The sequence below is a fragment of the Corylus avellana genome, chromosome 3 (genome assembly GCF_965113065.1).
Source record: "Corylus avellana chromosome 3, dhCorAvel1.hap1.2, whole genome shotgun sequence".
Taxonomy (NCBI): Eukaryota; Viridiplantae; Streptophyta; class Magnoliopsida; order Fagales; family Betulaceae; genus Corylus; species Corylus avellana.
The window spans coordinates 11,371,453-11,513,973 of record NC_142492.1 but is presented as its reverse complement, the minus strand read 5'-3'; the positions used below and the strand labels follow the sequence as shown (position 1 = coordinate 11,513,973).

At 35.4% G+C, this 142,521-nt stretch overlaps 9 protein-coding genes and 1 pseudogene across 13 annotated transcripts; 2 read left to right on the top strand and 8 right to left on the bottom strand.

Moving 5' to 3' along the window:
* Positions 1-1,237: 1,237 nt before the first annotated feature.
* LOC132175504 (ARID/BRIGHT DNA-binding, ELM2 domain and myb-like DNA-binding domain-containing protein) lies at positions 1,238-7,173 on the bottom strand. The gene is made up of 2 exons (XM_059587477.2): positions 5,673-7,173; positions 1,238-2,613 (listed from the first exon to the last, which is right to left on the bottom strand). The coding sequence occupies exons 1-2, from the start codon at positions 6,666-6,668 to the stop codon at positions 1,747-1,749; spliced, it is 1,863 nt and encodes a 620-aa protein (XP_059443460.2). The 5' UTR covers positions 6,669-7,173; the 3' UTR covers positions 1,238-1,746.
* Positions 7,174-12,953: 5,780 nt separating this feature from the next.
* Positions 12,954-16,546, bottom strand: LOC132176676 (RING/U-box superfamily protein). Of its 2 annotated transcripts, none has more exons than XM_059588948.2 (5): positions 16,400-16,546; positions 15,112-15,255; positions 13,967-14,399; positions 13,714-13,823; positions 12,954-13,611 (listed from the first exon to the last, which is right to left on the bottom strand). In XM_059588948.2, the coding sequence occupies exons 2-5, from the start codon at positions 15,211-15,213 to the stop codon at positions 13,582-13,584; spliced, it is 675 nt and encodes a 224-aa protein (XP_059444931.1). In that variant the 5' UTR covers positions 15,214-15,255; positions 16,400-16,546; the 3' UTR covers positions 12,954-13,581. The 2 variants fall into 2 exon arrangements, with proteins under 2 accessions (XP_059444931.1, XP_059444932.1); XM_059588949.2 differs by lacking the exon at positions 16,400-16,546 and adding an exon at positions 15,713-15,768.
* A 3,081-nt stretch (positions 16,547-19,627) lies between these two features.
* Positions 19,628-23,368, bottom strand: LOC132176468 (uncharacterized). Of its 3 annotated transcripts, none has more exons than XM_059588691.2 (8): positions 23,148-23,368; positions 22,513-22,718; positions 21,961-22,428; positions 21,014-21,158; positions 20,590-20,720; positions 20,128-20,190; positions 19,976-20,044; positions 19,628-19,899 (listed from the first exon to the last, which is right to left on the bottom strand). In XM_059588691.2, the coding sequence occupies exons 3-8, from the start codon at positions 22,150-22,152 to the stop codon at positions 19,807-19,809; spliced, it is 693 nt and encodes a 230-aa protein (XP_059444674.2). In that variant the 5' UTR covers positions 22,153-22,428; positions 22,513-22,718; positions 23,148-23,368; the 3' UTR covers positions 19,628-19,806. The 3 variants fall into 3 exon arrangements, with proteins under 3 accessions (XP_059444674.2, XP_059444672.2, XP_059444675.2); XM_059588689.2 differs by having other exon boundaries at positions 23,155-23,368; XM_059588692.2 differs by having other exon boundaries at positions 23,169-23,368.
* Positions 23,369-31,846: 8,478 nt separating this feature from the next.
* On the bottom strand, positions 31,847-36,862 carry LOC132176001 (serine/arginine-rich splicing factor SR45a). The gene is made up of 7 exons (XM_059588101.2): positions 36,762-36,862; positions 36,177-36,199; positions 35,954-36,043; positions 35,666-35,777; positions 34,046-34,195; positions 33,264-33,330; positions 31,847-32,262 (listed from the first exon to the last, which is right to left on the bottom strand). Exons 2-7 carry the CDS (start codon positions 36,197-36,199, stop codon positions 32,081-32,083), a joined length of 624 nt encoding a protein of 207 aa, XP_059444084.2. The 5' UTR covers positions 36,762-36,862; the 3' UTR covers positions 31,847-32,080.
* Positions 36,863-47,727: 10,865 nt separating this feature from the next.
* LOC148586783 (uncharacterized) lies at positions 47,728-64,244 on the bottom strand (annotated as a pseudogene).
* A 3,266-nt stretch (positions 64,245-67,510) lies between these two features.
* Positions 67,511-78,634, bottom strand: LOC132174649 (beta-adaptin-like protein B). Its single transcript, XM_059586286.2, has 15 exons — positions 78,490-78,634; positions 75,795-75,992; positions 75,239-75,352; positions 74,799-75,049; positions 74,192-74,327; positions 73,884-74,063; positions 73,694-73,786; positions 73,378-73,589; positions 73,209-73,272; positions 72,906-73,085; positions 70,981-71,073; positions 70,151-70,563; positions 69,612-69,801; positions 69,228-69,431; positions 67,511-68,130 (listed from the first exon to the last, which is right to left on the bottom strand). Exons 1-15 carry the CDS (start codon positions 78,574-78,576, stop codon positions 67,831-67,833), a joined length of 2,715 nt encoding a protein of 904 aa, XP_059442269.2. The 5' UTR covers positions 78,577-78,634; the 3' UTR covers positions 67,511-67,830.
* Positions 78,635-79,725: 1,091 nt separating this feature from the next.
* Positions 79,726-90,240, top strand: XPB1 (DNA repair helicase XPB1-like protein). Of its 2 annotated transcripts, XM_059587744.2 has the most exons (20): positions 79,726-79,890; positions 80,006-80,049; positions 80,155-80,227; positions 80,324-80,483; positions 80,583-80,805; positions 80,895-80,951; positions 83,043-83,186; positions 83,714-83,794; positions 83,963-84,050; positions 84,770-85,107; positions 85,220-85,295; positions 85,390-85,583; positions 86,092-86,255; positions 86,347-86,419; positions 86,827-86,940; positions 87,155-87,235; positions 87,388-87,447; positions 88,963-89,046; positions 89,120-89,262; positions 90,008-90,240. In XM_059587744.2, exons 1-20 carry the CDS (start codon positions 79,881-79,883, stop codon positions 90,087-90,089), a joined length of 2,289 nt encoding a protein of 762 aa, XP_059443727.1. In that variant the 5' UTR covers positions 79,726-79,880; the 3' UTR covers positions 90,090-90,240. The 2 variants fall into 2 exon arrangements, with proteins under 2 accessions (XP_059443727.1, XP_059443728.1); XM_059587745.2 differs by lacking the exons at positions 79,726-79,890; positions 80,006-80,049; positions 80,324-80,483 and having other exon boundaries at positions 80,153-80,227.
* A 15,425-nt stretch (positions 90,241-105,665) lies between these two features.
* LOC132176501 (CCT motif family protein) lies at positions 105,666-107,338 on the bottom strand. Its single transcript, XM_059588733.2, has 4 exons — positions 106,720-107,338; positions 106,457-106,633; positions 106,081-106,209; positions 105,666-105,933 (listed from the first exon to the last, which is right to left on the bottom strand). Exons 1-4 carry the CDS (start codon positions 107,302-107,304, stop codon positions 105,841-105,843), a joined length of 984 nt encoding a protein of 327 aa, XP_059444716.2. The 5' UTR covers positions 107,305-107,338; the 3' UTR covers positions 105,666-105,840.
* Positions 107,339-108,515: 1,177 nt separating this feature from the next.
* LOC132175158 (uncharacterized) lies at positions 108,516-117,788 on the top strand. Its single transcript, XM_059587004.2, has 8 exons — positions 108,516-108,811; positions 108,906-108,927; positions 114,015-114,071; positions 114,158-114,239; positions 116,204-116,299; positions 116,960-117,084; positions 117,179-117,197; positions 117,292-117,788. Exons 1-8 carry the CDS (start codon positions 108,712-108,714, stop codon positions 117,523-117,525), a joined length of 735 nt encoding a protein of 244 aa, XP_059442987.2. The 5' UTR covers positions 108,516-108,711; the 3' UTR covers positions 117,526-117,788.
* Positions 117,789-128,288: 10,500 nt separating this feature from the next.
* Positions 128,289-128,981, bottom strand: LOC132176035 (brassinosteroid-responsive RING protein 1). Its single transcript, XM_059588147.2, has one exon. It carries the CDS (start codon positions 128,861-128,863, stop codon positions 128,369-128,371), a length of 495 nt encoding a protein of 164 aa, XP_059444130.2. The 5' UTR covers positions 128,864-128,981; the 3' UTR covers positions 128,289-128,368.
* Positions 128,982-142,521: the final 13,540 nt, after the last annotated feature.

The following is a 142,521-nucleotide window of genomic DNA, read 5'->3' as shown; positions in this document are numbered from 1 at the left end:
AACCCACCTGCCTTTTCTTGCTATCACCATGATGTCATTTTAGGTGGTCCTATACGCCGTCCTCTCAGTGACTTGAACATAAAGCTGTAACCAATTTTTGATTACATACTTGACGTGGTCATTGGTTCTGATACCAAATGATACAAATTTTAAGTAGAATTTACCCTTAAAAGCTGACTTGTAAGGGAAGAATTTTCGAGAGTTATAAGCCCACCTGCCTTTTCTTGCTATCACCGTGATGTATTTTAGGTGGTGTCAGCCATCATATCCTTCTGGGGAGTAAATGAAAACCAACACTTTCATTAGACCCACACATCCAACTGGTCAGCATATATTACATGCCTTGATGATCACGATAAAGGAGTAAATGCTATTCATGCACATTCCCTCTCATTCCTCCAAAATTTATGTAGCATGGTCCCTAATAAAATTTGGTGCATTATAATTGATTTTTTGGTTGAAACGTTACGCCACATAGACTTTGGGGACGTAGGAGAGGCAGGGAGTAATGTATAGTATTAGGATTAGATTTTACAGTTATTTCTACTGCATCACCTCAACATGATTTTTTAAAAAAAAAAAAGAATAATTTATACTTTATTATCCTAAATTATAGATTATTTTCAATATTCTCCCTAAATTTCAAGTTTGAATGATCAATCCCCAAACTATGTCATAATTTGTAATATCCCCATTGATAAAAGTTTTTAAATTTTCTCATATATTAACCCATAATTGTCACATACTTATCATGTGATCATAAAGAAAACAAAAGAAAATAAACATGTGATCATGTGACACTATGATAAGCATGTGAATTTTAAAGTTAAATATAACATAAATTGGGGAAAACTTATTGTTAGGGGGCCTCTTATGGAATTGATTTTTCAAATCCAAAATTTTGAGGAAAATTGCAATTGACCTCATAGTTTAGGGCAGATTTTTGAAACTTCACCAAGTCATGGCCCTTCGGACCGACCCTTAGGGAGTAAACCTCGAGTACACCACTCCACACGCCAAAACCGTGTATCAAGTAATCCAAGGCAACACCTGGTGCAGAATCGAACCCCAAGATGTCCGAGTTTACGGCTCATCCCAAACCCGCCCTTTCACCACTAGGCAGCACCCCAACGGGTTAGCCTAGGGCAGAAAAATACAATTCAATTCAATTGTCCTTCACTCCTTTTAATGAAATTTGAAACCATGCAAGAATAGAGGCCAAGAAAACCAGCAGCACTAGTTTGGAACATGATGCAAAGAATCCACATGCACATCTAAGTAAGAAAAACCAAAAGTACAAGTTGAATCCGAACCACTATCTCTCTTCCTTTCTCTTCTCCTATCTAATGAAATAGGTATACCCTAAGTAGTAGTAGTAGTAGTAGTAGTAGTAGTAATAGTAGCTGGTATGAGATACAAGTATTCACAATGCAGCATCTCTCTCAAGATCTATAATACAGCTTTGTGAACTGATACTGCAGCAGCCAAAGAAACTCGATCAAGAAACCCACCAAATTGGATTCCACAACCATGAACATAACTTCTCATCAAAATTGCACCACACTTTAATGTGATACTCTTTATCTCACCAAAATTTCAAGGGAGAGAGTTGTTTCTGTGTATATAAGGGAAACTATCTTACAAAAATTGAACAGGGGCAAAGGCAAAGTCATGTTGTTCACTCTTAAGGGTCAAACCAAACATCTGATGAAAGTGATGAAATCCAATCCAGCTCCACATTTTGTCTTATTCAAAATCAGTGCATTGCTTATTCTCAGAACATGCTAGAAAATTGAAGCCTGGGACGTTGACTGCTTCATGCCCAAAACTGTTGCCTAAAGATCCGAAGTCCGACTCATCATCATCGCTGTCAATATTATTAGGGGTCACGCGATTCTGATATCTTCTTCGCAGGACAAGGAATACATTGAAGTAATAACTCACCAAGTTTTCCCTCGTCTTCCTTGGAAAGCACTTGAATGCATTTTTCCAAAGATTTGACCTTACCATATCCTTAACTCTCGTTTCTTCATCAGATGTCCATTGAAGTGAAACTTCCTCACCCATACGATCAAATCTCCAACGATAAAACACTGAGCCCAGTTCAAGTTTCAATTTCATCCTCTTCTCAGCTATATGAAATCTAACACATTCAACAGAAGCTGGGAGTCGACAGCCACATAAATCCGGTCTTCCCCTCCCAATGGGATCTGTTTCAATTAGTTCAATATGCCTTTTGTGTTCCAAAGGCCATATACATGTCCCTAGCCACTTCGAGTCACTCTGTGAAACCACACCAGTCCATTCAGGGACCTCAGCAAGACAATCCCCATAAACTTGCCTTGGAAGGTAATCATCCTCAGGTGGGTTAACTTTTGCATCTGTGGCTGATATATCAACAGTAACAAGTTCTTGCTCCTTGGGGCCATTATCCAACTCCATCTGATGAGGGCTCAATTTAAGCTGATTGGCTGAACGTGAATTGCAACAAGAACAAGCAGGACATTTCCCCAAAGTAGGAAGCCTTTGACTGCATCTTACCCTTGCTGTGGACTGGTGGTGACAAGGGGCACTACTATCCTCATACATAGAGGGATGCATCTTCAGCTTCTTCTGCAAGTTCAAACCATCATCATTTTGTAAAATCGACAAAGTAATGTAATTTCCTACTCAACAAGTAGAGCCCCCCACTACAAAGTCTTCATTGCAAACCCTTTTCTTGATGGCTAAAAGCTACACGTGTGGAGAATCCATTTACTTCAAGTTTCAGTGTTTATATCTCCTATTACCAGTGTTTGTTAAAGTTCTAGTGGTCAAGAAACAAGAACAACAACAATAATATTAGGGATGGTGAAATGCTGTGATGTAACAACTTGGTACTTGCACTTTTCTGGCTTTATTTTTCCACACTAGATGTTAGGGATGGTGAGGTATTGGTTGCTTCAGAAATTGAGGGGGGAAAAAATCCCTTCATATCTCCTTTCACAAGGAAAATGAAACATAAACAAACCAACTCAAGACTATATGACACCAAACACGAGATGAACCCCTTTTTTTTATTAGTAATTGAAATATAATTAAAAGCACAAAGCGCAACCCAGACAGGGCGGAACTAGCATTTGGAATTTGGAGGGGGCAAAATTAAAAAATTTGAGCGGTAAAATTCTAATTTTAAAAGAAATTTGAAGGCAAAATTTTTGGAGAAAACATGGTGCTTTGGGCTGAACCCAGATACACAAGAAGTATACAAGAGAAACGTCAATCTAGGAGAATAAAGAACAAAAAAATCATTAAAACTAATCACCAAATGAGCTAAAAACGCAGCTGACCAAGAAAAAAAAAAAAAAGAAGCTATGCAGAGACCTTAGTGGAATGTAACTATGCAGAGACCTTACTGGAATGTAATGTGCACAGTTTGTAGTAAAGAACATTGGGTGATCAAGAAAATGTCACTATTTGGAGCCTATGCAGAGACCTTATAATATAGGTCAGGAGTTCGAGCCAGCATGTATCAGGGTTAGCAGACATTCCCCTAATTGTAGAGAGAGAGAGGGAGAGAGATGAGGCTTGAGATTTGTGGAGCCAAACACTTGCATAAGCAGGGTATGGATCCGAGGTATGCCTGCATTATGTCCTTAATGCTTGTGGATTTGTTTCATGTGACAGGAAAGTTTTAGATGATATTTCGAACAGAATTCTGGTATCATGAAATTCTATGACCAGAGGGTCTTCTAGAACAGGTAGTTGTAAGGAACCTCTTTTGTTGTTTCGGGAGAGGCAAGGATTAAGGGTGAAGTTTGAAGAGTTTGCCTTGGTTTATTAGCTTTCTATTTGTTCACAAAGTTGTGGTTTGGATTTGGGAAGATGTGTGCAGCTTTATAAGGTATTAAGCTTGAATTAATTATGAGAAATGCTCTTGTGGATATGTATGCTTAAAGATGGTGGACGAGTTGGCCAGGCATCTTCACCGGCAATTGTAAAGTGGCCATACCAGTTTCATCTCTTTGTTACTCTTAATTCCATCAGGAGATGGAGAAAAGAATACTATATGTGCAACAACTACTGGTGAGTGGCATTATGTGATTGTTTAAAATATTTACACAATCATACTTGCATTTTGACCCTACCACAAGGAGGTTACATATCACATCTTGAAGGGGGGATTCTTCGTTTTGCGGGGTAACCACAGGAGAGTAAAATATATTTTCTTCACCATAAAATATTGATGAGTTCATCCTAAATAATAGGGATAAGACTCGGAGTAGAAATTAATATTATATAGGTTAATACATTTTATACCTATAATTCAATCAAACATTGCAAGTTATGTTTGTCACCAAATGGGTAAAAGTATTGAAAAGTTATCAATCAAAAGGACATTAGAAAGTGATTACAAAAACACCCATCTTGAGATAAGAGTGAAATACTAAGTTATTGTGCTTCCAAAGTCTTACATGGTTCTGATATATCAATATAAATCCCATTCTCAAAGTTTTACACCACATATAATTGAATGCCATGAAATTAATAATAACTAATGGAGAGGATGAAGAGGTGAAATCCAATAGTATCCAATAGTGCTATATGAAATCAGGCAAATTAAAACATTGTTGATAGACATGACCAAAAATAAAAAATAAAAAATAAAAAAGGCGCATTCAACATCAAAGCATCACCACATTGTACAAACCCAGGAAAAAAAAAGGGACAAGGAAAACCCGCAAGAATTGAGTTGAGACATAGCATTGCACAAACTTAGTGATTACTCATAGCATTTAAAATGAGAATATTTGAATAGAACATATATGATCGATGCCAATTAAAATGTTAAACCATCATTTCTCATGAGGGTTAAATGCTTCATAATGACTCCACTCTAGGGATTCTCTTTCGAACAGACGTCTTTTATTATTCTCTTGATATATAGCTATCGAGTATCTTATACATATATATATATATATTGAGACCCGACTCATTTGACTACCTTGAAACTTCGAAAATGAAAATATATATTGGCCAAAAAAAAAAAAAAATTAGAGTCCAAATAATTTGCAAATATTATCCCCTTTAAATGCCCTCTTTAAGTGATTAGCTTGGTATGAGATAGACACGGTGTTCAATTTGAACCAGTTTGATCACAATATATTGGATTTAATTTCATTGGTATTCAGCAAGGAATTAAGCCATTATATTGTGATTCCTCATTAATTAAGTCCTACATTGATTTCTTACTATGTAAAATTGAGCTATATAATTGATTATAGGGAGCTCCAACTATAACTTGATTAGTCATTTTAGAGTGATGGCGCTAATATGAAATAGCACTCTTCGTGGGTCATTACAAATGATATTAGCAACCTAGTAACACCATGTAACATTTTAAACATTGCATGACAAGGGCCCTGACGAGGTCGTCGGGGTGGGAGAGATTGTAACACCCAAAAATTAAGTCCCACGTTGATTTCTTAGTAGGTGAGACTAGGTTTTATAAGTGATTATAAGAAGCTTTAACTGCAATTTGGCTAATAATGTTTTGAGTGATAATGCAAATGTGACTAAAACTTTCTCCGGGTCCTTACACATATCATGTACATTGATTCTACTCAAGGCATTAATAATGCTGAGATAAAAGCAAAAACTTAAGAAGAAACACCAAAGATCCATGAGCTTACCTCCAAGGGAGATCCTTCAGTCTTATGAATGACATGCCTTCTTAGCAACAGTGCTTCCCTTGCCCTAATTACCTGGGCCCAGAACTCCTTGCCTTCATGCTCGTTCCACTTAGATGGCTCTGGTATTACCCCAACTGAAGGATCAGCAGGATTCTTTGCGATCTGGATCACCCACTTCAGTACTCCTGCTACAGACTCTAGCTTTCTCTTACGAAAGTTAAATTCTTCCTTAGCAATTTTAGAATCCAGGATTATATGATCAGCACCAACATCCTTAAAAATGTGTTTGTCATCATCACGACAGACTTTACCAACATCGTCCCGGATTCTACTTGCGATCTTGGTGTCTGAAAAATGAAATCCCCTCTTTCCAACATCCATATCAGTGTACTCTCCACTTTTACAAGATTCCAGTCGAACAAATCCATCATCATTCTTCTTTTTCGACAGCCCATGAGACAACAAACCTCTAAACTCTGTCTCCACCTCCAAAGACAACAAACCGAAACCCCCATCACATCCAAACTGCCCATTCCCCAGCTTCCTATCTCTACACCTCTCCTTGAACCATTTCTCCAACTCGTTCAAGTATTTAAAACATATCAATTTCACCGAAGGCGTCGCTCTAAGATCCAAACCCATATCGTCCGCCACAAAAGCCCACAGGCCCTTCTTCGACACCATATCAAACCCTCCTCTCTTCCGCACTACCCAGAAAAGTCTAAACAAATCCAGGGACCGCCCATCACCGAGCACTGCCGGAACAGGCCTAATAACACCTTTACTAGTAATCTCTTTCAGGAAAACTGAAAGAACCTGGTCGAAAAGGCCTCGAAGTTTAACCTTGTAATCATCATGAGAATCGTGAACACCCACAACGGCAACATCTTCTACGGAATTATCACTAGCAACGCTACAACCATTATTTTGGTAAGCACTAGCAATATCAACGCAATCTAAGGCAGACCCATTTGTTAAAATCGAGCATCCTGCCATGAACTTAGCTTTCTTTCTTTTCTTTTTTTTTTTTTTTTTATCTTTTTTCTAATATATCAACCCAAACCAGGAACAAGTTCTTGTTTGTGGTTTTACAGAAAACGATGATAAAAAACGAAATTCAAACAACAACAAAGAGCATGAATTGTATTGGGGCATGCCAGGGTGAGAGACCCTTTGCCCTGGTCTCTAAGAAGATTTACCTCATTTCTGGGTCTTGGACAATCTTGCTTCTAAATGCTTCACAAAAGCCATTTGGGTGCCCGAGGCCACAGGGAATCAATGGGGTGAGTTATAGGACAGCCAAAACTGATAGTTGTAGGCTTGACAAATTAAGGAAATGACTAGTGGGGGACCGCACAAGGGAGGAACAAAACCATAAGACTGGAACCAAGATTAAGATTAAGGGACTTACATAGGGTGTAAATAGCTATCCGTATGGGCCTTGCCTAATCTGGACGCCTATTTGGGTAGGTGTTCGGATAATTTGAGCAATTAGTGTTAGAGGACGAGCGGGTCTCACCTTGTTTGGACACTTAATTAGATAGGTATACGAATAATGTGAGCAAGTGCTTGGACATTTGGAACCCACCCACCTTCTCACATGAACTACCCGTATTAATATTGCACCCAATCTTGGTTGAGAGAGAAATAAAGCAAAATAGTCTATGATTAGGGGCCTTACAATGGGCCTTGCTGTGTTTGAATATCTATTCGGATAAATTTTCGGATAGTTTGGCCAATTAATGTAAGAGGGAGAATGAGTTTCGCCTTGTTTGGGTAGACAGGTGTTTGGATAATCTAAGCAAACAATCGAACACATGGAATCTACCCAATCTCTCTCTTGAGTTGGCCGTATTAAAGCTCATTGCCCCCGATCTCGATAGAGTGATAAAAATGAAGCTGATTAGGGGTAAGAAATTCTAAGCCTTTCTTTTTCTTTTTTCCTTTTTTTTTTTTTTTTTTCTTTGATTTTTTTGGCTTCTAAAAGGGAAGGATATGAAATGTCAAGATTGGAATAAGTGTGACACAAAAGTAGAAGATTTAACCAAAAGCAGTAAAGAAATTAAGAGTAAATGCAAGTAGATTTAGGTGTACCTATGCCGTCCAAGGGCATATAACCAATTTTGCTTCATTGAAATAACAATTGAAGCCTTGAAAGGAGCCTACCTTGATATAAGAATTAATCGATGTAACTTTGCTCTCGTTTCACACGTTATACACCAATTGTATGCACCATTTACCATATTTATTTTAAATTACAAATATTCACTTATAAAAAATTAAAAAAAATAAATAAATAGATAAAAAAAAAAAAGATAAAGATAAAGAAAGAGAAAGAAAGGTGGTGGCCCCTCTCTTTTGAGGGGCAATGTCCCCTAATTGAGGGTGGTTGCCCCTCTCTTGTAGGTGGCTACCCCTATATGAAAGGAGGTGGCACCCCTCTCTTGTAAGGGTATTGTGCCCTAAGAGAGGGGCGGTTGCCTAGTCAGCCACCCCATTTATGTTTTAGTTTTTAAGTTTTTATTTAGGGGAAAGTCTACATACCCCCCTCAAACTACCACTCAATTGACAATGTCCTCTCCAAACTTTCAATTGTGACAATATCCGTTTTAAACTACAAAAAGTTATCAATGTTCCTCCCAATAACGAAACTACCCTTAGTAAAATAAATAAATAAAAAATACTAAAACTTATAGAAATAACCTAAAACTTTTTTTAAAAAAAAAAAAAACAAAAACAAAAAAAAAATTGAAATTTAAAAATTAAAAAAAAAAATTGTCAATTTTCGTTTTCTAAAACAATTTTTTTTTTTTAAATAAAATTTTCCGTTTAAAAAATCGTTTTAAATAAAATATTCGTTTTAAAAATCGTTTTTAGAAAAATAAAAATAAATTTTTAGTTTAAAAAATAAAATTTTAGAAAAAAAAAACGTTCTTTTTAAATTAACATTTTCGTTTTTTTTTTTAATAAATATTTTTTAAAATTGTTTTTTGAATTTATAAGGGTATTTTTGTCTTATTGAGAAATATATAGGACATTTTTATCTTTTTGCTAGTCTTAGGGGGGCATTAACAATATTTTAGTAGTTTTAGGAAACACTGTCACAATTAAAAGTTTAGAGAAACATTATCAATTTGATTATAGTTTGAGGGAGTATGTGAACTTTACCATTTGGTCTAGCGTAATAGGTCATTAATTAATTGAATAATAGATGATAAACGAAAAGACCTATTTAAAATCAGAAAAAAAAAAAAAAACTAATTGTCAAAATTAAACACCTAGAAACTAAATTGAAATAGCATGAAAGTCTTCCGACTAAATTTTATTTTTCTCTAAAATTATTAATGTAATTTTATAAAAAGTTTTTGGTTTTTTTAGGTAATTTCCTCCTTCCTATACTAAATTGATTATTTCCATCCTAGGCTCCTAGCACATGGACCGCATTAGCACAAGCCTTGTCTCTTTCTCTCACTCAAACACGTACACACTTTAAATACACTTTTCCACCCTTTTAAGTTAAGTACTTGAAATTATATAAGCTATCCAACTAATTTCAAAAACATATTAATAAATTAATAATAATCATATGTTCCACGTAATTTGGGCATTTATTGGAATATATAATTTTCTGAATTTGGACCAACACTTCTTAAAATGTCTTGAACCCCAAGATAAATAATTTTTCTTTTCACTTTCTTCTAAGCAAAAAAAAAAAAAAAAAAAAAAAAAAAAAAGGAAGAAAAAAAGAAAAAAAAAAGAGTACACCAAGTAAAACACAAAAGATGAGAAGGACAACCCAACAAAAACTCCATTACAATCAAAACAAAATAGGAAATAACTAAATTCTACTGTGAATGAGCCAAATTAATGACATGGCCCACTGGCCAAGAAAAGAGTCGCATGAAATGACAGTTTGTAGGGATAGTTCAGAGGCAAATTTTCATTGCAATAGTACAACTTCATTGCATGAAACCCACTTGCTTGAATAAGTATTTAGACAGCTCATACTTTACTTATTCGAAATGCCTAATTACATTGCAATAGGACAACTTAATTGCACAGAACCACTGGTTTGAACAAGTATTTAGACAGCTCACAGCCTCACACTCTACTAAGTTCTAACTAAACACTTGCTTGAAGAGATAGAACCCAGAAAGAAACCTATCACATGCTATAAACAGGAAGAGGCTCAACATATATCGATGCACCCACTACATTTGACCAAGTCCCTCAACATGTGATTGTACTTACAAGTGTGCAAAGCTCACAAGAGTACACCGACGGAGATTGCAAAGGAAATGCTAGTGAGGTAGGGCTTGGTGGTATCGTATGTTGTGGCCAAAGTCGATGGAATAATTGGATCCACTCTTGGAATTGGCTCAACTGTAGAGATTATATTGTACTAGGGTTTATGAATTGCTTGAGGAGGGGGATCTTGGAGTTTTGCTGTTGGAAAAGCTCTCCAAGCCTCCTTCCATTGAGGTGTGTTGATGAGCTTCTTGACAAGAATTGTATATGTAAATTATCTCATTTTCATAAGGATGTGATATTCCAAAGGTCATGCATTGAATAATTAGACAAGCAATGCTATACCCTACATTTTTATTCTACTTTTATCATATTTTGTTAATGTAATACTGCCAATCAACCCTAAGATCGTTTTTTTTTTTTTATTAAAAAAATGTTACTCTTCCATCTCTTTTTCAAATTCAATATTATATCTATAGACCCACATGTAAGTCCTACAAATTCAATGGTATATATATATATATATATATATATATATATATATATATATATATATTTGTGTGTGTGTGTGACATCAAAAACTTATCATTAACAATGCCACATCAACAAAGTGAAATAAAAATAGAATAAAAGTGTTTATAACATTTATCTAAGTATGTTATAAAGAGTAATGATATAAACCATATTTCTCTCCCGAGAGAAGCTTTCTCCAAAACCCTTAGTGGATTTCTTCCACACCCTAAGTGGTGTTTAGCCGCCTCCTTGTGAGTGTTTTTTGGGGAGTTCCTTTTCTTCTTCTTTTGGTGTCCTTTTTCGATCGTTTTTCTCCTCTCCCTGCTGTCCACAACACTGCCAACCGGTAGCCTCCTCGCCTTCCACCGCCCACCCTCACCACCTCTCCAAATCTGCTGCGCCTCGTCATCCCTGTTTCTCAGCTTCCGCCGCTCACAGGTTTTGCTTGGTTTTTAGATCTAATTTCAAAACTAGATCTACTTTCCTTAGTTATCCCTACTGACCAACGTGCCCGCCCACCACCTTCCTCGGCTCCCTAATGTAGCAACGCCACCATCTGCGCTCAGATCTACCACCCATGCAATGACGTGTGGTTCCCACGCGCCGGCGAGTGGATACCCCTTGCCACTCATGCTCCTACGACCGCCTGGGCAACAGTTCAGATCATTGTTGTGGTTTTTTGGATGTTTTCCTGTATTTTATGTTTATGTTGTGTTTAGCTTTATTTTCTGTTTCTTGTGGGTTATTTGTTTCTTTAATCTTGTGGGTGAAACTTTTGTTGTCGACGTTTGTCCTTCAACGACTCGTATCTGATTTTCTACAGTACATCTCCTACAACTACCTCTTAATGGAGGTAGTTGTATTCACCACTTGGGACTCTTAACTGAGTTCTTTTGCCGTTTGTCAACTGCCTTGTGCGGCCCTTGGAAAAGCGTAGTTTGTTTATAGTTCATTTAGATCATGAATGAAACCATTGCCTATACTTTGTTACTATTACCGATTATGTACTGTATTTTATCATTTCGGTTTGTTATAGGGGTGCCCACCCCTTTGTTGTTATTCAATCCCATGTAACCCGCTTTCTCTTATTTGACTTTTTTTTCTTTTTAAAAAAAAAAAAAAAAAATGGACAAGAAAAAAAAGATGTAAACCATATTTCTATCCCACATGGCCGATGTAACATTGCCAATCAATCCTTAATTCTTTTTTTAAGAATTGGATCAATCAATTCTTAATTCTTTTTTCAAGAAGTGCTGATCCAAAGACCAATTGTAGTGTCATATCAGCAAAGCATGATAAAAATATAATTTCTATAATTTCTCTGTTATATAACCATGTACGTGACAAATCTCGTTTGGAAAACTAAATTATAGCTAATTAACTATAGAGAGCTCCGATCATAACTTAAATTAGAGAAATGCTAGAGGTCAATAAGTTCCTCATATTTAACTCATATTCTCATACAAATTCAATAGATCAACCATTAAATTTGTGGAGTCCATCATTGACTTATGTGAAATCTATACAAGTCCACAAATCTAATAATTGATTTATAAGATGAGATAGACCAAATATTAACAAAAATATCTTGACCCCTAACATTTCTCCTTCAATTATTTATTTTAAAAGTACATAACAAATGTGACCAGTAGTTTCCTGAATCGAAACAAAAGAAACCCATGTGAGGATTGTCTTGCCAGTTGCCAGCTACTTCGAAGATCAAGTAGCTTGCACTCACTTTTTTGACTTCCCTTCCAAGTGGCCTAGAAACCCATAAATTTATGAGTTGGTTCATGTCTAGTTGGGGTAAGCCTACCCGAGGCACCAAAAAATCAAAGCTGTGGTAGCCCCACTTGGAACATGCCCTCCACGATGAAAGAAAGTATTAGACCAGCACAAGAAATCCTCAAGACTTTGCACCGACTCTTTCCCTATTTGCAATATACTCACCAGGTTATTTTTTGGGAAAAGTAATGTTAACTCAAGTCAGCTCATGACATTATGTAGTATCCTTAACACAAACCAAATGCAAATGTACGGATCCATTTTATGGCTCAGACTAAATTTTGCTAATGTAATGGTGTATATGGTACCACATAGTTTGATCACATGGCACTACACAACCTACAACATTAGAGGCAATAAAACAAAATCTAAACCATGAAATAGATCATCTCCGTTGCACTTGAAATGGAGAAGATCTTACTCCGTTGAGTTGAAGGATTGAAAGGCCACACTGTTCCAGGATAATATTAACTGAAGGAGTCGTTCTTGCTTCAAAAGAGTATGCATGCAGACTATGAATGCAAAGTATGCATTTTGAGTTACATGCCAAATACAATCAGTAACCTGTCAGGGAAGAGTCCCAAACATAAGCCAGCTTATGAAACATAGCAGCATTTCCAATTCAATTGTGAAAGCACCTCTCTCAGATGCTCCACATGAAAAGTCTAACAAAAGAGAACCTTTCAAAATGTTTTGTGCAAATCCGTTAATTGACCAATTCGTTCAAACTTCGAATGTCAAAATCAAACTATATATATACATGAATAATCTGACATCAAGCATGTCTATGCGTTTTATATTTCTCTACTTCCATTACATAGATTAATTTACACTAGAAACAACCCAGTAACAGGATCAAATAATGCAGGACCCGCAGAAAAGCTATATCACGGGGAGACGGACAGAGAGTAGTTCACCTAAGCAAGCTCTATTCCGAATCTCTCTTTAGACAATTAAAGTAACCAGTATGGTAATCCCTTCATTTACTACGCAACTCAGGCAAATATGTTGCTTATAAAAATTCATAAAAAAAAAAAATAATAAAATAAAAAAGAAAGAAGGGATAATGGACTCGGTGATTCAATCATGCCAAACTATATTTACTTTCCTTCTCTTTTCATTCTTTTTTTCTACATTTTAAAAGTAAATGAATGCACAAAGACGCTATGCTTTTGAAATGGGCACGACTCATTCAGAACCAAAACAACCAAACCACAGCCAAACTGTGGCTGCCACTTAACAATGGAGAGAGAGAGAGAGCGAGAGAGAGAGAGAGAGAGAGAGAGAGATGGGGAAAAACCAAAAACTCTTATGGCTATGTAACCTTTGCAGAGGAGGAGTTAAGCTGAGTTTCTGATTGCTGCTAATCAATAGGAGGATTGAAAATCATCTCCTGCATCATAAGAAAAACAAAGCCCTCTCAGTATCGAACATGGTAACGGATATCTCATTCCATCCAATCACAAAATAAATGAAAATTTTGATTTTGGCAGACCTTATCACACACAGGACAAGTGTCGCTTCTTTCCATCCACTCAAGAATACATGCAAGGTGAAAATGATGATCGCACTTTGTGGTCATTTTTGGATTTTCTGTGTCGTACTCTGTAGGGAAGAAGAGAAAAATAATTATACGTAAATTTTCTATTCCAAACACAATGATCTGAACATCACACCATCACTAGCAGAACAAAAGAGCACAAACAAAATAGCCAAAGTCGCAGCTACGTGCACAACAAGGATATCACCTTCCAAACAAATGGGACAACCATCATCTTCCTCTGTTGCAGAAATTACGGGTTTCACTGACTTTGAAAGTTCAACTTCTGACTCTTTTTCTAAGTCAAGCTCAAAATTGGTTTCCGCTTTGCTTTCCGATTCCTTGAGATCTTCACACTTAACCAAATTTTCTTGAGAGTTGCCACCTATTGTTTCTTGAACAGAATCAGAATTTGTTGTTTGTGCTGCCGCGTCACTCTTGTTGCTGCAAATTTCTTGAGCCACAGGAGGTGTTTGAGGACGCCCTAAAACCACATCATATGGCATAGGTGCCGGAGGTGGTCTATAAGTGTCAGGAATTGACGTATCCAGATTTGTATCAACCAGGAGCCCTGCAGAGAGAACAGGGGCACCTCCATGGTCAGATGATAGGGGTACATGCTCTTCTGAAGCTCTTGGGAACTGCAGAAAAAGTTAACTTAGAGAGACCAAAAATATAGGCCATGAGGGTCATGATGCAGCAAACAGCAGCAATATATGAGCATGCAAACATTTCTTAATAATCAAGCAGCAATGTCAAGTACTGCATAGAAGAGCTAATTCTCCCATGACAAACTATCTGTTCTCAGGGGCCATCCACAAAGTTTCATGGAGATTATTACAGTGTTACGTTAACTGATGTTACCACCAGGTGTCCCTCCAACAAATTTGATATGTACTTTATAGGTGATGTGATAAAATATTTTAGTGTGACTTTTAGTGATTAGGAAAAGACTAGTTCTCCAAGGAATCGACTGTATCGAGTCCTACACAAAGCTTCAAGGTTGGGCTTTTATAAAATATACTTTTGTAATCTTCCACTGCAACCAAAGTCAATGAGATTGTAACTGAGGATTTAAGGGGTTTTTATTTTCTTCACTGGTAGCTTGTAGCTGAAGATTTGAGTTAATTCATATATCTCAGAAAAGAAATATCCACAAGTAAAACAAGATTAATATATATTGCTAATGTCAAACTTGGGAAGAAAAGACAGATACTGTCCTACAGCAGTGCCACAATAAACCATATTCCATAGAATCACGTATGTAACATAAAGACAACATTTTGTTCTAGACTCGAAAACATGAGCAAAGTGGAGAGAGGAAGAGAATTCCTAAGAAAAGATTATACTGACATAATAATATGCAGGTGTAGCGTTCAGTTCAGCACTTTTGGAGGAACAACAGCAGCAGCCTCCCATTTCTTTTAATTTATCTTGACTCCAACCAAAAACCATCAGTATTTTCCATTTGTTGCAGCATATCCCCCTTCTTTAGCACTGAAAAATGACAAACTCTATTAGGTAAGAGACAACCAATTATAACTGCTAAATTTATACAGCTATAGAATCTTCAATATAACGCATGCACTTGTAGAAGACAAACTTAAAAATTGCGAGTAACACAAGCTCATGGGGAAACAAAAATGAAAAAGCATCAGTAAGGAGGCATTTATTATTGGAGACTAAGTAAAGATTAAAAGGCATAAAAACAGCCAGTTTCATACCATAGAAAAGGGATACACAACATAAGGACAATCCCAGCTAAATGAATCAGAAAGCGAAATGAAGAATGATCAGGGCCCTATTTCTGAAAAAAAAAAATATAAATATATATATATAGCAATGCCACCATCAGCACCAAAACCCTACACCTATAATCTATTCCTACTAACAAGTACTTCATAGCTTAAAAGTCAACCTCAAAAGCATTACTCTAACTACCAGAATAGCTTACGTATTTGATAGACCACCATGCTTAATGGTTCCGCTTCTCTCCTACTTCAATTTACTAAGAAGGAGAACAAAAAAACACCAACAAACACATTATTTAGCATAGAACATTAAAAAAGATCAAGTATTTATTAACCCTATCCATCATCTATATTACCACCCCCTCATTCAGCTCAACTGCTGCAGTCCAATATTACTGCCTCTTCCAACACCGTCATCCGAGTTTGTCGAAACAAAATTACGAACTTTCTCAGCCTTACCAATCCTATGAATTCAATCACAAGAATCCCAAACAACTACATGATCCAATAATCTTTTCAACAATTCCTAAACCATCACCACGCTCAAACTCACACATACATACATAAAAACACATGGAAAAAAAACAGACTTTCGGTATACGAACAATGATCCAAAGTGATAAACCCTAAACAAATAATGAAGAAATTCAAATATAGCTACTGAACACGAATACAAACAGCAAGGCAGCCGACTGGAAAAGCAAAGCAAAACAAAACAAAACAAGATAAAATAAAAACCCCAAAAATCACAATCAAAATCCAAAGCTTCGACTACAGAATCTCAACAAACACGGGATAGATTCCAGCAAAAAGGCGATTGAATAGAGTCATGAATTCGGTTCCTTTGAGAGACCCATTCGGCGGAAAAAGTGAGAGTGGAAAATCTTTACCTTTGCGAAAGGGAATTGGAATTGGGATTCAAGGAATCGGTGGGAGGCAGCTTGTTGAGCAATGTTGGAAGCGGTGGAAGATGGTGCCGAAAAAAGAGACTTTTGGCTCTTCTTTTAGAGAGAGAGCGAAAGAGAGAGAGAGGAGGTTTCGTGCGCACCGGAAAAAAGGACAAGGAAAATAGTAAAATAAATAGAGATTATAATATTTTGGTCTCGTAGGATTGGACTCAGTTAAGTCCATTATTAAATGTTTTAATTTGTTTTGTTTAATTTTATTTCCAATACCCATTTGATTTTTGAGTAATTTAATTATTTATTTTAATAAATTTGACATTATCTAAAAATTGTTCAATTAACTAATTTTATTTTTATATTTTTTTCAAATCCATCCGCGATAGTTCGGATTTCTCCAATTATGTTCTGTGCTCAGAATCTGATAAAGACCAATAGCAGTATAGGTAGGGAGCTATTGCAAGGTCAACACTGCTTCATTGAAACTTGCCCAACAAAAATCGTTAGATGAAAACTTGTATAAAGAATAGGCGAGTGCACTAGCGCAAAACCCATTGCGCCGACGAACAAGCAACGACTTTTGAGCAGCTCAATCCCTTGCTTGTTTTAATGGGCACTACGGCTTTTTGGCCTCCATTTGCTAGGATGAAAAATTAAAGATTTTAGTTTCATAAACTCTCACGGTGTTGGTGATGTCGATCTTTGTCTCGGTTAGGTTTGTGTTCATTCCTCCTATTGTCATTTCAACGATTATTATTATTTTGAGGAAACCTTCGTTGTTGTCATTGATCGGCCAAGAATTTGGCCAGCCTCCCATACATACATATGTCAAGACTCACAATCACAAAAGATTTAAACTATATCTTTCACATTAGGAATAGCATCCCTTTTATTGTATTTTTTAAAATACCTAATATGTTCTCATTATAAAGTTTAAAATAATAAAAATAAAAATTATACAAGTTTATACAAATCAAGCTAAGTTCATACGAATACAAATAATTTATTAAATGAGTCTAGATTTTTGTTCATGCTCAAGCTATTTAATAATAGAGCCAAACTCGAGTCAAGTTTATAAAAGTCAAGCTCGAATTATTTATGAACAACTCAATTCATTTATAGCACTACATAGGATAGTTTATCATTACAGTTTTGTAAATTTTAATTGGCATTTTTAAGATCAATTAATTAAAAATTTATTAATTTAGCATTTATTTTTAACAAATATAAGAATATAACAAATGTTATAGCATAAAATGTTGACGTAAGAAAAATAGTAAAACAACAAAGATGATTTTGACCCATTTTCATTTATTGACACCAATTTAAGTGGGAGGGTCCGACCCAGCACCAAGATGGGCTTAACAAAGCGGGTAATAGGCCGAAACCTTCACCAACTGCTGTGGACTGAGAATCATATGGAGTCAACTGGGCCCCAGAAGTGAACCGTACCCATTTTGGTTGCATTAGCCCATGAGGCCTTAAGAGTCAAATGCCAAACACATCTTTTCAGAAAAAATTGTTCGGGTAATACAATTTTTACTATAATTTTATTTATTATTATTTTTTTTTTTATGTTTTTTTACAACTAGATGTGACAAATTATAATTGGTGAAATGATCAAGTAAAATAATCGACTTGTTAATGAACTGTCACGTTTATAAATAAGTTATAGTAAAAGTTGTAGTACCCCTATCAGCAATTGATCCTTATAAGTCGCAGCGCATCTCTTAGACTCCTAGATTCTAGAACGACCAAATCCAAAAAAAAAAAAAAAAAAGTCATAGAATTTAATACAAACCTCAAGTACAACTCACCCTTGAAAGGGAATGGCGTTCAAAAGTTTATTTACACATACTAAAGATTGCAATTAACCCATGTGAAACACTTAAAATCGTAACATACTACTATGCATTGCAGTTAATGTTCATAATGACCCACTCTATTAACACTGACTCAATAGTTGCAATTTTTCTTTTTGACGGCTCTACTTATCTATTAGTATTAAAAAACTTAACACTATACCATACATAATATTAAAACATTTTAATTTAGCTTATACGTCGCCATTTCATGAACATAAACCACAACCCATTTGATCCCGGACTTTGATACCAACTATACAAACTTTTCTCTATTATTTTCTGTATTGATTCCTTTGTATTGTTCTCTTGTTTGTTTCGATGATCAAATAGAGCACAATTGCACGGTACGAGGATGCTTTCGGCCTACGTCTAATCATGCAACAAGACAAACAACTAGTTCACGAAATCTAAAAGAGGACAACGACAGAGTCGCACAAAATCTTTGCCGTGGACAACAATGGCTAAGTAACACAGCACCACCATAATTCTGAGCTAAAAAGGGCTAGGCATCCATTGGCCTGTTCATGTCCTTTTCCCTGAAATTGGAGACACCCATAGGAGCAAGCAATGCAGAAAGAAAAGGTATGGATATTGGGGTGGGGAATTAGGGCAAAACCTTAAACCACTCAGATCACCTCCACACGTCCACTTCACAATCGATGCACATATCCCAATCACACCAAATGCCAGCCTCAGCCTGACCCATCTACCAACATTATCATATACATAATTGAGGGGGGTGGTTACCTAAAAATAATATCCCCCCAAAACCCCACATTCAATGAGCCCTAGTCTTTCTTGGATAAGAATGAACCACAGTTTACTTGTGTCAATTCATGAATTGATTTGCATTGGACCCATAAGTTTGTTTTTAGCTTCTGCATAGATAGGTGGGCTACCAAACTATCACCAAAAAGTTTTAAGATTAGCAAATCTACTGCTAAAACCGGATTCAGATTCCCAACAATTTCGCTAAAGATTTAAACAACAAATATATGAAAATCTTTATAAAGCCCACTTATCTATGCAGGTGACCGGGCAACCCAGAATTAGATTGGATAGATAGGCCCCATGTTAGCTTTCTCATATTTGCTGTCTAATTTACTAACAATTTGGACATAAAATTGGAGATCTCTATTCCCTAGAACTTACTTGTTGGCTTTTGTCAAGAATGGTTTAGTCCCATCCAATCTAGTCCTCTACATGATCCTCTTGGAATAGAGGATCCTATTCCGAACTTTAAATAATCAAATAATTGACATTAGACCACCCTGATTTCAACTCTATGCCTTTCACCAATACCATCATGTCTCATGTCAATCACTGGCTCTTCAAATATAACATCTGATAATGAGACATCTAATATGAGAGATTAAGGATATAATAATACCAATATTACAGGGTTAGAATCCAGGAGAGATTGAATATGGTTGGCCAACCACCACTCCCATATCAGTTTACTAATTAGATCTGATCTAAAGGTTAGGGTTAAAAACTTAATATGTATATTATCATACAAACACTGAAGTTTCAGAGTCGCCGTCCTATAGGTTTGTCGGCTGACCTCCGTCTCTTGGCAGCCTGGACAAATTCATTGATCACTTGTGCCTCGTCCACTTCAAGCTGCATCAGAAAATGACATCAGGTTTATGCATATGCGTGCATGCGTTTCATTTATAAGGGAGAAAGAGAGAGAGACCTGCAACGTAAAGTGCCGCTGCACCGCGTTAAGCAAATGTTCCCTTGATGGATTAAAATTGCTGCTCATCTACAGTATAAATTCTAAATTAAGTAAAAATTAACAAAATCTGCAGGAAAACACATCTGAGTCCATAAGGAGGCATGACTTACAAGGTTGAAGTGTCTGCAATATCTCCACAATGAGTCTGAACCTAATTTGGCTAAGTTCAACCTCTGATTTAGCGCACAAGAGATTAAGAAAGACATTAGTATAGCAAAAATATTTATATTATCTGCTGATTCATGAATTGTGTGCACATGTTCTGCATGTCATATGCAGAAAATATATAATAATAAATATCGAACTCCTTATACCCACACACACGTACACACCCCTGCTAAGTGCTATAAAGAATTGCAACATCAGAAGATATATTTTGCTCTACTGCCTGAGAGAGGACAAAGTATTATCAAGTAATTCTGCATCTAAGATCACTAAGGATGAATTCAAGCGAGTTAAACAATCAGCATAATATTGTTTTTATCCGCATTTCAGATTTGAAACTTAGATGCCAGCCACACACCAACACGGAACCAAGCTTCATGAATCTCTTAATTTTGAAAAATTATTACCGATTGAGGTGCATGGATGGATTGAACTTCTCTGTAAATGCCACGATTTGTTGACTTTGTTGATGCAGACGGAACCCATGGCTTTGTCCGAACTCTTGGCTTGCTAAGTTTGTGGAACTCAATACTGGTAGCTGCTCAAGGGAACAATAACGATATTAAAAGGGAGATTTCAACCCAACCCTAAATTGAATATGATATGCAACAATTCTTTCTTTGCCTTCCCTATTTTTTTTTATAAGTAATTTCTGACCCCAAAGGGGAGGGGAAGGAGATATCAAAACCTCTGCTGGATGAGGCGTAGTCCCCCAACCAATTGAGTTACCCCTTTGGGTCAAAACAACTTCAATAAAGCTGTCTTTCCTAGTAAGAATGATATGCAGGAACTATAACAGAGCATCAGCAAATCAGACATGGCGTAACTTACAGAAATCATTATCCTTTTCACCAATGTCAGAGCTACTGCTAGAAATATCATAATCATGATCATCATCTTCTTCATGCCCTGTAGGATGTTCCAGCACACTCAATGCATTCCTTTGCAACTTTACTTCAACCCCATTTTTCAGAACCTTAAATGTCAAAGGATTGCCAGTTAAAATATGCAACCTTGAAATTACTTTGTTCACGGAGTACAGAAGAGAATAAAAACCCAATAAAACAATAAAGAGTATAAATAGGGAGCAAATCAACAAATAAGAGCAAACCGAAAATCAATTATAGTCATAAAGATAGATGCCCATCAAATAAAAATACTACAAATTAAATTCTTCTAATTTTTTTTCTTCTCAATTATTAACAAGCACCAACCCTCAAGATATTACACGCCCATACGCATGAGTAAACCTTTCGAATATTTTCTTTTCTTTTGGTAAAAGTGAAACTCTTTGTTACAATATCCAAACTTTATAATTTATACCTATAAACTATGAAAAGTAACTTACTTTGTCAGGCATGGTGGACTCCGTCAGGGAAGAACTTTTTCCAAGCATTGCGGCTAAAGAAAAGACAAATCTTTTTTCAAAAATTGGTTATTTTCTCGTATATTTATAAATTAAAATTTAAAACCCCTTTAAATATGTTCGGCATGTGAAGCCCTACCTTAATAGGGCAATTAAAAACAACCAATCATATTAAAGTATAAGGGGGGCTATATTAGGCAACTAATTCCCATATTAAAACGACACACATTGAATCACAAACACATTAACGATTAAGTGACCAGAATAAAATTCTCATCCATGCCGTGTGATTCTTGGACACTAAGAGATAATTTAATTGCAATAAACAAATTATACAGAGAGAATAAGCCAAGAAGATTCATGTGATGAGTGATTAAACAATGAATTGAAACAAAAGGAATAAGGCAAATACCAGCCAATGCCAACCTCCGAGGCCGACAGCCTTCTTGACCACGCCTTGCAAGCCCACCAATACAGACTTCGTTCTGTTGTTTCCAGTAACAATGACTTTGGTGTGCCTGGGAAGCACGGAAAGTTCCTCATCCCCACTTTCCTCTCGAAAAGGTGAAAGAACCCGAGAAGAACAAAGCTCTGGCTCCAGCATCTTGACGCAATAGACCGCTCTTTTTTCTTTATCAAAAAGCAGAACCCAGACGAACCCAATTACCAGACAAAAAAGCTACACATAAAACTTCAATCCCACTACCCAATACCCAAAATTGCAAGGACCCAAAACAGGTCGGATTGCAACAAAAAAAACCCCACTGCTTTCAAATTAAGATCTTCCTTCTCTCTGGGTTTTGCTACTAGTACAAAAATCTAAATTCTCAAACTAATTTGCAGAACAAAACCAAAAATTTCCCAGCTCCAATAGCCATCCCTGAAGCATAAACAAAACCGAAAAATTAAAGTGCATGTCATTAAAATTCGAGAAATATTATGAGAGAGAGAGAGAGAAGGGGACCTGAGAAACTGAGTTCATAAAGTCTGACACGTATTCTTGAGGGACGTGTTAAATGCGGATAAGCCACGAAGAAAGTATCCAATATATCCTTTCACGGACTCAGATTGATCACAATCAATGAATGAACCCACAGTTCATTCATCTCACTATTTTCTTATGCTTCTTTTAAATTCAGAGTGACATCACCACCACCACCACCACCACACCTGCAAAAATAAAATCAAAGATTCCAATTTAATTAATCAAAGCTCAAGACACTCTTAGACACCGTTTGATTCCTGAGAAAGTGAAGGAAAACCAAAGAAATCAAAATTTTTCATTTTTTTAGGTTCCAAAATTGTTCATTCATAGTGAGCTTCGGAAAACGAAAAGAATTAATGCACAAATTTTTTTGCTCTCATTCCTTCAAAGTACTTTACCCAATCACTCTAAAAAAAATTGTTCAAAAAAACACTAATTATTCTACTAAATCAATCCCAAAAAAAAAAAAAAAAAATTGAAAAGTAAAACCAAACACACTCTCAATGCAAAAGAACATCAATACCTGAAATCCACAACTAATCGAAACCAATAAGCACAGGAAATCACACAAAAATTCAACATTGAATAATCGAAAAAATCAGATTGACAATTACCACTCACTGAGTTCACAATACCATCGAAATCAAAAGAAAACCGTGAATTACTCCGACAGCGCAGTAGGAGCTTCGCTTGGAATTAGCAGTTGATCCGAAATGCAACCGATTAGAGCCGCTGAAGCCACAGGACCAGAGGTTTTCGGTGGCGAGAAATCGGATTTCGGGGATGGAGGAAGAATATCGGAAGGTTTTTTTTTTTTTGTATGCGCGCTCCGGTTTGAATGTGGGTAGTGAAAAAAAAATGCACAGCTTTTGAGGAGAGAAGAAGCAGCACATTAAATGCTTACCAACTGCCATGGGGAAACGTACTGCCATGTGCCGTACGGTCATACCTTTGTAACCGGCGCAACCGGTTATAGTAATTTCTTGCATCATTTCTAATTAAAATTATTATGAATTTAATACATCATTTTTATTAATTTTACAATTATTATTATCTCGCTAATAAGATAAATTTTTTTAATTAAAATGGCTTATCAATTTTTGGAACATATTTGATAGTATTTTGAGCTTTGGTTAATTTTATTGTTCTCGAGCTTGTTTGTTTTTTGCAGTTTCAAAATATGTAATTTAGCGTTTAATAAAATAATAAATTAACTTTAAAATCATACATTTTAAAAAAAGAAAAACGTAATACATTGCATGTAATTTGAAAAATCGCACTTTTTGCCTAGAAGTTTGAATGGCGAACACTTTTGTGTTCAAATCATTACCCCTTATTTTGTACTAAATGAATATTTTTTATTTCAAATGAAATTGAGAGGATCTTATTCCAACTTTTTGTGTTTCTAAGTAAAGAATGTTACTTTTGATTATTACTAGCATGTCACTTGTTATGTTGTATATTTATTGCTTTGTTATGAAACCACTAAAATATATATGGCACAATGTATAGGGTATTGTATAAGGTGTAATAACTTTAATATGAATCATTCCTTTTTAATGAACTGCCAAAATGCAACCCCAATGGCCAATGCTATATGGCACACGCAATTTCTTTCAGTATTGCACCCTATCTCATTACAAGACAATTACCTTCTTTTGTTTGTTTTTTATTTTTTTATTTTTTTATTTTATTTTTATCTAATATATTATAATTTATAAAAAAAAATTAATGTAAAATCAATCCTTATAATTATACATTATGTTTTTTTTATGGCATAAAAATTTGCTTAGAACTCACTTTAGTAAGAAAAAAAAAAAAAGGTTATTGCACTAAACCTCCGTCCAATCTTTTTTATGAAAATTGTCATAAGTTACCTCAATACCAATCATATTATAACACATGTTATCTATATTAATATATGTATCGGAAAAGCTAGTTGAACTACCCAAAATAGTAAAATAGGAAGCGGTTGAATTGCCCTAGGCTAGCTAGAGGAGCCACCCCTCATTTGGCCAATTGGAGTGGCTTGACCACCACCTCAAATTGTTGTTTTTGTTTTTGTTTTTTTTGGCCATTTTGGACTGGTTGACCACCCCCAATGACCATGACCCAGATATGCTCCGAGGGGGGGTGGCTGAACCACCTCTAAGGCCAAAGCCACCTCCTCCGAAATTTATTGTGAGTAACACGTATTATAGTATGAATATATATGATTGGTGTTGATATGGTATTTGATGATTTTATACAAACTTTGGATGAAAGTTCGATATAGAGACCTTTGTTTTTTTTTAGTAATTCTAAATGACATCAATTTTATACATACTAAGTGCTATATCTTAATGTTCTCGAATTAGGATCATTTTCATTTCATTTGAACTGAATAATATCCAGTTAGTTATAGTAGATGGATATTTTTGTCTCTTAAAAAAGTAAAAAGATAAAAATACATATCCACTATAAGTAACTGGATATTATCCAGTTCATTTGAACTGGAGAGGATCCTATTTCGATGTTCTCCTGATGTCTTCCTGGTCCTACATGGATATTATTATTTAAAATGTCCCTTATTTATTTCACTTAGTTTTTATAAAATAATATCTACCTAGGACCCGAAAAACACTAAGAGATCACCTACCATTTCCCATTAAAAAAAATATATATATGTAATAACATGTGTTTCTCACATGCTAAGAGACACATGTCACTTTATTAGATTGATGTGTATGAATTAACTATAAACCAGTTTTATAGTAAATTTTTGTCCTTCTAAATTGGGGTAAGTATAGAAATGGATTTTACAATTTTTTTTTTTTTTTTTGGGTTTTGTTTTGTTAGGTTTGTTTTGGCTCGGCTGGCTGGGGTGAGCTTGAGCTGTGTTTTTTGTGGTTTGTCGTTTGTGGGGGAGCGGCTGCAGGTGGGCAGATCTCGTGGGCCCCATGGGAACTGGTAAGTTGATCTTGTAGGGAACACTATTTTAGACAAATTATTAATTTCAATATTTTCGTTATGTATTTAAAAACCTAAAAAATAAACACTAAAATGTGTGCTGCCATCCATGTGATGGGTACGGGAAATTATTAATCCACATGAATGAGCTTATAATCTTAAAAAATAAATTAAAATTAAAATTAAAATAAACAAATTTATCATCTAGAAACTGTACTCATTGTTGAACCACGTGATTTAAAATTTTAAGAAAATTATGGATTTTTGTTTGTTAATATATTTTAGAAGGTTTTTTTTTGTCTATGATTTGAAAAAGTATATGACATAAATGTGAATTTTGTTGTTGTTGTGTGTTGGTAAGTCCTAAATACTTCAACTATAAGATATGAGAATTATTTAGGGTTACCTGTTCTGATTGATAAGTCAAAGGTGAGTGTGTTCACTAGCATAAAAGGGAGAATTTGGGAAAAAATAAATGGATGAAAGGAGAGATTTTTATCTCAAGCTAGGAAAGAGGTTCTGCTAAAGGTGGTGGTTCAGGCTATTCCAACTTACACTATGAGTGTATTTCTTTTGCCTAAAATACTAAGTAAGGACATTAATTCTATGATGTCTAAATTTTGATTGGGTTAAAGCATTCCCAGCAGATTCTCTATAAGGGAGTTTGTTCCTTATGTGTAAGGAATATGACAAAAAAATCGCAAAAAAAATTCCACAACAAACTCCCTAAATGAACCTTAACCATGAGGATCGCTACAGTGGAACCCAAAGTATAGGGTTCCACTATTGCAATCATTATGATTATTTAAAAAAAAAAAAAAAAAAAAGTTTCTCTTTCGTCTCTACTCTTTCCTCTCTCCTCTTACGATTCTCTCTCCTCTCATATATACAATATAATTAATTTTTTTTTTTTTTAATGATATAGGGAATGATTAAAGGAAGCTAGTGGTGTGTATTTTAACATAGGGAAGCAAAAAATAGTTTGAATATTTAAATGTAGGAAAAATGACGAAGAAGCTGCTGGGAATACTCAAATTAGGCAAAAATGGCGTGGATGAGTTGGGAAAAGATGGGGAGGGAAAAGGAGAAAGGTGGTATGAGTTTCAGGGATTTAGAATGCTTTAATTTGGCGTTATTGGCAAAGCATGGATGGCGTTTAATTCAAAATCCTGATTCTCTGGTGGCAAAGATCTTCAAAGAGAAGTATTTCTAGAATGAGACTTTCCTTACATCAAATCTGGGTAGGAGGCCGTCATATGCCTGGAGGAGTGTGTGGGCTACAAAGAAGCTTCTTCAAGATGGGTTAATTTGGAGGGTTGAGGATGGTAAGGATATTAAAATCTTGAAGGATATATAGGTGGATTCCTTTGCCCTTGACATACTCTATCCAGTCTCCTATTAGAGTGCTTCAAGCTGAAGATCAAGTTAGTAATCTAATAGATGTTGATACAAAGTGGTGGAATAAAACCTTAGTCTATGAAATTTTCGGTAAAGAAGAGGCGGATCTCATTTGTGCAATGGCTATTTGTCCACGTCAGTAGTGTTGGTTGCCGACAAGGTTTTTCCCTACTTAAGATAAGATTTTGATTAAACAAAATGGAGCAAGTCCTACAAAGATTTATCTAGATAGTTCTCCATCCATCTAGAAGATTCTTTACAAAGATTATTCTAGATGGCTCTCCATCCATCTAGAAGGTTCTCTTCAAAGATTTATCTAGATGGTTCTTCATCCATCTAGAAGGTTCTCTTCAAGATGTATCTAGATGATTCTCTATTCATCTAGAAGGTTCTCAATTTGTCTTCATCATCTAGATGGTTCTACCTTGGAGGCCAAGTTCATTCATCTAGAAGGTTCTAACTTGGGGGCTAAGATTATCATCTAGATGGTTCTAACTTTGGCTATAAATAGCCAAGGGGCCTTATGCCTCAAATGATGATTGATGATTGAGGAAGATCAACAACAACACACAAGAAGAGAAGCCAAGAGAGGAGAGCTTCAGTTATACTCCAGAGAGAGAGTTAAGAAAGAGTGTTTTTAATATACCACTGAGAGTGTATATTAGTTTCAACAGAGGTTGTTTCTCTCTGTATTATTTTACTCCTGTATTAACTCAAGTTTTGCATAACTTGAGTAAACACCACTGTAACAAGTTGTTTATAGTAGATTGATCGGAGTTAGTCCCGTGGATGTAGGCCCACTGCCGAACCACGTAAATACTGTGTGTTGATCTATTGCATTTATCATTCTATTATTATTCTGTGGAGTTTGCACAACCATTGAGTCAAGGGTGTGTCCATCCCTAACAAGTAGTGTGACTGGTTGGTGTGGGTAGGTATATGAATGGTGAGTTCTCAGTGAAAAGTGCTTATCACCTGGCAAAAATTACTGAAGAGGGGGATAAAGGCAGTTGTTCTAACATGGAGCTTGTAGCAAAGGACCGGAGGAAGATCCGGAAAATAAAGAGTCTTGGAGTAGTGAAAGCCTTTTTGTGGAAAGCCTGTAACGACATTCTGCCTACTCAGGGTAATCAGCAGAGGCATGGGGTTATTGAAGATGCTCTTTGCCCTATTTGTGGTCTGGAGGTGAAAACGGTGGGGCATGTGTTGTGGAGCTATACGGCTGCAAGAGATCTCTGGATTGGAAGTACTGCTAGAATTCACAAATGCACGAGTGATGTTGATAATTTTATGAGCATTTTTCTTAAGTTGCATGACAGGTTTGAGGAGGAGGACATGCAGTTGATAGCTATCATATTCATAATTTATGCATATTTGGTTATGTCGTAATAAACTGGTTTTTGAAGGTGTTTTCTTGTCTCCATTAATGGTTGTGCGACTAGCCAAGGATCAATTAGAGGTTTACAATAACGCAGATCAGAGTCGAAGGGAGCAGTTGATTCAACCATGGGCTAGGATGGAGAGTGTCTGGAGAAAACCTGGCAGGGAAATGATCAAGGTGAACTGGGATGCTTCCCTTGACAAAAAGCTGAGGACTGGTATGGGTATCATTGCTCGTGACCATGAGGGGTAGGTGATTGCTGCTATGTGCTCTTCGAAACCTTTTCTTCTTGTTCCAGCTTTTGTAGAAGCTTATGGGGCGTGGAGAATGGCGGGATTTTGTGATTCTTTGGGTGCACAGCGCTTATTGGTTGAAGGGGATTCACTAGAGATAGTTCATGCATTAAGTAAGGACACAACTTGTTGGGGGAGGTATGACCATCTTGTTGATGATGCAAAACACCTTCGCAATCTTTGTGGTCATTGGGAAGTACAACATGTTAGGAGGTCAGGGAATGAGGCTGCTCATATATAAGCCAAACTAGCTCTCAATATTAGGGATGAGGAACAATGAAAACTTGAATGTCCTCCGTGTATCCTAGATATTGTTCTTGCTAAATCTAGCAATGTCTGAGTTTATAAGAATTAAGTACCAATTCAAAAAAAAAAAAAAAAAAAAAAGTAGCGTTTTGTGTTTGAGTGGTTTGATGATAATTTAATTTTGAAAATATAAAAATTATATATATATATATAATTCACCTTATTGAATAGCATTAAATTTTGCAATAGGGTGAATTTCGAGGAGCAAATATTACACTTTATTTGTTGGGAGATTAGTATAAGAATTATGGGAAATGATAAAGGAAAATTCAAGCATACTGTTGAAAATGTTAAGATTTGTGAAAATTTGAGCATTCATTTGAGTATCTTGATTCAAAATCGGTGACAAAGCTCTTTTTTTCTTTGATGGGTGGTAGTATTTTTTTTTTAGCTTGTGATTTTTTTTTTTTTTGTGTGTAGGAGACCATGTGTTTGGGTGTTTTGTTTGTGTTGAAATGAAAATTTTATTCATAAAAAGAAAAAAAAAAAAAAAAAAAAGAAGGTTTGACCCTGAAAATTTAGTCTATTAAAAAAAAAAATGTTTGTCCCTAAAAATTTTATTCATAAAAAAGGTTTGACCCTTCATTTATATTTTAGTTTCTCAATTACAAAAAATAAATTAAAATAAAATAAAAATAAAATAAAATAAAATAAAATCTGATTTCACCTCGATAATATTCAACCTCATCACTCCATGCAATAAAATTGGAATGTTTTATCTATTGATCAACAAGTCTTATCCCAAACACACATCATAATCATATTACATCTCTATTCCTTCAGGCTTCAACCACTTGCCCAATGAAAAGTTACCATCCAAACTATTGTCAAACACCACCTCCTTTTAAGCCCCTAACTTTCAAAAGTCTCATTCTCATTGCCCATTGGGATCAATCCGATTTGTTAAAAGATCCAATCCATCAATATCAAGTTGATTTCTAATGAGGAGACTCGAGTTAGGCCCATGGGGGTTTGCATGTCTCAATTCCACAATTTATTCATGAAACATATCATCACCAATGACTCCATTCACAAGATGTAGTATGTGCTTAGGTCACACGAATTCATTAACTTTTATAAGTGTAATTCCTATTCGAAGACTATATCTAAGATTCAAGGTGGCCAAAAGCCTGACATCGACCCGCTCTCAACCCATGTGGAATGACTTCATACAAAAGCAAGCCGGATGTCAAATAGCATTTTGAATTTCTGGCTAAAATTGGATTCGAAGTCGAAAACTCATGTCGTAAGTCATATTCCGACTGAAAGTATGTCAAACAGTTCTTTTAGTTCCAACTCTGACAAAGATAGAACTTAAAAAAAGTCTTTCTAACTCTGTTCACGTCAGTACACATACGGTATGAACACCGTATCACTTAATTTTTCATTGACTATAACAAATAATAGATGTAGACTAAGGTTTGCAACAATCATTAGAAAAACATCAAATACACATTCCCATCATAACCTATTAAACACTAACTTCTCATGAATTTCACAAGGAGATTAAAAAAAAAAAATGAAAAAAGAAAAATGGTAGGGGTTGATTGATCCAAGGTTGCAATTTCATCCTATAGAAACATTTTTTATCCGGCCTGTCCCTGCCCTCTGAACTTCAGCTTCAGCCTATTAGGAGCCAAGAGAGCAGCCGCCTAAGGTAAGGTTAGCGAAAGCCAAGCCGACGACCTGCAAGTGACCGGTTACAAAGAAGGAAGCAGAGAGTGACGTACACGTGTCAGAGGCACAGCTGTCGGATCTTATCCTAGCAAGTGTTGCTGTTTCTTCGCAGTGTTATTATACGTATGAAAAGGGAAGGAATATTGCGTAAGTTTGAATTTGGATTTCAAGTCCGCCCTTGCAGCTGGAGCGCACTCCCTCCCCCCCCCCCACCCCCCTTTTCCTTTCAGATTTTTAGGGATTTCAAAGGGTGGGCCCCTCTCTCCCTTCGTCCTCTCACATGCTCTGGTTTTACACAAACGACTTTCTCTGGCTGTCCCCACTTTTGTATTTTCTGCCCCTAATTTCTTTTATTTATGAGATTTCATGCAATTAATTTCCTTGGATTGAAGTTCTTTATAATTTCAAAAATCGAGGCTGTTAATTAAAAAAATAAAATCAATTAAAAACAGTAAAATGGTGGTCGGACTGCCTCTTGAGGTGGTCTACCGCCTTTTGGGGTGGTCAACTTATTATTTATTTATATTGTCAATTTTTAGGTCTTTTAAGCTTGAAATAAATAACCCTAGTCAAAACAAATAATGATTCACAACCAAATTTAAGCTCCAAAGGCCAAAGGCCATCCTCTACTTAGATTTATTATTATTTATTTTGTTGTTGTTGTCATCACCGTCATGATTGTGACCATATTTAAGATCCTTTCTTATTTTAAATAAGACGTGAAACAATACATTGACACATAATGTATATGTTGTCATGTTATTCATGTTATTTAAAATTTTAAATGACAAAATATTAGCAAGTATAACAAAACAAAACAAAATCTTATTGCCGCCTAAAATATACTGTTTTGGGAAACAAATTCAAAGGGCAACCTAAAATAGTAGTAACAAGGATGATTTCAAATTTCAAACTTTTAAAACAGCCATAGTCATGTAGGATATGGGCTACAAAGTGTATCCTAGACTTCCATACCCGTGGCTAGTTTTGGGCAAAGAAAGTCATTTAGCTACCTAGGGCACTGCATTGTCTTCTATATTCTCCATTTTTTTTTATCTAAAATTTAGATAAAATCCACCAAAAACTTTCCCTAACATTGAACTACAGTGGTAAAACTGTAACTCACTCACTCTAAAGAAAGACTACTATATAAAAAATATAAAAAATATTGCATTTGAAAAGCCTTGGCTAAAATAGTACCCTTTTTAGAAAGATAGCAACCTCATTCTTGATATCATCCATGTATTCAACCATAAAGTCTCAATCCCACAACAGAAAAAGAGCGATCCCACCGGCAATCAAACGAAACTGAACTAAATCACATCGTTGCTGGACCAAGATATTGCCAATTGACAGCCAGATGGAACTCTTTCTAAGCCTGGTATAAAACCAGGTCAAAGAGTAAATTGTTACAGTAGACCATGACAATACAAACATCCAAGAAAAAGACGACAGTTATAATCCCATACAAGAAAAGCCCACATCAGGTCAATCAACAAGTAACTTCAGAGACGATAGATACTTGCTATTGTATTTATATGGTCTATCTAGCATAGCCACTACCACCGGCAGACAAGGAGCGCTCCTTGCGCCTCCTATGTGAGTCATAATCATCCGTCCTCCTACTGTATGGAGAGCGTGATCTTCCTCGCCGGTCCCTTGAATAAGGATCCCTGTCTTGCCAACGGCGAGGTGAGTAGCTTCGAGACCGCCTACGACCAGATCCTGCATATTTTTGACCCCAATAAATTAGAATAACAGACAAGATTAATCCATAAATTACAGGTAACATCATTGGGATATCTTGTTTTCTCTTTTAAGTCCAACTTCTTTCCTGAAAAAGAGAGGGGAAAAGGGGGGCAAGACAAGATTCGAACTAACTTGCTTGATATATGGGGCCCGGTACTGACATCCCAACTTAAAAAGGGAATAACAACGCAGAAGAAGGTTTACATAATCAAGTGATGGTGGGGACAAGTGACATCGCTATTAAATCTAATCTTAAAGACTTAATCAGAATAAAGTATATAACTGAAAGCACAACTGAACGCTGTGGGAACTGGGCCAGGTTTGAATAGTTCATCCTCTGCAAAAACCAACTGATCTAGGCAGACTGGATCATAACAAACTACCCTCAACTTTCAATAATCATGGTAACAGAAAGTTTCCGAAATTCATTTGATTGGCAGACCTAAGAAAGAAAAATCAGAGGTAGCCAAAAAAGTCTAGTGTGACTGGCCACTGCTTGGTTTTAACATAGATGGGCTTCATCACACTCAATTTTATGCTCCACCAAAAATTAGGGTTTCAGCCTAAGAGTAATGTTATATACCATACAATTATCCCACTATGCTGATATGACACTGCTAGTTCACCCTTAGATTAGCCCTTGTTAAAAAAAAAATTCAAATGGTGAATTGGCAATGCCACTTTGGTATTTAGGATAGTGGTGTGGTATGCATCATTTCTATTCAGAATAGAGGGCAAAGCACAAAAAGCTGACAAGTAAATCCTATAGCTTGTTCTAGGTCAAGGGTAACGGGTAAAGATCTAATGGACGTCACAAAGAAAGAATTGAAGGTCTTTAATGTGCATTTGTTTCTGATACAAGTTTTCTCACTTAATAGGGTAGAGGACGCAAGCCCATTTCATAAAGAATTATAGTGCAACATAAAAGAATAACAAGTTTTCCACAAGTAAACCACAAGAGTTATTCCAGAATTTACCTCGTCTAGTATCTCTTAAACCGTAATACTTTCCCGGTGTTGGTGTCCTGCCACGCTTCCTTTTTGCCTGCATTAGTACACAAATAGCAAGATAACATCATGGCAGATAAACAAGTCAACAATTTACTGAAAAAGATTACAATGCTTTTGCGACGTTGTTGTATGAAATTATATGACATTTCAAGAAGATAACAAGAATTTTTCCCTTAAAATAATGATAATGATAATGATCCGCACAAACATTGGAAAGCTGCAAGGAATATTCTCACGCTCATTTCTGAGGGTCACCCTGCTACCCTTGCCACCATGGCATGAGTCAGCTACGTACTGAAGGCTGACAGAATTTTTTTTATTACCTTTATAGTAAGATCGGACATCCACCTCCAAAGGACTAAGCAGGATAAGATTAACAATTTGGTGCACTCTAAGTCGTTCATCATGTCTTTAGTGTATCTCAGAACATTAAGGAAAAAGAAATATAAACAACCAGGTCAGCTACTGTTACTGATGAAGAAAGGAATAACGGGCATACAACCCTCTCCAAAATAGTCGAATTTCATTCGATCATTTTTGAATGTCGATGCAGAACTCATGTCGTGAAGGGATAGGTTCAACTGTTAAGAGCTTAGATTGTGAATTCGATGGAGCTACACAGACCAGACCTGCTGCCACAACTTATCAGGCAACAATTCTGAAGAAAAGGAGCATACTAAGGAAAACTATGTACAAATGATTCATACTCACAACACTAATGATTTAGATCCTTTGGTAGAAACTGATACCTTTTCCACAGTAATCAATCGACCTTCAAAGACCGAACGATTTAAATACTTGATACAACGCTCTGCATCCTCAGGTCTTTCCATAGTGACAAAGCCAAATCCACGGGATTCTCTGGTGCGAGGATCTGTAACCAGCTGGCACTCCAAAACCTGACACCAAGATGACGATGTAATCTTTTGCAACTTGTCTCTGGAAAAGTAATCCTAAATATAATTGATTTCTTCTTTACTTGGAGATAAAGACATATGTGCTCAAGGTTTTAATCTCCATTATTAGTGATTATTACATAATAAACCTAGAGTTTGACACTGGTTTCAAATGAAATTGTAAAATTCCAATGGCATCAATGCCCATCCTATGGTTTCAAAATCATCACAATCTGGGCTCTTAGCGAGTTTCTATTACCTAAAAGTAATCGTAACTCTAGTAAAGTGTACGAGCGACCTATATGAAACATTGAGACCCATCACATGAAAAGGAAACAGTATCTTACTTTAAACTGCACTTAAAACCTATGTCACAAACAGACCCTTCACATGAACACCATGGGGTATTTTAGTGCAAAAAGAGAAAACTCACTAAATGATGATAAGTTCATTAATCTCTCCTTACTTTTTAGGGTTTCTAAATATGAATAAGTAGTTTTCTGAGCTTCTGTAATGTCCAAATACCATGTGCCATATGCATGAAGGATTTTAGTATCTAGATATGTCCTAAGTGCAGTTCATGTGAGTTTCCATTGTTTTTTTGGCAAAACAGCTCACTAAAAGGTCTGAATTGCAATGATTTTAAATCTGGTGCGTTGACATTGATGCAATTGAAACTTTATGGTTCAATTTGAAACCAAGGCAGGACTCTAACTTTGCGAGATAAAGGGGTATAAGAAATGACAAAGTTCCAAGCTAGAATATTAGGTCTCTTACTTTAGGAAGAAAAAAAAGTAGGTTGATTCATGTGAATCATGTATATATCCAATGATGGCTGATTAGCTGCAACCACCGCTACTTGCATTTAGAACACTGTTATAACCTCTACATGTTAATCTCCTCTTCCAGTTTAATTCCATCCACATTTATAGCAGATCAAATAATCAATATCCATTTTCTACATGTTCAGCAAAACCAATTCTAAAAGCATTTAATGGACTTATGAATACCTAGGCATTTGGCAAAACAAGGCTACTAACAGGAGGTGTTATTTTTCCAAAGAAGAGTGCTACACATCCCAAATGTTGGTTCTTAAATGATGTGTCACCATCTTATGAGATTTATTATTTTGGGAAGTGTATCACCAACTCATGAGATAGTGACACATCATTTGGGAACCAAATTTTGGAAAACAAATTTGAGATGTGTAGCATTTCTCTTTTCCAAAAGCCACACCACCTCAGTTTCAAAGTTTTTTTTTTTTTTAATGGGTTGTTTCAAATATAAACATCTACGTTCAACCACACAGTGGCAGAAACCCCAAACTGTAGCCACAGCAATCAAATTGGATGCAGATAAATTTTAATCAATATTTGGAAGTCACTGCATGTTACTAGTAATTAAACCATGTTATACAAAGACAAGTTATGCCCGCAACACTGAATAAAATAACTTATATAACAAGAACCACACCTTCCCTTCTTTGCTAAAAAACTTCTCAAGATCAGTGGTAGAAACCCTTGTGGACAATCCTGTTACGTACAAGTTATTCCCCGGATTGGCTGCACCATCAGAGTCACGACTCCTGGAGCAAGAGTACTTGACTTATCATATAAACTAACACATTTCATAAAGCAAGCGTCTCCAAAGCAACACATTTTTTATCACAGCATAACACACATACACCATCTGGGTAAACACGCTTCTACTTCAATATACCCCTAAAGCTTAAACTTAGTTAACTGAGAACAAATTGCATACCTTGACCGACTTCTCCTCGACCTCGACAATGATCTTGACCTTGGCCGATGACGTCTGCCAGGTGAAACAGAGTCCCTTGGCGAAACAGACCTAGGAGTACAAACACCAAAAAAGAGCTATATATAACTCATAACCAGACCCATATGAACGAAATTGAAAATCGTACTTAAAAAGGAAACTCAAAAACAAAAAAACAAAACAAAACCATTGAAATGAAACTCACCTTCCTTCCCTCGAGTATGGCATCTATTAGTACACAAAAACAACAAGATATCAGACACCCCTTAATATCACTGAATTTGAACCATGACTATCATATACATACTATTTATGTACGTTTGTACTTATATACGCATATGGGTATGCATGTATGTATATATTAAAGCTAAAAATTTCAGTAAGTTAAAATTTTGTACTTCCAGAGCACACACACAACTTGACAGAGACGACGAGACACGCGCACATGCACGAGCATAACCAACTTAGGTATATGGAGGAGCTAAGCTCAACCGATTAAGATTCCACACAATCCAAAACTTACAATTCCAAAAAGCCCCCTTTTCTCTTCAAATTTCCTGCATTTTCTCAGCAACCAAGCAGAGAAAAACCCAAAAATTCCAAAAAAAAAAAAAAAAAAAAAAAAAAATCCAATAGAAACACATACACCTAATGTAATTCGAAATTACACCAAAATACCTAATCTTTTGCTTTTGGGATTTGCACGAACTCATATCGGATTGAAAAAAAAAAAAAATCGGACTTTATTCATCAAAGGAACTAAATCAAGCAACCTAAGTGGAAGCTTTACCTTTGGTTGAAGATTCTCTGAGTCAACTCGGATGCCCAACTCAGTGAGCAAAATGTCTCTGATTGAAGAGAGAAAAGAACGAAAAGCTTTGCAAAGAGCGAGTGGTATTTGTGCGGTGCTTCGCACGTGTATAACTGGAAATAGATGGGCTCAGTATATTGGGCCTTGGGCTCTTTCTTAAGGCCCACGGTTTCAAGGGGGAAAATCCGGAACTTTTAAATATAATTGGGATATTTTTGTGAAGGAAATTAGAAAATTTGGAGGAAATCTGGCAGAATTACCGAAAGAGTAATACTAAATACTATATTTTTATTTTATCGGGTTGGTGTGTTAGTACCATTTAGTTTTTAGATCCACCCTTATTGAAAAAAAAAAAAAAATCTAAGAGCGAATGAGCGCAAACGCCTCGACACATAATTGATTTAATTTGGTTTTGAAACATAGTTGAAATGAAATAGGCCAATTTGGTTTTTTCTTTTATATATATAAGTCCAAGTTGGAACTAATTTGAGATTTGTTTTATATATACTTTGAATGAAAATCCTATGAGTGATAGTTGAAGCATTGGCATGGTTTATGCGGAATAAAATCTTCTTTATTTCACTCGAAATTGAGAAGATCATTTTTCATAATTAAATTAGATTTCAAAAATTTAATTATTAATATGTTATTATGTTGTCACGTCACGTAACATCATGTTTAAATGACTTGGTACACTGTTAGATGCAAGGCAATAGTGCAAAAAATATAATGTCAATTTGAATTGTAAACAAATTTAACTCGCAAGTATACAAATTGTGAGTAGATTTGTTCGAAATGTTTTTAAGTAAACAAAAGTTTAAATCACTTAAAACATGTTACGTTAGCAGGTGGTGTGACACGGGTATAATATATGTTCAAAGAGTATCATTATTCTATATTTTTGGCACATCTATGTTCTTAGTTAGAAACAAAGATGTTTTCTTAGTTTTAATCCACGAATAATTTACAATTGTTTAGGCATAGGAAAACCATCCCCTCTATTCGCATTCTCACAAACTCAATAGAAAAACCATGTTTATTATCAAACACAAGCATTTATTAGGTTACAAAAAAACACTCAAAACTAGTATATATTCAAGAATGCATATGGATTCTGAAAGATTGAAACTCATTATTTGAGGAGAGAAGGATGTCATACACAAAATCTGAATATTCACTTAGATATTGAGCTTCCTCATTAGAACTTAAATTAGCATTTATGAGTTTCATTGAAGATAAAAATAAAAGTGAGCAAATAAATGAAAATACTCTCTCTCTCTCTCTCTTTAATATTATGAGAACTCGACACGGCTATTATTTTTTTTGACATATCCACACAAGAGGAGGGAATTTGAACTAGAGACTTCTGTTTCATGAGGTGTGGTCTCTAGCCGACTAAACTACCTCTTGGAGACACTTGACATGGCTAATTAAGGTATATATATTGAAGCAAGGATTAATTAATTTGGTTCACTTGTTTTATTTTGAGAAATGTTATACTTCCTTATGGTGTTCTTCTTATTCTACGTGAATATTTATTTTTTAAAAAATAATAAAAAAGAAAGATGAAAAAACTTACCCCACCGGTTCCTCATATTTTTTTGGGTAAATATATTATAAATTCCTGAGTCAACCCGCCAAAACTGTAAAATTCCTAAGTTTTTTTTTTAAAGATTTTTTACTCCTGGGTTAATCGAAACGTCAAATAAATTCTCACCAATAAATTTTCTCAAATTTGTGTAACGCCCGTTATTCCCAATCAAAACGCATAGTTTTGCCATGTCAACATAATAATATTTTATTAATTTAATTTAAAAATTAAATAATTTTTTTTTTAAGGTGACTAGATCGTAGAAGACAGGTTCTGGTACTACGATCAATCGCCCACGTGCCAACGATCGAGCGCACGCGGGGAGACATTATGTTATTTTTTTGCATGTAATTACATAAACCGACTTTATTTCATTGTGTTAGTAGGGTTAGGGTTTTAAGAGTCTTTATTTCGTTATTTTATTAGGTTTTGAGTTTTGGGCTATAAATATATGATTATAGCCTCTAGAGAAAGCAATTGTTGTTTATTATTGATTTTGATTAATGAGAATTAGGGGTGGACAGATTAACCGTTAACCGTTTAACCGGCCGTCTACCGGCTTCGACCGAACCGATATTAACCGTAACCGTTTAACCGATATTCTTATCGATTAAAAATTTTATATCGAAATTCTTATCTGTCCAGTTCGGTCCGGTTAACCATTTTTTTATCGGTTAACCGTTTTAACCGATAAGAACCGATATGGGAGAAGGTTGGTAACAAAACTAGTCTAGTTCAGTTGGTATGGCACTAGAGCATAAGGCTCAAATTCTCGTGATCATGGGTTCGAGCCCCTATGGTTCTTTTTTTTTTCTCCTCCTCCCACGCAGCAGACTCTTTTTTCCTCTGTTTTTCTTTCTTTTCTTTCTCACCATTTCTTTTCCCAATTCTCACGCCACATATTTCTTTTTTTCTTTTTTTTTTTCTCCTCCTCCCACGCAGCAGACTCTTTTTTCCTCTGTTTTTCTTTCTTTTCCTTCTCACCATTTCTTTTCCCAATTCCCACACCACATATTTCTTTTTTTTTTTCTCCTCCTCCCACGCAGCAGACTCTTTCTTCCTCATTTTTTTTTTTTTTCTTTTCTTTTCCTTCTCACCATTGCAGGAGAATGGCTTTCTTCTCCATTTTTTTTTTCTCTTTCTAGTTCTCGCAACATCCGCCCCTATCTGCTCTCACGGACCTCTCTTTTAGCATCAAAGATTCAATTCAGGTAAGAGTTTTTGCGTTTTGGTGCTTGGGGGTTAGAGAAGTAGAGAACACTGAAAAATGTGAGATTTATAATCGGTTAACCGGTTTAACTGAACCGTTTAACCGTATACTGTTATAACCGATAATTTCGGTTAAAATTCTTATCGGTTCGGTATCGGTTAAGAAACCGTTTAACCGAAAATTATCGGTTAATAACCGATAAGAGCCAAAACCGGACCGTTTTGACCGATACCCACCCCTAATGAGAATACTCAGAGTTGAGTTTATTCCTCTATTTTCCTTCAAAACCTAGAGAGTATCTAGCTTTTGTCAAGAAGATTTCTTAGATCACTGATAGAATCAAGACCTAAAAATACATATCCGCTGCTTTATTGATGTTCTTCCTTACAGCCCACTAAGAGCATGTTTGGGTCTGCGATTGCAGACCCAAAAAATGCTTCTAAGGCAAGAGAAGTCCGTTTGAGAAAAAATAGAGTCGTTTGGGTCAAATATTGTCAAAGCGCTTTTGAGGTTTCAAATGCCCAAAACCACGTTTGAGCCAAAGCTAGAAAATGAGGCTTCTCCTCAAACGGACTTCTGGAAGAAAGGCGCGCCCCAGGTTTTCGTTTAATGAAATATGTGAACGGACAGAAATACACACACCAATTTCAACAAATGACAACCATACCCATACATAAACTTCTCATCCCAAGCAGTTGGATTTGCTCCAGAGCGAGGGGGATCCAAGTTGAGGTTCTTGCTTGGTATGTAAAATCTGGGTTTGAGGGCCTTTCATATAGAGATCTGAAGTTTTCAAGATATAAGAGAGAGATCTCAAAAAAGAGAATTAGAAAAAATAGAGAAAAAAATATAGTTGAAGATGGCATGTTAGGGGGACCTACAGAAAAGAGACTTAAAGAAAAAATAGAGAGAAAAATACAGCCGAAAATGGCATGTGAGGAAGACCTGCAGATGGCGTGTGAGGGGGAAAAATATAGACGAAGATGGCATATAAGGGGGTGTTTCCCCACTGCAACAGAGGCGTGCTTTTAGGGGGGATGTCATATAAGGGGGTGTTTCCCCACTGCAGCAGAGGCGTGCTCTTGGGGGGGGGGCCATGTTCAGGCTTGCACATGCCATGTGCAGTGTGCAGCAGGCGTGCATAGATTCATTTAATTCTTTTTTTTATTATTATTATTTACTCTTTTTTTTTGGTGTATTTTTTATGTTTATATCAAGGAGTATCACGTTGGTTCTGCCAAAACTCACACCCTACAACAAGGACAAATACCCACAATCTCTCCTCCCAATGGAACACTCATCCCAAAAATTTCAACACATCACTTTTCTCTCTCTCTCTCTCTCTCTACATACCAACAAAAGGCTCTCTCTCTCGTTACATACCAACAAAAGGGTTATAGTTTCATGAAAAATAAAGGAATTAATTTTAATCACTTAACATTCTACAAGTTATTAATTTTCATTCGGTTTACATATTTATTTTGTATTATTTATTTACTTCTTTTTTGATGAAGAGGAAAATAAAAATGATGTTTTGAATGATCATATATTCTTATTTTAATGATGCAAGCGTGTTTATTATTCTCAATAACATTAAATGTCCTTTATGGTCATTTTTGCAACAAAAAGCACTTTTTTAGTTTTTGTTATCAAACATCAATAACTTCTCAAAAAACATTTCAGACATGTAGTTACCAAACATGTAACAACTTTTCAGTAGAAGCGCTTTTGACAAAAGCTCACAGACAAAAGCTCTATTTCCCACCGCAATACCAAATAGGCTCTAAGTCACGTTGCATCAGTTGGTATCAGAGCCCAAGTTACTTTCCATGAATTGGGAGAGGCAACTGTCTGATAGACATGAATAAAGTGAACGTGCACACGGAGGCAGCTGTAAGGAGCAACCGACATTCGTTTGCGACACATGGAGGAGAGGTTTGGTGGTCTAACCGTGCGGAAGAAGGGGCATGCGCGCACCCAACACGGGGTTCCTACCGATCACTTACTCGACATGGATGGTCCGAACGTTCGTCGTCTGTCATCCAAGACTATGGTATGCAGGGGTGGAAGAAAAATTTATCGCTGAATTTCGGTAACACATGGAGGAGCAATTTGCGGCTATTGGGGATCAAATTGAAGACCTCACTATCGGAATATCCAACGGGGGTGGATCTAGAAACCCGTTTGTGGAGTGCCGAACACGTGGATCTCAACACCGTGTGCAAGCTCATGCCCATCGGTGGGTGAACAAGTTCAAACTCAAATTACCGGAAGTCCAAGGTTGCTTGCAACCCGAAGAGTTCATGGTAACAAAAAAAAAGAAAAAGAGGTGTTTGGGGAAGCAGAGATTGAAGCGGAGGGTCCACGACAAGCCAATTTGACCTTTATTCACCAACCTCAACTCCATTTACCCAATCTATATATGGAGGAGCAAGATGAACCTGTTGATGAGGAATTTCAAAATTTTGAGATCCCTAATGAAGAGTTCGAGCATGAAGATGTTGAAGATCCTTCATAAGGGTTTGTGGATTGGGATTCCCCATCAACCTATAATGACGATGTCAATGAGGAGCATCCAATTGAAAGACCTTTGCCATCTGACCTAGAGGAAGAGTATGAAGAAGATGGGTTTTCTCCCCATGTTTGACTGCCTCTATCCTGAAGTAGTTGACTCATTGGAAGAGGAAGAACCCATAGATGACATCGTCGATTATGAGGAGGTTGATGAAGATCTTTCAGGTGAAGTGTCTAATTTTAATGATGAAGATGTTGATTATATTGATTTTCTTGGTATTGAAGATATCCTAAATTCTCCTAACAATGATTATGGTGAGTTTTATGCGGATGAGGAAAATTATATGTTCACAAGGGAAACAATAGATGACTCATTCTTGAGTATTTTCATAGCACGTTGAAGGGAAAAGGAACGAGAGTAGTACGGTAAATCCGAAGAATTGTCAAGTGGTGTGTGGGGCTTTCCAGACAAACATCGAGGTATGTCGATGATGAAGAGTATCACATTTATTTTGGGGTGTTGCCTTGTCTTGATCTTGAGGAATGGCGAGTGGAATGAGTTGACTGGACATCCGAAGAACCGTGGAAAGAACCGCCGAATTCTCTCCAACAAGGGGAGAATGATGCAGATCGTAGAAGACAAGTTCTAGTACTACACTCGATCCTGCGATCGAACGCACAAGTCCCTGGAAGTGCTATTGATCGCCCGTGTGCCTGAGATCGAGCGCACACGGGGAGACATTATGTTATTTTTCAGATTTTAATTACTTAAACCGACTTTATTTCATTGTGTTAGTAGAGTTAGGGCTTTAGGAGTCTTTATTTTGTTATTTTATTAGGTTTTGGGTTTTGGAGGTATTTATGTCATATTTTATTAGATTTTGGGTTTTGGGTTATAAATATATGGTTATAGCCTTCAGAGAAAGCACTTGTTGTTTATTATTGATTTTGATTAATGAGAATACTCAAAGTTGAGTTTATTCATCTATTTTCCTTAAAAACCTAGAGAGTATCTAGCTTTTGTCAAGAAGATTTCTTAGATCACTGATAGAATCAAGACCTAGAAATATATATCCGCTGCTTTATTGATGTTCATCCCTGCAGCCCACTAAATCACGCTGCATCAGAAGGGGTGGCCGAAAAAGCCACCCCTAACTTCCGGTCACCCCCTTTAGGGTTAGGGTGGGCCGAAAAGCCACCCCAAACCCTATGGGGTGGCCTGGGGGTGGCTTTCCGACCACCCCACGTCTTCCCTTATCAGTGCTCCTTTGGCCACTTCTTTTCCGACAGATACTCTTCTGGGATCTGCTTTTCCGACTGCACCTTCACCAAGCGCTTCTCAAGCTGGACCTCTTCCACTAGCTCTAGCTTCATAGGATTCTTTTGTGGCGTCGAGCTCAGCTTTGCCACTAGTTTCAGATTCAACCTCTTTGGCTGCTTTGAGCCATGAAAATGATGAGAAACTTACATTGCAGATTCCATCGCTTCTGCAATTTCCTTTCATCTTTTCAAAGAGGCCTGGTTGTGGAACCCTCAGAAAGAGAATCGCTCTCCGAGCAAATCATTTTCTTGTGGAAGTTGCGGACAGAGATCTCCATCACTATGACGTGGGGTGGCCGCAAGCCACCCCTAGCCCCTTGGGATGGCCGGAAAGCCACCCCCAAGACACTCCATAGGGGTTGGGGGTGGCTTTTCGGCCACCCCTAACCTCTTCGGGGGTGGGCGGAAGTTAGGGGTGGCTTTCCGGCCACCCCTTCAAATTTTTTTTTTTAAAAAAATAAATCAATAAAAAATTATTATTCTGACGTTGCAAAACGGTGCGTTTTGATTGGGACTAACGGGTGTTACACAAATTTGAGAAAATTTAATGGTGGGGATTTATTTGGCATTTCGATTAACCCAGAGAGTAAAAAATCTATTAAAAAAAACTTAGGAATTTTACCGTTTTGGCGGGTTGACTCAGGAATTTATAATATATTTACCCTAATTTTTTTTTAGAAAACAATATCCACGTAGGATAAGGAGAACATTAAGAAGAACCGTAGCATTTCTAATTTATTTTTCATTTATGTGTAGCCAGATCAGGATCCCCAGCAAAGGGGAGAAAATTGCCAGCCAAAATTTTTTGAAATCTTGGCCCTTCAATATCATCCTAGGGTCTTCAATTCGCCAAGTATCTCACTAATAATAAAATATTATTTAAAGTTTAAAAAGAACATATAGAACAAAATAATAAAATAATATAATAAAATATTAAAAATATATGGGGTGGCGGGCCACCCCATTTTTGCCATGGGGGTGGTTCCGCCACCCCCTATGGTCAAACCAAAAAATTTTAAGGGGAAACTTCAGAAAGCCCCCCTGAACTTCCAACCAATTTGAAAAACCCCCCCTGAATTTCCAAAACTCTCATTTAAGCCCCATGAACTTTGGTTTTCTCTCACTTTGGACCCTTTTAACATTAAACTACGTCGTTTTTGGGCTGGGTAGGTGTTTAATTTTAGGATACAAAACGACGTAGTTTAATGTTAAAAGGGTCCAAAGTGAGAGAAAACCAAAGTTCAGGGGGCCTAAATGAGAGTTTTGAAAATTCAGGGGGGGTTTTTTAAATTGGCTGGAAGTTCAGGGGGGCTTTCTGAAATTTTCCCAAATTTTAATTTTGTGGGTTTGGCCCTAGGGTGTGGGCTGACCTTATCTTGGCTTGTCCTCTCTCTCTTTTCTCTCTGAATTCTCTCTCTTCAGCTTGTACCCACCTCACCTCTCTCTACATCAATCTCTCTAGGCCCATCTTTTTTGCAGTTGGGTTGTGAATTTTCCTACTTTAAAAGAGTTATCAATCCTTGTCTGCTCTAGGGAGGCCTTAAACAAGAAATTGAGTTTGCAAGGGGATATGCGTTGTGGGAAAATGAGGATTTTGATGCAGGACTGGGCTTGGAGAGTCTCTGTTTATTAGGAATTCGAGCACACGATTGGGGCTTGACTACTTGCGTTGGCTATGGCGGAGCTGCAAAAGGCTGAAGAAATTGCAGCTACGGAGCTGTGAAGGTATTGGTGATGGAGGGTCTTTCTCGTCTTTTGTTGGTTTGGCCATGGGGTGGCTTGGGCTACCCCCAACCAGCCCTCGAAGCCACCCCCATGGCTCACTTAGGGGTGGCCGGCCACCCCATATATTTTTAATATTTTATTTTATTATTTTATTATTTTATTATTTTGTTTTATATTTTATTTTTAAACTTTAAATAATATTTTAATATTTTATTATTAGCAAAAAACATGGTGGATTGTAAACCCTTGGATGATATTGAAGGGCAGGATTTCAAAAAGTTTTGGTTGGCAATTTTTTCCCCATTGCTGGGATCCTGATCCATGGATAGATTAGGAAGGCCAAAAAGAGAAGTACAAAGAAGTTATGTTGATATTAAAAAAAAAAAAAAAATGCATGCACTACAATATTTCACCTTAATGTCAAGGGACTGAAAACTTTCTAGATTCATTTCATTTATAAAAATTTATAGATTCATTAATTTCAACGTTATATGTTTTAGGCAAATTTATTACATAAAAGACAGGTTAGTACTTGTTTGGTATTATTCGCACACAACATGTTTGATAAAATATGTGAATCAGATGTATCCCTTTGGTTAAATACACGTATGTAGTTACAAATGAGATACAAATCAGTACAATTGTTTTTGAAATACAAAATTCATGCTAATCTTTATCTTTGAGTTCTTGCTTGTTATCCTTATCTGGCAATATTCTTACCTAATTGAAAGAGTTTATCCTCAATAACTAAAATTACTATATTTGCAAGATATCAAGCTTGTTCTTGGCTGGCTATAAATATGAGATAAACCTTTATACCATTTCATACCTTTTGAGGTTAAGTTGCAGTACTGTAGTAGTACGTACACTATTTTATTTCATGCATGAAAGCTACATAGAGAAAGGTGCGGAGTTTTTCATATTGAGATAAACATATATATCTTTTAGAGAAGCGTTGCATATTCATCTCTTGCCCATCTGATGTTCATCGATCTCGTTCACAATTGAATCTATGAAACTCATATGTGAGTCCCACAGATTCAATGGTGGATTTGCTCATCTCAATATGAAATAGATATGTAGCTTTCTCTCTCCTTTCGGTGGCCTTCCTAGTTTTTTGTTTCGATGTTATTTCCTCCACTAGTATTGTTTTCTCTGCTTCATATAAGTGTTCTTTCTTTTTCTTTTTGTTAAGTTTACTTACACTGCAGTATCAAATTTCATATAATTTACTGCTAAAAAAGGAAAATATTAATTGTTGTTTAGATTCAATAGAGAATGAATAAAATTCAAACTTCTATCTGTTAAGTTTATTTACATTGCAATACAAAATTTTGTACCACTTACTCATTATTATTTATTGATTTGAAAAGAAAAGATTCATTAGAGAACAATTCTTTGACATTCAAACTTTAGAAGATAGTTCACACTTTTTCTTATTAGTGTAAGATCATCATTTTCTTCTACTTTCTCTCACACTCTCTCCATTCAACTTCTTCTAAGATACCTTATTGACTTTGGCATCAAAAGCTTTCTGCTGGCCCCCTTTAGGCTGGTGTCACTTCGATAGTCTTTCTTTGTTTTGCAGGTGACTTGTTGCCAATTCGACCATTCAAAAAAATTGCTTCACCAGTACTAAACTTTCCTGAGTTGAGCCTTAGGCTAAGCCTTTTTTTGCAACTTAATTACAAGTACCCTACTTAAACTTTGGTTACTATAAATTCTGTAAAATGTATTGTGAGATATCTTGTGGTGAGATGAAGAATGTAACCTAGCTATTAGATACAAAGTGGTGGCATTTTCTAGACTCCAACTCATTGTTTTGGGGCAAACGTCCTTAAGGTGAATGCCATGATCAGGTGCACATGTAGTATATATATAGAAGAGTTATTATGTGTGAAAAATTAAGTGTCACGTGACACTAACATGTGTGAAAAATTAAACAATAAATTTGATAGATAAATTAATTTGTTTAGTGACGGGCATGATAGTAAGGAATTTATAGTAAAAGCTATAGTACTCTTAATAACACTCAAATTTAATTATTTAATGACTGATGTGATAAGTGTCATATGAAGTACTATGTTATTTTGTAAGGAAGTTGTAGTAAAAGCTACCTGATAAGCAACTATTTGCTAGTGTCGCAGCATTTTATACCATCCAATATAAACAGAGAAAAAGTTACCTAGGATAAAAAATTACTAAACTAGAAGAATTTAAAACAGGCAATTATATTCATATTTGGCCTGTTCTAATGACTTGTGGAACACCCCCTAAATTTAGGATAATCTTTTGCCATCAATATTCTATGATTTGTATACTGCTTCACTTTTGACTTTATAGGTATATCAGCAATGGCCATTGCATCTTTCACCTTTATCAGAAAGGAAAATTCATTTTCTGAGAGTGTTGTTTGACCACATCAATCAAAACCAAAAGAAAGTGAAAAAAAATAAAAAAATAAACCAATTGGTATAAGATTACCCCAAAAAAGAAAAAAAAAAAACTTATTAAATGGCATAATTACATGATATTTGTCTAGAAATATGCTACATAGTTTGAAAATAATTAAATGCTCCATACTCTCAAGGCAATGATTCCTGCTGTGTTAGTTCATATGATGTCGTAGCTGGTGCTTCTTGATTGTCAGCATTTGGAGTGTTTGCTTTTGAACAAACACAGAAAAAGGGACTGGTGTATATAGAGATGTGCCAAGTGCTGAAAAATAAATGCACAATTAAAAAATAGGATATGAAGATGATCATATTTATGTATGAACTGTGGTCTACTTTGTACCTGTGCCAAATCCAATAGTTTTGATTATTTTCCATACTCCGACTTAATGCAGCCATGGAAAATGCAATGAAACCAAGCAATACAAAACCCTAGTGGAAGTGTATATAGATTGTCTTTATAAGATCAAGGAATTGTACTTCAAAACTCCGCCATCTACCAAGAGAAATGATTCTTATTATCCTTTAGCCTTCTATAAAATTGTTATTCGCATAAAGAGTTCATCAATATGTTATGTAGCACTCATGTCTCATATTGAGAAGATAAGTAGCCTATATAGAATAGGTGTTTATAAAGATACTCATGGGTGCTAAGTCTATATTTACCAATCATTTTAAGGTGATGCGCAAATGTGGTTAGTGCTTTTTCTTTGATTGTTATATGTTAAATATAAGTGCATACCTTTCAGGTATCTTTAACGAGGATTTTGATGGAAGTGAAAATGTTCTATATCGAGTGCAGAATTGTATCAGCCATCCAACAAGAAATGCCAAAGCACCTATTGCTAGTACAATAACAATATTTATGGACCTGCAGGGTTATAGAGTGGTTAGATACACCATTATCTTGTTAAATAGACCATCTAAGGTCATCAATAGTTTCCAATCTTGCCAATACCTGGTTGCGCCGCCTACAGTTAGGAGTGCAGTAATAATGGCTGCAAGTGTATGAATTGTCCATTTTGCAGTTTCACTAATAGTAGTCAAGTATACAAAAGTGCTCACCACAGCCATGAAAGAAAGCCAGAAGTCCATAAACTGAAACCAAAGTAGTACTGAAACTTGATATCAAAACATAGAAATAATAGAAGTGATGAAGATGTCTAGATCATATCATGTACCTGTAGCACATGAAATGGTAGAGCACACCAGCAACCTACATCACATGCATGATAAAATGCGCTTGAAATTCCACTAGACACGAAGATGACCCACTCTGCACATACCTGCATAAGGCAACAAAACATATATAATTTGCATATTAAGAGTGTCATGATTAGCAGTTTTCAGATACAATTTGTTCTGAACCAAGCCATCATGAATTGGATCTTACCTTCTTTTGAAGGACCTTCAATGCAGGAAGTAAGGCTGCAGCATTTGATGCAATAAGAAAAATCTCATGCCATCTCTGCTCTACATTAGATTTCAACTCATCCATTAGCATTTCAACTCATACATGCTACATAAAAAAGAATAGGAAATTGACAATACACCACTTTCAAATTGATCAATTACCAACATCAATGATAAACATCCCAATATGGCACATTCATTACTCAAATCAGAAAAAAAAAAAAAAAAAAAAAAAGCAAATTATTTACATGTTGTTGTCGCTTATTACCAGTGGCTTCTTCTAATATGGTGTTTGATGCTACTATGGTTGGGCGTCTTTAGGGCTTGTTCAAGAAGTTGGATGCTGCTTGTATCTATGATATGCGAAATTCAGTTACTGCATATGAAATTCAAGCCACTTTTTTTTCTATGAAGAGTAACAAGGCCCTTGGACTTGATGGGTTTTTTGTTGCCTTTTATAAAGTTGCTTGGCCTACTGTTGTCAAGGATATTATTTGTGCCATTCAATCTTCCTTTACTTTGGGTAAAATGTTGAAGGAGGTTAATTCGACGATTATTACTTTGGTGCCTAAAAACCCCAACCTTCTGTTATGAGTGATTTCATGCCAATTTCTTGTTGTAATGTTATCTTTTCTTTCTTTCTTTCCTTTTTTTTTTTTTTAATTTTTTTTTCCTTTTTCATTTTATTTTTATTTTTATTTTATATATATATATATATATATAAATGAGTAACTTTCATTAACAAGCAGCTAAAACAGTTTACAAAGAAAAGCTAAAGCTGAAAACACCTAAACAAGCAAATAAAATCTCCACAAAATTAAACCAATATCCCATCTATACCCCATGCACTACAAAGAATATCATTTCCTCTAGTCTTTTTAAATCTACATTTTATGGCAAACGGGATCCTCACCTCCCATCTAATACGTTAAATAAGCTTCTCTACAGTGCACGGATTATTTTCATGTCTCAAAGCATTACGATTCCTCCAAACATTATATATTGTAGAAGCAAAAACTAGCCGACACAAATAAGTGCATTATCAAGATATTGGTTGGTTGATTACTCAAGGGTCTAGATGTATCAATGGCAGATACATTGCGGAGAATGTGATGCCGGCGTAGGAGGTTGTCAAGAATCACCATAGAGTAGCCGAAGTGTGCTATTATGTTAAGGTGGATATTATGAAGGCTTATGACTTGGTTGATTGGAATTTAATCCTTCATTATTTATTGTGTGTTGGTGCTCTTGAGAAATTTGTTCATTGGGTAAGGCAGTGTATCACTTCCCCTAATTTTTCTATTGTCTTGAATGGCACATTCATCCTGGTTGTGCTCCAATCAAATTGACCAACTTATGTTTTATGAACAACTTGTTCTTCTCTATGGCCAAGCTACAAACAGTTCAGAGCTTGAAGAAGGTCTTGGCAGAGTTTGCATCTATTTCAAGTTTGTGTCCAAACCCTCCAAAAAGCACATTCTTCTACTCTGGGGTTTTTGAGGGGCTGAAATTGCGTATTGGTGATTGTTTACAAATGAGTGAGGGGTGTTTTCTTATGAGGTATCTTGGAGTCCCTTTGATTTATCATAAACTTTCTTTTAGAGATTGTGAGGGTTTGATTCAAAAGATCTGAGGGAGGGTAGATTCTTGGTTGTTTAGGCATTTAAATTTTGCTGTGAGGCTTTAATTACTTTCTTTCGTTATGTACAGTATACAAGCATATTGGACTAATGTCTTCATTTTGCCAAAGAAAGTCATCAGAATTTAAGGGGGTGTTTGGCAAATGGGATGGCCTAAACACTGTAGTTGATATAGATTGATGTGAAAAAAAGTAAGAATGTTTGGTATAAAAAAAATGAAAAAGTGGTATGGAAAAGTGAAAAAGTTTTGTTTTGTAGTGATTTTTTTATTTGAATAATAATAAAAAGTGAATGATTTGATATTAAAAGTGAAAAAGTTAGAATGTTTTGATGTTGATTTTTTTGGGAAATGGTGATGAACAATGTTTGGGCCAACCCCATCCCCATTACCAAACAAAGCCTAAGGGCTAATCTTTGCAAATTAAGTTTAGGTGGTTCTATTTTATCACTTATGGTGGCAAAAGAATGCTATTAAGCATGGCTCGATCCCTAGAGGTGAAGAACAAATTTTGAAAGTTGTGGTATGAGATGTTAAGCATAGAATCGGTTGGAAAGGGAAGTTCACCAAGTCTGATTTGAATTCTGGTCTTTGTGAAAGATGGGGGATTGGCGATGATATGTTGTTTAGTTGTTGTTGTTGGTTTTAATTTGTCTTGGTTGGATTCGTGTGAACAAAATATGTGTGGTTAACATGTTCGTTGTAAGTGTGTAGTATGCGATCGAGGAAGAAATAATGAAGAATCTTCAAGCCCGTCTGGACGCTTATGCAAGATGTCCGGACGAGGAGACTGAATGAGAAGATGAAACCCAAGAGCCTTGTCTGCAACTGTGTCTACAAGCTGTCCGAACGAGATGGTCGTACAAGAAAACCCGAGAGCTTCATTTGAAATACCGTCCGGACGCGCCGCACAACAAAACTGAAGTTAGCAATGTTAACCTAGTGCCGTTCGGACGAGAGTACTTTCCGTCGGATGCACAATGTATTAGAACTAGTTTTTGCCTAGTTTCGTCCGGACGGGATCACTTATCGTCCGGACGCCCCGTAGCTTTTACGTCTTTTTCAATTAGAGTTTGAGTCTAATTAGACTCGAGGTATTTTTATTATATATAGAGATTTCAACAGATCTTGAAGGGTAATGAATTTCTGCATCTAGAATTCGTCGTCGTGTGCTAAGAGAGTAGAGTCTGTTCTCTCTCTTAGAGTGATCGTTTGTTTTTACTTGTTGATTGTTGAAGTGAAGTCCCGGAATTACGATGAAGGGAGATCACGTAGAAGGATTGTGCCAGCTGTCTCTAGAAAGGGCTACTGCGATAGAAGGCAAGTAGGTTGCTTGTCTTATACAAGATTGTGTCAATTGCAAAGGTTTTGTAAGTGTGAAAGACTTGGAATCCTTTATTCTTTTACTGAGTTAGTTGATTTCCTAGGTTTGGCTGCCCCAGAGAGGTTTTACAATTAGAGAGTTCTCTAATTGATTTCCTCTTCGTAACCAAAATATCTGTATTCTTTATTGTTCATTGCATATCTGTTTTTGATTAATTATTATTTGTTAGGCCAGATCTAATTCCGCGTAATATTGTGTGAAACACCTATACTTTTAGAATACGTGTCATTTGGAGTCGTATATAGATTTTTTAATTGGTATCAGTGCAGGTTCACTCTGTTTGGATTAATTTCCTGAGTGTGATCCTAGACTCCTCGTAATGTCTCACACAGTTGCACCTAACTCACTTCCCGTCTTTGATGGATCCAATTATACGTTTTGGAAAATTCATATGAAAGCATATCTCAAATCCGTGGACGTTTGGCATATTGTTGAATCTGGATGGACTAATCCTGATAAGGCAACTACCGAATTTTCAAAGGATGAAAAGAGTGCTTCGTCTGCGAATGACAAAGCGTTAAATGTCATCTTCACATCTATCTCCATCGAAGAATTTTCAAGAATTTCTCGATGTGTAATAGCTAAAGAAGCACAGAAAACATTGGAAATTACTCACGAAAGAACTAAAATTATGAGAGCTTCAAAAATTCAAATGTTAGTTTCTCAATTTGAAGAGATTAGGATGCAAGAGGAAGAGACATTTGATGATTTTTATTCTAAGCTTAGCACCATTAGAAACTCTACTATTAATCTTGGAAAGAAAATGACTGATGCTAACATAATAAAGAAAATCTTAAGATCTCTACCTGCGAGGTTTATACCTCAGATTAATGCTATACAACAAAGCAAAGATCTAGAGTCAATGAGAGTAGAGGAACTTGTTGGCTCTCTTCACATTTGAATTCATGTTACCTAAGCCCAAAAGCTCAAAAAATCTTGCTCTTAAGATCAAGGTTGCTAAAGGTAAATCTGTAGTTCACTTTGATGAGGATTCTGGAGACGATGAAGAAATAGCTATTATTGCTAGGAAGTTTAAAATTTTTTTCAAAAACAATGGAAATTTTAGAAATAGGGAATCAAAAAATTCTGTGAATCCTAGTCATGAGGTAAGAGATAATTATGAAGGCAAAAATGATGAAAAACATAAAGATAAATTATCTCGTGGTCGTAAGTGTCATGAATGTGGTGGTATTGGTCATATTCGTGCTGATTGTGGAAACTTGATAAATTCAAAAGGCAAGGCCTTTAATGTGACTCAAAGTGATGAGTCAGACATTGAGGAAAAAGCAGAAAATGTTGCTAATTATGTAGCTTTTGGGATTACTTATGATAGTGAACATGAGGTTAGTGAGTCTAACTCTCTAGATAGTGAACATGGCATATGTGATAATGAATCAGAAGAGGAGGGTGATCTGCAAAATGCTTATAATGATCTATATGTGGAATGCATTAAATTGAAGAAGTTGAATAAGCAGCACTTGCAGAAACTCAAAGAAGTTAGTCTTGAAAATGATCAACTTTCTATTGCCTTAACTGATTCACATGCTACTCATAATACTTTGATGTCTGAAAATCACATGTTAATTGCCAAAGTAAAATCCCTAGAGAATGATCCTAATGAATCAAGAAATCATCTGAAAAAATTCTCTAGTGAAAAGCTAAATCACATGTTGCATAATCAGAAACATTCTTTTGATAGAATTGGATTGGGCTTTGATAAATCTGCTATTTCTTCTACTAATGTTGCTTCTCCTTCAAAGTTGATTTTTGTGAAACCAGTGTGTAAAGAAGAGAGTTTGGCTAAGAAGAAGGTAATGTATCCTCCAGTTCCAAAAGCTGAGAAAGGTAAGGGAATTCTAACTGATTCATATGTGTCTCGTTCTACACCGATACGTGCTCATATGCCAAGGAACCAACCTTCTCAAAGGTTCATTCCTACATGTCATCACTATGGTAAGATTGGGCATATTCGGCCTAATTGTTTTCGGTTGAATAATCTTGAGTAAAAAAGAAATGATTTTCATTCTAGGAATAGTCATAAGAATTATTCAACATGTTAAAGGGTGTTATCACCCAATTAAATGACTTGGATAAGAGTCGCACTTCTGTTCCTAAAATGAAGAAAGTTTGGGTTAAGAAGGTTGATACCGTTCACCCGTTGAGGGGGAGTGGTAGTGGACTCGCCTAGATTAGGTGGGCACAATGCATGCCTAGTACAATGGTTATTTACACTCTCATTTTAAATGTCCAAGTACAATTTTTGTAGCTTTAATTTTCGTTATTTCTTCTAGTTTGTGTTTTGTCTTTGATTTTTTTTTTATTTGTTTGCTTTGTTTTTGTCTTTGTCTCTAAATTTTTTTATTTAAAAATAATAAAATAATATATATATATTTCTTGAGTGCTCTCACTCGTTCCTTGTGCTCATACTCATGAACTTTCAAATTCTCTTGTGAAGTCGTGTCCTTTGAGAACGGACCTAACTTTGCATAAGGTACTGTATGAGTCTCTGATAATGCATGACCATGGTGAGTGTTGTATAGTTTTTCAAGTGGGATCTTTTATATATGTTGTTCATGCACTTTTCAGAGTCGATCTTATTTTTTTCTATGGAAAATGGCTCAAGGTCACAATGTAGGTGATGTATGGTTCAAAACTTGGTTAAAATTTACCAATTCGCTAGTTGAACCTAGATCCTAAAAATTCCTACATTCTTTTTAAGTCATGCACAAATACTATATGACATTTCTCTAAAAGAGCATATTTGAACACAACGGTTCTATGTCATTAATGCTGAATGAATCCCTATAGAAACACTCAGTGACCAACTCATCGTGGAAAAATACTGTTACTAAAGGAATTATGGTAAAATGATGCTTGTTCTATAAAAGGATGCATAGGATGAGGGGTTCTAGACCCTAGTACTATAAGGTTTGCCTTTAACCGTGCATCATTACCATTGTCACTTGCAGAGTGCTTCTAGTTTTTTTTTTTCCTTTGACTTGACATTAGATTTGACTCTCACACACGACACATCTCAACGTGAGTTTCTATGTCCCATTGGCTAACTAATGTTCATAAATCTTTGGTCTATGTGTTTGTGTAGACTCATATGTGTTCTAAATGCACGAGTGGTTCCAGTTTTTTTTTCCACATGCATCACATGGAGTTTTTGTCATAAAAGATTATGTGCACAAAGTTATCAAGTGTTGCATTTAAAAAAAAAAAAAAGTTTCTTTTCATTTCACCGTCCGGACGGTGTTAAGTGACCGTTCAAATGGGTTTGCCCAAATATGTAATCCGCAAAGCTCAGTTTTTTTTTTCTCGACAGTTTTTTTTCTTTCTCGGCCGCAGCATCATTTTCTTCCCAAAAATTCTTGGGTTCTTCATTTTTGTGGCTCTTGCTTTCATTTTCACACATATTTCAATCTCTTTACACCTAAGGTATGATCTCTAAATCTTATTCTTGTCTCATTTCATAATTTTGAGAAGATTAAATCTTAGGTTTTGAGAGTTGGGTTGAAGTGTGAAAATCCAAAAATTTTGTGATTTGCTTTGATAGTTTTGCTTGATTATCTTGTGGTTGTGTAAATACTTTGGTTGTGATGTATTTAGGCATGAGTGTTTCCATTTTCTTTGAACTCTTTTCACATGTCTAACTTTTCCTGCACACCATGTGTTCGATAAATTGTCTAAACGATATTCTTGAACCATTTGCTTTAATTTTTCAATTGGTTTGCTCTTGTTTAATGTCTCTGGTGTTTAGGTTGTGGTTGTGGGGAATGATAGCATATCTCTCATTTGATTATGACAAGTTCAATTTCACAAGCTTACCTCATATTTTATGAAGTGTCTCATTGAAGTTCTTGAACTAGATATTGCACAAATCTAAAATCTTACTCCATACTATGTTTTTATATCTATATATACTAACATGGAGTTAAGAGTGTTGTAGGTACCATGGCCGAGCTTTCAAGGAAGCATACAAGGTCACAACTACCGTACAATGATCGGTTCAAAGCTAAGGAAATGATGAGGTTATACAATTCCCGATTCAAGGACAAGACGGTGTTGATGGAACGAAGCATGGTTTGCAACGACTTTATAAATGACTTTGCCTTCATCCCACAAATATTTGCCAACCGTGGGTGGATGTTTCTCATCCCAAATGAAATGACTCGAGCTTATGTGAGCATGGTTCGAGAGTTCTATGTGAACAAAGAACCAACCGGTCTGCACTCCTTCACCACATATGTGCGTTCCTAGGCATTCACAGTGGATAGTGATCTCATCCGGGCTGTCACCAGTGTTCCCTTGGTGGAAGAATTTGAATATCCATTTTTGCCTGATGTCCTTCCATCTAAAAATACTATGATGGAAGTTTTTGTGGGAGGTCCTGTTCCCTATTGGCCAGTTCAGAATGCTGCCACACGCATTGTTGATTTCTCCTGTCCTATGCGAATTCTCAGTCGCATTGTGTCTTGTAACTTATGGCCTATCGGACACTATTCCGATTTTGGAGTCGATAGAGCTGCTTTCTTATATGCACTTGCCACTGAAGTGTCCATTGACTTCGCCTCTCATGCCATCCGGCTCATGCTTACAGCCATTGGAGATGATACTCAGTCTCTTCCCTTTGGTGCTCTTATTACTCACATTTTTGCACATCTAAGGATTGAGCCACAAGAAGGTGAGCTTGTTATCACCTCCATTGCATCCTTTGATAAGAAGACCATTGCAAAATCATCCGGGCAGGTTGAATGCCATATTAGGAGACAAGCTACAGCCAAAGATTAGGACATTGCAGGAGCATCCTCCAGCAACACAACTTCCATCCCTCAAGATGCCATGTCCAAGATGCTTGAGAAATTTGCAGAACTATCTTCTCAAGTGCAGGCTCTAGGAGAGAACATGGATAAGTCACGTACCACACTCCAAGGTGAGATACAGAGCATCAAGGATTTCCTCCAATAGGGAGATTAGGAGTTCTCATGGAAGACAACTTTTTGATCATTTGTGATAAAAGGGGTAGTAGCACATTGCATTTAGGGGAGATATTGTGGTCCTTTTGGTTTTGTGTTGTTCCTTTTGCCCTTCGTGACAAAAAGGGAGAGTGTACCGTTTGCTATTTTTGTTGTTGTGTTTGTATTTTGTCTCAGTTCCTTGGTTTCTTAAAACATACTTATATTTGTCATTGAATAGCCAAAGGGGGAGTTTGTTAGTTTTAGTTTGTCTTGGCTGGATTCATGTGAACAAAATACGTGTGGTTAACATGTTCGTTGTAAGTGTGTAGTATGCGATCGAGGAAGAAATAGTGAAGAATCTTCAAGCCCTTTCGAACGCTTATGCAAGCCGTCTGGATGAGGAGACTGAATGAGAAGATGAAACCCGAGAGCCTCGTCTGCAACTGTGTCTGCAAGCTGTCCGAACGAGATGGTTGTACAAGAAAACCTGAGAGCTTCGTCTGAAGTCTCGTCTGAAATACCGTCCGGACGTGCCGCGCAACAGAACTAAAGTTAGCGATGTTAACCTAGTGCCGTCCGGACGAGAGTACTTTCCGTCCTGACGCACAGTGTATTAGAACTAGTTTTTGCCTAGTTCTGTCCGGACGGGATCACTTACCGTCCGGATGCCCTGTAGCTTTTACGTCTTTTTCAATTAGAGTTTTAGTCTAATTAGACTAGGGGTATTTTTATTATATATACAGATCTCAACAGATCTGGAAGGGTAACGAATTTTTGCATCTAGAATTCGCCTTCGTGTGCTAAGAGAGTAGAGTATGTTCTCTCTCTTAGAGTGATCGTTTGTTTTTACTTGTTGATTGTTGAACTGAAGTCAACTGGAGTTCCGATGAAGGGAGATCATGTAGAAAGATTGTGTCAGTTGTCTCTGGAAAGGGCTACTGCGGTAGAAAACAAGTAGGTCGCTTGTCGCTTGTCGCTTGTCGCTTGTCTTATACAAAATCGTGTCAATTGCAAAGGTTTTGTAAGTGTGAACATCATGTAATTCTTTATTCTTTTACTGAGTTAGTTGATTTTTTGAATTTGGCTGCTTCGGAGAGGTTTTACAATTAGAGAGTTCTCTAATTGGTTTCCTCTTCGTAACCAAAATATCTGTGTTATTTATTGTTCATTGCATATCTGTTTTTGGTTAATTATTATTCATTAGGTCAGATCTAATTCCGCATAATATTGTGTGAAACACCTATACTTTCAGAATAGGTGTCGTTTGGAGTCGTATATAGATTTTTCAGTTGTAATTGGGTAGTTTTGTTTGATTGGTTTGTAATTGTTGGGGTGTTTTGTTATTTGTTGAGGTTCTAGCTGTCTTGTTAGAGTGTGCTTGTATTATATTTGTTCTGATTAATGAAAATAAATCAATCATCCCAAAAAAGAAAAAGAAAAATTATGACTATGAATAGAAAGAGTAGTTCTATCTATTACCTGTTGCTGATACTACTTTGATACTGCAGTCAAATCCCCCATGGTTTCTATCACAGGTGCAGTAGCTGAGGAAAACACTTGGAAATGGGTTAATGGAATCGAGGAAAAAGCCACAATTACTTCAACAACTTATATAACTAGAATATACAGAAAATGTGATACCTATAATATGTTGATTTGCTTGCATCTTCACTATGGATACATGCCCCATGATCAAAGCATCGATTTGGGCAACTTATCCTTGAGATGGACATTGTTGTTTGGTTGCTCAAAGAATTATTTATAGCAGCCGGATGCCTTAACCCAATAGTCCAAAGTCCTGTTTTGGGATATAATATATACAAATTAATTGTTTTTTGACTTGTAAGATACAATTTAAACATGGAGCTGCTGTTGCAGTTGCTTCTCTGGTTCAAATAACTATAGTCCCACACATTAAGTAATGGTAATCCACCAAATCTAACATATAACTCATAACTTAATTTTGTGTCTGTTCTAAGTTGGATGTGAAGATTATTGCCTTCTGTGCCTTTTGTAGAATTCAGAAGAAAATATGTCCAAGCATAGTCTAATCTATCTCCATATGCTGACTTGCTTAAGAAGGGATCCAAAGAGAAAGAAACTGAATTTGAGGATACAATTTCACTGTCTGGCAAGTAAACTGAACGAACATTTGGGTTTTCTTTAGGAAGTGCCTGCAAGAATCCACATAAAAATGATGCTTTATGTTTTCCATGCAGATTGATATATTTCAAACATATTTTTCAAAATAGGTAACATAAGTGAGCAGCATGCAAAATAGCACTAACAAACCTTAAGAATGTGTCCTTCCCAAGTACAGTTTGGTCCAGCCTTTCCTTCTTGGCATGCAATGGTTTCCCACTCCACCAAGTAGCAAAGTTTCATGTTTCTTTCGCGCATCCCGTTGTGTATGTTCGACAAAAAAACCGTCTCGATGGAAAAATACCATCTACTAGCCATTGGTAGATGGACAACCAAAGGATCTTTACTTATATCAGAGGAATAATCATGCAAAGTATTGTCTGGAATTGCATTATGTCTAGCATATAACATTATTGAAGATACATTGGCGTTCCTTGAATGAAAATGAGGAGCTTTTTTTGAATCTGATTGTCAATCGTTCTGCTGCCTCCATTACATCCAAGAAGTAGACATTCATATCCATATTCTTTGTGCATATGGCCCTAGAATAGTGAGTGCTGGCAATGTTTCCTACAAAGTGTTCATCTTTATTTCCAAACTGATTTGGATCATGTTGCACCTTGGAAAGGCCATCAATTGCCAAATCACAGTGCTCTCCCCACATTGTAGAGTTCAAACAGCCTTCTACAGTTAAATTTGCACTGAAAGTGTATGTCGAGCCTCCATTTATCTAATTAGGCAACAACCAGTAATCAATAAAATTAATAACTAAATTTCAACCATGAAAAAGCATATGGTAATATACATGTTACTGTATAACTCTAAGGCTAAAAATATACCATCTTTGATTGAGTTCTAATAGGTCCAATTCCATTGAACAAGCCAATATAATAAACTCCTGGTGTGATCTGCATAGAAGTTTTTTGCGTGTTACTAAAAGAAGCAAGTTTATAGCAAAAAAATAGTCCTAGAACTGTAAAAGCAACAACCTGCTGAGATGTCAATTTGAATTTCATCCTTTTCTGCTGAGGATAGCATTGCTCTATATTCTGAAGATTCTGTATTTCTCCAGAAGATCCATTAGACAAATGATTTAGCACTGGAAAAACACATAAGACTTGTTCTAAGATGTGTATAAACTGCACAATTGAATCATCAACCGCCACAAAATACCATGAAATACTTAACACAAAGATAAATAATTATAAACTACTTCTCATGAGATAGCTTTTTTAAATAAACCTTCTATAGCAGTTTCTGAGACGTCGGGAAGAGGCGGACCGCCGCCTCGAAAGCATATGATTGGAAACTTTCTTTTGAGATGCTTGACTATCTTCTTAAGGTTCTGAAGGGTTAATTATGAACCCAAAAAAAAGAAAGTCAGAAAACCTTGTAACAATTGTGATGCAGATGTGCATTTCTTGAGGATGAAACATTTTGGAGGTGCATTAGGCTTCAAGAAATGAAAATTCTAAAATTGAATAACAAACTACAGGTCTAAGCAATTGCTAAAGATTTGGATAAACTCGCCAGTTTTACATCTGATGCTATTTCAATGGATTCTGATGCATAAGAAGGTGGAGGTGGCAACTCAACTGCAACAAATTATATTGAAAACAGTAAAATATATATCAAATTTTGAAATAAAAAAGCATGCATATATGCTCCCACAACTGTTAAGATCATGAAGAATTTGAAATGGTTGAAAGGATTTAAGTTTGTTTCAATTATGATTCTTAATAGAAAGACATTAACAAGTAGGAAGTGTTCTCCTGGTGTTCTCCTTGTATCCTCCTTGTACTTGGTGAAAATTATTTTATAAAAACCAAGTGAGAGAAATAAGAGCAATTTTCTTTTTTATTTTTTATAAAATACACGAGAAGAACATTAGGAGAACACTTAGCATTCTCTTTATTTATTTATTTTTATTTTTATGAATAAGCAACTTCATTAAAAGCTAAAAACCAAAAACACCAAAGCAACAATTACAAGCCACCAGCTAGCACAACCTCACAAAGGCTAACAAACCAAACTAAACCAGAAACAAACTGCAGAAAAAGAAACCACCAAAACCAACAAAACAAATCCCCAAACCCAAAGTATCACCAAAAACAGACCCTACAGAAGGCCTAAAAGCAAAACCTCACAAAGGCTATATCCCATAAGACTATCAGGAAACAAAAAACAAAACAAAACCAGCGGGCCACAACCATAGCCTGATCAGCAAAGCACTTCTGCAGAAAGATTCCACAAAGAGCAAAACACAAGGTTCTCCTTATTTTTTGGAAACCTTCCTTTCCCAACTACTCTGGTTCGGATTTCCCACAAAATTTTCTTCAACAATTGCTCCTCGATCGGTTTTTGGATGACCTGCATGTTTGATCTCATTTCGAGTGAACCAGATATTATAAACTACAGATCCCAAAACACTTAGCATTCTCTTTCTATAAATAACCAATAAAAAAGAAAGAAAAAAAAAAAAAAACCCCCCATGGACTTCTCTCTAGCAACTACTCCCTCAACAAGGGACCGAACCAAAAGTTAGGCTTGATTTCTCGTGTTAGAATATATGGAAAATATATTATATTTTCCATATATTCCATAATTATGCTGATATTGAAATATTCTCTATTTATGGGTTGATTATAATCATATATTGGGATTGTAATCAAATCAAGGAGATTTGATTACCAAACTTGTATTTAAACATTACCCTATAAATAGGGACCTTTGTATTGTAGACAAATCAAATTAATGAGCACAATGTAGCCCTTAGGGGTATTCCGAGTGGTGGACGTAGGTGTCTAACACCGAACCACCCGTAAGTTCTTTGTGTTTATTATCTATATTGCTTCCGCTTATATTCCCCCATAATCATTATTTTTACATGGTATCAGAGCCATTGGCTTACGCCAGTCGATCTAATGGTCCTGTGAATTATATATTTTTCTTCAATCTATTGTTTTGTTTCTTGAAAAAAAAAAAAAAAAAACAAAACAAATAAAAAAAAAAAAAAATCCTCTCTCACGCACGTAGAGAAGGGAAACAATTGCACGATAATCGCCGGAGACGACCAGATCATCTTCCTCCGGCCGCTTGCCCAGCCATCCTCGTCCAACTCCTCTCACCAAGACCTCGGTGGTCTCTCTCATGCTCAAGCTGCCAGATCTGGCGCATCTCCAGCCGTTCCAGTCAACGGAACCGGCACTGCATCCGGCGTCATCCCACCGTCCAAGCAGAGCCGCGCCACCCTTTTCGGCTTCTCCTGCATCAGCCCACTTGCAGTGCCGGTCTCCCTCAGCCCACTTACAATTGCACGATAAGTCATCGCCGGAGACGACCAGATCATCTTCCTCCGGCATCAGCCCACCGTCCACCGGGCCGCGACCCACAAACACCACTCAGACCACGCCGAAGAAAGCCATTGCCGGCCTTAGTCTTCGGCTTTCGCGCCGTCCAGATCTACTCCTCCGATTATGCCAGCGCCTTTCCTCCAGTCATGCATGGCCATTTCTGTTGCAGCAAAATATGCAGAGAAACAGGAAGAAAGAAGGGGACAGGCGTGGAGAAACTGGTGAAAAAAAAAAAAAAAAAATTGCTGCGTGTGGTGTGGAGTGAGGAGAGAGAAAAGAAAGAAAAGAAAAGAAAAAAAAAAAAATTGCTGCGTGTGGCGTGGAATGAGGAGAGAAAAAAAAAAAAAAGAAAGAAAAGAAAAGAAAAAAAAAAAAAAAAATTGCTGCGTGTGGCGTGGAGTGAGGAGAGAGAAAAGAAAGAAAAGAAAAGGGAGAAAAGAGAAGGTGTCATCCAAGTGAAAAAAAAAAAAAAAAAAAAAGAAAGAAGAAGCTGTCCAAGTGGACCACATCACGTGTGCCACACGCCGGTCAGGTTCGGTGCGCCGATCTGATAACCGCCCAAGTGGGCTCATTTTCTTTTTATTTTTGGCCCAAGTCGGCCCTGGCCCGTAGTCGGCCCTTTTTATTTTTGGCTCATAGTCAGCCCTGGCCAGTAGTCGGCCCTTTTTTTAATTTTGGCTCATTGTCAGCCCTGGCCCGTTGTCGGCCCTTTTTTATTTTTGGCTCGTTGTCAGCCTTGGCCCGTTGTCGGCCCCTTTTATTTTTTGGCTCGTTGTCAGCCCTAGCCCGTTGTCGGGCCCTTTTGAAGTTTGGCTCATTGTCAGCCCTGGCCTGTTGTCGGCCTATTTTGGAGTTTGGCCCGTTGTCAGGCCTTTTGAATCTGCATTCACCAGCCATCTGCTGCAGTCGCTAGCCGCCCGCTAGCCTCTCTCTCTTCCGGTAGTCGTCATCATCTACGGCCCGTTTCTTGCCTCCACCACCGCTGTCATCATTGTTTCGGATTTCAAACTCAAGGTTCCAGAATATTCCACCTTGAGTTTGAGGGGGGATGTTAGAATATATGGAAAATATATTATATTTTCCATATATTCCATAATTATGTTGATATTGAAATATTCTCTATTTATGGGTTGATTATAATCATATATTGGGATTGTAATCAAATCAAGGAGATTTGATTACTAAACTTGTATTTAGACATTACCCTATAAATAGGGACCTTTGTATTGTAGACAAATCAAATTAATGAGCACAATGTAGCCCTTAGGGGTATTCCGAGTGGTGGACGTAGGTGTCTAACACCGAACCACCCGTAAGTTCTTTGTGTTTATTATCTATATTGCTTCCGCTTATATTCCCCCATAATCATTATTTCAACATCTCGTTCACGCTTTGACTCCTTATAAGAAATTCTAATTCTGTTTCTCACTACTAAGCAAGTTCTTAAACGAGCCGAATATATGTACGCACAATGAAGACATGTACAACTCACCCTTGAAAACCATTCGGGTGTCTAAAAAATTTATATACACGTGATTAAAATTGTACTTAAACAGAGATTAATCGTGAGCGCAAACCTCTTATGTAACTCCAGTGGTAGGGCTAGAGCTTAGTTGCTGGGACTTTGTGTCTCACATATGTCATTATATCATGGCCAGTGCCACCAGAAGAAGAAGATGAAAAGGGTATTAAGAGGTAGAAAAGGAAGAAGAAAACACAGAGGTTTATTGAAAACCCCATGATTGGATTCTCCACCATGGTTCATGATTCATGGACAAGCACAGCTGAAACAAGTGTATATGGGAAATACATGCATAGGGAATTGGAGACTTCATGAGAGACGTAAAGAGTAAAAATCTTTGTGTCTAATATGTAAACGTATTTAATGACGTTTGCTAATATTTTTGTTAATTTACGACGATGGAAAGTATGGAAAGGTGGGATAGTTATAATGGAATAGGATCCTCCTTTATGGTTTAAGTGAATGGATAGGATTTTATGATTTAGATTAAATTTTAGGGTAAAGTCCACATACCCCCTTTAAACTACCACTCAATTGACAATGTACCCCTCAAACTTTCAATTGTGACAATGTCCCCTTCAAACTACCAAAACATTGTCAATGTCCCCCCCAAGGCTAGCAATAAGACAAAAATGCCCCTATAGATTTATCAATAAGACAAAAATATCCCTATAAATTTTAATTTAAAAATAATATTTTTTTAAAAAAAATTTAAACAAAATTTTTTATTTTTTTAAAAAACTATTTTTTTTATTTAGTTTTAAAAAACAAAAAATTTCATTTCATTAAGCGAAAATTTAATTTTTTTTAAACGTAAATTTTTATTTAAATAAAATTATAAAACAAAAATAAAATAAAAAAAGGAAAATTTTCAATTTTTATATATAAAAAAAAATCGAAATTTTTTTTAATTTTTTTCTTATAAAATTGATTTTAAAAAGGAAAAAATTGGCCAAGTTTGGATTTTTTTTTTTTTTTTTATAAGTTTTAGGTTTTTTCCAGAAGTTTTACTATTTTTGTTTATATTTTATTAAGGATAATTTCGTCATTGGGGGGAGCATTGACAATTTTTGGTAGTTTGGGGAGAACATTGTCACAATTGAAAGTTTGAGGGGGACATTGTCAATTGAGTGGTAGTTTGAGAGGGTTATGTGGATTTTCTCCTAAATTTTATAGATTTAATGGTGCACGACGTGGCAATCATTTATACAGTTAGAACAAAAAAATTTAGGGACTGATGGGCACTACACTATCAGCCCAATAGAATAGTGTAGTATGTAACATTATTCAAACAAAATGTGAATGAGTAATGCTAGAAAGTAGAAACCACACGTTTATTTCATCCCACTCGTTGACTTGACAGAGACTTTATAGGGTACAAAGAAACGTATGGAAAGAGTTCAAGTCATGATGGGTCCCGCTCAATGAGTTTTTTTATTTTTTTGTTTATTATTTATTTTTATTTTTTATTCAAAGCGGGAGAGGAGAAAAATGAAAAAACAAGGGTGGGTCTTTCCCATAATTGATCCTAACCGAAGAAAAAAAAAGAATAAGACATAGGAATGCTTGAGTTATGTATTCACGTGCTACTGATTATAGATGAGAGTCGCGATAATGAATATCACTTACAAGACCCACGGTTAAATAGAAATTCATTTTGTTGTTATTATATTTTTATTTAAAAATCATTATTCTCCCCAAAATACTCTATCTAAATCTTTTGAATAAACTAGTCATTTTCTATTATGCTTCTCCCCATTTGATAATTTCCGTATATAATATGTACTAAAAAAATGCTTAGAGTTCTCATCTTTAGGAAAATCTCTATTACTATCTTATTGGTCCCCTTTTCTACTAATAAATCCCTTAATTTTGCATCAATATTTTTCTATTGGCCTGGGTCATAAATATTTGTAGCAATAGATTTTTTTTTTTTTTTCCCCTATTCAAATGAGGAAAGGGATAGAGTTAGATACTATTCAAATATTTGTACCAATAGACTTAGATATATCAATAGTATTTTCATTATCTTCTAATTCTTTTTGATGAATTTCTTGTTCATTTATAAGTTTTTCACCTAAATTATCTTCTATATTTTGTTTATTGCTAATAACAAATTTATTTAGAGCTCCTCTTTGAGATTCAATAAGCTTTTCTACTTTTTTTTTTTTTTTTTTAAGTTTTTCATATCCAGATGCATATTTTTTAGTAGAAATATTTGATTAAAAATATTAAAAAATTAAACAAACACGATTTTTATATATATAAAAATAGAACAATAAAACCGAGTTGTGGTTTTATTGTTCTATCTTTTACTGTACAGCTAAGGAAGCATATTGTGGGCATTGTGAGTTGTGGTCGTTGTGCAGTGAAAGCATGCTGAGGGCCTCAATATTATAAAAAAATAAAATTATTTTTTTAAAGCATGTTGAAGGCCACATTATTATAAACAAATAACATATATATTTTTTTAAACATGTTGAGGGCCTTGTGGCCGTTCTGCAGAAAGTATGCTAGGACCTCCATATTATATATATATGTATATATATATAATATGGAGCATGTTGAAGGCCTTGATATTATAAACAAGTAATAATATTTTTTTAAGCATGTTGAGGGTCTTAAATTTTTATACAATTTTTTTTTTTTTTTTTTTTTTTGGCCTTAGAAATTTTTTTTTTGGGGCTTATGAAATCAGGGCTCTAGGCGCCGGCCCTGAGTTAATTACACAATTATATTGTACTCAAATATGGGTAAACTTCTACACAATTATATTGTACTCAAATATGGGTAAACTTCAACCGTTGTCTCTCGAGCATTAGTCATTCAAAGGATTTAGACCTTGGCCAACAACGTTAAGAGCATACCCATTTACCATATGAGACAACATTAGGAGATCTCGTTTCTACTTCTCCAAGACAATATAGTTTCAATTTAATTTACAAGTCCAACTATAGACTCAATAAAGTATTTCAATTATTTTATAACTTGTTGACACGTGTCAGTATATAACTGCAGTGTCAGTATATAACTGCAGTCACGCCAACCGCTAATTTATTTTTTGGACACTCTCCAATCACAGTAACACATGTCAAAAAATTGTAAAAGAATTATTGACAAATTGTAGGTCTAATATTATTCTTTCAGTAATGCCTTAGTTGTGATCCGAGCAACATTAATTGGCCTCTAAAAAATTCATTATACACTTCTTCTGGCTCTACAAAAAAAAAAAAAAAATTCTACCAAGGCAAAAGTTTGGACCATAGAGACTATAAAATGTCAAACGATTCTCAAAATAATTATAAAAACGTCATAACTCTATCCTTGATTGCAATATTATCAACCATTAATTTTTGTTAGCATTAAATACAAATAACATTATTGCAATATTCTAAAAAATATATAAAAATGCTTGTATTGAGATTCCGATTCCCCCTGAGTGGCTTATTTTGATCTCTGCGCATGGCTGCCCGGGACAGATAGGCCTTCACAAGCACATTAGTGAAGTATAATTTGAGGTAAACAAAATTGTAACCAGTTACAATATCACAAGTGTCGTGTGGACAAGAATAAGAAAAACAAGAAAGAAGCCACAAACGTTGGATCCTAACAAAAACAGAGAACTCCTGAAACCAAAATCTCTCAAGAGTCTGAACAATTTAAAAACAATGCAAGTGGCAGGACACCTAACAATACAGGAAATTGCAGAGAAGACAAGAAAAAAATGATCAGCCAAAATCTCAAACAACTAATATAGATTTTACAGATAAGAATCAAAAGAAAGAAATACAAAATTATACACATTAACATCACTTAACAGATTCAACCGGCGAGGAGAGTCTCGATAGCTTCGAAGAAAAGAGGTGCCATTTCAGCGCCCGGAGTCTTGATTGCACACTTGACACCAAGGGTTCCAACGGCAGTTGTGAGTTCGATCAGAAATGGTATCCCTCGAGGGAGTTTAGCAGAGAAGTAGAATACATCCTGGTTTGCATGTTTGCGCTTCGCAATAAAGAAGATATTTGATGCACCTAGCCGGTCTATAGCCGCTTCCGCGTTGTTCACCACAATACCAGGGAACTCCTTTGAAACCTCATTTGAATCAGGAAGGGACCTCCATGTCTACGATGGGAAGAAGTATAGATTTCAATGCCATTATCAAGACTTCAATAAACTCAAAATCTACATGCAATGTGAAAACATTCTCTGAATCAACATGTTTCATAAGCCAAGCATTCCTTTTTTCACACTCATACAAAAGAATCAGGCTCAAAGTTGTTTGTTTTCTTAAGGTGGTTTAGGGGTGGCAATTCGTGTTCGCGTGTCATATTCAGGTCTTGTCGAGGTATGGATATATAGGTCAACCCCAATTCAATTAATTTAATTAAACGAGTCAAACCCCTTAACCCTAATTCTCTAATTTTATATTGGGTTCATGTCGGGTTACGAGCTCTAGCGTTGTACAAGTCGTGTCAAGGCACAAGTTTAAGACTATATAGGTAAATCCTAACCTGGCCCATTTAATTAAACGGATCAAACCCCTCAACCCTAACCCACTAATTTCTTGTTGGGTATGTGTCGGATTTAAAGGTCATGTCAAAAATTGTCAACCCTAAGGTAGTTGCACCTTCTGGGCCAATGATTTCATTAAGCCCCTTAATCAACCACCCTTCCCTTTAATCAACCAACCTTCCCTCCTTTCCTTCTCGCCAAAGTTTCATCAGGCTAGACAAAATTCATTCTTAACTATTAGTTAATAAATTTCAACAAGCTTTGTGCAAAATTATTTCATGAATCTACCAAGATTCTCAACCTACACTTCAGTCTTAAAACGTTCCTCCCTCCAACTATTGTTCTATCCTTAATCTTGTCAAGATGGATACTGCAACACATGATATATGAGAGTAAAGAATGGCTGCCTACACTACTGCTATAGGTGGGAACAGCAGTTACAATTGAGTAGTTTTCTATCATGCTCTACTCTGTTAGTTGTAAAGATGTCTCTGACTATAGAGGTCCACTCTGCCGTCCTAAATTAAATGGACAGCATAACTCGATAACATTCTAAATTAATTAATGAGAAGCACAGAAAAGCAAAGCAGTGCTATGAAGCTTAATACTCCCTGTCTCCTTATTCTTCCTTTTATTTTATTTTTGCTAACAGAGGTGGAACTCACCACATTATTCCAAAATAAAGAAAATAGTACACAAATTTTTACCTCAAGGAAGCTTCCACGCTCCATTCTCCCATCCTCGGTGAAGAACAGATGCAATGAAATTTTATCATTAAAGTACCACACTGGCTGTTGACTGTTTTTCACAGCAACCTGCAACAGTGAGCTTGGGGGGCCTTGAGAAAGATTCTGGAACATAACCATAGGCAGAAGAGTTGTAGCAGATGTCCCAGGTTGCAATTGCGGAACCTAATAGATGAAAAGGTAACAATTTAAAAATTAATAAATAGAGAAACAGCAATATGAGAATTTAAAGAGACATCCATGAAACATACTAGGGTTAGGAAGTAAGCCCCACAACCCAAAGCAGAAAATCCCACTCAACCATGTATTAATGACCAGAAATAGGAAAAATAATGTAATAACTACCGTTAAGGGTCCAGCAGCCGCAAGACCAAACGTATTCTTGTTAAACTGAATCAGGAACCCATCAAGTGCAATTTGTGTGTTGTTCTCAAACAATAAACTGTAAAATATTTGACCATCCTGTCGTGTCAGCTGTGCACTAATTTGTAAACCTTGGCCAGTTGATGCTGGTACTAAAACAGGCAATGGAGGGCTGCAACAAAGGCCAGAAAAGTCCAGTAAATGCCAGTTAACACATGCACACTAAAGTTGCTCCGATTTTAGCAACAAAGTAATCAGAATCTTTTGAAGCAAAACATATCATGCCAAGTTTATCAGTAAATGCAGATACAATTTTATAAATTATTGAACAAAGCGGTAATTATTCACTTAAAGATACAGCAATTCTTAAGTATTTACAAGCTCCTGGATTACTTCAAGAAATAAAAGAACATTTTGCAATGTTCATCACACGTTAGTCCCCTTAAAAAAAAAAAAAAAAACAGAGGCATCACAAGTCCTATGACACAAAGCAGACAGCTAAGACATTACATCATACTTACCTAGTGGGAGAAGCTGGCTGATCAACAGGAACAATAGCATTATTGTCAAGGCCTATCAGATCACCAAGCAAATCTGGCACCGGAGCAGCAGGCGCAGGTGCAGGTGGTGCAGGGGCTGGTTGCCTTGCAGTAGAATATGGAGCATTACTTGAACTAGTTGGAGATGATGCACTACCCTCAGCTGCATGAGAAGGTGATTCAGAATATCCTGTTTCACTCCCCTCAGGATAGTCATCATCTTCTGTTCTCTGGGCTGTGGTCTTCACACGAGTTACAAATGCTTCTGGGGGTTTGTGATAAACAGAGGATAGGGTAGCAATGTTGGCAAGAAGCTCATCCAGAAGACTTGGATCAATTTGGTTTGAATCATCACTTATAACAGGCTTCTCAGCCAAGACAACATCCTTAGCTGCCTGAGAGAGAAAACATAAGCCCGTTAATGTACAACTCAATACTGTGGTCTGCATGTCATCTATCATTATCCATGCGTGCAGCCAGACAAGTGTTGTAAAAACCCTAAAGAATAAGACAAGGCTGACTACCTAGTGCAATCACGTCTTTCCTACAGAAGTTGAAATTGGCTAGATTCTTAAGACCTCAAGAAAGGCACAAGCATGATGGTTACATAATGTTTGAGTAGCCAACATTATAAATTCTTTGTTGAGCTGAGATTGGTCATCCAATCAATGGGGGATTGACATTGAAGTGCTAGATGTGGCATTAGCATAAGGACTCCCAGCAACCTCCCCCCCCCCTCCCTTTTTAACTCTAAAAAATGTAGCTGTATCTCAAATCAATACAATAATAAAGTTTGTTTTGCAAAACCACACCTCAGGATCAGTTGATAAGAGACGCCAATATATGTATGCCCGATCTCGTAGATCAGGATTGTCAGTCTCCACAGTGGCATTATTCAAGACAACCTGTAAACACACATAAAAACTGCCTCAAAACAAGCCCAAAGACTGTATAGTGTTTACACGTAGTTGAAGAAAAAAGTTAGCAGTTTAGTATAAACACCGCTTAATAAGCTCCATTTGTGCCAAAAATATCATATCAAGCACAGAATACTGTTCTTATCTTTCTACATATGCAGAAATAGTGATATTTAACTATGATATCCCCATCATGATAATATTTGCTTCAAACATGGTTAACAATGCACTTGTTTCACATTCAATCTAAGATTTGCCTACTCAAAGGACACACGGGTAATAAATGTAGCATCCGGGATGATCATATGGACTTCTTACAAGTATTTGGCTCAACAAACTTATGCAGGGAACAATCTAGAAAAGCTACACTCTCTCCAAACACGATATATGATGACAGAACCACTGAATGAAAACTAAATAATAACGAACCAATAAATAACTGAAACAATGAATTAACTCAGATATTTAAGCCAAACTCAGGAAATGAATATATACAAACAACACAATCGGCAAGCAAGGCATAGATTCATTAGCATTAGCTACTAAGAAATGCTGTTCTTGCTTTCAAAAGAAAAAATTTGATTCAGGTTGTTGATATCATTGTATATTGCTTTGTTTGGTTTTGTGAATGTCGTCTTTCAAGTAAGCTTATAACTTATTTTGGATACTTCTTCACAAACCATAGAAATACTCGTTGGTCCCCTTATTTTCCTTCAATAAAGCACTCATTTCTTTTCCATAGTATACCTTCCACCCTTGAACATCAACATTTTTTTTTTCTTCTCTTTCAATCCTTTTTTTTTTGGTCATCTTCTTTTGAATCACTAATCCACCACACTGAGATAATTTGATAAAATTCATTCATGAAACACTTGAGAAAGGGTTTAAGAAAGAAAGTCTAATTATACGGCTCAATGGGGTGACTAGTGACAATGTATCATACAAAGAAAGTTGAGGCTCAAAATAAAGAAAAATGGCATAATCTCACTGCCCAAGGATTTGCATAGTTCTTCAATATTCATGACTTCAAAAGATTCAAGTGCAGCGTAAAATATATGATTTTTGCATTCGGCCTAATAGAAGAGTAATGCGACTAACACAACAAATTTATTTATGCGCTTTCAATTGAAATATGATCTCATGAAAACTTACCCTCTACAAAGAATGATTGGCCCAAAACTCACAAGGGTTACAAATCTTTGCATTTGTTATCCTCAAGATATTCTAAGTCACGTCTATCCTTAACAAAGAGTCATGTTTATGTGGCTACGTGCATGTGCAATAAATTGAGTATGAAGGCAGTGAAATTCTTTAACAGAAGTAGCATAATGAACTTAAAACATAAAATTCATGCTAAAGAAGGAAACATTTTGTTTGCCCACAAATCTCACACCTACAGTTGGTCAAACCTCAAATCTCATCCTTGAAAATGAGGAAAATAGCATTAGGCTACAAGACCAGTAACTTACCGCAACAAAACCAGTAACTTACCGCAACAAAATGTAATAATTTATCGTAATATTTAAGGAAAATGTTTCGCTTAGGACACAATAAACTTCAACCTCTTTTAAAAGAGCTTTTTTTCCCTCCTTTTTTCTGGTCAATCCAGACACACTCTGACAGACGAGCCAACTGGATTTTCCACAAAAGTAATTGCATCTACATCAACTCTATATCCTTTAAATACAATCATCCTCAATCAACTCAGAACCTGAATCAACTCAGTAGTCTAAAATTCCATTTGAAGACTACAGAAGGAAAAAGAAAGCTGGAACACACAATTGATCTAAACAAATGCTTGTAAAGTATTAAAGCAGAACCTGAATCATCTGCTGCGGGCCTTCAGTTGGCTTCTTAAGAAAAAGTTTAACAGTGGCAGTCAACAATTGCAATTGTACTTGTGCAGGCTCTTCAGGAAAACTCTCCAAGAAACTTTCAAGAAGCTCATCAGCATTATCAATTCTTTCCGCATATTCACCAATTATCCAGATCATTGATGCCTGGGGGATTTTTTTATTTTATTTTTGGATGGGGGGACAAGAAATATTAGTTTGTTAGGAATAACTGCTACCGTAAAGCTTAAAAATTTTATAACGTATTTGTTACACCAGAATTAGCACTACCTTAGCTTCTGGCTCATCTAAAGTGTCTAAGCTCTCACAGAGTGTTGCAATGATAGACTCGTAGCTGTAAGGGAAAACAGAGATTTGCAATTAAATTTGGAAGAAAGATACCATCATTCAGTAAGATGCTCCTATACCCACCCCTCCCAAGAAAGAAAGAGTAACTTACGTGTTAGGGTATCTTCTAAAGATATCTTTAATAACTATAATTGCCTCCTGAACCACATAGTTAACTTTAATCTTGATCAGTTCGAGCAAAACACTAATGCATCGCTCAGCAGCTCTTTCTAGCTTGATGGCACAACGACCAATAGCACGAACAGCTTTTCTGACAAAATCTACATCTACTTCTGTAGCATACTCCTTGAATTCCAATAGAACCTGCAGAAAGGTCAACCCAGGGAGCATCACAAACTCTGATGAAGACATTCTAGAGATAAGGCAAACACAAACTGAAAATAGCCACTCCTAGAAAAGGAATATACCTGGTCTATATTTCGGTCTGAAGCAAGCTTTATCATGATTTCTAATTTCTCCATTTTCACATAGATTGGATCATTGTACTTACAGAAAAACACCTATAAAAGACAATAGCATTCCATAAGCTTGTACTCCTTAAAACATGGGATGCAAGTATATCTATAGGTGCATAAGTACGTATAAGGTTGAATTGACCTTAATTTCATGGGCAAGGATTGTAGGCCGTCTTTGTACTATAAGATTGATGTTTCGCAATGCAACATATTGTATCTCAGGTTCTGCAGAAAGTAAAGTCACAAGAGGTGGAGCCATCTTTTTGCAAAGATTTCGAACCACATCAGTACTGGTGATAAGTTCCATTTGTTGGAGGATCATCTGCAAGGCAATATTGGAAAAGGTAAAGACGATGGGTAGTGAACATAGCTGACAAGTTGGTAACTGTTGAAAACACCATCGACAATATTGAAAAAGAACACATATCAATCAGTGGAAATAAATGCCACCTTAACAGCTGAAAGGACAACTGCACAATTAGCATGTTGCAGTCTTGGAGTAACTCGCTCAACTATATTTTCAGCTTCACGAGCATCAGGTGCCTTGTATCTAGAAAGAGCATCCAAGATAAAAACTTGACCCCACCTGGAAAAGTATGTATTGCAACCAAAATTAGACAAGCAAAAAAAAGGCCATTGCAGCATAAAAATGAAGGAAAAAAAAAATAGAACTAAGTCTACGATATAAAAGATGCTAGACAAGTGCTCGGAGTGCTTCTGACCACTCTGCTACTACAAAAACCTAGGATAGACATGAATTATCAGCTTGGGACTAAGGATAACAACCAATGTTATTCTCAGTAAATCAATACACAGGCGTCACTAAACTAGGGACCAGATACTGCAAAATAAGAAATTTAAGATGTTTTGACATATAAACAAATTCATAAAGTTTCTATTCTGCAGCATATTACTATGATGAAATTGATTAAAGAAAAACTATAACATCTGCTGCAGACTAGCACCTTGGAGTAAATTGATGTCCCACCTTATACTTCGCCAGTCGTAAAAAAAATAGGTTTTTCACATTATCAATAAAAGTAAGAAGCATACATACTCTGTGCATTCATTTAAAGCAGTAAGGAGCTTTGAGAGTGTGTGACTGGTGATCTCAAAAATGGGTCTGGCGCTATTTTCTTGTATCTCTGCAAGAGCTGCCACAGCATTTGCAACAACCATTGGATTATTGTCTGATATCAAATCCTTGAGAGATTCCAAGAAACCTCTGTCCTCAACTAACTCCGCATTTATGTCATAAAGTTTTGCAACACATATGGCGGCCGTCTTGCGAACATATGGATCATCATCCTGTCAAAATATAATTAAAAAGAAAAACTTAATTGCTGGTCAAAATTCAAGGAATAGAACACTGACTGAGCCAGGCACATGGATAGGATGGTGCAAGTGAACATTGGCTAATAAGTTATGACAGTATGACTTGTCAAAAATTAACAATAGGCAGATGTGGTAAAAACGTCAATGTCATCCTTAAATCACCTTGAGACATCTCTGAAGAGGATCACACAAATATTCTGTAATTTTATCAACACGTATGCATCCCATTGTCCGTACAGCCAATGCCCGAATCAAAGGATTTGGGTCCTGTGAATCCTGCATAAATGCCCATAAAATAAAAAGTTATATAGAGATTTCTAAAATCATTATTATAGCAAGTTGAAGATTACGTTTCAGAATCAAAGGAAAAGAGATCAACATACATGTTCAATTATAATACAGAATAGAAAGTGTTATATTATCTAGTATTGACAGGAGTTTTCAAACCCAATGAAGCAGGAGATGCTTAAAAAAAAAACATACATCCATTTCTTCCCCACTAATAGCATTTCTGTCTTACTAAGAGATACCCCTAAAGTTTTCAAAAGTACAATCTTCTTCTAGGAAGTTCTATTCTTTTCCCATATTTAATTTTTGTGTCACTGAGTAGGTGTGCGTGTGTTTTGCACCCCCCCTTCGAATTCTGACATCAATAATTATACTAAAAGAATAACTAATGTAAACTATGCAAGACAGAAGATTCAATTCTTCTCCTTACCTTCACAAATGTATTTACTGCAAGTATTGCTAGGTCAGGTTGGCTTTTAGCATAATTAATAAGATACAGATAAACAAGCTTTTTCAACTCCAAATTCTCTGTTTGCATGCAATTCACTACATCCGTGAACAAAGATGAAACATCCTTCCCAACAGTCATTGCAGCAATCACCTTCTTAACAGCATCTTTTCTCTTATCCTGTGTAAGGCATTAAAAAAACAAATAAACAAAGATTATGCTTTACATAGTTTTGGATGAAGCACAAAAGGCCAAAAAAAAAAAACAAATAATAATTACATAGCCTTAACATTTATAAATTGAAAAAGAAATAAAAGAGCTTGAAGACTAACAATTATGAAGCAAATACTGCAGGGCTATTAACGACTATCTAGTAAAGGGGATGACAATTTTTTTTGATAAGCGGGATATCATTGAAAGTATAAGGCGCCCCCAGGTACACAATAAGCAAACAAAAGAAGCCACTTAACTAGTAGGGGCAAAAAGAAAGAAAATCATGATAACTAATCACCAAAGGAGAAACAAAAGCAGCTGTACAAAATACAATGTGTAGAAAAATAAAGACTTAATCTCCTCTAAAGGTAAAAGTCCTCAAAACTTATATCATTCATTTTCCTCCATAGACACCACAAAAGGAACGAAGGCACCATTTTTCACACAATAGCACTCCGAGTGTTGATAGCAGTCTGCCAACAAGCCTACATATCGAGTACTCGTCTAAGCATAACCAAGGCAACCCAAATCAACTGAAGAGAACATTCCAAACGGCACAACCAACCTCGCAATTAAGCAAAAGATGATTCATAGACACCTCATTCATTTTACACATACAACACCAATCAACCACAATGATGCGCCGCTTCGGAAGATTGTCCATGGTAAAGATCTTCCTAGGGCCGCTGACCAACCAAAAAAGGCCACCCTTAACGGAATGTTAGTTCACCAAACACTTTTCCAAGGAAAGAACCATCCTAGCAACCCATGACATTGTAGAAGGATCTAACACCAAACAACCCTCTTTTGGAAGGGACCCACCACAGCTTGTCCTACCCTTCCTATCTCATTCACACCAAATACAACACCATGAAGAACAAGGCAATGTAAGCTTTTGCTAGAGCGGCTCTTTTGAAAGGGACCCTATAACTTGTCCTCCCCTTCCTGTCTCATTCTTGCTAAATACACCACCTTGAAGAATGAGGCAAAGGCTTCCACCTTCCAATCATGAGCTGCTCTAGCAAAGTTCACATTCCACTTAATGACACCTCCAAAAAATTTCAGGTGAGTCGCAATAGAAGCATCCTTTGTGCAAGCAATATAAAAAAAAAAAATATGGAAAGACTTCCTTAAGGGCCGTATCCCCACACCAAAGATCATGCCAGAATCTAACTTTGGAGCCATCTCCAACCTTAAGGCCAAGACATATAAGCCTAACAAAAATATTATAACCTTCTTGTAATGTAGAAACAATTATCATTTATATTCATTAAATAGTAAAAAAGAGATAAAACACATCTACCATACTAATAGCATCAAATTTCTCCAAGCTGGATACAGTTTAAACAAAATCTTAGAATAAAATGGAAAAAGAGTTCAAATTCAGCCTGGCCATTTTCCCTACTAATAAGGACCCACACCAAACTTTACTTGTCAAGACAAAAAAAATTGTTTAAAATAGGCAATTAACCATCTAAAAATGAGCTTTCAGATACTAATAATTCTGTTTTCTGACATAATACGCCTCTCTCACTTCCAGCACTACGCTGCTTGAGAACATTTCAGCCTGAATAATTCTCCATTTTCAATGGCTTAACTCTTCCACTCACGCTATAAATTTGAACTCCTTTTGAGTAAAGGTAGTTTTGACACTTATTCCTAACCCCAAAAAAGCAAAGATAAACCTCTACTCCTTCCACTAGATACAATGACCTATCTCTTCATATTGTCCTCTAAATTGGAACTCCCCCGACCTAAAGGTAGTTTCTATATCTACTACTAGACCCCAAAAGCAATATACCATAATTATACCTAGATTTTGTGAACAAAACATTACAAAAAATCCACAAATGCCTAGATGATTGCTGGAACCTAATATCTGAAATGGAAATCATAATCGTCAAAACTGGTCATAGTTAATGTGATAGCAAAGCAAAATCCACGTTCTCTTCTATTTTCCTACGATTCCACAACAATCAAACAGGAGATCAATATTTTTTCCCTCATCTCCTTAAAAATTCCAATGTAAATCCGTAAAAGCCTCATCCATAAGCAGAAACTCGGAAATGCCATCACGAACAATCCACAATGCACGGCTTGATCAGATAGAAAGCAACGAACTAAAAAAACTCACGCCACCTCCAAATCGTACTGAAAGTCAGAAAATCCAGATTTTCCATCCTTCTCCAGCGATTCCTCGGCCACGTCAAACACAAAGATGTAACACAATTCCGATCCGCACAATCCAGAAAACGTTACAGAACCACACAACACCAAATCCGATATAATCAGACCACAAATCAAATCGAAAACCAACAGATCTGCTCGCAACTCTCATCAATTGGCCACAAAGTTAGCATTTCCTCAAATCACAAACCAAATCGACGCATATCACAGCTCACACACACACACACACACACACACATATATATATATAGCGAGAGAGAGAGAGAGAGAGAGAGACCTTATACTGAGAATTGAGCTCCTCTTTGAGCTCGGGGATCTCACCCTTCTTGGTGGTGGAGAAGTACTTGGAATCGTGACCGCTCATCTCTCTCTGTGCGTGTTCGTCTTCTTTCTCTCGGAGCCGAGCACGGAGAAGAAGAAGAAGAAAAAGAAGACGAAAATGTTTTCGTTTTAAATCGCACTGGCTTTAACTCCGAGCCGGTTGGCGAACCGCTCACTGGACCGCTATGCTTGACCCATGCGAGCCGGGTGGCTGGTCGTAGACTCACTTGGTCAATGTCGTGAGCCACTTGGGCCATGATGGGCTCGGTTTGGTCCGGTTCATAATTCACTGGCCTAATAGATCTTGTTGGGACAAAGTTTTTTTAAAACAAAAAAAAAAAAAAAACTAAAAACTAAAATTCCTTCGGCCCATTTTAATATATGAATATACGTTTTCAAAGTATATGATTCTTAATTGTATTTTAAAAAATATATATAAAAATCACATATGTTAAAAACATATAATCATATATCAATTTAATAGTTTGTGTTAAAATAAAAGGAATAAAAGATATAGTATTTACTTTGCTGGATTTGTATCCCTTGGGTTATTAGTTTCTTAGCTTTGATTGATTGGAGTTGCATTAATATTCGCATCCTATCAAGTTTTCATATCAACGTTGATCACAGTCCACTAATCAACAATGGGTTTTGGTAAAGTCTTACCACCAAAGAAAAGAGGAAACACATCTCAAACACAAAATCTGTTTATTTTTCAATCATCACCAGTCAAATACAATTGAAACTCATGCTTAAATAGTCACTAATTAATAGTAAAGTTTTGGTAGAATCTCACCTCCCAAGAGAAGAGGGAAAAAGGAGGATCCTATTCCAAAGAAGATGAACCACACTTCTATCGTATGTGCAATTCTCTTCAAATTCAAAAATTATTAATTTCGTATATCAAACTTTACAAAATTTTTAATCTCATCAATCTTAAATCCTAACAAAGGGGACAAGAAATTCTCAAAATACCACTCTATTTTCCTCATTTGTATTATTTGCAGTATAGAAGAACATTCTACCATTGGCTTTTGGGAATGGTAATAAACATTATTTACCTAATTAATATTTTTATTATATCGAAAATCTTACTATTTTTTTTTTTTTTTTGGTATCTTATTTTCAAATAAAGAATGATACTATAAAAAAAAATATACAATTTTTATTTGGAAGTAGTCCGCATCGCACGTGTCCTTCCCTGGAGCACCGCTTCACCGCCTTTCTATTGGAGGCGGTTCTCTACAAAGACAAACCTCATCTCCTAGATACACTGTCTATTGATCGACAATCAAGCGAGTCGAGTCAATTATCACACAGACCCATCTTGGATCTTAGTCGAACATCATGGGACACGGTATCAAAATTTTCATTTGGATCATAAATTTCAAGCTCAAACAATTATCATAGACGATAAATTATTGAACAAAGAAAATTTTGTAACTGTTTCTTATTCAAATTCGTATTTTCAGGTGAAAAAGGCCGACAATTCAAGAGGCTCAAGTCCTCTGCCAAGGTTCTGGAAAACCCATTAATCTTTTTTAGCAAATTTCAGTTTTTGCACACACCCACATGGGTTTTATAGGAGATGATACTCACACAATCAAAGCATCGTTTGCAGGAAGATCACAGGAAAATCGTCGAAGACGAAGACGCATATTTTGGCGAAGAAGGCGACGATGATCGCCCTGATGGTAATTTTGTACAAAGTATAGTGATTTTGTTAGAAATTGTTTGTTTGGTTTCGATTTGTGTTTTTGTGTGGATTTGATTGATTCGAGGTGAGATAGATGGAAAGAAGAGGGATTTCAGCAAATTGGAGCTGAAACCTGATCATCCTAATAGGCCTTTGTGGGCTTGCGCCGATGGCCGCATTTTCCTTGAAACCTTCTCGACTTTGTATAAACAAGCTTACGATTTTCTTATCGCTATAGCCGAGCCCGTTTGCCGGTATCAAATTTTATATCCAATGCATTATAAGTTCTCTTAGATGGGTCTCAATTTGTCAAATTATTGTGACATTTATGTATGTTAATTTTCAATTTATAGGCCGGAATCTATGCACGAGTACAACCTGACCCCACACTCGCTGTATGCCGCGGTGTCTGTTGGTCTTGAAACCGAAACAATCATAGCTGTTTTGAATAAACTATCAAAGACTAAGCTCCCTAAAGAAATGGTTGATTTCATACATTCTTCCACAGCCAACTACGGCAAAGTGAAGCTTGTGCTTAAGAAGAATAAGTACTTTGTGGAATCCCCATTTCCGGAGGCAAGTGATTATGCTTTCACCTTTCCAGTTATTGGCAATATATGGAGATTTTTGCGTTATGATGCTAATGATTACTAAACTTTGAGCAGGTATTGAAGAAGTTGCTTAATGACGGCAATATAGCCAAAGCAAGGATTAATCCTGAGGTTGGTTTCTTACTGGGATTATATTTGTAAATGGCAGGTGTGTGTGTGTGTGTGTATTTTTTTTCATGGCATTACTTGTTCTGATAACTTTTTGGTTTTTGGATGATTTGGCTAGTGGTTTTAGACCTTGAGAAATGATTTATAGGGATATTGTTCTAAGAATTGGCTTGTTTGCTCCATGGTGAACTGTTATTAGAACATATTTGTTTTAATTGTTAGCATGCTCCGTTGGGAGCCTCTTATAAGGCCAAGCATATTTGGGATGGTGTTATTGAAAAGCTAGAATATAGGTTGGCTAGCTGGAAAATGATGTATTTATCGAAGGGTGGTAGGGTTACCCTTATCAAGAGTACCTTGGCTAATTTGCCCACTTATTTTTTGTCCCTCTTTCCTATACCGGTGAGTGTTGCTAAGCACATCGAGAAGCTTCAACGCAAGTTTTTGTTGGGTGGTATAGGCGAAGAGTTTAAGCATTACTTGGTAAATTGGCGAAGGTTTGCTCTCCAATCAAGGAGGGAGGGTTGGGTTTCAGAAATCTAATGGTGTTCAACCGTGCACTTTTAGGGAAATGGCTGTGGCGCTATGGGATTGAGAGAGATGCTTGGTGGAGAGTGGCGGTAGATTCGAAGTATGGGAGCGGCGGTAGATTCGAAGTATGGGAGCTTATGGGGTGGGTGGTGCTCTATTGAGCCTGGAGGAGCTTATGGGGTGGGGTTGTGGAAGAATATCAAGAAAAGGTGGGAGACTCTTAAAGGCTTTACTATACATGTGGTGGGGGATGAGACGAGGATTAGGTTTTGGCATGACTTGTGGTGTGGAGATACGGTTCTCAAGGTCGCCTTTCTAGTTTTATATGGAATTGCTTGTGAGAAGAATGCTTCCATTGCGGCTAATATGGAGATGTTGGGAGTTCAAATCAGTGGAATGTGAGTTTTACTAGAGAGGCACATGATTGGGAGTTGAAAGTCTTTGCATCCTTTATACAGGTGTTGCGTTCAGTCAGATTGAGACGAGGGTGTGAAGATAGATTGTGGTGGATTTCTTTCAAAAGAGGGCTATTCAAGGTCAAGGCCCTCTTCTATTCTTTGGCTTGCAATGAGGGTGGGAGATTCCCTTGGAAGAGTGTGTGGCGGACACAGGCTCCTCCGAGAGTGGCTTTCTTTGTTTGGTCGGCAGTGCTAACCTTGGATAATCTCAGAAAGCATCACGTTATTGTGATAAACAGGTTTTGCATGTGCAAGAGGGGTGAGGAGACGGTGGATCATCTCCTTCTTCATTGTGAGATTGTTTCGGCTCTGTGGTATATCTTTAGTCGCTTTGGGTTGGCCTGGGTGATGCCTAGATGGGTTTTTTATTTGCTAGCATGTTGGTGGTCTTCTGGGAGGCAGAGGAGTGCTGTGGTTTGAAAGATGATGCCAATTTTTTTTTTTTTTTGTGTTTATGGCAGGAAAAGAACAATAGGTACTTTGAGGACTTTGAGAGGTCTTTGGAGGACACATTTTATTCTCTTGTTTTCACACTTTGTATCTTTGGACTGTGTCACATCTGTCCCCGTTGTCGATTAGTTATGATGATTTCCTTGCTCGCTTTTCTTTTTCTAGTTAGGTGATCCTTTTGTATACTCCTTGTGTATCTTGGGGTGCCTTACGCTTTTAATAAGATTGGTTATTACTTATAAAAAAAAAATGTTCTAGATCCATATGCTGTCCTAACTGTGTCTATTTTTTTGGGCCCATGCTTCCTCGTTTCCAATAATTGTAAGGGTTGATTTTGTTATGAGACCTTAATAGGATCCATTTTCTGCTTTTATGGTACGAGGTTTGATACCTGAATTTGTCAAGATTCAACATTAACACTGTATAATGTATATCATAAGGTGCCAGTATATTTCTCATTAATCCTGATCAGATATGCTTAGCAAAAAAAAAAAAGGATTTGTTGTGATGTTGTCAAATATAGCCACTTTACACTTTTGCATCTAATGGCTGTGTGTGCCTGTATCTCTGTTTGTTTCTGGGAGAAGTAGCCTTATACCATATTTCAACATTTTCTATCAATTGAATATTGGATCTGTATTTGGATTCTGTGTAGGGTTCAAATGGAACTGATGGATTTACAATTAGTAAATCAATGGGTGAAATTGGAACTGGTCACGAGGATTTGCTTAATCAAGCAGAAGTGGCAGCTGCCGCAGAAGAAAAAGAAACTCATGCATTTGAAATTGATCCTTCTCAGGTAATGAATCCTTAAGTTTTTTGAAATTGTGTATGTGTCAAACTATAGGTGATTCATCATGCCCCGTTAATTGGGTTACTTTACCTAGGTTTTCATCCATGTGTGGCCCTTGCTCTTTAATTAGGCAGGAGGCACTTATTGGTACAAAAGTATATCAGCAGGATTTAGGTCATCCTGTTACCAGTCTGTCACTTTATTGGAATTATGGCTTCTTGTTTTCTTTTTTTCCTGGTTTTGTTTGAAAGGATTTTATTGGGAGGCTTGGCTTGTACACTATTAATGTATGATTTATCAGATCTGCTTGTTTCTCTGTGTTGCATCTAGAAGTATTTTTGTATTCACATACATTTCTTCCACTAGCAATAAACCTAAAGGTCTGATGTGGCCACCAAAATGGGAAACATCGCTTTTACAGATTCAATTGAGTGCATTTTTTATGGATCAAAAATATCTTTTCATCACTTGGGATCCTTCTTGACTTTAGATAAAAGATTTCATTATGAAACATTTTTTTCTCTAATTGACAGGTTGAGAATGTAAAGCAACGCTGCTTGCCAAATGCTTTGAATTACCCCATGTTGGAGGAGTACGACTTCAGAAATGATACCGTGAGTTAGAATTCTTGTGTTTTGCCCCTGCTATAAATAATGACAGAATGTTAAGTTGAATTTCAGGGTTGTTGAGTGAAGGCACACCCAGCACCTTCACAAGTTTCCTCATATCTAGGAGTCACATACTGCATCTTCAATATTAACTTTTGATCCTTGACACTGCAGGTCAACCCTGACCTTGATATAGAACTGAAGCCTCATGCGCAACCACGGCCATATCAAGAAAAGAGCCTTAGTAAAATGTTTGGAAATGGTAAGCTTAGCTTGCGATTCTTGGTAACTAACTGATTTTAACTGGGGACACCCTCTAGATTAATTGTGTATTTATCTCTTGGGTGGAACCTGTATTGAATGAGTCACATTTTGGGACTACAATTTTCAGTGTCATTGTTGGATCATAGTAGATTACCTGAGCGTATATAAAGAAACCATGATTAGTTATACATTTTGTGCAGATTTTTGAATAAAAATACAGGCCTGGTTCCACATGCTAATTTTCAATATTCTATACTGGGAAACATATAAAGTTTTTCTCTTCACATTTCAACTGGTATTCACCTGAACATGTTTACAAACTTTTTTCCATGATTGGATTTTCACAGAAAGAATAAAAAGAATGGTATTTCTGAGCAGTCCTGGATATTAAACAGACCTCGTTAGAAGATAATTTTAATGTGCCTGATTTGCATCTTTTGCAATCAGTTTGGCTACAGCACTCGCTCCTCTAGCTAATTGTCCATCATTTCCTAGTGTGATTTATACGTTATGTATGGCCATGCATAAGGGCATATCAATTGAAGTGGATTCTTGTGTGATCAATCAAAGCCTCTTGCCAAACTGTTAAGAGCTTTTTCCAAAGCATAGAATTTTTTGGATGTAGATGATGATATCTGTACTGTTTGCTTCAACGTGGTCACGTGAATGAACCGCAGGATGTAATCTTAGTTGACAGTTCAAAATTATCAATTGTAGGTAGAGCAAGATCTGGGATTATTGTCCTACCTTGTGGTGCTGGAAAGTCCCTAGTTGGCGTCTCTGCAGCCTCCCGAATAAAAAAAAGCTGCCTTTGCTTAGCAACAAATGCTGTTTCTGTGGATCAGTGGGCTTTCCAGTTCAGCCTATGGTCAAACATTCGAGAAGATCAAATTTGTCGTTTCACATCTGATAGCAAAGAAAGATTCCGGGGCAATGCTGGGGTGGTTGTGACAACATATAACATGGTTGCTTTTGGTGGTAAACGGTCTGAAGAATCTGAAAAGATTATTGAAGAAATAAGAAATAGAGAATGGGGATTGCTTCTCATGGATGAGGTAATCTTGATCATTTCCTTGATATGTTACATGCATAATAGAGTTCATACCTGTAAGATTATGTAAATATTATATGCATAGTAGAGTGATGTATTGCATCTGTTTTGTTCAGGTGCATGTGGTTCCTGCTCACATGTTTCGAAAGGTCATCAGCATTACTAAATCTCACTGCAAACTTGGGCTCACTGGTATGCCTGATTGTATTTGTTTAGATTGTCTACAACATCAGCCTTTATCTTTTTCTGCTGGGAACTGAAAATTCGTCGACTAATTTGACTGCAGCCACGCTTGTGAGAGAGGATGAAAGGATTACAGATCTGAACTTCCTTATTGGTCCCAAATTGTATGAAGCAAACTGGTTGGATCTAGTGAAAGGTGGTTTTATTGCAAATGTACAGTGTGCTGAAGTATGGTGTCCAATGACGAAGGAGTTTTTTGCTGAATATTTGAAGAAAGAAAACTCCAAGAAAAAGCAGGTTTGCCTCTTTTAAAATACATTTTAATACAGGCAAGTTCTTTGTGCTTTGCAGTGAATACTTCTGTAGTCACAAGTGGGTGTATTTTTGTCGTGTAATCGAGCCATCATGTCAATTCTTCTTTCATCCAACGATTTTTTGGGTGGTGGTTACACAATTTCTTTTTTGATTGACTTCTGCTGTTCTATTTAGACTTTTCATTGTAGAGTATTGTTTTGTGATTGTGAGAAGTTCTGATATTTCTCTACTGAAGTTAATACGTGAATTGCTTGGTAAAAAAACAGCAGGTTCACTGGTTGTTGTATACGGGGGGAAAGGGGGGAACTAAAAAGAAAATGTTTTAGGGGGTAAAAATTGATTTAAAGGGTTATATTTAAAAAAAAAAAAAACACTGGGGAATACATTGAGGCTTGGAAAAGTCATCGTAGTTTTGCCCCTGGTTGTATATATTGCCTTTTTGACTTGGTTAGTTTTGCTCTAACATGCTTAATGGTCTCTTACATTTCAGGCACTTTATGTGATGAACCCAAATAAGTTCAGGGCATGCGAGTTTCTCATAAGGTTTCATGAACAGCAGCGTGGCGATAAGATAATTGTCTTTGCTGACAATCTTTTTGCACTCACAGAGTATGCGATGAAGCTACGCAAGCCTATGATTTATGGTGCTACCAGGTTGTTCATGGAGATATTTTTTCTTTAGGAGTACCCTTCTACTTGTGCTGGTTCATATCTAATACAGGCTACCTATATGTGTAATATATAGCCATGTTGAGAGGACAAAAATTCTTCAGGCTTTCAAGACTAGCAAGGAAGTAAACACTATTTTCCTGTCCAAGGTACTTGATTGATGTTGTTATCTTCTTTTTAGTTAATTTTGATGCTTGAAAAGGCTTATGCCTGATTTCATGGATTCATACAATTTATACTATTTGATGATTGAAGTACATTTAAAGTTCATTATAACATGCTTGAATGTATAACCATAAAGCTTTATTGGGTGCATGGTGTGCCTGGGCAAGCTCACCACTCAAGTGCCGAGTTTAAGAAACTCTGGCTTATTTTTATGTAATAGACTTTATTTTGGTTAAATTCTTTGTAGTAAAAATCCGTTGTGTCTTTGTGGGGAAGTAAACTTGTCCGCATCATTGGCTAGTTATTCCTTGTAATTTCTAACCTATAGCTTTTGAAAGTTGGAACATTTAGACTATAGGAGGGTGGTTTTAATTGTTCTTGTTATTTTCAGGTGGGTGATAATTCAATAGATATTCCTGAGGCAAATGTGATCATTCAGATTTCTTCACATGCTGGTTCAAGACGTCAAGAAGCCCAACGTCTGGGTCGTATTCTTAGGGCTAAGGTTAGTCTTCATATTCTCTTGTTATGTGTATAATCCTAGTTTGTCTTTACTAATTGGTAGTAGAAAATAATTTATCAATTCTAATTGATTGACATAGTGTGAATGATTCAATCTTGAATAAAAGAACCATTGGCCATTGGTTTGAGATTTTCATTTCAGTGGATTATGCTAACCACCAGATTTAAGACCAATACATTCCCAATTGGATCAACAGGGTAAAATTCAGGATAGGATGCCAGGAGGTAAAGAGGAGTACAATGCATTTTTCTATTCCCTTGTGTCAACAGATACACAGGTATGCGTTTATTCTCTTTTTCATTTGTTTTGTTATTAAACCAGATGATTATAGAATTTTCTTAATTGGAAATCTGAATCTTTTTAACATGGTGTATGTTTATATTTTTTTCATTCAGCATTTTGATATCCGATTTCTCTGTTTGATTTCAGGAGATGTATTACTCGACTAAAAGGCAACAGTTTTTGATTGATCAAGGTTATAGCTTTAAGGTATAGGATTATATATTATTATCCATTGAATCAACTGCACTTTTCAGATAGATTGGTGTCCACAACCTGTGGGGATATAGCGTTCCTGAGTTTAGGAGTATCAGAAAATATTGTTAGTTTTAGCCTGCCCTTTTCTTACTGTTCGCTACCTTCTTTAAAATGGTAAAGATGTGTGTCCTATTCTTTGCCAGAAGCAGCCATGAACAGGATGCTAAGGGTCCATTTGAATTTGCGGTTTTAAAATGTGTGATTTAAAAAATAGTGATTTCAAAACATGTGATTTGAAAACACGATTGTTTAAAAAAGTTAAGCATTTGATAAAATCGTGATTTGGCCTTTAAAATTGCAGTTGTGCCTTTAGAATCGTGTGGTTTTAAAAATGCACTCTCTTGCTTACAATTTGCGCACACAGATTTGTTTACATCTTCAAACCGTAACTTTTTTAAAGAGTAAACCTCCTATGCGGTCCATCTGCAAAAGGGATCTTTTGCAGCAACTAATAGCACAAAGACACATCACCTAAAGCACAAAAAATGCACACAAATAATCTACAACCTAATGCACTGGATTTTGAACTCAAAAGCAAGAAAAATTGAACTACAGAGGCAGAAACAAAGAGACCCCCGTGGGTCTCTGCTGAAACGATGGCCGTGGGTCTCGTCAGACCCACGGCCAGTCAGACCCAACCACCCGGCCAGACCCACGGCGTGGGTCTGGTCGTGGGTCTTGCCGTGGGTCTGGCTCCGGCGCCGTGAGTGACATTCTCCGGCACCGTGAGTCATTTATTCCGGCTTTAGGATGAAAAAATTTCTAAGGGTTAATCTTCCCCTCTAGATTTTAGTTTTGAATTCAAAAATGAGTTTTGAGGCATTAGAAACGAGTTTTAAGGCATTAGAAGCTGATTTTGAAGCTGGATTTGTCAGAAAAGAGGCCGGAGAGGGTGACCGGAGGTAGTGACCCAGCAGCTGGGTCTGGGCGGAAGTGCGGCTGGGTCAAGCCAGACCCAGCCGTGGGTCTGGCCGGCGCAGAGGGATGGACGGCGCCGTGGGATGCTTGCCGGCGCCGGTGGTTTGGTTGTGGGTTCCCTGGCGCCGTGGGTTCCTTGTAGTTTGGGCGTGAGTTTATCTAGTGTTTTTGATCTTATTTTGTTAAAATGCACTGGATTATGTGTCCACACATGAATGGTTGCTGCAAAAGACCACTTTTAAGGTCCGACCGCATAGTAGGGGCACCCTTTTTTAAAACACACCTCCAAACAATACACTTTCATGATTTTGTTTAAAATCGCACTTTTGGGCTGCGATTTCGTAATGCCAAATGGACTCTAATACATGTATGGTTTCCCTAAGAATCATTCTAGATCTAAATCATGTGCATTGGTGAAGTTAAATAAGCTGATGTCACTGAAGATTCTGCTTAATTGTCCAAGAATTGTAATGCACACAAGCCATCAAGATAGTATCTCGTTGGGATCTCATTGTGAAGTAATTGACATTCAACTTCTACTTGTGACAGGTAATAACAAGCTTGCCTCCACCTGATACAGGAGCTGATTTGAGTTACCACAGTCTAGAAGAACAATTGGCACTTCTCGGAAAGGTCTTTTATCTTCACTTCTCTTTCTACTTTAAATTCATCAGTTGAATAAAGAAATTTCTTTTTCGCACATCAGGTCTTGAGCGCCGGTGATGACGCAGTAGGTTTAGAGCAATTAGAAGAAGATGCAGATGACATAGCACTTCATAAAGCCCGCCGTTCAATGGGATCCATGAGTGCTATGTCAGGTGCAAATGGGATGGTTTACATGGAATACAGGTACGATATCCTTTTCTTTTTTTTCTTCCCCTCAACTCATTAAGAAATATGAATAAGATTACTTGCTGCACTTCTTTTTATTACTCTTCTAATTGCATTTTGTAGTCCAACGCCTATTAGGATCCTCGGAAAAAGATCCAGTGCAGTAGGGCAGCTTCATATGAGAACATGGATGGGTTGGGCCCAATCTGCTCAAGCACCTGCTTGAGTAGTTGGGGCCCACCCATGCTCTCACATGCCCTGTTTTATTGTAGCGCAATGAGGCAAGGCTATTGCTCTAGATTATGATCTGAGATGATTCATGTTTATGGTCAAGATTTTGTTTTATTACATCTAACAATATACATCGTGTCAAGTTATTTAAGATTTTAAATACGTGGCAACCTATATACCATGGGGCAACATTACGCCAGTAGATCTGACTATAAAATAGTTCATCTCCATTTCACTTGGAGTTAAAGGTTCATGATCCTGCCTACTTCACTTCGTCTTGTAAATTAGTAACTATCATGATTTTGTGTCATTTGCGGTACTTTTAAGGCCAATTGCATTTTTGAGTCCAATGTCTACCGGGAGAGGATCCCTTTGACGGTCAAGATTTTGTTTTATTGAGTCTGATAGTGTACATGGCAACTTATAGTGAAATCTAATATGAACCGTGAAAAATGAAGAGAATCATAATTTGCCTACCTCACTTCATCTTGTAAATCTGCAACTTTCTTCATGGCTTCTGTGTCATCTGCAGTACCGGGCGAAACAAAGGGATGAAGAACAAGCCCAAGGAACAAGCCAAGCGGCATTATTTGTTCAAAAGACGCTTTACTTGAGACATTGCAACCAATTATGCCCAAAACTGAAGAACAAGCCAACAAGCAAGGATGGTGGTTTCTTTTTGATGTTACAATTTGTATACTATTATGAGGAGGAGAATTATTACTTGAAAAATGGTTTTTCAATAATTTTTGTTTTAGAGATCAATTTAAAGATGGTAAAAAAAATTGTTTTTCAAGTAAAAACATTTTCAGTAAGATCTAACTAATTATATAACCATAAAAGGACCCTAATTTGATTTGAAAAACCTTAAAAATAATAAGGAAATAAAGCCCTCAAATCTTAAAAACCGTAGAGTGTGGTACAAACTAGTCCAAAAGCTTATTATATACTCAATGTTTAACATAAGCCTATACACGATACCAAAACATTTTCATGTCAAAAAAAAAACGAAGACATTTTAATCTAGTCTATAGGTTACTCTCTTCAAGACTCAGCCACAACTCATCGATCACATACTCAATATGGTGACACTTTTGATACCAAAGATACAAGCTTCACACAGAATTTGCTCTTAAAAACGGGCTTATAAAAAGAGGGTGTCCAAGAACTTATATACATATGGTTATGATTAGATATAACCCATGTGAGACACTAAAGATCATAACAAAGTGTTCCTCAAATGATGAAATTGGTACTTGAAATTGCTAGTAGGTTTGAGAGATCATCGAATAAGATATTTGTACCATAGATATATTTTTTTTTTGTGGGATTAGTCATGAATGAGTTAGATTCGATGCTATCGGTTTAAGTTTTTGAGTTGAGTGATGATTTAAAATGATTTAAAAATAAAGGTTAGTTTACTCTCTATTTTATTTAAATATTTTTACCCCGGAGTTGCAGTTGGTAATTGAGTTTCAAAATTGACTGCAGCCAAAGTGGTGCATGACGTAAGCTTGTCACCATCTCTTGAAGTTGTTGAGAGATTCCAAATGCAAGATACTTTTGATAGAAAAAGAGCAAATAATGTGCAACTTTAAGGATTCTGCCCACTGCCAACGCTGGGGGGGAATTTCTTCTGCCTAAAATAGACCTAGAGAGACTCTATAGCATTTGACTGCTTTTGCTGCACATTACCTTTCTCTTTCTTTTTTAGCTTAATATAAATTGCACTTGATTGTGAAGACAAAAGTCAGTTTAATTATTACACAAAATGCTGAGGGGAAAGATAAGAAAAAAGCCACTCTCCTAACAAGCCAAAAGATTCACTTAACCAAACCCTAAACTCTCTGCTCACCCAGTACTGCCCATTATTGCTCATATAAAATCAATATATATATATATATGCTCATATAAAATCAATATATATATATATATATATATATATATATATAGAGAGAGAGAGAGAGAGAGAGAGAGAGAGTTGGTGTAAAAATAGAGAAAGCAACATGGACCTCACTTCCCAATTCCAAGTAGTGCAGACAAGTGGAATAAATGAACTTTACAAATGATCACTGAGTGCAAAATCATAAGAAAGTTTTGGAATAAATAAACTATAACAATTATTCCAAAAGAACCCTACTTGGGTTTTATCAACTTTAAGCCATCTCTCTAACCCTTACTAGGCAGGAACTCCATGCCTACACGCAACCGCTAGAAATTTGAAAAACACAATTTTTAAAAATGCAGTTAATTAACGTTTGATAAAATTGAAAATTGTGCGTTTTAAAAACATACCCATTTACCTACGATTTCTACGTTTTAAAAACCAGAATTTTGTTTAAATAGCATTTTTGGTCTGCGAAATCGGAATTAATAGCGAAAAAGTTCATATATAGTTTTATATAAAGCATTATGAAGTGTGAACTGCTAGCTGTTAGATGGCTGCCTAATTGATTTCCCACTAGAAGAAAAAAGCATCAAAGTTTTATTCTTTTTTCTTTTTTTTTCTTGAATTAAAAAAGTATCATCATCAGTGACATAGGGTTCTTTCCTGTCTGCTAGGTGGACAAATATTTTAAAAAATAAAGCTGGTCTACTTAATAATCATATGCCATTCGTGCACAAGCTTGAAAAATTTTTTTTAAAAAAAAAAAAGAAAAGAGTTTCTTTCTCACTCTAGATTTAAGAAATCATTAGCATAAGCTTTTAGAACATGGAATTTTCGATGAAGCAACAAGAAACCTTTTGTTGGACCAACAAATTAAGGAACAGCATAGTCGACAGCTTTTTTGTATCTATTATAATTTTTATGAACAATCTGGAGAAAATGAATTTGTAGGGGTATCTTTTCTAATAGGCCCAAAATAAATGGACTAATGAGGAGATAAGTGTATAGCAGTGCAATGATAGGAAATTGAACTAGTTTTTTAATCAATTATTCTAATATTGTGGTTTGGTCAAAAGATTAAGTCTTTGGAATAATTATAGGTGGGTGCTTATGTTTAATATAATATGCATTCTTTTCTATACTGCTCTCCCCATTATGTGAGTCGTATCTCTAGCTCATTCACATTTTTTTCATCAAACTATGAGGAGGGTTTGGCTTAATGATGATCAACTTACTGCATAATCATAGATTTTTGGTGCAAAAGAAATTAAAAAGGAAAAAAGAAAGAAAAAAGAAAATGGAACCTGTTGATATGTTGACATGATTCTCTTTCTTTCTCCTTTCTGTGACTCTTGTTAGATGCTTATTGAGTTATTGTTGTTTCTTTTAGGGTTTCCTTTTCCCATTCTTGATACAGTTATCTGATATATATATATATATATATATATATATATATATTATTGGTTATCATTCTTATGAATATAAAAATAAAAAAGGAAAATAAACTTCACTTAAGACTCCTGAACTATACTAGGCGTTTTAAGAAGACTCTCAAAATTTAAAAAAAACTCTCAAATTCACCTCCCTGAACTGTCAATTTGATGCAATGTACCCCACTGGTCAGATTATAAATGTTAAAAGTGATAAACATGACTTTTATACTACTGACTTTTTTATAAAATTTCAAATTTACCCTTAATTTCAAATTAATTTTTTTTAAGAAAACTCGAAGGGTAATTTGGTCTTTTTAGTAAGTTTCATTAAGGGTTAACATCTGAATCTGACGGAAGGGGGTCAATTGAATCAAATTGAAAGTTCAGAGGATTAAATTAAGAGTTTTTAAAATATGAGGGAGGTCTTTTCAAAACGCGTAGTAGCTCAAAGGTCTTAAGTAAAGTTTCAAAAAAAAAGAAGTAAATAAATAAAAAAGCCCTTCAAACTAACACTCGTTTGCGATAGAGCCCAACAATGTTCAAAATGTACTAAAGTAGCCCATTAAACTACCAAAGTGTGTCAAAAAGGCCACATCTTTTTTTATATTCCTATAATACCCCTATTCTTTTAAAAACTAAATAAAAAATAAACTAAAGTATTTTTTAAACAAAAAAAAAAAAAAAAAAAAAAAACCAAGAGAGGAATAAATACAAAATATATACTTTTTGAATAAATACAAAATTATTCACTGTAATTGGCTTAAATTATAAATCACTTGTGCAGTATAAAAAAATGGATTAATGCAAAATCAAAACATGTGGTTGGCTCAACTGGCAGCCAACCCTTTCCTTTTTTTCTTTTTTTTTTTCTTTTTTTTTTTTTTTAAAAAAAAAAGATTAATTTTTTAGTTTTTTATTTTATTAATTTTTTATTTTAGTTTTTAAAATAATAAGGGAATTATAGGAATAAAAAAAAAAAAAAAAAAACATGTGGCCTTTTTGACACACTTTGGGAGTTTAATGGGCTACTTTAGCACCTTTTGAACATCGTTGGGCTATTTAAAAAACGGTTATTAGTTTAGGGTTTTTTTTTTATATTTTTCCAAAAAAAAAAAAGTAGGGGGTTCTTTACTTCTTTTGCTTGGAAATGTACATATCTTCCTCTTTTTTTTTTCTTTTTTTTTTTTTTTGTCGTAAAGAAAGTGATGAAATCATGATAATGAAAGGTGACAAAATATAAATTAAACCCATTAAATTTATGTATTATTCTGATCAGCTTAAACTTTTGAGATAAATAATAATCTAATGTCGTATCAGAGTTGGTAAAAGTCTTGAATTCAAACTCTGTTTCAGTCGCAATCCCATTTCAAATATTAAATAATTTTAACGAAAGGGTTTTGAGTCTTTTGACAACTTTTTTGGCCAAGTGAAGAAGATATTTACAATTAATAGTCATTACTTATCTGCTTTGAGATCATTCACCTTCCATTTCATAGCATATATCCTGCAGATATTGTTCCAAAGACACACATGAATTTTAAAAGATTATGTCTTGTTTTGTGGAAAATAATGCTAATAAGGTGGTCAGCTGACACATGATACCTTTGCTTTAATTTAATTTATTAATTATGTGCCTTGATTGAGTTTCTTATAAGGAAATAATAATTAGTTAATACTCTAAGCATCGCCAAATTAGAACTTTAATTGGCAATGCCTGCCTTTGACAGCAAAAGAAAGATGCAGTTTTTCTTGCTTCAGATATAAGGAACAGCAAAATCCGTACGGCTTAACTGTCTTGTTAGAATATTTTCCATATATATTAGAATATTTTTCATGTTAAGCCATATTCCATCTTTAAGCCTCGGTGTAGGGTTCGTTTCGGTTTGCGGTTTTATAAAGTGTGATTTGAAATTATTTAAAAATTTAGTTAAGCGTTTTCGAATTGCGATTTAAAAAAAAAAAAACGCAATTCCAAACAATCTATTTTCTGCGATTTAGTTTAAAATCACTTTTTGTCTATGAAATCGCAATGTCAAACCTTCATAAATTATGTTTTGAGTGCATATGTTAGTGTTGTGTCACACATTAAAAAAGTATAAAGAAAATAGTAGATAATATACTTAATTTTTTTTTTTTTTTTTTTTTTAGGGAAAATCATTTGATCTCATTAATATAAAATTCAAGAGCACAAAAACTCTTACAAACAAGATCCTAGCCGAACCTAAAAGATCAAAGCCGAAGCTAAACAATTACACATCATAGAGGGCAATAACAAATAGATCTTATAATGAAGTCCTATCTATGAGTCTATGACGTCAAACATCCGCTAACTCATGACTAATCTTCAGTTGTAACAACAAATTTGCTCTCGGCAAACACAATCCAATGCATAAGTAGCGCTTATTCTTCGACCCTAGGATCAGAAAAACCATCTGCCGACACTCATCCTCCTTGACTCAAAAGCCAGGATACCATTTACATCCACAATCCCAAGGGTTTGGACCAAAACATTAGGCGAGCGGATCAGAGGACATAACCTTATTACAAACAGCAAGAAATACAAGCAAAATACAGGTAGATGACGAACATGGAAAAAACAACTAGAAAGCAGCAAGACAACACAACCAAAATACAGGGAAAAGCAAAACAACCGGAAAATAAAAAAAAACAGGAGCACATTAGGCGGATGTCGCCAGAAGAAAAGCCGATCGAGTGCTTGCCGGACACCTATGCGAGGAGGCGTTGGAAGCTCGACATGGTGGGGACGCGTGAAAAGACCCAGCAGAGGACGGTGAATGAAAAAGCGGGGCAGAGGAGATCGGTGGCGCACTAAAAAAAAAAGGGGGGGGACGTTTGAGTGAATCCCCCAAAAGCAGTTAACAATGACGGTCTTGATGGACGTAAACCTTTAATGTTGAACCACCTCAAAATCAAAATGATTATGGTGATTTCATATGTTAGGTAAGTACATGTTATTCCTATGTCCTTTTTTTTTTTTTTTTTTAATATTAATTAAATAATTAAATATATTTTTTTTATTAACTTAAATTTTTGGGATAAGTTGTGATTTAACATGGTATTAAAAAAAAAAAAAAAAAAAAAAAAAAAAAAAATTAACTTCAAACCTTGTCTTTGTCATTCACCTCTTTCATTTTTAGTTAAATATTTCACATATTTAAATCATCTTTTAAAAAAAAAATTAAATAAATATGTGCCCATATATACATATATGTATATAAAGAGATAACAATGTATATTTACGTGCTTGTACAAAAAATGCTAATTCCACCCTAGTTACATTTATATATATAAAGGTCATGTTTGTTAATTTTTATTTTTTTTAATTAAGATAAATAAATTTTAACAAATAACTTAAAATACAAAACACAAAACACTTCTAAAAACAATTTGTACCATAACATTTTTTTAAAACCAAAAATAAAAAGACACTTCCTATAACACGTTAATATACATACCTTGTATTTTGAACTTTATTGTTCAAAACTCAAAAGAGTAATACGCTCATTACACACCGACTGTAATGACACGTTTAAAATAACTTTCCATGTAATTAACAACAAAAAAAATAAAAAATAAAAGTCACTTAAAATACGTTACGTGTGAATGTATAAAAAGTAGTATTACTATGAACGTGTGAAGAGTAGTGTTACTGCGTGGCATGATACTATAGAAAGGGTGTGCCGCCCAACTACATGAACACTTGCAAATTGTGGTTCCAAGTAATCATTAGAACCGACGATTTGACAACACTAAAAAGGGTTGAAGCATAAACTACCACCTATACAAACATTCTTCTAGCATTGGAAATTCTTAATAATCATAAACAGGAGCACACTAGGCAGATGTCGGCAGCCGAAAGAAAAGTCGATCGCGTGCTTACTGGACACCGATGCGAAGGAGGCGTTGGAAGCTCGACACGGTGGGGGACGCGTGATAAGACCCGGCAGAGGACTATGGACGAAAAAGCGGGGCAGAGGAGATCGAAGGCGCACTCAAAAAAAAGGGGGGGGGACGTTTGAGTGAATCCCCCAAAAGCAATTAACAATGACGGTCTTGATGGACGTAAACCTTTAATGTTGAACCACCTCAAAATCAAAATGATTATGGTGATTGCATATGTTAGGTAAGTACATGTTATTCCTATGTCTTTTTTCTTTTCTTTTTTAATATTAATTAAATAATTAAATATACTTTTTTATTAACTTAAATTTTTGGAATAAGTTGTGATTTAAAATGGTATTAAAAAAAAAAAAAAAAAATTTACTTCAAAGCTTGTCTTTGTCATTCACCTTTCATTTTTAGCTAAATATTTCACATATTTAAATCATTTTTTTTAAAAAAAAAAAATTAAATAAATATGTGCCCATATATTCATATATGTATATAAAGAGATAACAATGTGTATTTATGTGCTTGTACAAAAAATTCTAATTCCACCCTGGTTACATTTATATATATAAAGGTCATGTTTGTTAATTTATATTTTTTTTAATCAAGATAAATAAATTTTAACAAATAACTTAAAATACAAAACACAAAACACTTCTAAAAACAATTTTTACCATAACATTTTTTTAAAACCAAAAATAAAAAGACACTTCCTATAACACGATAATATACATACCTTGTATTTTGAACTTTATTGTTCAAAACTCAAAAGAGTAATACGCTCATTACACACTGACTGTAATGACACGTTTAAAATGACTTTCCATGTAATTAACAAAAAAAAAAAATAATAATAATAATAATAAAAGTTACTTAAAATACGTTACGTGTGAATGTATTAAAAGTAGTATTACTATGAACGTGTGAAGAGTAGTGTTACTGCGTGGCATGAGACTATAGAAAGGGGTGTGCCGTCCAACTACATGAACACTTGCAAATTGTGGTGCCAAGTAATCATTAGAAATTTAGAATCGACGATTTGACAACACTAAAAAGGGTTGAAGCATAAACTACCACCTATACAAACATTCCTCTAGCATTGGAAATTCTTAATAATCATAAACAGGAGCACACTAGGTGGATGTTGGCAGCCGGAAGAAAAACTGATCGCGTGCTTGCCGGACACCGATGCGAAGGAGGCGTTGGAAGCTCGACGCGGTGGGGGATGTGTGAAAAGATCCGACAGAATACGGTGGACAAAAAAGCGGGGCAGAGGAGATCGGTGGCACACTCAAAAAAAAGAGGGGAAAGTTTGAGTGAATCCCTTAAAAGCAGTTAACAATGACGCTCTTGATGGACGTAGACTTTTATTGTTGAACCACCTCAAAATCAAAATGATTATGGTGATTACATATGTTAGGTAAGTACATGTTATTCCTGTCTTTTTTTTTTTTTTTAAGTATTAATTAAATAATTAAATTTATTTTTTTTATTAATTTAAAATTTTGAAATAAGTTGTGATTTAACATGGTATTAAAAAAAAAAAAAAAAAAAAAAACTTCAAACCTTGTCTTTGTCATTCACCTTTCATTTTTAGTTAAATATTTCACATATTTAAATCATTTTTTTTAAAAAAAATTAAATAAATATGTGCCCATATATACATATATGTATATAAACAGATAATACGGGCTTGTACAAAAAATTCTAATTCCACCCTGGTTACATTTATATATATAAAGGACATGTTTGTTAAATTTTTATTTTTTATTTTTTTTTAAGATAAATGCATTTTAACAAATAACTTAAAATACCAAACACAAAACACTTCTAAAAACAATTTTTACCGCAACATTTTTTTAAATCCAAAAATAAAAAGACACTTCCTATGTACATACCTTGTATTTTGAACTTTATTGTTCAAAACTCAGAAAAGTAATACGCTCATTATACATTGACTGTAATGACACATTTAAAATGACTTTTTACGTTAATCACTTAATTAACAAAAAAAAAATAAAATAAAAATCACTTAAAACACTTTTCGTATGAACGTATAAAAACTAGTGTTACTGTATAGCATGATACTATAGAAAGCATAGAAAGGGGTGTGCTGTCCACACTCCACGAACACTTGCAAATTGTGGTGCCAAGTAATCATTAGAACCGACGATTTGACAACACTAAAAGGGGTTGAAGCATAAACTACCACCTATACAAACATTCCTCTAGCATTGGAAATTCTTTGACTGATGTCCCCATTGGTGAATGAAATTCTCATTTTCAAATGTTATATATTCACACCATCCCAATTAAAAAAATAAAATAAATAAAACAATATCGTCGTCTCTTTTTGACTTGCGCTTTGGCCTTTTCCAATTTTGGGCACAATGGTTGTCTGATTAAGAAAAAAGAATATATAATTTGTCCAAACCAAACAAAACCCATATATGGGTTTACTTTCTTGCTGTTAAATTAGATTCAACATGATCATGTCTCTTATGATTCCTTTAGTGCGGCATCATATTTATGTTACACGAGTCAAATCCCAGGTGGACAACAAAAATTGTTCCTTTTCTTCATCTAAATCGATTGCTGCACTCACTAAAGGGAACCACCAGGTGTTACCCCCCCAGGTAAGTCTTTAAGCATATTATTTTTCGATCAATATCTCATATGCACCATATATATATATATATATATATGGGAATGCTAGGTACTGTTCTCTTAGTGTTTTTTGGTTTTTGGGTGGATATCATTTTCTAAAAACTGGGTAAGAGAAATAATTAAGGAACCCGTTAGGCCAGTTTCTATTTTTACTATTTTAGAAAGTAATATCCACTAGAATGAGAAGAATACGAGGAGAACACATTGTTTGGCAATGGGCATGTATTGGGGTTCTTGGTTTGGAGGTGATTAATGTGATATAAAAGTAGATAAAAAATTTGAATTTTTTGTATTGAAACGTGAAAGAGTTTTGGTTTATAGTAGGTTTTTTGTTTGAATAATAATAAAAGTAATAAGAAGTGATTAATGTGATAAATAAAAAGTAAGAATGTTGGGAAATTGGAAAAAAATAAAATAAAAAATAAAAAGAAGAAGAAGAAGAAAGAATTTGGCATGTCTTTTGCCAAACAAGGCCCTAGCATTTCTCATATATGTAATATACCCGGGTTTTTTTCATTACAGTAATTCTAATTACTCGTCTCTCGTCCTACTTTCATACCACTAGCTGGCTGATGTAGTAATGAACTTTTTTCTTTTTTTAATAAAGACGAGTCTAATGGCTAATGAATATTGCCACATTAGTCTACTGGTATAAGAGTGGTGTAGTTTAATGTTGGGACGTTTTTGCTGAATAATATATGATATAATTTGAGCCATTCTATAAAAATTCTTAGCGTATTAACTATGCGTGTTACTTGTCACAATTTTAGCCACATGTAACAATTTTAGAAAACCTAGGGTTTACGGTCACTAATTATTATGATTATTATTATTATTATTATTTTATTTTTTTGTGAGTAGTCACTAATTAATTAGTTTCTGCTATTATACATTAGATTAGAATTGGATTCCTTCCTTCAACAATCTGTCAATCAAATAACCCTTCCTAAGGTAGAAAAAGCAAACTATGTATCCAATCCAAACATGCCCTCAGATACATTATCATGGTATAGAAATGGTAGCTTTTAAAAGCAACTTTAAAGCTTAAGGTATATTATTATTTAGTCAAAGATGTCAAGCTAAATGTACAATATTAGTACTTTAGTGAGTCCTTGTAAGTGTACCTAATGCCATATTCCTATAGAGATCAAAGACTGGCTGGCCTTTTGTGTGGCTGCAAATGTCCTAGCAAAATTGTGTGATATTTGTCAAGTATAATCCAGAAATATTGATGTGGAATTGGGAAAAACTAGTGGAGATGGGAGTTTTAATGGTCAGTATCACTTGGTTAAAATATTAATTAAATAATTAAATTTATTATTTATTATCAGTATAAATTTTTAAAATAATTGGTAATAGTTTTACCAACACAAATTTCCTCCAAACTGGTTTGGAGGAAATTTTCTTTAATCTATTCTAATTGGGTTTCTAAAAAATTAATGTTTGGCTTCCTAGGTTAGTAAAATAACAATAAATGACTGTTAAAAATATTAAAGAAATATGTGAGAGATAACACTTAGCACTTATTAAAGTAGGTTGAAGAAAATTTTCTCAAAACTGGGCATATATTAAAGCAAAGATCTTGAATTCAAACCTTACTCTCTGTTATTTACCTCCCATTCATATTGGACCTCATTTATTTTCCGTTCACACGTGAGGAAGGACGTTATAATGTAAATTAAATGATTAAATTCATATATTCTTATTAGTTTAATTAGCTATTCATTTAAACTTTTGACTAGATAAGTAGTGATTTAACCCGCATAATAAAAACGGATCAATTTCTTTGAGATAAGTAATGATTTAACATGCGTGTAATGATAGTGGGGAGATTTCTTTTTAAGTAGCAAATTGTGCATGAGAGAGTTGCAAATTAAAGGAGATGATGTGGATTGATGGAGACAATATTTCTGTGCAAAGAGAATCGTCTACTCAAATACGTGGAATGTAAACATGCTACTCCAATGACAAAATAAAGAGGCATCTGTTCACTATAAATCTTGCTTTAAAATAAAGTTTATGATAAGTGACATTGATTACTTGCTAGAATCGTGAGTAACAAACCACCACTCAACCTTCTTCTTGGCTTTTAGGTCAAGAAATTATGGGAAAGAATCATTTTAATTATATTTATCGTTTAATATTTACTAGCCTATATATAACCAGCTTTATGCGCATGTTTTTGTCTTAAATTCTTGGAAAAAATTATATTTAATCTTTAGGGTTTCGTTTGATTTGAATTTTCAATTTCAAGACGTATTTATGTGACTTTGTCGTCAAAATTAAAGTTTTTCATATGTTACATGTGTTTTATTTGACATGTCAACATTCACCTCAACACTCTAATGCAATGTAACGCTAATGGAACCAAAGTCTTTTGTTACTGTGGGTTTGCTTTTTAGGTTCTCAGGTTTTGTGTTTTTTTAAGTGTTACGTGTCAAATCAATGATATATATATATATATATATTTTGTGGGGTCTTTTGTTTTGTTTTTATTTTTTATGAATGACTTTAACACTTGTTAACGTGACACTGCATTGAAATATTTATCATATGTCAAATGAGACATGTAACATATGACAAATCGTTAACTTTGACAATAAAGTAATAAAATACTTATTTTAAACTGCTTCCTCACATTGAACGATTACATGGTGTTAAGCAAAACATATGAATTTTTTTTTTTTTTTTTTTTTTTTTTGAAATGACTACTTATTTTAAACTTGAACAAAACCTAAGGTCTATATTTTTTAAATTGAAAACTTAATGACTAAATTCAAAACGAAACCTATTGGCTAAACATGATTTGTCCCTAAATTCTTCTTAAGAAATTTTTAGTTTGACAAAGCTGCCTCTTCCAGAAATCAAATACATAACACATAAAATTGCATCTTTACAAATAGGAAAAAACAAAACTTTTCTAAAAACAATTATACTATCAAATTATAAAAAATAAAATTAGATTTTAACAAAGGAAAATCTGTTCCTGAGTTGATTTCACATTTTTTTCATATCATATATATATATATATATATGCGTAATAATAATAATAATCTTAACCCAATTTGTGTATTTTTAAATATTATTAAGGGTTAAATACTCTATACCCCCTTGTGGTTTAGTTGATTTATTTTTTCCTCTCTAGGGTTTGATTTTTATCACATGAGGTCCTTGACACCTTGTGATTTGATAATAGACCAAATTAGTCATTCTGTCAGTTGACTGTTAGTTGACTTAACGGAAATCCACATGGACCAATCAAATATTGACACGTAGCACCTACTTAAATTTTTTTTTTTTTTTAAAAAAAAAGAAAAAAAATTGGGGGTAGCTCCTTGGCCATTTGGGAGCCACCCTCTTTGGCCATGGGGGTGGCCCGTGGCCTGGCCACCCCCATCTGGTCGGATGGGGGTGGCCGAGCCACCCCTTGGACACCCTTGGAGCCCAAGGGGGTGGCTGAAACCACCCCCAATGGGTACTGCGGGTGGCCAACCACCATTGGGGGTGGTTTTGGCCACCCCCTAAGCTCCATGGGGGTGGCCGAGCCACCCCCAGTACCCACTTGGGGTGGTTTCGACCACCCCCACCGGCCAGATGGCCCATGGCCAAAGAGGGTGGCTCCCAATTTTTATTTTTTTTTAAATGCATTTTTTTTTTTAATTTAAAAGAAAAATAAAAAAATTTTAAGTATGTGCCATGTGTCAACATTTGACTGGTTCACGTGAACTTCCGTTAAGTCAACTAACGGTCAACTGACAGAATGACTAATTTGGTCTATTATCAAAATCACAAGGACTTCCTGTGATAAAAATCAAACCCTAGGGGGAGAAAAATAAAGGAACGAAACCCATGAGGGTATTTAGTATTTAACCCTATTATTAAAGAGTAATAGAATAGTATTTTAAGCAAAATTTTGTTTTTTCATAAATACTTAGCCAAAAATAAAAAGATTATGTAACCTAATTTGTGTATTTGTAAATAATATTAAATAAATTAACTTTAATATTATGAGAAATGCCACTTACTATTCTCAAATCCTTCTCTCATCTTCCTTTTTTGAAAGTTAACCATTAGATTTGTAGGACTTACACCTTTACTTATGTGTGTCCTACAAATCCAATGGTTGATTTTCTAAATATGAAGATAAAGAAGAATAAGAGAATGATGAAAGAATATTAAATAACATTTATTTAATAGTATTTATAATTATTTTAATAGATAACGTTCTTCATCCATAAATACTTAGCCAAAAATAAATACTAAACGCACGTTTCACTTAAAATGCTTAGGGTTTGTTTGAGATTGTGTTTGAGGGGGGTAAAAGTGCTTTTAATACTCAAAAAGTCCGTTTGAAGAAAAAAATACTCGTTTGATAAAAAAATTAGAAGTGTTTTTAAAGGTTTAAAAAACTTAGAAATTACCAAAACACATTTTTGGCAAAAGCTTAAAAATGAAGCTTTTGCTCAAAAGTTATTTTTAACTTAAAAACTCTATTTCTTAAACACAATCTCAAACAGGCTCTTAGAAGTTACTATATGTACATTTTACTTTATAAAATTTTTTTTTTTAAAAAAAAAACACTTGTTGCAATTTTAGCCAATTCTCTTTAAAGATTTGGCCATACTTACATAGATCTAGAATAAATTCACTTAAAACTATGCTATGCAGCCGACGTCTAGGATAACTCACTCTATCGACATTGACTCGACAATAACTATTTATCTTTTAACAGCTCCACTCATCTATTAATATTCAATGACATAACACTAACTAAGCTCACAGATAGTACCAAGACATTTTAATACAGCCCACAAATCGCCCCTTCTACGACTTGACTATAAGGTTGCAACTTATTTGATCCTATACTCGATGAGCTGCTTTTGATCATATCCTTGATGTGGTAGTGGCTCAAATATCAAATGATACAAAGTTTGAGTAAAACTTACCTTTGAAAACCGGTTTACAAAAGGATGATGTCTCATAGCTTATATATACATGGTTAAAATTGTGCTTAAGCTAAATAAAACACTTAAGATCATAACAAATTGTTTAGTGGCTTACGTGACAGTAACATGTGATTGCAACGTCCCTAAGGGACATGTAGTACCCTAGCAGCAGTACTCTTAGCAACCAATGAACGTGAAAACCAAAATATTGCTGATAAAAGAACAAATTTAACTCAACTAATGCAAGTATATTTCCCTTTGAATTTGAAATTCTCTATCCTCCAATTCCATGGCAAGCTTTAGACAAATTTAACGTCTAGTAAACACAGGATTCACAGCATCCATCTAGAGCATGTGATTCGAAACATTGGTCAATATGTTGGGCCATTACTAGAAAGTTTACGGTCAATTGACCTGTAAGGCTTATTAAAATGTCTAGCAATATTCTAAAATGGTATCTTGAACAAAAGAAAAAAGAAAAAAGTATCAAATTTAAATATTTCAATCACATTGTTTAGCTATTATTTATTGATTATTATGTTGTTTTTTAAGGTTAAATCCAAAAAACTTTCTTGTGGTTTTCTTGTTTTATCAAAACACTCCATGAAATTTAAAAATCAATAAAACTTAACCTAAACAATGATTAAATTTATAAATTAATTTAGAATATAAATTAAATGATTAAATTTCTCATTTCATATTAGTTAAAGCTATTGGGATAAGAGATTATTTAACATGGTATCTTAGTAAATGTCATGAGTTTGAACCTTATCTTTGTCATTTATCTCTTATTTCAATTAAATTTTAAAAATAAGTCGTAATTGAACGAAATTAATCATTGGACTTTCTGAATTTATAATATATACGTACTTCAACCATTTGCCATTTTGTCACTTAAATAATAATAAAAAAAACCCACTTAAGACTTATAAAAACATTTCCACATATATACATATCTTTGCCATGTTGGCGTATCCCTAAATTATGAAGAAAAAAAAAGGGTGGTGTGAGAAAATCTTCTATGTGTTGATGAGGTTCTCCGGCAATTTACCTCCCATTTTCACGGAGCTACGTTACGGAGGGGGAAGACGGCGGAGAGTCATTTTAGTATTAAACAATGTTGTAGCATCCAAAAAGCATAAGCAATGTTGTAGCCAAGAACCACTAGTGCTCACTCAATTCAAACTTCCAAAGGACAATAAAAAGTCATTAATCTTATTATTTGTCACCAAATATACATATATGACACAAATAGTGTCCCACAAAAAGAAAAAGAGAGAGAGAGAGAGGGAAAAAAAAAAAAAAAAAAAGAAGAAAAAAGAAACCAAAAAGAAACCCTACCAGAAATTAACTAACTCCTGCTAGTCTATAACTGCCCAATTAACTACAACTTTAATCTCAGCAACATGTGGCGACTTATTTCAGGAAAAAAAGCCTTTCCCAGCTACTTTTTGCTTGAGAAAAAAGGCTTCCTAGTCATGTACTCTGGACAACCTATCCTATGAAACATCCTCCTGGGAAATCAAAATCCATAGTACTGCAACTGTGTGGCTCCAAAGGTGTTCACAAACTCCCCAATTCTCACTGTTCCATTCTCTTCATGCAATCCCTCAAGCTGCATACAAAAATGAATCAACTCTATGCCTAGAAAATGCTATCGATTATGAATAATCGTAACGGATTATCGACGTTTAGAAAGCCGTTGCGCTAACGAACAAGCAAAGAAGTAAAAGAAGCATTAAAATGCAGAGAAAGTTGTTACCCAGAGATCATCTTCGTCTTCAACACTGGTTGAGCATGCAGCCTTGGGAGTGTCACCGGGTTCGTCGTTGCGTGCGAATCTACCACGTATGCGGGGTCGGTTGTCGGCTAGTGTTTTTCGGCATGCATACTTGGTGCCAACACAAAGAACAGAAAAGCCAACCACATTTAGTTTAGATTAATCAAAAGCAATATTAACACACTTTGTTTAAGTATATTCATGTTAGATTATTATTATTACTAAGCTTTTTTTTTTTTTTTTTTTGCGAAAAAGAAAAGAAAAGGTAAAGTTTTGTCTTTAAACCAAACTGGTTATACCTTATTCATCCCCCCCAAAAAAAAAACGAAGAAAAAAGAAAAAAACAAACTGGTTATACCTTAATGGTCTTGTTGAAGTTCCTCTGGTTTCTTTTGGCTCTGTATTTGGAAATCCTCTCTTTTCTCTCTTCTGCACTGTAACGGCCTACTTTGAAATTCGTTTCCTCAATGAATGAGCTTTCTACGGCCAAAGAGCTGGAGAAGGACCTCTGGGTGGCATGGGGTGCTTTGGTGGTCTGATAATCAAGGAAGATATTTAGATTGAAAAACAGAGGGAAAAAAGAGAGGAAAAAAACAGAGGAAAAAAAAGAGTTATTCTGACCTGCAAATCTCCTGTGCTGCAAACCCTCCTCATTTGGCCACCAAAAATCTCCTGGTTCTGGAAACTGGGGGACTCCATGAGAGTGTCAAAGCGAGGCTGAAAGAGAAAGCCTGTCTTTGCATCAAAAGAATTACTGCTGTAGCTCCTCTGCATCAACTTAGCCACATTCTCAGCCCCTCCTCCACCGCTGTAACTGTGGGGAAGAAAGGCCTGGTGGTTGAAAGAAGACTCAAAACCCATTTGACATTCCTCGTTCTTGACCTCCAAACCTTCCAATCCAGACATATTCCCCAACCCGTTATCAAAATCAGAACCATTCTGCAGCCACTGCAAGGGGGTAGTCTGGTAAAGGTTCAAGCTCTCAAATTGGTGGCTGGGAGAGGAAGAGAGGAGTGTAGAAGAATAGTGGTCAAAGGAGTGAGATTCATCAACTGGGTTCTGCTGGTTTTGGCTGTCTGAAATTGCCTGGAAAATATCAAGGGGTGAGTCAGGGATGAAGGTCAGGTCTCCATCAGAGGAGACCATGTCTGAGCTTGAATGGCGGTAGAAAGGGTCGTGATCAAAAAGAAAGAGATCAGAAGACATTGAAACCCAATTCTTCTTCTCTGAAATCCAACTAGAAAACAACCAAAACAATTAAAAAAACCAAAAAAAAAAAAAAAACACGATAAAATCCCACGAGCAAGCAGTGTTTGTTGCTGATATAAAATAATTTATAGCAGCAAAATATATGTTTCTTTCTTTCTTTGGTGGCTATTTTGTCTGGGTATTTGGTTCTGAAACGGCAACAAAGCAAAACTGACACTTGGGTTCTGATTTGTTTATTCAAGGCTTGGGATTACTAGAGCTACAAGACAAAGAAAAGCCATTTCTCGTCTCTCTCTCTCTCTCTCCAAATGAGATTTTCAAACACAACACAGGAAGAGACCAGTCCACTTCCTCCTCTATACCCTATATAAAAAGAGCCAAAAAATTATTATTTACACTTTAACCCCTACATACTTTTCTAAGTCTCAAACTAACCTCGATACTATTGGATTTTCAAATTAAAGCCCATAATTAATTATTATTTACGGTACAATAAAATCTTTGATGCTTAATTTGAAAATAAAAATTAAAAAGATTTAAAAACATCTGCTATAGACGTATTAACAAACAAGAAAAACACATCCACACGAGGTAATGTGTCCAGAGAAATTGGTATAAGAAGCCGTTGATACATTTTTTGATAATGAAATCCGTTAACAACCAAAAATGGATGGCCCTGATAAAGGTTTACAAGTTAGTTTTTGATGTAATTGAAGGTAAAGAGGGAAAATTACCAGACACTTCCATTGATAAATTGGTATCATAGAGCCCTCCCTCGCATTATATTCTAAAGAAGTATAATATGATGTGTGAACTAATATGGTGCAAAATGCTTCTCCAAGTGGGTTTAGGTATACAAGGTGTTCATTGAGGATCAAAATTGACTGCAATTCCTTTAACAAATTACGACTTCCTCAAACCCTTAATGAGAATGATCATAATAGAGAGAGTCGATATATACAAACAGATGATCGGACAGTTTGAGACGTGACTCGCCGGCCATTGATTAATGTGGACGGCCAATTTAAGAGGTTTTGGGTCCCTTCATCGAACCTATCGAAAAATTCATTTAGAAATTTTCCCGTGATAACGAATCAACCAATAAGAAACCGCCACGTGGAAAGAAATGGCAAAAAAATTCCCAATTGGTGGGTGGGGACCGTGGGGTCGTCGTCGTTGACACCGTCGTCGTCCAAAGCTGGAAATTTGCATTTTGTATTTTGTCTCGGCGTTCTTCGAGGGGAGAACGTTTTGGTTTTAAAAGTCTCAACGAAGACTTGAAAATTGTATATACGTCTCTTTCACTTTTTCTTCGTCTTCGTGGAGATCTAGAGCTAGGGTTTCTTCTGCGCTTCTGGTTCAGTCTTTCAGGGAGAGAGAGAGAGAGATCGAGATTGTACAGACATGGCGTCGCAGATGCACCTGGACAAGATGCAGCTCCGCCAGAACTTCCGGAATCTCTGGCACACCGATCTCATGGGAACCATTAAGGCCGACACTCGCTGTATTCTCTCTCTCTTTCTCTATCTATCTATGTGCTTAAATTTGTTGTTATATGTGAATTCCTTTTGCTGATAGGGTGCTGAATGTGTGTGCAGATTGCTGCTTTGCGTTATGGTGGTAAGTGCTCTTCGATCCGTCGGTTTGTGTCGTAGATCTGATTAATGCTGTTGATTTCGTTGAATTTGTGGGAGGCTGTTTGACTTGGTCTGACCTTGGTTGACTTTGTGAATTCTTTGGTCTTTTGCTCAAATTTGAATGGTTTTTTTTGATTAATTGTTGTGAATTGCTTTAAACGGCCGTATCATTGTTGTGGGGGTCGATTTAGATCTTGTTGACATATATTTCATTGCTTAAGTGAAAGAGGGTGAGTTAAGGTTATCTTTCACTTTAGATTGATATTGTTTGGAATACAGTGTGAACAAATGTATCATTGGGAAAGTCTTATAGACGAACATTTTATTTGATCAACCTAAAACAATTTGCAGAACTGCATGTGTTCTTTGCATCTTGATTATGTGTTGACGTATATGTAACTAGCCAAATGACATTACTGAAAGCAACAAATGAGATTCCATTTTTAAACAAAAATTTAGGGAAAACGTGAAAAGTGAGTTATCACTAAAATTGATAGAATCATTATAAATTTAGAACTAAACTAAGCCACTAGCATAGTATATCTACCCATGCATGTAAGTGCATGCACACAAGCAGGCATGCATTTATTTAGGGCTGAGCATCTGACTTTAAAACCCAACTGCCTTGATGCTGCCGATTCAAAAACAACCAACATTAGTCTGTTACCAGTAGGTTGATGGTGTGGTGCAGTTCCTGATGATGAGAAACCAATGCCCATGGGGCTAGTTGCCTGTCCTGGGGGCTTGCAGTCTAATGATACCTAACTTGGCTGGCGTCCATTAAAACCAAAATTTCCAAAAATTTTGTATTCTTTCTTCCTGATATAATTTCAATTGTTCCTCACTTCCCTTTTTTTATATCACTCATTAACACTGGCCCTAATTATCATCAAATCCTCATCACTTATCAACTATCTCTTGTCCGATGATGCTGGTCATCCTCGCTCAACCCATTTTGGCCACATCCCTCCCCAAACCATACCTCATAATCCTTTAACTTTCCTCCAATCATCCTCGTACCAACCTTTATGATACTTGAGCCCTTCATGAACAAGCAAAACCGGCACTCTTCGTCCACTCCCTTTACTTCATCTTCTTCCCTCTTTTCAGAGACCTCCTTCCCTAATTGGTCCAAATTTTCTTGGGGGTTCTCTTCTTTTAGGATTTTGATGCTGATTGAGGGATCTAAGGGCTTAATTGAATTTGGGTTTTCCAAGGTGGCTATGGATTTAAGAATCAGAATTGAACATGCTAGGTTTCGCTGATTTTGGCAATTAGTATTGGGAGTCATTGAATTAGAACACAAATTGGTATAGCGAGTTTTTTTTTTTTTTTTTTTTTGAGTTTGAGGCTACTTGGGATATGAAGATTGCAAAAATGTTTAGCTGAAAAGTGAGCTTGAATTATATGGGCTGTTTGGTTTTTGAGGAAATGGCTGAATCAAAAGGTTTAGATTCCATAAAGTTCCTAATGGGTACTACATGTATTCTTTGTCTTGATTTTGTGTCAACATATATATACATATATGTGTTTGTGTGTGTGTGTGTGTGTGTGTGATGGGGACAAAGAGGCTTTAGTGTTAGATTACATAGACCATTCTGGCACCTTGTCCATTGGAACCCGTGTTTTCTTAGGGCGGTTCACGATTGGGAGCTTGAGTCCCTAGTGGCATTCCTCAATCTTTTATACTCATAAAAAATCCTTCCGAGGGAGACAGATAAAATTTATGGTCCCCCACTTGTAATCATAGGTTCAAAGTGAAGAACTATTACCGTACTTTACAGTATGGTGAGTCTTCCCTTTTTCCTTGGAAGAGTGTTTGGAAGGTGCAGGCTCCTCTTCGTATCGCTTTCTTCACTTGGATGGTGGCTTTGAGTAAAATTTTTACATTTGATAAACTTAGGAGGCGAGGTCCTACCCTTGTCAATCGGTGTTGTGTTTGCAAGAGGATTGTGCTTAATGAATATGGAAAGGGAATGCTCCTCTCCAAGGTCAGATGTCCAATTACTCCCAGAACAAGGAGACCCGTAAACCACCTTCTCATCCATTGTGAGTTTACTAGCGAGATATGGCATTTGATTCTCATCCTATTTGAAGTCACATGGGTCATGCCTAGCAATATTGTTGAGCTACTTCAATGTTGGAAGACACAAGGACGGGGACAATCCAAAGAGGCCATTTGAAAGCCATCCTTACTTTAATAATGTGGAGCATTTGGAGAGAAAGAAATTGACATCTTCAATCTAATGTGCTTCAACTAAAATCTTCCTTCTTGAGTGTCCTCTTAGATTGAGTTGTAACTTTTGTTCCTAATTTCTCTTCCTCTAACCATGCTGATCTTGTTCCCGTAGTTTTTGAACTCCAATAGGGTGGTTGCTTCTCTTGTATACTTCTCGTGTACGTGAGTTGTGCCTTCTGATAAATCATTATTCATAAAAAAAAAATATCACTAGCAAAATGACTTTATTCAAAATAGTGAATATGCCCAGTTTTAAACAGAAATTGAATGAAGTATGATAGCGAGTGATCGCTGAAAAATAATTGAATCATTGTAAATTTGGAACTAAAGTAAGCCACTGGCACAATATATCTACCCATGCATGCGAGCATGTGTGTATGTTTGATAGATGTCCTCTGAAAAGTATGTTTTTTGTATGACTGGTATAACTTCTGAATCTTTAGAAAAAGGAAACCAAAAAATGGCAAAGGCCATCTTGGATACTAGTGTACCATTTATCTAAGAAGTACCAATATTGACATGAGATACGGATTAAATATTTTACAGATATGACAATGCGACACTTCTTGAAAAACTAGGATACAATATGCTTACAATCTGTTAATAAGTAATCAATAAATATACATTTGTGTATGTATATTATATTATTTTTGATTTAGTAGATAAGTAACGACTACCAAAAATTTAAAAGGCCTATTAAACTTCTAAGTAATAATATATAGGAAAACGCACATATTGAGTACAAAATAATATAATATATTAGCTTTAATAGATATCTTCAAATGATACTATTCACAGGTATTCCCAAAATAGCATTAATCAAACTTCTCTTTGGTCCTTCAAATATTCAAACTAAAGCATCTAGAACCCCTTTTCTAATATTTGACCATAAACTATTTGAAAATAGCATATAGATCCTTTTTTAATTAAGAAAATTTACTTTCCCCCCATAACATGTCTTAGCCATGTCCCAGTTGTGTCCTTAAAGCATCTGTTATGTCCCAAAAGTATTTGACTTTCAAATTTAATCTTTTGAATCATGGACATGTATCAGACATGTATTCGAAGACATGTATTTGGCTCTGTCTGAGCTATATTTGTATTTTATATGTCAGCAACAGATACTCGAGCCCTTTCAAAGTCTCCGTGCTTCCAATATATATATATATATATATATATATCAACCTGAAACATTTGTTAGGCATTTGTCCTTACCTCTTGAGATTTTAACTTGCAACTATTGGTATATTGCATATCTTAGGCTTATTGTGTAAATCATGTTGATTGCCTTCCCCTCGTGTTAGGAAAATGGAAAATCCTATTTTTGTGTCAATATCTAAATGTTGATCTCTTATATTTTTAGTTTTCTTTAGTAGTAAATCAACTCCTCCCCTCCCAAGCTACCATCTTTTTCTCAATCCGCCCCTCTAAATCATGGAAATTGCTTCACAATTTAAACTTTGTGTTTCAATGTCTCCCTCTACCAAAATTAGGTGTTAATTTGGTAAAAAAAAAGTGCATTGTACGTGCTTACCTTCTAGGTGAAAGGATTGAAAGATCCCTAAGAAGACACTGGAACCAAAAAACATAAGCAGTTTGGAAACCAAATTCCCAAGAGCACTCCAACCATAAACCCAATGCTGACCTCCCAAAAACCAAAAATCCAAAACTGAAAATCAACCACCACCCTCCTTCAATATCGAAACTCAATGATATCACTAATTGCCATTGCACTCATTCCTAGCCCCCCCAATCCTAAACCCAATCTCTCTCTCCTCAATCCACATCACATTGCTTAACAACTCCTTAAACAGCATCGGCAATCAACTCCTCTCTCTCTCTCTCTCTCTCTCTCTCTGTCTGTCTGTCTTTGGAACCTCTTTCTCTCTTCTTTACTTGTCTCTTTATAAATGGTTTTACCGCCATTGTTAGAGCTGGACTTTGAGAACCTTAAAGCCCTCAAAGTCCCCGGTTAAGGTGCCATGGGCATCCACAATCAAGAAGCCGACCTGGCTTCCCATTGGCCCTTTGCCCTCAAGGTCTTCAAGAAGGGCTCTGAGCCAAGCTCGACTAGGAGCATCATCCCTGCTGTAAAATCCAGTTCCTGGCCCAAATCTGACTTGATACATCCCTCCTTCCCCTCCCAACTTGGCTACTTTGCTCTGCATGACTTCCTTGCTTGGCCAGTTTGTCAATGTCCCTAACAGCACTAGAAAGAGAACCATTATGATCATTAAATGTGGTCCTGTTTCTCAGAGGATGGGATGGGCCTCAGAAATGGATAGCGGGTAGGACTTAAGGAAGACAAGGAATATATGATGAAGCCAAACCTGAGAAACATATGGATTGTGGAGTCGGAGCTTGGTCAACATCTTGATTGTCAGATCTGAAAGAAGTCAGTTGTTTGCAATTGGAGGTGGAGCTGCTCTTTTATGAGATGCAGATGGCCTTGATGACAAGTAGGGAGGAAGGCTTCTGGACTCTTTTAATATCAAGGCCTCTTATTGCGTGATATGGCATTATAATCACATGAAGCAAAAAACTATTTTCTCATGAGTATTATAATCATTTCATCTATCTAAGGAGCACATGCAGTTCACATATTGCATTCGCTGCCCAATTAATTAAATGGAAAGGGGACATTTGCAATCGCACTAATTTAATTTTGGAGGGGGAATTGAGAATTTTTTTTTTTTTGGGGGGGGGGGGGGTTGTTGTGTGGGGGAGGTTAGAGGGAAGAGGAAGTGTAATTTATCCTTTTCAAGCTATTTATTATGGATAACAATTTTTCTCCCCTTACAGTGCATCTAATTTACTTTGTTTCATTGTAGTGCGCCATGCACATCATACTTGCTCCGGAAACGAGCTCTTTACGATGACATGTCAAGGTAATTGTTTCTTTTGATTCCTTTTTGACTTTGATCTGAAATATGTGACGTTTTGATGTTAATGTCATGTTCTCTATTCATTGTAGGTATGTATGCTGTGCTGGTTACATGCCTTGTAGTGGCAGGTGTGGAGAAAGTAAATGTCCCGAATTTTGCCTAGCCACTGAGGTATGGAGTCTATTTGATTACGGTTAGCATGCTTGTTGTGTATTCTTTTTGTTCAGATACTTCTTGGTTTAACATGCTATCTCTTTGCATCAGTTTTAAATTACCAATCAGCCATTGTTTGCATCCTTTATTCTGTGGAAATTGAAGTCTAAGAGCATTTCCAGTAGACTCTTTATAATAGAATATGTTCCATAAGTTTAGGGAATATGTCAAAAAAATCGCAAAAAACATCCCACAGCAGACTCTCTAAATGAACCCTAAAATATTAGGATTGCTACAGTAGAACCCAATGTTTTGGGTTCCACAATTGCAATCTTTATGATTATTAAAATAAATAAAAAATGATTCTCTCTCTTCTCTCCTCTCTCCTCTCATGTCTCACAATTCTCTCTCATCTCTCATCTCATATATATAATATAATTAAAAAAACAAATACTTTAATGATATAGGGAATGATTAAGGAAAGCTATTGGGGTGTATTTTGACATAGGGAAGCAAAAAGTAGTTTGGATTCTTAAATATAAGGAAAATTACGAGAAAACTGCTGAGAATGCTCTAAATAGGCTACCCAATTGACTATAAATTGTCTGATCGTTCCACAGGGACAATGTTTGAGTCTGTTTCCCTTAGCTCACAATATCTCTTGATAGGTTAGATTAATTACCCATGAGAAGATGGAGGCAGTGGTATTCAAAATTTTCAAAATAGTCAAAGGCATCACTTGACCATAAATCCTCTGTATATTTCTGGATTCCATTTAAAATTCATCAAAATTCATATAATAGCTTACTTTACCAAGCAACATGGAATTTTTATATATCAGAATTTTTTTTTTTTTTTTTCCACAATACAGTGGTCCCATCTTCAAATCACCTTACCCTCCCTCTCTCACTGTGACAAAGTCATTCCATTACTTGAGGGTTTTAGCAAAATATGACAAAATGAAAGAGGAATGAGCAAAGGCATAGATTAAACGATTATTTAGTTGCTTCTTCATATGAAACTAAGGGTGATGCTTGGGTGACTTTCGCTTCAATTTTCGGCTTGTTCATTGGCATCAGAGATCACGAGATGACCATACTAACTTTACAAGTCAGACTTACTGAAAGCTAAACTGCAGTTCTTTTCAAAATTGTTTTCCTTCTTTATAGTTAATGTGCAAGTTGGAAATAACACATCTATTGTTGATACTTTCCTCCATTTGAAATTATCAAAACCTCAACACATGTTGTTTCTTTCTTTCAATAATTCCTGGATTTGAGCACTGCAATGCCTGGTGGCATAATGTAGAGATTGGTGACAGCTAGACTAAATTAGTCCTTCCATTCGACACAATTATTGAAGCTTTAAGATGCTGATTTTATTAAGGTTGGATCTATATCATTACAACCTGATGTAGACTTCTAAAGCAGGAAATGCCATAGGATAGATAGGTGTGATCGCTGTTCTTTTGATAACTTCCTCCTGGATCAGTTTCACCTTATTTTTCTTTTGTTAGGAGGTATAGCCTACATACTCTTGGGAATTTTGTGCAAGAAAGAAAGTTAAGGATTTGAAAAAAATTTGTATCTTCTTTTTTTCTTGTTTATTTGTTCAATATAATCCTCTCCCCCCCCGTGTATCCTTATAGAGTAAAATAGAGTATTATTGGACTGTTTTTATACTGTATAAAAATTAAAAAAAAAAAAAAAAAAAATCGTCTCATCAAACATCACAATCCCTTTAATTTGCTCAGTTTTTCTTTATGGCAATATACTTTGCCACCGATTTGTCGTGGCTATTGATGAATGGAGCACCTCAAAATTGATTACATTGGTCTTTTGAACTTGTCATTCAGGAAGTGGATATACATAGATGAAGGTTTTCATTGCTTATCAACAACATCTTAACTTGTGTGGTAGTCATAAAGAGCTTCTTTCCTCGCAATTAATGATTTTATTATAATAATGTGTTTGATCTTCCAGGTTTTTCTCTGCTTTGGAAATTCAGTGGCCTCAACTCGGTTTTTGTTACAAGATCAATTTAATATACAGACAACACAATGTGATAATTGCATCATTGTAAATTCTCTCTCTCTCTCTCTCTCTCTCTCTCTCTCTCCCTCATATATTTGCAGCTCTTGCCCTCGTGTTTAGTTGCCACCGTTGAGTTTGGAACCCTGAGCAGACTGCCGGTGATAAGCCGGAGGAAGGTGAGGATGACGTCAAGTCATCATGCCCCTTATGCCCTGGGTGACACACGTGCTACAATGGCCGGGACAAAGGGTTGCGATCCCGCGAGGGTGAGCTAACCCCAAAAACCCATCCTCAGTTCGAATTGTAGGCTGCAACTCGGCTGCATGAAGCTGGAATCGCTAGTAATCGCCGGTCAGCCATATGGCGGTGAATTCGTTCCCGGGCCTTGTACACACTGCCCGTCACACTATGGGAGCTGGCCATGCCTGAAGTCCTTACGTTAACCACAAGGAGGGGGATGCCGAAGGCAGGGCTAGTGACTAGAGTGAAGTCGTAACAAGGTAGTCGTACTGGAAGGTGCGGCTGGATCACCTTCTTTTCAGGGAGAGCCAACGCTTGTTGGGTATTTTGGTTTGACACTGCTTCACACCCAAAAAGAAGCGAGCTACGTCTGGGTTAAATTTGGAGATGGAAGTCTTCTTTTGTTTCTCGACGGTGAAGTAAGACTAAGCTCATGATCTTATAAATGTTTCCTCCTGTTTTCAGGGTTTCATGTTCTGCCTACAACAAATTGCATGCATATTTTCCATAGTTGCAATGATTGTTGGAAGTGAGGAAATTTCAGAGGCTTCTCAATTATTGTCATGTTTGGCAGACATGGTGTACTGCACGTAAGGCTTTCATTCCCTTTTTCCTACTGGACATTCTCAGTCAAGATGTGCCAAAATAACATACTGATTTTATGATTAATTTTGTTTTCTGTAGGGTTTGCGCATGTATGCAGGTATGGAAGCGATAAGAAAGACTTGCAAGTGGGAAAACGTATCAATATTTGAATGAAATATCATATTGTAGTCACTAACTGTGATTATTTGCAGACACAACACAAGATCGAAATGGACAAGCGTGATGGCATGTTTGGGCCTCAAGCAATGGCAGTGCCCCCTATGCAACAGATGTCTCGCATTGACCAGCCAATTCCTCCGTCTGCTGGCTATCCACCTCAACCAGTCTATGGACAGCCCTATGGTTACCCACCTCCTCAGGCGCAGGGCTATCCACCTGCTGGTTATCCTCCACCTGCTTATCCACCACATGGCTATTCTAGGTGATGTTATTTTACAACATTACTGGTTGATTTGCAATGTCAAGGTGATTTTTTAGTGCTACATGTTGGGTTACAACTTACAAGTAATGTCACTATGAAAGTTCCAACTTGTGAATCCACCAAAACATATCTTGATCAAGCACTCGAGTCTTTGGTATTTACTTGCAGAGGGTGATGGGAACAGTGATTTATTTGTGTGTGATTTCGGTTTTTATTGCCAATTGAACTTCAAAAAAGTTTTATATAAATCCTAGCTTCTTGTCGTCCTATGGATTCGATTTATTGTATTTTCTTCTCCCTTTATGAGTGTTTGTATAGACTTGTTTATCGAGTATATCCATATATTGGTGTAACATGCAGCTGAGGAGCTGCTCTTGTGGTTTATCATTCGGCTCCATTTATTTTGATGCAAAGTGTTTTCCGTCGGAAAATGTTTCGTTTGCTGGAAATTAGAAACTTCATTTTTTGGTAATAAGGCATGAAACATATCTTGCTCATCTATTCCTCTAAATTTTACATGGCAAATTGTTAATTTTAATTATTTTTACCAAGAGATGGGTATTAAGAATATGTGGAGCTTATTTATTTGGAAACATCAAAACAATTAATAAAAAATTGCTACGGGTATACATTTCGTAAACCCGTGTGCTTTATATTATGGAATAAGATTTTGTTTATTTCATGATTTGATTTTTGTTTTGTTATATTTAACGGTGCACATATTGCCACGTCATTTTTAAAATATACACTGTGGCAATATATATATATATATACCACTTAATATATAAAATCTAACTTGGCGAATTTTGTTAGGTCAAAATAAATCATCTCTAAAATTGAAATGTCTGAATGCTATATAAATTTCTTTGTTTAATGCGTACTAAAATTTTTGTAGACTTCATATAACTAAATTGGGATACCGTTTTGGCCGGTGTAAAAAGCTGAGTCAGCAATCTTTGTTTAAGACATGCATAATAGACATCAAGAAATTGCTTTGTTTGTAATTCTTTTTAAAGGTTATTATTATTATTATTATTATTATTATTTTTTTTTTTTTTTTTAAGAAAAAAAATGCTTCGTGGGTATTTTATGTTTTAAGTTTTGTTGATATTTTTATTTTGAAAATAGAAAAAAAGAAAAAAAAAAAAGGAAAAAAAAAATTGATATCAAACGAAGTCAAATGGTTGGAAGTGTATACAAATGTCATTATTAGAAAGTGTAAATATATTTTTTTATTTTTGATTTTGATTTTCCACATGCGTGTTCTTTATATTCATAACCATTGTTTGTTAAACGCGTCAAAACGCATGTACGAATTATTTAATTTAATTTAATTTATTAATTTTTTTAAAAGAATCTGAATCCTAGAATCCGTCCACCAAACTCACCTGCATTTTGCAGCTGCAGGCATCTCAACTACCACCAAAGTCATATGTTAGGGGCGGCAGCTGCCGGTTCTTTATTATTCTTTTTGTGTTGCTTTTTTTTTTTTTTTTTTAATTTTTAATTTTATTTTACAAACATTTTTATTATATATTTGCCAAAGAGACTTATGGAAGTCTCGAATTTATAATGGATCCAAACTCAAGTCTCACAAATATATCTAATTAAAAATTAGATTAAAGTCAAAATGGCAAAAAAAAAAAAAAAAAAAAAAGAAAAGAAAAAAAGGAGGAGTTCCTCTTCTTTTTTGATGTTATTTTATTGACATACCCAATTGAGTAATTCTAAATTGAGAAGTGTTACATATTTATATCTTATTCATTTTATTTTTTTTTTTGTCACTCCGACAAGAAAGGTGTCAAGTTTGAAAGCCAAGCCATTTTCGTCGTTTGTGGATCACTCAAATAAATGCAGTAATTCGAGTGAAATTACAGTAGAACACGCGGTCGGTTCGAAGGGCGGATACCATGGATAACAATCCTCTTTTCTTTTTTCTTTTTTTTTTTTTTTCCTTTTTTTTTTTTTTTTTTTGTTGTAAATGTTTATCTAATGGTTTATGAATACGGTCAGTTATATCCGATCAAATCAATACCTGATTTGATAACCTTTTGAAGTGACAGAAATTCTATCAACAATTTGGACGGAAAAATTTGAGAAAAGTGTGTGATATTTAAAAATGATGAAAACTCAAGAATAGAATTTTTGTTTTAGGCATTCAACTGAAAAATTGGTGTTTATCCGTACTTGCCAAAGAATACGTCTACTCTTGAACAACCTTGATCAATTGGTCTTTATCAATTATCCCTACTTACCAAATGGTTACGTCTACACTAGAACAACCTTGAAAGCATGGCGTAGAAGGCCCCTTGACAGAGTCACACAACCCTCAAAACTTTGATTACGATATTTTGGGAGAATTAAATAAAATTCTCTTTGACCTTTTCTTAATTTTTTTATTTTATTTTATTTTTTTTTTATCAAAACCATGTTCTTATTACACTAATCAAACACGTGTCAATGCATGTTGTTGATTAGCTAAAATGCATAATATTACTGGAGATGCTCTAAAAAAAAAAAAAAAACTCACTGGAGATTCTCTTGTAGAAAAGTAAACATTAGAAATTGTTTCCAATAGAAAAAATAATTATGTTAAAATATATGGAAAATATATAATATTTTCAGTATATTCCATAACTACGTTAATATCAAATATTTTCTATTTATAGGCTGATTGTAATCAAATCAAGGGGATTTGATTACTATGCTTGTATTTATACATTACCTTATAAATATGGACCTTTGTATTGTAAACAAAAAAAAGTTAATGAGCATAATGTAACGCTTAGGGATATTCCGAGAGGTGGACGTAGGTGTCTAACACCGAACTAGCCATAAAATTCTTTGTGTTTATTTTCTATATTGCTTCCGCTCATATTTCTGCATCTTCATTATTCAACAAAAGTTATCTCCAATCTTACAATCTCCGCCATTTATTTTTGTGGAGAAAATTTTCAATAATTATTTCATTGAAGTCAAGCCAAACTCGAAGAAAAGTTTAAACTAGTCAAAAGTAATACCATGCTCGTTGCAGGTGTCTTAAGTTTTCATTGATTTGAATAATTGACAGTTTGGGGCCTTTCTAGAAGAAGGGAGATACCAAAAATTAATTTGGCTACCTCTTCGTAATGGAAAAGGATCGTCAAAATATAGGGCCCGTATTGCGATTTCAATAAGTGCAATTTTAAAAATTACGTTTTTAAAAATTACGTTTTTAAAATCGCTACTTTTTAAAATCGCACAGGCGTTTGGTAAAACATACTAAAAAGTATTTTTTTTTATCAATTGAGTGTTTGGATAACATTAGCACATAATTGCGATTTCATGACCAAATTACCAATATGGATGAACAAGACAGAGAGGATGAAAAAAAAAAAGAAAAAAAAAAAAGAGAAAATAAGGGTTTTAATATATTTTTGGTGGGTATTCTTAGTATTTTTTTCATTCCCGTTCTAAAAAAGGTAACTATTGCGCCAAATATCTTTATAATAGAAATCGTGATTTTGTTTTAAATTCGCACTTTTTTCAAATAAGCACCTTTTAATCAGTTTATGAAAATCGCAGATTTTTTTGCGATTTTAAAATTTGCGTTTTTAAAATCGCAATCCCAAACACCTTAAAGTTGCGATTTGATTTAAAATCACAGATTAGTTTTTAAAAAATGCACTCCCAAACGCACCCATAATTTTTTTTTAGTATTTAAGCAACTTATTTTACCTTATTTTCACTTCAAGACAATTGATGAGCCAGCTCAAGCTCAATCCTCTTCACATCGAACTTCTTTAGCAGCCGTGTATATATATATATATATTATCCATCTAGGTGTTTAATTTAATTATTATCTTTTTGAGAATCCCAAACCGTGTGGGCTCTTCCTTTGAATGCTCAGCTCAACCCCGACGGCATTCCCTTCATTATTTAAAGAAAAGAAAAGTTTAAATAAATAATTAAAAAAAAAAATGTACAAAGGATTCCACGTATATATAAAAGATCCTTACGTAGTATCTATCACCTTTCCAATTATGGACCATGAAAAATGAAAATAAAATCACAAGCTACAAATTATTGATCAAATCTTTTATTTTGATAAAATTATTGTTCTTGTATTGCATATAGTTAGTAAATCACTCTGTAATTTGAGTGTTGCCAGTAGTATAGATAGTCCACTAGCATTTACCGCGTCAATCATTAAAATATTAAACTTATTTGTCAATTTTTTTTTTTGGGAAAATTACAATTTACCTCTCTCCCCAAAGTTGACAGCATTTTTCAATTCAAACATCGAAGTTTCAATTTTTGCAATTCACCCCCACAAAGTTCTAATTTTTTTTTCAATTCGACCAATATTATCCCAAAATTCCCATATTGCCCCTGATTTTTTTTTTAAAATTTTTTATAAAAAATTAAAAAAAATAAAAATTAGGGGCAATATGGGAAGTTTTTGATACAATTGGTCAAATTGCAAAAATTTGGAACTTTGGGAGGGTGGATTGCAAAAATTGAAACTTTGGTGTTCGAATTGAAAAATACTGCCAACTTTGAGAGGGGGGGGGGGGTAAACTGTAATTTTTCCATCTTTTTTTTTTCATACAACACTCATATAGACTGCCATGCGAGTTTATAAAGAATGACAATAAAATTTGTAATAACCTCAAACATTTTTCGGATAATTTAGAGTTAGAAATAATTGTATACTACTTATAATAACCAAAACACTACTATTGACCTAACATGAGATGCTAGACCTATAACTTTTTTGTTAAATTACCATGCACGTGTAATATTTAATTGAAATATGAGATAAACAATGGAAACAAGGTTCAAACTCACGACCTCTATTATGATAATATGTTAAATCACCATTTATCCCAAAAGTTTAAGATAATATGAATTAGTTGATTTAATCATTTAATTAATATTCTATGTTATTGGGGATAAAATCTCATTATCTCTCAACAACCCTCAACTATCTCATAAGATCCTACATTATCCTAACTACCTCACCTTATCTCTCCACTATCTAAAGGAAAAAGATTTAAGAAGCAGTTACACAAATAAAACCCTATAAAAGGGAACACCAGGCATCAGTAAGGGGGATGGGTCATTATTTCTCAATACATTGCTAGCTGAGGGGTCTTAGATCCAAAAAATGCTTCAACATATGTGATTGAAAGATGTTACGGTGGCTTTAATCATATCTTGACTAGTGACAAAGTTGTAAAAGAGTTATAGGTGTAATTAACATTACTTTCTATTAATAAAGAAATGAGTGAAATTGCTCCATATTATCTTCTAAAATGTTCTTGAACATTTCCTGGTCGTTAATTTAACTAATTTCTAGAAGCAGTATCCCATAATATAAGGATGTTACCGTTTTATTTAGTATCTTTATTTATTTTTTATTTTTGTCGCTAGTAAGGATAAAGGATTCCTTATATAATTCGAATATAAAATGTATACACAAGAAAACAATAAATAATTCATGCCGGCAAAGAAACAATCCGTTAATGCGCCAAGGGACTCTCCAAGTCCTTGATGTTATTTCCAAGTCTTTTTCTTTTTTGAAATTTTACATTAACTTCTTTAAACTCTTGCTACATTCTGTTACGTGTAGTCATTGTTAGATAGTGGGTCTCTTATGAAGTATTATCAATTAAGTTGTTTTATTATTTTAATATTGTTGTGTGAGTAGGACTCTTATATTATGTTTATCTTTTTTATCTTGTTATTTGTTATTTGGGTAGGATTAGATTTATCTATTTTAAATGTAAGTCTTATCTCATGTGAGACTCTATTTTCTATTTTCTATTGTCTTTAAATACTGCATTATTTATGAATAAAGAAATCAATCAAGTAAATTATTCAAACCCTGTGTTTGTAGGAGTTGAGAACACCTCAAATTGCTCATAGGAGGTTTAGGATTCCTCAAAAATCCTATAAGAGGTTCAGGATTCCTCGAAAATCCTACCATATCAATCTTTCTACTTAGTTCTCATCACGTTACGTAAGCACGTAACAAAGTGGTATCAAAGCCAACTTTTCGTAACCCACCGCTTCAAGTTATGGAGGATTGTCTATATCAATGTGTTGGTCTAGTGCATGAACTCCAAAGAAAAGTGGAAGAATTCCAAAGAAAAATGGAAGTGCATGAACTCCAAAGAAAAGTGGAAGAATTGCAAAGAAAAATGGACAAGTCGTTTGGCAGATTTGAGAGCACTTTGGCAGAAATAAAAAATGAACGCCTACGTGAGCAGCAACAAACGGTGTTGCGGGTGCAAAAGCTGCATGCCCCACATCGCCACTACCACCACGCCAAAACTCAGCCGTCATGTTCAAAAATCTGACCACACCACCATCATCATATCAAAGTTCCACCACCAAAAATTCATCTGCACAATTCAGTCCACTAGCAAACACAATTTCACCATACCAAACCGGTCTTTAGTGGGACAAACTCCATCAGGTTCTCATTTCACAACAAAGACAAGAAATTTGGTGATCAATGCAACCTAGTTTTGCCGTTCACCAAAAAAAAAAAAAAAAGAAGATTGCCTTCTTTGTTTGGTTTAGAAAAAAAAAAAAAAAAAAAGTGAGTCAAAGGAGAAGGAAAAAGATTTTCACTGCAAGATTTTTGTCGATTCAAAGAGGGATGGAATGTTACATGTAATCAATTGTTAGATAGTGGGTCTGTTATGAAGTATTATCAATTAGGTTGCTTTATTATTTTAATATTGTTGTGTGAGTAGGACTCTTATGTTATGTTTATCTCTTTTATCTTGTTATTTGTTATTTAGGTAAGATTAGATTTATCTATTTTAAATGGAAGTCTTATCTCATGTGGGACTCTATTTTCTATTTTCTATTGTCTTTAAATACTGCATTATTTATGAATAAAGAAATCAATCAAGTAAATTATTCAAACCCTGTGTTTGTAGGAGTTGAGAACACCTCGAATTGCTCATAGGAGGTTTAGGATTCCTCGAAAATCCTATAGGAGGTTTAGGATTCCTCGAAAATCCTACCATATCAATCTTTTTACTTAGTTCTCATCACGTTACGTAAGCACATAACAAAGTGGTATCAAAGCCAACTTTTTGTAACCCACCGCTTCAAGTTATGGAGGATTGTCTATATCAATGTGTTGGTTTAGTGCATGAACTCCAAAGAAAAGTGGAAGAATTCCAAAGAAAAATGAAAGTGCATGAACTCCAAAGAAAAGTGGAAGAATTGCAAAGAAAAATGGACGAGTCGTTTGGCAGATTCAAGAGCACTTTGGCAGAAATAAAAAATGAATGCCTACATGAGCAGCAACAAACAATGTTGCGGGTGCAAAAGCCGCATGCCCCACATCGCCACTACCACCACGATAACGCCAAAACTCAGCCGTCATGTTCAAAAATCTAACCACACCACCATCATCACATCAAAGTTCCACCACCAAAAATTCATTTGCACAATTCAGTCCATTAGCAAACACAATTTCACCATACCAAATCGGTCTTTAGTGGGACAAACTCCATCAGGTTCTCATTTCACAACAAAGACAAGAAATTTGGTGATCAATGCAACCTAGTTTTGCCGTTCACCAAAAAAAAAAAAGAAGATTGCCTTCTTTGTTTGGTTTTAGAAAGAAACGAAAAAAAAATGGGTGAGTCAAAGGAGAAGGAAAAAGATTTTCACTGCAAGATTTTTACGACCTTGAGGACAAGGTCGATTCAAAGAGGGATGGAATGTTACATGTAGTCATTGTTAGATAGTGGGTCTGTTATGAAGTATTATCAATTAGGTTGTTTTATTATTTTAATATTGTTGTGTGAGTAGGACTCTTATGTTATGTTTATCTCTTTTATCTTGTTATTTGTTATTTGGATAGGATTAGATTTTATCTATTTTAAATGGAAGTCCTATCTCATGTGGGACTCTATTTTTTATTGTCTTTAAATACTGCATTATTTATGAATAAAGAAATCAATCAAGTAAATTATTCAAACCCTGTGTTTGTAAGAATTGAGAGCACCTCGAATTGCTCATAGGAGGTTTAGGATTCCTCGAAAATCCTATCATATCAATCTTTTTACTTAGTTCTCATCACGTTGCGTAAGCACGTAACACATTCATAATTACTCTTATAAACTTCAAAAACTCTCAATTTAATAGTGTATTAATCTTTAATTTTTTTAAAATTTTACCCTTGCGTCAGGATTTTCCATTAAATTCTAACAGAAGGATGTCAAAATTTCTAAAATACTCTAAAAAATTTGCAAGGACTTAACGGAATTTTAAAAAATACCCACGCTTGAATCTTTGAAAAATAATTTAATATTTGTGTTTTTTTTTTTTTTTTAAAAAAAAAAAAATGGTACTTTGGAAATTTTGATAGGATTTAAACAAAAATCTTAATGGATTGGTGAAATTGAAAAAAAATGAAAGATCGGTACATTAAATTGAGAGTTTTTGAAGTTTATGGAGCTAATTGCAAAGGTAGCAACTATTCAAGAGGGTTAAATTAAGTCCCTCCTCTCCCCTTCCCCTTTATTTATTATAATTTGTTGGCATGTATCAGCAGTAGGTGATTAGAGTCACGTCAGCTATTTTTTTTTTTAAAAAAAAATGAATATAGCATTTTTCCATCACATATTGACACGTGTCAACAAATTGTAAAAATGTTGTTGTAAGTCTAACATTTTTCAATTCAATATTGTAAACACGGACGAACTTGGAGCCAAAACATAAATGATGGGTCAAGCCTAATTAGAAATTATCATTTCTTTTTCGCTTTCCTAAAGAAAAAGATTAAAAGGACAAGTAAAAATATGAACAATTCTTGAAATGAGATCAAACAAAACCAGGTTCTTAATTGGTTTAAATAAAACTTGGCAACACACATATGATATGAGACAGCAAAACACAGTAAAAACAGCACCAAAAATGTTGGTAGGCCGTCATTGATGGTAAATAGGATGATCACACTATAACAAGTGTGGTCATCCCCACACCCGATTATTCCTACAAGAAGGTAATAACTTCCAGAGTTATTACCTTCTTGTAATAGTAACTTCCACACCCCATTATTCCTACAAGAAGGACACAACTCATGGTCAAGAGTTGTGATTGAGGCTCTATAATGAGACTATAAATAGAATCTCATGAGAACATATTTATGTTACAATTTCATTCTTACATTAGTAGGAAGGTAATAACCTCCCTATGGAGGTTATCTGAAAAGATGACACAACTCTTGGTTAAGAGTTGTGATTGGAACTCTATTTATAGAGTCCCATAGAACATATTTCTGTTACAATTTCATTCTTACGTTAGTCTCTCAAATTCTCTTGGTCCTCCATTAGATTTCCACCCTAACGGGGAGAAATCCTTCTAGAAGATCAATCAATAAAAACGTATAGTCATGAGTTATGAACAATATATCTTGCGATTTCACATGTCAAACTTGTGTTAACAAACAAAATCACCAAAAAAAAAGTGTCGTATTTTGCAAAATAAAATGTTCACATTTTCAAATTGTAGGTGAAATCAAACCCCAATTTTACTAAATACTTAATTGCATTTTTAAAAATTTTAAACTTTATTAAAGGACTATTTGGGTTTTTGATTTTAAAACGCATTTGGTCAGAAGAGGAATCACTCCCAATCTTGGGGGATCCCCGGCTACCCCAAAATTTAAAAAATGTCATAAATATTTGCAAATCTATTTTAAATTTTAGGTATTTTTAAATGGACCTACCAAAATTTATTTTTACCACCAAAGATTTTATTTGTTTAGTTTTGTCCCTCACCACCCTCCACCTGGTCTCCTAAAATTCTAATTTCACCCCAACGTTTGGTAACATCTCATTTTGGCACTTAATATCGTATATTAGCCTTTCAAAGTTAAAACCGCACGTTTGAAAAAAAGTCTCATTGCCTGTAATTTGAAAACACAACTTTTTTTTTACCTTTTCATATTATAATTTTTTAAAGAGGCACTTTGAAAAGATACATTTTTCTGCAATTTTTTATTTGGTTCGCACTTTTGGTGTGCGAAATTGCGCCAGAAACATTCTAAATGCATTTTGAAACCTCTATTTTTTCGAGCGGTATATTTTAAAACCGCCAACCCAAATAGACACTTCGAAAGTAAATATTCATTTTGTTTTTCAACCTTGTGCATGAGTAGCTATCTCAAGCTCTTCAAAATCCCCATTCACCTATTTCTTTCATTCTCTTTCCCATGAGGAGGAAAGAAAGAACAATAATAAAAACAAGTTTGAATATGTTTTCCATGAATAGCCATCCCACCTCTCCAAAATTTGATCCCACCTTGTCCCCACATGCATTACTTTCAAAGCAATATAAGACATTTTCTGTCCTCTTAGACCAAAATTTTGATCCCAAATTTGGCCACCAATGACCATGTCACACTCATGACACAACAACACATGCCATTTCAAACCTAATGCCATTGCCAACATTATCACATTCCCACAAGGCATAGAAAATCTCATTCATGCACAATCCCAATTCACCAAATCCCATAATACAACACGTCAAATCAAAAGAAATATACTATAAAAAATATATATATATATTTAAAATTTTTGTACCCAAAAATTCCTATATTTGTTTTTGTTATTAATTTATTTTGAAAGATTTTCTTATATTTTGGTTTTAAGAGCACAAAAAAAAAAAAAAAAAAAAAAAATTCATAGCCAAAGAAACGGTACAAAACCATGTAATTTCTAATAACTTTTCTTTTTTTTTTTGGTACCATTTTCGTATATGTACACATGAACAAACTCAAAAACCCATAACCCAATTTTTTTTTTTTTTTTTGGGTAAACTAAGAATCACTACCAACCAGTAAAATTTGCATATTCACTGTAAAAATCAGAAATCCCAGAAGCAGCCCAGAGCCTCTCATTGAGAGCTCCTTGCATATCGTCCGAAATGAAGGGTGTTCGGCACAGAGGACAAGTTTTCTGATCGTAGCCCATCCAACGGTCCAGGCAGCCTCGGTGGAAGATGTGGCGGCAGTTGGTGAGCCGGCGGATCTCGTGGTGGGGCTCGAACTCATAGAGACAGACGGCGCAGGACTCGGGGGGATCCACCAGGTCAGAGAACTTCACCACGGGGAGGATTTCTCGGATCAGAACCGCCGATACGGAGTCGAATTCGGGGTCTCGGGCCGGCGTATCGGGCCACGCAATGTCCGGTTCGAGAAAATCGGCGATGCCCAGGTGGCGAAACACCGCGTAGATGAGCTTCCGGAGAAAACCCAGAAGGCAAAGCACGTGGAGAAAGAGCTTCGGGAGCAAAAGCTCGGTGTAGCCCACTGGAAAACCCATGGAAGAGAGAAAAAAATGCTCTGAGCTTTGTTTTCTGTGTGTTTTTCGTATCTCTGAGAGAGAGAGAGAGAAAGAGAGGAGAGAGAGAGATGCAGAGGGGGAGAGAGGGTGTGTTATATAAAGAGAAAGTGGAGGGGATTGTGAATTGTCTATAATGGGTCTGCTTCTGAGAGTTTTTTGTTTTTGAGTTTTGATTTTATTTTACTTTTTTATTTTATTTTTATAGATTATGTTACTATTCACTGCTGTCCTATTCATAGTCTTTTACAGACATGAATCCATTTGATGTATAAAGTATGTGATTATGTTTATCACTCAATTATGATAACATTTACAGTACTCCCATGTAATTCTTATGTATACTTAAGTTAGAGAGATGCTTTATAGAACATTTTTATTTCATAATTATCTTACCATATTAACCTTGTAGTCTAACTAATGTTTGGATTTTGTTTTAACAATGACTAATTAAAAAATTAGTTAAAATTGTCATGACAGTATTGCAGAATAAAAAAGTAATTTATAGTATTATTCGTTAATTTTTTTTGGTGGTAAGACAAAGATTGTTTGTTTGTTCACATGAGTGTTTTGTGTTTGAATTATTTGTTTTGAAATGGTCAAATAGAAGAACAAAAGGTTTAAGGAACGGAGGTTTCACATTGATTTTTTTTTTTGTTGATATTGTTTGTTTTTGCAAACGAATGGTTATTAGTAGATCACAAAATAATAATAATAATAATAACTTTAGCACCGTATCCGTTAAGCAATCAATATTGTTTAGCCCAGCTCACAAAAAGAAAAGAATTTTTTCGTAAAAAAAAAGAAAAGAAAAGAATTTTGGTGTTGCTAATTCTAGATACAAGGACGGTTCTTGAAATTGTTAGAAAAAATAATTAATTATTATATTTGAAATGAAGGAAGAAAGAGTATATTTTATTTTATTTTATTTTTTTTAAAAAAAATCTAATTTCTCGTTAATTTATGAAGCTAAATTAATGTTATAGGGGAATTTTTTTTTTTAAAAAAAAAATGTTAAGACTACTTAGATGGTTTTGAGTGTTATGGGGTTCATTGCTCTTAAAAATGCACAAAAATAACATTTCATACAAAAAATAATGCTATACACTAAAATTTTATCCCACTTTATTCATATAGCATTAACAATCCGTGGTTGTTTTTTTATTTATTTTTTTAACAAGAACGGATTAGCATAAAAAGTATGGTTTTTTACATATTTTTTTAATAATGTTATTCTGATGTGACACTCAGGGGTGGAACTGCCCTTGCCTTTGAAAGGACAGAAGTTTCCCTAATTTTTTTTTTTAAAAAATTCCTAAATTTTATGTATTTTTATGAGTTCGACCCCTCAAAATTATTTTTTTACCCTTAAAGATCTTCATTTTTTAGTTATGTACTTCTGTCCCCCGTCCCCCCCATCTCAAATCTTTGTTCCACCCCTGAAGTGGTGGTACAGTCAATCAACCTTTAAAATCCAAGAACCAATTGACAGTCCCGTATTAACAAAGTGACATAATGTACATTTCATGAAAAATAACACAAAATAAGAAAGAGGAGTACAAGAGGCAAAGATCGAACCCTAGGAAAACGTTGGCAACATCACCCATTCCATAATGTTGTGTGGTAATTGTACGTCACACAAATGATACCACGACCATTTGTCAGATCGGAAAGTGACAAAATAGTTAGTGGAGAGTGGATACAAATCACTCCTCCGAAGGTTTCTTTGGTCACCAACAATCGCATGAATCGCATATAAACACAGCTTCTTTTTTCCTCACTAGCTTTGGCGATAGGGTTTAGGAAATTATCATTGCATTTTAATTTTAGTGTTTGTAAAGGTCACAGTCCCTTGGGATAGAAGTAACAACTCGCTAGATTCTTTGAATCACACACACACACACACACATATATATATATATATATATAAGGTAGCACTAAAAAAAATGTTTGAGAAAACTTCACCTCGTTGGATAGGTTATGGGTGTTGCAATGTTAACTTCAAACTATCAAAAATTATAGAGTACTATTCAATTTTTTAGATTTTTTAAATTTCATCCTTACTATTAGGGTTTTTGGTTAAATTAAACGATAAATAGGTGAATTTTTTTTTTTTTTTATACTTCTGTAAATTTTATAACGATACAAATTTACCCTTAATTATTATTATTATTTAAAAAAGAAAAAAGAAAAAGACTCATGGTTTGGCCGCGGGTCAGCAAATGTTAAGTTTTCTTTTTTAAAAACGAGAGTATTTTAATAATTTTGGCATTATTAAAATCCTAGCGCAGTGGTGAAACTAAAAAGAGTTGAAAAATTGGATATTTACCTTGCAACTTTTGATAATTTGAGGTCAATATAGCAAAATCAGTGACACATCGAGAGTATAAGAAAAGTATCTCTACCGCGTGTATATATATATATATATATATATAACAAAAGATCTCCAATAACTTTCTTGCTTGAAGATCATGAATGATTTTGGTAAGAGAGAGAGAGAGAGGGGGGAAAGAATAATTATTAGGGATGAATGATAGAGAAATGGGGCAAAGGAGGGGTAAAAGGGGTGTGTCAATGGTGTTGAAACGTCATAGAGACATGAAGTGGGGGATGATGGTTCCACCAATCATCCCTTTGGAAGCCCACAAGACTTGCAATTTCGTAAAGAAACAACAAATCAATGGGAAAAGATCGGGCTAGTTATGGCTATTGGCTAGTGGGGGTGATGATATTTGGTGTCATTGTCCTTTCTTATTTACTTGGGGCACCACTAACATATCAAATGCCTTTTATGTACTAATTTCAGACAATGTTTTATATATCTCCACTAACATACCAAATGGCCTGTTTTTTTAGACATTTTTCAACTCTCTCTTTCTCTCTCTCTTACGCTCGCACATTCTTATTCAGATAGTTTTCTTTTAAACTGAGTCGGAAGAAAATTCTTCAATTCAATTTTTTAAGCTTTTGATTATTCTCGTGATTAAGATTAACCCACTTGATCCCTTCATTGACCAACATGATGTGTAAAAGAAAGGGTGCATGGCTTCCAAATCACATAGCAAAATGCAAGTAAACCATTTATACAGAAAAAAAAATTTGATAATAATGACAAATTTCATTTAGAAGTATACTCTACGAATAAATTAATGGTGGAGATAAAATTCTCAAGTATTATTGAAGAGATTAATACTTCTAAACACTTACAATATCTTGATTTAGTGCTAGAAAAATATTAAATTTACAACTCTTTTACAACTTACTACATACGTATTAGTATGTGATTAAAGGGTGGTAAAACAAATTTAGTAACTGATGTGATTCCAATTACATGTTAACACGTGTCAGCAAATTTCATTACAAATTGAGCTTACATTTGTTTTCACTTATGATTAATGCCATTAAACGACGTATCCATTTCACAACAACTGACGTGAGGTGACGCGTTTTAAGTAGCGACATGAAAAGACACTTAAAACACGCTACGTCAACCATTATTCTTCACTTCTAGGGTTTTGTTTGTAAACTATTTTTTTTTTTGACATATCTATGTCAAATAATATTTTTAACAAAATTATATATCGATGTATAATTTTGGGATTGAGATCTCAATCAATTTTGCTGTCTGAATTGTTAGCGTAAAAGATATGTTAATATGGATCCACTTGCTTAGGCATGTGATCAGTTCGTTCCATGGAGACCGACTTAATTTCTAGCGATCCAAACAATAAATTATTATCGAAGATGGGAACCAATCAAACTCATTCATTAGAGAGAGAGAGAGAGAGAGGCAATCTGGCAAGCAGGATGGGTTGGAGGGAGAAGAAGAAAAGGGTGAAGACAATGTGAATGGGGGGCTGGGCAGTGGCATGCCAAGCAAGAAGCACCAAGGCCCTGTAACCAAGTGGCACTGACATGTGCCTGATGGCGCCACGGCAACATTGGCCCACCCGATAACAAACCCACAGGCTACAGTTCTCAGGCCACATTATTTTAACTCATGCACGCATCGAACCCCGACCGCCGGGACCAGACCTCTGACCACTCACCACCATATCTGTTTCGTTCCTCTGTCTCATTCTTTGTCTCTCTCTCTCTCCATCCCCTCCACTCCCTCATCAGAATCACAACCACTTTCTTCTTCACTTGTTTATGTCAACAGTTTTCCCCATCATATATAGGGCCTCTCAATATCTCTATGATTGATACTATAATACCATTGAGGCATTGATACAGTACAAATTAAGACTATTCTATTTATGTATTTCTTTTAAGAATGATGAGTATTTGGAAAAACAAAAAAATGGGTCTTCCATTTTATCTACAAAAAAGCAAAACAAGGTTAATTTGTGGGTCTCATACGTACTGACGGTGGAGCATTAGCAAAACAAGGTTAAGGTCTACTTTTGTGTCAACGCTGATGGTAGACCATTAGCGTCCACATTTTTGTCGATGCTGATGGAGCGTCCACTTTTGTGCATGTGAACGTTGTTTGTCCACCAACAGCGTCAACTTTGATTTCGATTCTAATTGATCTTCAGCGTTCATCGGAAATATTATTAGTGTCAACATTTGTGGACGCTGTTGGGTTATCATTGGCGTCGACTCCGTCGACACTGATGAGCTTTAGTTGGTCATCAGCGTCCACCTTATCAGTGTCGACATCAACAACGTCCACTATTGCACTTTAAGCGTCCAAAAAAAGTCAACACTAAAATTCAACGTTTTGTAGTGTGGGTACCGGAGGCCTCATAGGTGGTTTGGCCACTTTGCCTTTATCTCTTTCTTTTATTTTTTGGTGGTTTTTAATAATTTTTAAGAGCACTTTGAAAAGTAAAATGTAGAAATAGTCATGTGTAGCGCACGTGAGTCCATTTTAACTCCGGTTGCTAACAAAGGGTTTGATTTGTAAAGGTCATGTGTCAATTTTTTTAAGTTTTGCGGTATAAGTGCTAAAGAGATTATAATTTAGGAGGTAAAATGTATTTTCTCCTAATTTTAAACTTGATCAGATGGAGAAAGTGGGATTTTCTTGTTTTGAGCTCAAACTAGAAGGATTTGAGAATCCAAATTAGTCCAAAAAATGAATTTGGTGAACTATATATGTCCCCATATCTTTTGATATTGAATCACCTTTTCCACGCATGTGTTTACTTTCTGATCTTTTAAGTGATGCAACATGTAATCAGGTTGTGAAAGCAACATGTCAGTAAGTTTAACATATACAAAACAAACTTAGAGTGTGTTTAATTAAACAGATGTTTTTACTAAAAATTACAAAAAATGTCATATTTAGGAGTGCATTTGAAAAGTAAAAAAAATTCCAACCTTTCACGCGGCAAGCAAGGAGGTGCATGTTTAAAGATACACGTACAGTTTTAAAGGCAGAACTGCGATTTTACCAAACGCTTAACTGAGTTGTTAAAAATCATGTCTTCATTTCACAACGTTTTGAAATCGCTATCTTTTCAAACCCGCTAAGAAAAACCAGACTGAAATGAGGCAGGAGCTTGCCTTTCTGCAAGCTATCCGGCATTTGGCCCTATTAGGATCAGATTAACAGGTAGGCCAGCTAAATCCAACCATGATTTCTTTTTAATCCTGGGTGTAATGTTAATATCTTAAGCCAAAACCATCCCACTTGTCATATTTAACTAATTTTGGTTCTGAATTGTGGCTCACTCTTTACTCTTTGATTGCCTAGACATTTTATGCAGAAACTGCTTGAATTTAATATCTAATTATCAGAAATTACCTGCCATGATGTTGAACTAAGCTGAAGAACAAATATATATATCCAACCTTGCTTGTCAGATGTTGTCCATGCTTCACAACAATGTCCAAAAGACTAAGGAATAATTAATGGCAGGATTAGCAGCAACTTTATGTATTAAGCAGATGTAAAATGGTTTTCTGGGTTAGGGTTAATTTGACATGTGAGAGCACGTTGATCATTGCCTCATTGGTGATAAGGGCTGACAGGGACCACGTGGCTTTCCATATATATGTCTCTTCTCCTTTGTTTTCGGAAATTTCAAGTTCTAATCATTGTTTGTGTATATTTATTCTCCCTCTGGTGTAAGTGTTGAAGCTTTTCCTTTTTCTTTTTTTTTTTAATTTATTTATTTATTTCTTTTTTCTCTGCTATTTTTTTTTTTTTTTTGAAGTAGAAAGCATTCACTTTTTGATTGTTGATGTAGACTAATTAAAGAGCAGCGTCTTTAATTTTGTAAAGAGAAGCGTTTTTGTTTTCTACCCAAAAAATAAAAGAACAGCGCACGCTAAAAGAAAGATAAAACTCCGCAGTGTATTTGAGAGAAATTCTCTAATTTTATAATGATTCAATGAGTTAGTTTTACATTATAAGCTATCCTATTTATAGAAGAGAAATATTTGTAGAGAAAGTAAACCTAATCCTAGTAGAAATAGTAAATCTAATCTTAGTACAAATAGTAAACCTAATCCTAATAAGAAAAAGAAAATAATTAAAGCAAATCCAACCCCATTAAGGAAATAAAATAAAATAAAATTCTAATATAAAATTGATAATCAGCGGGAATCGTGACAATCTTTTATTTTGTATTTATATTGTCTGAGAATGGATAAAATTCTGATCAAGCGGCGCTGCTCTAATATTATTTTTGATATTTTCTTTTTCACCGAAAATATAGGTAAATATCGTCTTACATCAATTGTGCAGCAAAATTGCAAGCATATATGACTTGCCATTGAAAAAGATCATCACATTATGTCCTTATTTTGGGCTAATAAGAGATCTTTGGAACTATAGAGTATTCTCCTAGATGTTGCTTCTAAATTTGCCATTACACACACATACCAGTAATTATAAAACTATACAAGTCAAGCTTAATCCGACTCATTTAATTAAACGAGTCAAATTTCTCAACTCTAACTTGTTAATTTCCTGTTGAGTTCATAGGTCGTGTAAAAAACTGTCAAACTCTACTAATAAAGAGAGCTTTGGAATTATAGAGTACACTCCTAGATGGTGCTTCTAAATTGGCCATTATACGCACATACACATGCTAGTAATGGCTAAAAAAGCAAGGCATGCAGCAGAGGTATAGCTTGAAAAAGAAGGATTATGCAGAGATGAGCTAGTTTGATTCGCACCTGTCTGGCAAGTTGCTTATATATCAATTAGCATTACAGATATGTGTGTACCAAAAAAGTATAAAGGATACAGTCATCAGTGACATGTAATTACTGAAATATTTGTATGCATCTACTACCATCTTCTCCATTATATTCAGAGAATATGATTTCCAGACTCCTGTACAGTAGCTTTTGCTTTTGAACAGCTCACCCACCATAGCCTTTACTGTGCACCCACGTTTTGTTTGTGGGGAACAAAACCCCTGAGAATTTAGTGTAGTTTATTGGGAGAGTACCTACAGCTAACCAAAAATTGGCTTAAGTGGCCATTAAAGTATTAATAGTCACTCTCCCCCTCCCACCACTTTGTCCGTACTAAAATGTGAGCTTGTCCCCTCTTTGATGGAGATTTGGATTCTCTCTCAAGCTGCCATTATGTAACCTTGTCTTTTTTTTTTACAAGTTTGAATTCATACTCTATGTGGGTATATATATATTTCAATGATTTTTTTTTTTCTTTTGGTAGGTTCACTTTTAAGTCTTTAACTAATTTTTCCTTTAATCTTGCAGTTTAATGTTTTGTTTTTATAAGGCAAATAGTACACAAAAACCACAACAAACCAACACAGAAAAGAAAAGACCAGAAAAAGAAAAGAAAAAACAACAACAGAAGAAAGGGCTAGCACCCTTTGGAGGGCTGATGTCACTAATTGGTACAACAACGATAGGCGGCGACACGACAAAAAAATGAGAATGCTTTTACTTTGACCAGTAAAAACAGTCTATTTAACGGCAAAGATAAACGGTTCCGTCTTCCAATCAAGGCATATACACATGGTAGGTTTTGTACAAAAAAAACATGTCTTGAACTAATGTTGAAAGGGTTTATTGCTCTCACAGATTACTCAAAAGTAATGTTATAGTTGGGGGAATAGAGTAGATTAAGAGCATATTTTAGAGGACATTCTAGATGAGTGAACAGTTGAAGTAGAATATATTAGTAGCATAAGCTCATTGTTAATCAGTGAAGATGAGCATAGGGCCTAAAAAGGAGATTTCTAGGGGTTTGTAGGTGGATGGCAATGGGGCCATGATTGAGAAAAGCCAAGTGAATGGGGAGATTTCCAGACTCACACTGTAATGGTTGATGGAAAGATAACCATATAAGCTTAGATAGAAGTCAGAATGGTGGGTCATGTTGGCATGTGGGGATGTCTGGTGTTCTTCTACCTAACCAAAAGTGCTTACAAATGTGACCTTTCTCCACCCTCCACCCTCCACCTCTCTCTCTCTCTCTCTCTCTCTCAAACATACAGTGTTAAGATTTCTCAAACATGCAGTGTTAAGATTTGTGTCAAGAGGGACATTCAAAATTACACCCCGCAAAACATATTTTAAGAGCCGTCCATATAAACAGAGCGATACTATTGCACTTCAATAAAATTGATTGCTTCGAAGGAATCGAACTTTTCAATTGATCGCTTTGAAGGGATTGGCCTACAATTGTCTTAGACAAAATTATGCTTTCTCTTCATTGATTTGTCATACGACACATACACTGAATTTATAAAATGTAGCAAGACTTATTTAGGTAAGAAAATCTAGGATTTAGCTTACTAGCAGGGAATAGTTGAAAATAGAATCAATATATGCTAATACAACTTATAAAGGAAGTATGAATTTAGGGTTCCTAATTAACATATTAACAAACAACTCAAACACAAAATATTTTTAAAAACACATAAACAACTTTCATCTTTATGTCAAGTTCGAACATTTTTCATCCTCAAGGGGTAGCTTAATTAGTTAGGGACCACGCCTCATAAAGTGGATGCCATTAATTCGAATCTCCCTCCTCTTGTACGGACATGTAAAAAAAAAAAAAAAAAACAAAGAAGTTTGAACACTTTTCAAACCAAAAACAAAACATACCTCTAAAAACACATTTACAAACAAAGCAAATATCACTTTTGTGATGCTCTTAATGGCAGTTTTAGGATTTATTCAACCAAAAATGTTTTCATTTGCACTGTGAAATCACAAGATTGATTTTAACATTGCCCAATACTGTGCTGAGTAGAATATTTTTGGCTTTAGTCCAGTTGTTAAACCCATTATTGAATAATTATTCTTAAATTTGAACAATAATACCTAACTCAATTTCAATATCCTAATAGACTCTTCTGAGTTGATAGAACACAGAAAGTTAGGTTTTTAAAGTTATTTCATATTAGGTTGGCCTAATTTAGTGTTTATATTCAAACTAGGCCTCAACGGGATCATAACAATTCACTACTCTTCCATGCCAATGTTTACGTCAACTCACTCTATGACGGCTTTCACTTTGAATCTGATAGCCTTAGTAGGTTCACTTAAGCACCAAGTAACCTTTTTCATAAGTTGTCACCTTCGATATTCAAATACCATAACGAGGTATCCACTATGTCCCCAATGTTAGGTACCAAACTCATACTCCAAAAGCTCTAGAAAATTAAGCTCGTAAACACATTTCATATTAGGTTAACCCAGTCTAACGCCCTTAATTACCCCAAATTGAACTCCAGCAAAATCATAACAAAAAACTCAATTGACAAAGTCTTCAATGCAGCAATTGGGTGCCTTTCCTAATTATGTTCTGCCATATATCACTTATAAGTGTGTTAAAAGTAATAGCCATGATCATTTACAAGAAATGAAAAGAGATCTATATATATAATGGATGGAAGATATCAAACTTGAACAAATTATGCTTAATAAGTACTATGACATAATTTACAGGCGAAAATGCGTGAGCGTGATAATTGCTTTTGTCACGCAGCCTTATTCTAGTGGTAATGACCAATAATTGTATGTATCTGAAAAATATTAAAAAATAAAAGTAAAAAAGAAAGAAAGACATTATAACATAGTGCCACGTCAGTTTGTAGAGGGTTGTAATAAAAGCTCTAATACCCCCAAGAAGTTTATATATATATATATATATATATATATATATATATATATATATAGTGAGCTGTTTCTATGAGGTCTTGGCAGAAAACTTATCCATTCAAATGGTGATAACTCACTACTGAAATTCAATTTTTTGGTAACGGACCATTAATGACGTGTCAAGGCTGTTGACACGTTACTAAAGGTTAGTAACGTGTCATTGGTAATGTGTCTGGGGCGTTTCCAAATTGGTCGTAACTACTAGGGATTTAGTAAAGTGTCAATTTCTGACACGTTACTAAATGGTAACGTGTTTCTGACACGTTACTAAACTTTTAGTAACGTGTCAATTTCTGACACGTTACTAAAGTTTAAAAAATTATTTTAAAAAAAATTCCAGACAAAAATTTGAAAATTTTTTTTTCAAATTTTTTTTCCAGAATTTTTTTTTTTTTTTTCAAATAATATTATGGAATCTGATTTTCAAAAATCTAAACCCAGCACAGTTGATATCATGGAATCTGATTTTTTTTTTTTTCAAATAATATCATGGAATCTGATTTTTTTTTTTTTTTTTCAAATAATATCATGGAATCAGATTTAATAAACCATCAAATAATATCATAGAACTCAGACTGCCTTGAATTAGTTTAAACAACATATACAAACATCTGCAACTTTCCTCTAGAACTCGAGCTCCATTTATGCCTGATATTCAGCTATCTCCTTTTCAGCCTCTTCTTTGGCTTGTTTCGACCTAGCCATTTTTTCTAACAATAGAAAGACAAGCTATATATATTAAACCCCAATATATTAATGCAAAACACAAGCTATATATATAATGAGGAATATATATACCTGAGGAGATGGACGGAGAGAGGCCAGACCTGCCTGAGAGAGAGAGAGAGAGAGTATTGTGAGAGACTAACGCCGGAGAGGAATCCCTCTTCTTCGAAGAAGAGAAAGGAAAAGATAGAGAGAAAAAGAGAAGAAGGCCTGTGCGAGGGGGAGGTAGAAAAAAAATAGGAGGGAAGAAAGAAAGAAAAGGGGGGGGGGGGGGGGGGGGGGAATTGGTTGCAGGTTCCCAATGCCCTATTGTAACGTGTTGTTAATTTGGACACGTTACCAAATTGGTAACGTGCCATTATGACACGTTACCAATTTGGTAACGTGTCTCATTGAGACGTTACCATTTTGGTAACGTCCCATTATGACACGTTACCAATTAATTACGTGTCATAATGACACGTTATTACTTGGTAACGTGACATTATGGCACGTTACCAATTTGGTAACGTTCCATTATGGCACGTTACCATTTGGAAACGTGTCATAATGGCACGTTACCATTTTGAGAAAATAAGATCAAAACACTGAATAACAACCAAATTGTTATCAAACCACCTGATAAAAAATCAACCCATTGGATCCATAGCAGATAAAAGACCTAAGAGAGATTACCGATGGAGGAGCAAGGGCAGAACGACGGTGGTACGCACAGTAGTGGTGGCATGCAGACCCAGCGTGGGTTGCCGCGACCCACGGTGGGTCACAGCCTAGACCAGCGTGGGTCACGGCTAGACCCACACTAAGTCACATCAAACCTAGACGTGGATCACGATTGGGTCTCGGCTTGTGACCCACATGGGTCAGTTGACCCATGGCGGGTCACAGCTGGAACCCAGCATGGGTCACGGCCTGACCCACGGCACCCAACTCCTGCAACTGGTTTTCGGCTCTCTGTTGCTCCGACGAGTTCCTGAATCTCACACATGTCATCTATTGCACCATCTGCCGGAAATACTTGCAATTATTTTAAGAAGGTGGTGCTGGATAAGGCAATACAAGAAAAGGCCTAGGAGAGAGAGAGATAGACGGAGAGAGAGAACCGACCGGCATGGGTGGTAGCGTCCGGGATTCGGTTGGGTGGGGGTGGTAGCAGCATGATGGGATATATATATATATATATATATATACCCAAAGAAAATTTTAAAATAGTTAGGTACACATTAGAAAAATAAAATAAAAATACAAGCCAGCCATTATAGGGCAGGCCAACTCAATTTGATTATTATTATTTAGTTTAATTACTATTGTGATTGTTATCCTCTTTTAGGGTGTGTTTGGGTGTGCATTTGAGAGGCATGGCCTAAAAGTGCGTTTAACATTCAAAAAAATTGTTTGGAGGGAAAAAAAAAAAAAAAAAGAAAACCGTTTAGTAAACAAAATTGAAAATGCTTTTAAGGGTCCAAAAATGGGCAAAACGCACTTTTGGTAAAAGTTTCAAAATGAAGCTTTTGCCAAAAAACATTTTTTTGACTTAAAAGCTCTATTTTTTAAACGTAACCCCAAACATACTTTAGTCAAATTTGTTTTATGAAAATCGAATTTGTTATTTTATGGATTGTAAGCCAAGCCTCATAATTGCCAAAGCAGGAGCTATAAGAGCTAAAAAACAAATAAATAAATAAATAAAATTGACAAGCTAGGGAACTATAGAACAGTGGACCCTGTTTTGAATGTTGGCCCAATTTCATATGCCATAGATCCCTTTGTTAACCAAAGATTCAAAGGAGGCCCAGGCTGTGGCATCTGCAGAATATCACATAGGCCCAAGCCGCCCAACAATTATTTTTTTTAATAGTTTGAATTATTATTGATTTCAGCTTGAGAATCTTTGGGTTTTATAAAGGATTTAACTTCAATGCGGATGGGCCTTAAAACCCAACTTTTGTTGCCCCCAATCACCAACTGCCACATAAGCAAAATGTACAAAATTATCTTACAGCTTAAAACACTAGATTTTTCCTTATTTCATTCTGCCGACAACCTCTCACATTTCTTCTTCTTCCTTTCTCTTGTCATTTACCAGAGAAAGAGTGAACCTTCTATTTAACAGTTATCTTCTCCGGCGTTAGGGTGATAAAATCCCTCAAGAGTTAACCTTCTACCTCTGAGTTTTAGATTTAAATCTAAAAACGAGTTGTAATATTAGAAACGAGTTTTAAAGCATTAGAAACGATTTTTTAGGCATTAAAAATGAGTTTTTTAGGTTGGGTTTTGTGGGTTTTCTAGCGGGTCAGGTGGGTTTTTTGGCGGATTCTTGTGGGTCTCGCTAGACCCACACCGGGGTCCAACCAGACCCACGCAGAGGTCCGGCCAAACCCACGTTGGGGTTCGGCTAAACCACCGGTATGGGTCTCACCAGACCCACACTAGGGTTCGACCAGACCCACGCTATGCGTCGGGCAGCTTGGATTTTTTTTTTTTTTTTTTCGGTGCTTTTGTTCTCAATTTTATTTTTGGCATTTCTCTTGGATGAATGAGGTGTCTCAAGGTAACTAGATGCTGCAAAACATCATTTTTAAGGTCTACCAGATGGTAGGGGCTCTCTTTATAAAAGGGTCTACAATGCTTGATGCACGCTTTATCTCATCATTCCATCTGGTTGATAAGGTTGAGATAAACATGACGTAGTGCTTTTGAATACAAGTCACAAGGACAAATCGTAAGGCAAAACCCAATCACAAATGTTTTCTTTCTTTTTTTTCTTCTTTTTATTGTTGGTTTTTTTTTAATTTATTTATTTATTT

What these genes read in the sequence shown, in the direction of transcription:
- LOC132175504 (XM_059587477.2), bottom strand. Translation starts at nt 6,668, where the DNA reads ATGGCAGGATGCTCGATTTTAACAAATGGGTCTGCCTTAGATTGCGTT. An exon ending in CTGAAGGATCTCCCTTGGAG is followed by an intron (nt 2,614 to 5,672) that starts GTAAGCTCATGG and finishes TTGAACTTGCAG; the next exon opens with AAGAAGCTGAAGATGCATCC.
- LOC132176676 (XM_059588948.2), bottom strand. Translation starts at nt 15,213, where the DNA reads ATGGTTTTTGGTTGGAGTCAAGATAAATTAAAAGAAATGGGAGGCTGC. An exon ending in CTACACCTGCATATTATTAT is followed by an intron (nt 14,400 to 15,111) that starts GTCAGTATAATC and finishes CTTTTTCTGCAG; the next exon opens with TTCCCAAGAGCTTCAGAAGA. An exon ending in CTTGTCCTGTGTGTGATAAG is followed by an intron (nt 13,612 to 13,713) that starts GTCTGCCAAAAT and finishes CTTATGATGCAG; the next exon opens with GAGATGATTTTCAATCCTCC.
- LOC132176468 (XM_059588691.2), bottom strand. Translation starts at nt 22,152, where the DNA reads ATGCTGGAGCCAGAGCTTTGTTCTTCTCGGGTTCTTTCACCTTTTCGA. An exon ending in TGAAAAGGATAATGATTTCT is followed by an intron (nt 20,721 to 21,013) that starts GTAAGTTACGCC and finishes TCCCTTGAGCAG; the next exon opens with CTACCAGTATTGAGTTCCAC. An exon ending in ATTGCAGACACTTCAACCTT is followed by an intron (nt 20,045 to 20,127) that starts GTAAGTCATGCC and finishes TTTATACTGTAG; the next exon opens with ATGAGCAGCAATTTTAATCC.
- LOC132176001 (XM_059588101.2), bottom strand. Translation starts at nt 36,199, where the DNA reads ATGCCATACTCGAGGGAAGGAAG. An exon ending in TCGAGGAGAAGTCGGTCAAG is followed by an intron (nt 35,778 to 35,953) that starts GTATGCAATTTG and finishes CTCTTGCTCCAG; the next exon opens with GAGTCGTGACTCTGATGGTG. An exon ending in TTTAAGAGATACTAGACGAG is followed by an intron (nt 32,263 to 33,263) that starts GTAAATTCTGGA and finishes AAAAATATGCAG; the next exon opens with GATCTGGTCGTAGGCGGTCT.
- LOC132174649 (XM_059586286.2), bottom strand. Translation starts at nt 78,576, where the DNA reads ATGAGCGGTCACGATTCCAAGTACTTCTCCACCACCAAGAAGGGTGAG. An exon ending in CAGTAAATACATTTGTGAAG is followed by an intron (nt 75,353 to 75,794) that starts GTAAGGAGAAGA and finishes GCATTTATGCAG; the next exon opens with GATTCACAGGACCCAAATCC. An exon ending in TCTTATCAACTGATCCTGAG is followed by an intron (nt 70,564 to 70,980) that starts GTGTGGTTTTGC and finishes TTTCTCTCTCAG; the next exon opens with GCAGCTAAGGATGTTGTCTT.
- XPB1 (XM_059587744.2), top strand. An exon ending in CTGCAAACTTGGGCTCACTG is followed by an intron (nt 85,296 to 85,389) that starts GTATGCCTGATT and finishes ATTTGACTGCAG; the next exon opens with CCACGCTTGTGAGAGAGGAT. An exon ending in AAAACTCCAAGAAAAAGCAG is followed by an intron (nt 85,584 to 86,091) that starts GTTTGCCTCTTT and finishes CTTACATTTCAG; the next exon opens with GCACTTTATGTGATGAACCC.
- LOC132176501 (XM_059588733.2), bottom strand. Translation starts at nt 107,304, where the DNA reads ATGTCTTCTGATCTCTTTCTTTTTGATCACGACCCTTTCTACCGCCAT. An exon ending in ACTTCAACAAGACCATTAAG is followed by an intron (nt 106,210 to 106,456) that starts GTATAACCAGTT and finishes GTTGGCACCAAG; the next exon opens with TATGCATGCCGAAAAACACT. An exon ending in AAGACGAAGATGATCTCTGG is followed by an intron (nt 105,934 to 106,080) that starts GTAACAACTTTC and finishes TTTTGTATGCAG; the next exon opens with CTTGAGGGATTGCATGAAGA.
- LOC132175158 (XM_059587004.2), top strand. Translation starts at nt 108,712, where the DNA reads ATGGCGTCGCAGATGCACCTGGACAAGATGCAGCTCCGCCAGAACTTC. An exon ending in CATTAAGGCCGACACTCGCT is followed by an intron (nt 108,812 to 108,905) that starts GTATTCTCTCTC and finishes ATGTGTGTGCAG; the next exon opens with ATTGCTGCTTTGCGTTATGG. An exon ending in CTTTACGATGACATGTCAAG is followed by an intron (nt 114,072 to 114,157) that starts GTAATTGTTTCT and finishes TATTCATTGTAG; the next exon opens with GTATGTATGCTGTGCTGGTT.
- LOC132176035 (XM_059588147.2), bottom strand. Translation starts at nt 128,863, where the DNA reads ATGGGTTTTCCAGTGGGCTACACCGAGCTTTTGCTCCCGAAGCTCTTT.